Raw genomic sequence first — 121,896 nt, 5'->3', positions numbered from 1 at the left:
GTCTGTGATGATTTGGGGTGCAATGTCATTGCTGGTGTTGGTCCATTGTGTTTTTTGAAAACCAAAGTCACTGCACCTGTTTACCAAGAAATTTTGGAGCACTTCATGCTTCCTTCTGCTGACCAGCTTTTTAAAGATGCTGATTTCATTTTCCAGCAGGATTTGGCACCTGCCCACACTGCCAAAAGCACCAAAAGTTGGTTAAATGACCATGGTGTTGGTGTGCTTGACTGGCCAGCAAACTCACCAGACCTGAACCCCATAGAGAATCTATGGGGTATTGTCAAGAGGAAAATGAGAAACAAGAGACCAATAAATGCAGATGAGCTGAAGGCCACTGTCAAAGAAACCTGGGCTTCCATACCACCTCAGCAGTGCCACAAACTGATCACCTCCATGCCACGCCGAATTGAGGCAGTAATTAAAGCAAAAGGAGCCCCTACCAAGTATTGAGTACATATACAGTAAATGAACATACTTTCCAGAAGGCCAACAATTTACTAAAAATGTTTTTTTATTGGTCTTATGATGTATTCTAATTTTTTGAGATAGTGAATTGGTGGGTTTTTGTTAAATGTGAGCCAAAATCGTCACAATTAAAAGAACCAAAGACTTAAACTACTTCAGTCTGTGTGCATTGAATTTATTTAATACACGAGTTTCACAATTTGAGTTGAATTTCTGAAATAAATGAACTTTTCCACGACATTCTAATTTATTGAGATGCACCTGTATATAATGAATAGCACGTTATTGTTATATATCATAAATATAACTTATGTAACTTGTTTATTTTGCAGTATGTCCAGTGTGTATTATGACTGCACCTATAGGTCACTAGTATTATGTTGTATGTTGTAATCAGTGCTGGGTAGTAACAGAGTAATCTGAATTGAATGAGATTACATTTTTAAATACTTGAAATCAGATTACAGTTACTTTTTTATGAATGACATGATTACATATTCATTTATTGATCCCTGAATTGCACACACAGACCTGATACTAGCCACCACAGTCATAATTACACTGAAAGCCGAGCAGTAATCCACATGTAAATGACGAACCGATCGCATTAGTGCGATAGAGTTCGTTTTAGTTTAGCTAATTGCTTTTGTAGCTCTCGTGGCATCAAAAATGTCCAATAATGTGCTTTTGCAACAACTTTTGAGTAGGTTTTTTTTTTTTTTTTTTTGTGACATTGATTTGCAAATATAACCACACATGGATGGCGTTTGTAATGCCAAAACTGCCAGAGGGAGAACATTAAGTGAATTTTTTTTTTAACAGAAAAAGACAATTAAAATGAAAACACACACACAATCATATCAGTTCTCATATTTTGATCCATTAAATAAGGATTCTTTCAAGCATTTAAGCATTATTTATCATTATTTCAAAATGATACAAGCTTTTTCTACTCAAATGCATGCAACATCAAGTAGACAAAAATTCAGAATTAATCCAAAAGTAATCCAAGGGATTACGTTACTGACTACAGTTTTAGTCATGTAATTTGTAATCAGAACCATATTGCAATAGCCTACAGAAGTAATCTACCCAGCACTTGTAATAACGTTGCAAGTTTTTAGGAAAGATACAGAATAGGTGTTGGCTGAACACTTCATCAGATATTTTTAGAGCCAAACCTTTTCCACGAGGTTTTCAGATAATCATGGTTTGCGTGGGATATATAGCATAATATAAAATATTGATGTATCAAATAAATGAAGATCTTAAGCGAAAAATAATATGTACAATATACAAGTAAATAATAACATATTATTTTTCACTGTAATGGCGCATGCTGGCCCATAATGACATTTCAGTTACATCATTGTTTATCATTTGAATGTCGGCCATTTCGCGTATAGATTATTCAATATCGTTTTCTAACACATGATTGACTGTTTAATGTTCACCATCGCTTTGATCCGGACTTTGATAGTACCGATAAAACGGCATCCGCTTGGGTGATAAGACAGGCGGTCCGATATGCCGCTGTTTACATGACTCTTTTCTCTTGTTATTGGTGGGTAAATTTAGCACAAGTTGAGGACATCAGCTCAGTAACCAAGCATATCCAGCATAGTCATTCCTCTCCTTCGTCTCCCCTCATCGGTTAACTTAAGTTGTGGCTATCTGGGTACAAAATGTGCGAGCATGCTTTTGATATAAAACAACTGCGCAAGAGACGGATTGAAACAGGGGGGCGACGAGAAGAAGAAGGGGGGACGTGAGTATCGTATGGTGTTGCACAATGTTCATCTTCACGGGTCCTTCGTTTCGCGCAATGGACACGCAACATCCCTCCATTTATCGTTTGTGCTTGTTGAGCACACTTGTAAATTAGCTGCTCCGTTTTTGCGATACGTCCTGTTTGCGACTTGGGTAAGTCCAATTTCATTTCGTTAAACACTATGGATTGATTGTTATTGTTTTCTTAAATGCCCGACGAGTTTTAGAGCACATTTTTTGGAGTGTGCTACACCCTTTGCTTAATAAAAATGTAATTTGGAACGGGACATTCATCTGTTAGGCCGCGCGCACGAATAGGATACTTTTTATCGTAATATACGCGCGGAATACTATTTGGGGATCTTCAAATAATAACGGTATAGTAGGTTATACAGTATAGCTTATAACAGCTCAGGTGATGACTAGAAAGAATCTATGTATGTTGTATAGGACGCAATCTTGGTATCGAATTTTTGTCCAGACAACTTTATATAAATATCTGGGGAAGCCCAGTTGTAGGTAACAGGATCGTATTTATATTCCTGTTTCCCTTTCTCTGGAAAACCTGTGCGCTTTTCCGTCTAATTCTATCAATATCGATGTAGTAACTAATTACATCCTTCTTATGGTCCATCAATCAAGTAGTGTTCATTCTGCATCTCTATGCTGTACTTGTCTGCTTTAGCAGTGAGCCGATTAAAACATGATTGTCATTGGCTTCTAATTGACAGCCCATATCTATGTGGCTATCTTTCCTTATCATATTATGCTCTCCTTTTTCAGCTATTTTTTGGAGCACCAGGCTATATCTAGGTCACAGAGGAGCCCATAGAATTGAAACCAGTGTGTCCCTTTGTATTTTAAAATTTTAGCAGTTGGATTTGCTGGCAAAATTTGGTCAGGGAACACTTAAGTATCACCGGTGAGAAAAGCTTTCTGTTGCCAAATAATGCATGGGCAGTGCTCTGTGATGTCATTTAGTTTCTCCTTTATAATGCACTTAAAAATAATGTATACTTTTACATTGGACTGACTAACAGTATTTGGCTGAATCTGCTTAACGAGTGAACCTGAGGAAGATCTTAACAGGTTTGTCTGACTGAGTATACAGGTTATCATTAACCTGTTAAAGTATATAAGAGGGCAGAAGACCATGTTGGGTTGAACAGTAACATAACAGATAGTACTGAGATAACACACATAACCTGAAACATAGTGAAACCTTATAACTTCCTGGAGACTCACTGCACTTGACGCCAAAGGGCCGTATCAAGAGCACATCGGAAAAAGACAAACAAAAGATGCAATTTTCATTAGTAACAAAAAGAGAGCAAAAAAAGTTTTGGTAAAAAGAGAGCTGGGAAAGAAAGAAAAGTTACCCAGAGATGATAAGATGAGTGATTGTTTGAGTGGATTTCTGCTTGTTTGCAAAGATTTGAATCAGCAGTACCAAACACAAAGATAGGCAGATTTTAAGGGGAGAGCATATGGTTTTGATTCACTTGGAAACAGTGACTTATTTAACCACTGTTCAGTGTGGTCTGCTTTGTGAATGCCTTAGAGATGGAGTGTAAAAGAGAGAGCTAATTATATATTGAAAGGAAAAAGTATGAACCAAACCAGCAATAAAGTAAATGAAATGAACGGAGAGGAAAAACAAGCAAAGAGAACGGAGGGCAAAGGAAACTTGTGGATAGGAGGAACAGTGAGGAAGTACAAGAAAAAAGAATGATTGTGGTAAATGCTTAAAAGTAGGTTTATGTCCCAGGGAGAGAAAGACCCTCAAACGTCCTTCCCACTTTGCTTCTGAACTGTGCTACTAATAGCCACAGAACTCCCTCTTCTGCACTCTAAACACACTCACACACACACACACACACATCATTATACGTTGCTCCCTCTCCCCTGCTCAGGCCATTTTTCTTTTCAAGCGTTCAATTGAGATTGTTTTCTTAGCACCAAATCCTAAAGGGGGAGCTGAGAAGATTGCACTCAGCAAGTGAAACTCTTCTGGAATTTATCCTCGTAATAAGAATTAGGCAAGACTGGTACAACCCACTGGAGGCGTTTTTCTTTTACTAGCTAGGGCCTGTCATTAAAACATTTCCATAGTGATTATAGTAAGAAGTGGAGATTGGCAAGGGAAGCTTTACCTTGTAGTCAGACAAGAGTGTATGAGTTAGTAAGTGTTGATATGGGAAATTATTTGACTGTCTCAAGCCAACAGCCCACAGATGGGGCTACTGATCTTGGACTTTATTAGAGTGTTCCTCCCTTCAGCCTGAAGGTCAGCTGCTGGGTTTTTATGGGTCTCCTGTGGAAGTTAACACACTGAGGTCATTATTCTGAATCTTCCATCAAAATGACCTCACTATGTGTGGGAAAGCACCTGCCTTTCAGACAACTCAAAACAGAGTTTCAGCCAGCTTTTCTAGAATGCAGTTGAAGGGGATTTTTTATGGGTATGTCCCGAAGGAACTGGTCTATGGGAGATTGAGATCTATCATGCTGTTCGTGTACCGTATCACGTAGGTTTAGTGATTTATAGAGTCAGACTTGAAAGTTGACACTCGCTGGCTAACCTACTTCTCTTCTCGACAGTTACTGGAAAACTTATTTTCAAAGATGGCAAATAAGAGCCCATGCATGCTGAATACATCAAGTCTCTTATTTTAGTGAATTGAATTGTAGTGGGGAAGGAGGTTTACTTGAGTGCTTGTTTAGGATGAAATTGTCTGAGATTTTTACAGCAAAATGTTTTGTGTCATTATTCACTGAGCGAATAAGCCCTTATTACATCTGTCTCTGTTAGCACAACGAAGGGAGAAACCAGAAACAAGCTGATAAAATATCCATGTTTTTATTGGGAGGGCAGAAATAACTGCATTTCAAATCCAACCAGAAAACAACACAAACACATTTGTAACTTCTGAATGAGAGATGTTCAGTATAGGATGATGTACCGCTGGGCGTGTGTACATTTCTTTCACACATCAGGCTCGCTGGCGTATGGAGATGAAACATGGATAAAATATACTCAAATGTTCGCGAAAGTCAAATTTGCCATTATTTGTGTTGACTTTAGACCTATATACACTTTTCCAGGAACTTGGCATGGATCAAAAGCAATTATTAGATGTTTTTCTTCATGTCATTTCATGGGTGTTTTTCCATTCACTGCCATTTTTTTCTCCCACTGTACCAGGTTAGGTTAAGTTGTGTACCAGGTTAGTTGGATGTAGCTTGAAAGCTCTAGGTGTTGTTGTTGTAAGAAATTTTGGTTTCAGTTTAGGGATTTTGAAAAACTCTAAACCAAGTTTGTAGAATACTGTAACAGTATGTTGGCTTGTCAAGATAATTATTACAAAATTACTTCTCGATAATTGTAGTCAGATTACTTTAATGATTTCATAATGGAAAAGTAAGCACATTACTCATTTTACTTTATGTTTAAGTTACTTTGTAAAACACTTCACAGAAAGTTTTTTTTTTTTTTCTGCTCAGTGTAGTCAAAATAATATATATTTTCCTCCTTGTTAGTTGTTGTTGTCCCTTCAGCTGTCACACAAACAGATGTACATATGGACATATTTCATGTTTTAAATGTATTATAAACAATTTAATTATTTTAGAAATGTGTAATCCAAGTAATATTCTTAAAATTAATTAACTTAATTGAAAGTCAGTAACTATAATCTGAGTACAAGAATTTAAATTGCAAAGCATTACACCACTTTTTGACAAAGTAATTTGATTACAGAAACTAATTACTTGGTAATCGGATTACACTTGGCACTGCTTATGAGCCAGTTCTTTTGAATCTACAGTGTGAAACACAATAACTATATTACATTTATCTCTGATTTGTTATATATGCTCTATTGAAATCTGAAATTATTTTCTCTTTTGGCACAGACTGCTGAGGGAAGTAAATGCAATAAAAATTGAGTTTATTTCCAAATATTTCTTCCTCAAAAGTGAAAATCATTAATAGAACCAATAAAGAATCTGAATCGTTAATTGTTCCAATTCCTGACAAATCCCATCCCTAGTAACTGGATGGTTGAATGTGAAGTTGCATTCTGTTTGGGCAAGAGCTGCATATAAGTGGTTTGTGTAGTTGTATTCTCTGTTTTACTTTCTCTGTTTCTAATCTTCTCACATTGTTTTTAGGTTTTTTATGAAATATTTTGAATGCTGTGTCATGTAACGTGACAGTGTGATCTTTCTCATTATGTGACTTCAAAGTAAACACAGTGACTAATGTTTCTCTCTCTCTTTCCCATTTTCACTATTTTTTAGCCCCTTCCATGGTACCAACACCTTAGTACTCCCTCAAGTCAAGTAAGAAGATTGAAGAGCATTGAATCAGCCAGAAAAACATCACCTCTTCTCTTCAATTGAACTATTATTATTGTGGAACGAAACATCCGCATCTGACCTGGAGGAAGATTTTTTATACACAAGTGTTTCTTTGGTTGCTATCCACGTCGACTACGCTGAAAGTTCAAATGGATAAGAAAAAGAAAAAGACAGCACTTCCACCAAGACTGGAGAGAGAAGAACAGAATGAAAGGACTGAAGACAGGAAGAAGATGAGGAAAACCAAGGTGGCTGAACAAGAAGCTTCCTCAAATAGCACTAAGAGTGAACTTCAGCAGCAACAGACCAGGCAAGAGGAGTTAACAGAGTCTGACCAGTCAGAGGGGGATATAAGAATGAAATTAGGGTTTGGAGCTAAACGAACCAAGAAGCCTCCAAAGAGCCTTGAGAACTTTATATGCAGGCCCACAGTAAGGGTCTCTCAGAGGCCTACACATGGAGATGGCTATGGTTCATGTGGAGTTGAAGCTTCCAGTTCTCAAATCACAGGGGCCAACAAGTCACATCGAGAGACTCAGAAAAAAGATAGCAAAGGTTGCGTTTCTTCAAAAGCTTCCACAAGTTCGAATCTGTCAACTCCATTGCCCACCTCATCCAAAAAGGCAGACTCTACACCTGTCAATACACCCACTAAAAATGTAAGCCTTTCTTTCTTTCTTTCTTTCTTTCTTTCGTGTCCATCATGATTCTGTACATGAACAGTTAGATTATGTATAAATACCCATATGTCTGACAGAAAATGTACATTGCCCTCAAATAATGCAGTGGATCATAACCATGGTTTTAAGATTATATAAATTTTGCTGAAGGAGATTATTTTTACTTAATCTTAGTGTAATGTCCAATTTCCACTTGAAGTTCTTTAAAAATATAGTTACCAATTTTTGTTACTATTTGTATCTGTATCTGACCATTTTTAGCCACCAGCAGTTTGACACTTTTAATCTAATTTTACATCCTCTAATTTTGCCTCATGCACTCTCTCTCTTTTACTCACTCTCTTCTCTTTCTGTAATAGTCACTCCCCCTTTTCACACACACACACACAAACACACACATGCACAAAGAAACATGCAGTTGGAAATCATCTGTTTTCTGTTATCCATTTGTTTTTGGTTTTTGGTTCAACAAACAGTTAGAGAAAGCCTGCTAAATGTATTCTTCCCATTTACTTTGTGCCTTTCTTTGAATACAGTGTCCTTCATTTGTTTCTTTTTGTTCAAGTGTCATGTTTCATATTCGGTTTTGCCAGCCTTTTCCTTCCATCCCTCTTTTTCCACCTACCTCGATCCATGATTTTCCTTCTCCCTTCTCTCCTTATGTTTTGTTTACTCAAATCCATTCTAAAACTCTGACCTCTCTCCTATCATTGTAATGCAACAGAGTGGTTACTCAAAAAGTACTAAATAAGAAGAAATGAAAACCTAATTTACCTTGGCTCTGAGTGATATATAATGATAAGAATGTCTTTGAAATTGAGTCAAAGGCATTAGTTAATGGAGCCTGTCAAATGAGTGTGGCAATTTCTTCAAATTTACATCTAGTTCATGCTGCCTTTGACTTAATTTTACAAGACATCCTACAGTGACCTGAATGACTAAAACCCTTGAATGATTTCCTGACAAATTCTGGTCAGCACATGTCCTCTTTTCCAACAGGCTACATCAAAACAGTCAAGGAAGAGAGACTCAAAGTCATTATTAACATCAGATGGACCTTCGTATGCATTTCAACCACAGACAGATAGCAAAGTACCCCTTTCCGACAGGATAACATCTTCCACCCCACTAAAGCAGACACACTCGCCTCCAGCTGCTCCTTCTCCACCCTCCACATTACAACAAAACTCCAGTCCACAAGACGGCACCCAAGTTTTAAATGTTCATAGAGAAAAGGGTGAAGATCTCCCTCCTGGGGCAACAATGACTGCTTCCCTCAGTTCAAAGGATATGACGCTGAAAGCTCAGAAGTCTTCTTCCAGTCTAGAAAATGACAGTGAATGCACGTTGTTTCCAATATCTTGTAGTGAGGATTTACTGCCCCTAAAGCAATCCTGCCCTCCAAAGGAAACTTTCAAAATCAGGGAGAGTAATGTTGAAAATGTTTTGAATGTGAATGGGAAAGAGGATGGCAAACATGATGGAAATTCTGCAGGTTCCAAAAACACGTATAGCACAGTAAACAATAAAAAGAGTAAGGAAAATGATTTAGCGCATCAGCCAAGTTCCTCTATCAAAACACCATCACTCCTTCCTGCTTTAGATAAATATGCTGTTTCTTCAACTCCTGAGAATAGCACTTGTACACCAGAGTTACCAGAGAGAAGAAGAAGGAACAAAAAGCATAATGAAAGTGGAGACATATATGAAACCAGAAAAATGGCCATGGAACCTGCCCAAACTATCCCCACTGATGTCCAGCCAAAGGATTGCAGCAAGGTGGGGCATATCATTGACAAGAATAAAAAGAGAAATAGGCACTGCTCAAACCAGGAAGAAAAACAGTGTTCCTCTCAAACTACCAGCTGTGCAGACTCTCAGTTTAAAACTGACATTCTTTTCACAGACAAATCATCAAGTGATGAGCCTTTACAACCCAAGCAAAACACCAACCCACCGAAGAAACAGAAAGTTGTTCAAATTACAAAGATGGCAGACCAAATGGAGAAGATGGATCTGGTGAAGACTACTAATGTTAGTTCCACTGCATGTAAAACAGAATCTCAAACATTTAAACTTAAAAAAATACCTTCCATGAAGTCCTCAAAAGCATTATCATCACCACAGTGCAAACCAGGAACAGTTGGACGAACTCCTAAATCTAAACAACTGCAAAATCCATCACTCAGATCAGAAATCTCAGCTCTTGAGCCACAGCCCAAGAAAAGGGGTCGCCCAAAAATGATCAGGTTGGATGAATCTCTTCAGGGATGTAAATCTCATAAGATCCCCATACGTGAACACTCTCATGTCCCTGACCCAGAGGTTGACATGCAACTCCCAAAGCCCATGCAAAGAAAACGAGGTTGCCCCAAACATTCCTTCTCTGTTCAGCCACAGAGTTCTGTGTCACAAGACACAGCATATATGAAGAAGGTTGCAGAAGATAATCTTAAACCATCCTTGTTCAAAGCTAAAGACACTCCAATGTCCAGCAAAAGAAATAGATTGATAATGAAAACAATTATCAAAAATATCAATAAGATGAAAGTGAAGAAGAAGGATCAGGTGCTCACACAATTTCTTTCAGGGCAAAAACAATGTCGCAAAGCAAATTTTGCTCAGAAAGATAACGATGGAGATGCAGATGGTTCAGTTTCAGATGCTACACACTCTTTATCCTCACTTGTATCATCTTTTGGGGGGAAACTTGGTCCACAAATTAATGTGAGCAAACATGGAACTATCTACATAGGAAAGAGGAGAGGTCGAAAACCTAAATCTCAAAGGGAAAATTCTTGCCAAGCCTCTGAACAAATTCTGCTTCAAAAGCCTCAGAAAATGGCAGAGTCTTCAAATAAGTTGAACTCTTGGTCCACTCCTGGGGAACAAATCCATTCATTTGATAGCCAGCCTGCTGTTAGCAGCTCCCCCAACTCATTTAAACATCTTAAGTCCTCTTCGACCACTATTGGTTCTTTCCGAAAAAAGCTTTATCCTGGCAACTGTGAGTATGGTCAACATTCTGCTCCAAAGGTAACATGTTCACAGAGAGGTAAAGGAATGCCTGAAGAAAAATCAAAATCTCATTCCTCCTTGCAATCAACACCACTCCCTCTAGCCACAACCCAGTTAGGCTCTGTTAGGATGCAAGACTGCAGAACGGCACACCTTGCTCGATCCATATTGATGGAGCAAGAACTACTCAAACACAAGTGCCATAGAAAAGGTCATAACTGCTTGAGCCATGAAAAGATAAGGAGACATAAACACAAATGTAAGAGAAAGTGTCTTCAACTCAGGGCCAAAAGGCAAGACCCAGCCTTTCTAGCAGAGATTGAGGACTTGGTGGTCAGACTCAGTGAGATTCGTATAGTGCATCATATCGCTCAGGGAGGGAATGAAGCGAAAACTGGTGGAAGTAAGAGTATGAAAGGGAAAGGTCACCCTCATTTTCTTCAGTGTCTGCCTCAAAACCTTCACCATCCTGCCATGTTTCAAATCAACTTCAGCGGTTACTACTCACCTCAGTCTGACTTTTCCCGTGACTCTCTGCATTATGTCGGAATGGCTGATTTTAAAAGAAACAACAGGTGCCCCTCAGAGCCAAGTGAACATATTGTCACACATTGTCCAGTGGTACACAAACTTGGGTTTCCACTGTCAGGAGCTGGATGTTACTACCCGCCCTACAAAATGCCTCTCTCAACCACCTCATTTGGTTTCGGACTTTACAGAGGATACCCTCCATCTGCAACTATTTACCCTTCTTCACCTTTTTTAGCCTCTTATGTGCACCCCTACTCCAAAACTGCTATTTTAAGCCCAACAAAGTTCCATAAAAGAAAGCACAAGTATCTGAGACGTGACTCTGTGTTTTGTGGAGGGAAGGCAGAGGGAACATACTCTAATGTAACTTCTCATCCCTCTAGTGACTGGTTCAGTAGAAATAGCTGGCAAAGGGAAGACAACAGAGAGCAGGGCAGAGATAAAAGACTTGTTGATGACAGTCTTAGTACAGGAAGAGAGAGAGAAGGAATAGAGTGTTTGCTAGGACAAAGTAGACTCAGAAAAGACCATCTAAACAGAAGGGCTTCGTCCTCTAATTCCCCATGCTCTTTCTCAATGCTTACCAAAAAAGCAGACAAACACAAAACCTCACTCCCATCATATATAGGACCAGCACACCTGAGAACGATACCAAAGGTTAGGTGGGCAGAGCATCAGCAGCCATGGAGGTGGAGAGAGAGTGTTCCATTAGAGCAGAGTAACAGCAACCTAAACCAAGAAGCTGAGTCAGGGTACCAGGAGGAGGAGGACACTATAGAAGGTCCAGAGAGTGATGAAGACCTTCCATCACCTCCCCTATTAAAAAGAACAGTCCACCATCACACTTTTCTAAAGAAACCCAACCTCACCAGCAGTGCGTACAGTCGACAGACAGTCCAGAGGGGCACTGGTGAAGTTCGGTGTACTTCAAAAGATTTGAGGAGGCCTGGAAGAACACTGATCAAGGAGCCTTGCTCTGCTGGAGACAAAAGAGCATCAGGTAAGAGAGAATGAGAAGATTCTTTGTTTATAAACAAAACACATTGTAACAAACCACGAACTATGGGTCTGCTTTAAAACTTAATGAGCTGCATTGCTGCCTCCTGCCATCATAGGCAGCTGCCTTCATAGGCAACATCCTAATGGTTATGGAACTTCACAAGTGAGCCATTTGGAATGATCTTCATTGGCAGCATCTCCAGATGCCATCAAGGCCACATTCACACTAATAGATTTTCCTTTGAAAACACATTAATTTGTCTACGTTTATGGGTCTCATTCACTCTAGAACAGCGTTTTTCTCCCCCCAAAACTGACACTTTTGAAAATGCTCTCGATAACCACATACTTTGGAAAACAATGACGTAAGGAAACTGAATTTTCCACAAAAAAAAAGGATTATGTGGACGTGGCCCAAATGGCACTTTTCTCGCATTTTCATCTTTAGGGTGGGCAAGTGGTTGTCTCTGATCGGGAGGGGTTGTCAGAAGTTTCTGGGGTGGGGGGTGGGGGCTTGGCACAAGGAAAATTAAGGGTACTTATTATAGCCAAAATAATGGCAGCATAATTAAGGTACCTACTTTTTTGAACAGCCTTCACGTCAGGAGTGTGCCAATGCTGCCTCTGAAGGCAGCTCACTAGGTTTTGGAACAGACCCTATGATGGAAGTCATGTATGGAAAAAGTTGGCCTATTCTATTTTAGGATTTGTAATAGCACAGTTGTAAGGTATTGGAAATCCTTCATATACCATTTAAAGCAGTTAGGTTACAAATGGGGGGCCTTTAGCAGTCATTTTAATAAAAATCTATCACCAAGTTCCTCTTTGCATTAAAACACATATTTAGACTTGGAGTATATCAGTTCTCCATTATACTGGTTAGTACGTGTTTGTAGTTTGTACCGCGGTTCATCTGATTCTGAAGTCTAGCAACGCATCTGCAGGATCTGGTTTAGCAGCATCAAAAAGACAGGCGGAGTCGCAACCTCAGATAATGCAACTTCCTGTAATCTGTATGGCTCTGTAGATGGATACGGCTCAATGGAAAAAGCAGTGCGAGCGCTAAGCAGAAAATCAGAAAATGCTTGGGAATGCTTGTAGAAATAACTACGGTCTTTGAACAATGAAATTAGAATTATATTTTAGAACTAGGTTTAGAGTCTATAGTCCAATTTATCACCTGCTGTTTTACTAGTTACATACTAAAATGGAGCAGGCTTGATTTTGCTCTGTGCATAATTGCTTAAACAGATTTTCTTTGGCAGAGTATCTGTTTAGTGGTCTACTGGGAGGCACTGTATGTGGTCTCACTTGTGTTTAAATGTTGTTACACATTTGCTTTGTTATGTAGGATCCTGGTATTGATGTTATTAACATTATGTAACACTGTTGCAAAAGTTACTGTAAGATGGAGTGATGTGTAAGTGAACAGCAAAACCCCAGTGCATTTGTTTAGTGTCTGAAAATGTCATTGATTACTAAGTTACATTTACATTTGCTTACAGTAACAATATCTGTATTGCTGTATTGGTCCTTCAACCTAAAACTGAAGTGTGAAACAATCAAAAGATTTTTTTTTTCCTTTATGCTATTCTCTGCGGCATCTGCACACAACTCGCCACACGCCCCAATGAGAGCGAGTACCACATTATAGTGACCACGAGCAGGTTACCCCATGTGGCCAATTTGGTTGCTTAGGAGACCTGGCTGGAGTCACTCAGCACGCCCTGGATTCGAACTCGCGACTCTAGGGGTGGTTGTCAGTGTATTTGCTCGCTGAGCTACCCAGGCCTAACAATCAAAAGATTGAAAGAAAAGTAACAAGAGTTGCTGCTTTCACAATTTTTTTCTCTGCAAGAGAAACACCGTTTGAAGCAAACACACACAAGTAGCATTGCAGGTAACATATGATAAGAAACAAACACCAGCATGTGAAGAACTTCTCTCTGCAGTGGCACAGGGACATGTGATTTTACATGGTGTCTGCTTGTATTTGTGCTTGCAGTTTTGCTGTTTATAAGGTATACCTTTTATGCAAAAAGGTATACCTTATAAATTAATGCAAAAGAGAAACTTACTCAAAATATAATATAAGCAGAAATGGTAAAAACTCAAAAGACGTTCTTCCTCGGAAATCAAAAGGAGATGTTAGGTGGAATATCAGCCTCAGCTCAGTCACCATTCACTTACAGTACATTGCATCTTTTTTCCATACATTGAAAGTGAATGGTGATTCAGACTAACAATCCACCAAACATCTCCTTTTGTGTTCCACGGTAAGAGAAAGTCATAATTTATGACTTTTAATTTAATGCTCTTTACCCATAGACCCAGTCAGACAGAATTGTCTTTCTGTAAAAGAGAACCACCCAGATTTCTGCTAAACATTTAACCATTTTGAATTATATGCTTATTTTGTCATGTTCCTGCCAAAGAATGTCCATTTAAGACTCTGCCAAAGACCTCCTGTCGGCCTGTGGCCAAAATACCCCATTCTGTTTGAGTTGGAAAGGTTGAATGAGAAAGAGCAAGCATTCAGCGGCAGGGCTGAATGACAGGGCAAAGACCTTGTCTTCATCTCACAATTGCTGTGCCTGGGACCCAGGGCTTGTCTCATTGTGGAATGCACTCCAGTGGAGCTCTGTGAAATTGATTTACTGTTGTATCTAACTAGTAATACTGGTGGAGGAGAGGAATTTGCAGTAAGAGAGAGTATATTAGCAGTATAATTCCCATGGTCAGGATTACAGTAGTTACTTCTCAAAAACATCCACACCTACGTGAGCAATAGAGCTTATGTTAAAGTTATAGTTCACTCAAAAACGAAAATTCTCTCATCATTTACTCACCCTCAAGCCATCCGAGATGTGTATGACTTTCTCTCTTCTGCTGAACACAAAGATTTTTCTCAGCTCTGTAGGTCCTCATAATGCAAGCAAATACCAGAATGTTGAAGCTCCAAAAAGCACATAAAGGCTGCATAAAAGTCACCCATATGACTCCAGTGGCTATCCATGTCTTCAGAATTGATATGATAGGTGCGGGTGAGAAACAGATATTGCAGTAACAATATTTAAGTCATTTTTTGCTTTAAATGATCCTTCCTGCCCAGTAGGTGGTGATTTGCATGAAGAATGTGAATCGCCAAAAACAAACAAAGAAGAAAGTGAAAGTGGAGATTGATAGTTAAAAAAGATGTATCTTAAATATTGATCTTTTTCTCACCCACACTGATCATTTAACTTCTGAATATATGGATTTAAACACTGGAGTTGATTGGATTTCTTTTATGATGCCTTTATATGCTTTTTTGGAGCTTGAAAGCTTTGGTCACCTTTCACTTGCGTTGTATGGACCTACAGAGCTGAAATATTCTTCACAAAAATCTTTGTGTTCAGCAGAAGAAAGGTCATGAAATAACACAGCAGCTTTAAAAATTAACATTTAAGGTATGATGCCATGTGTTGTTAAACAAAACATGAACGATTCTCACATGTTTACTCTCCCCCCTAAATAAAATACTTTTATTATTTATTTATTTATTTCAGAGAGTTTCCAGCCTGGCAGTCAACTCTTCCCTGTCCACCATCAGCACGGTAGTCACTCTTTTACTGAAGGACAAGAGAGAGCAGGAAAAAAGACAAGACACAATAAAAGCCAGACTCTCTTACAGAAATCTCTTGTCACCCCCTTTGCCCCTAGTACTGCCCCCCACAACAGCCTTTCTCATTCAGACTGTGCTAAACAGATTACACATACCAAGGGTAAGCTGAAACAAGTTAACAAACCAGAACCCAAAGTGAAGAGAAGGGGACCTGGGCGACCAAGGAAAAACCCTGCACCATGTTTTTCTCCATCTTTATCAGCTGCACCTTTACATCACAGAGTCACGGAGTGTCCAGAAAAGCAAAGGAAAGGGAAAAGAGGTGAGAAGCGGAAAGGAAAGAAAAGAAAAGATGGAGGGCATGTAGACGGGGGAGAAGATGTAGCTGAGAGCCAGGAGCCCTCAGATTCACACTTCGGTCCATCCTCACCCTATCAGGATCCATCAGTGTCTGTACACAATCAATCAGAGAGGAGCTCTACCATACCACCTGACAAGAAATATGAGTGGGCGGGGCTTTACTCAGATGTCTATAAAAGCGCAGAGTGAGTTTACTCTTGAAGCTCTCATGCATTTATAAACAAGTTTTAAGAGTATTTGTTTTAATGCAGGCTTTATTTACAGAACTTTCAACAAGGAGTGTGACAAATCATCTGTCTCACTGTCTAATGTCCCACACAGCCCTCCCAGTCTTTCCCCACCAGTAAACACAGAGTGCCTTCTATATGATCCTGAGGAACACGAACATGGCCTCTTTCCTGCACCTATACACGTAGGTGAGTTTGTGTCTGTATGTGTGTGTAGGGGTTCATATGGAGGTCAGTGAAAGTTGAAGTCAGTCTGTGGAAAGAATGACATTAAGTTCACTGTCCATAATAAACGAGAATTAGTTCCTAAAATTGTATTTGTATTGGTTAAGTGCATGTAGCGCTCTTCGATCGGCATGGGGCATATTAAAGAGAGGCTAAGACTATGTTTGAAATTACATACTAACATACTACTCTAACTGTTTCTGCTGTATGCAGATTTTCTTTATATAGACAGAATATCCAAATGGCATAAAAATATGCAGTACACAGTGTATTACGCGTCACAGAATAGTGGATCCCATGCAATGCACTCAATTTGACCTTTCATTTCGAATGTAACAAACACACTGCAGTAATTACAGTTATGATTTTTAACCTCTTTCTTTGACTCATTATTTGTTTGGATAATAAAAATAATAAAAAACCATGCTAAATGAACACCACTCATGCAACGTGATGAGGCCATGTGACTACAAAGTAGCGTACTACTGTTTGAAACGTATTGTTGCAAAATGCTTACTGTTTCACTTTAAAAATAATAAAATCAGGCAGTATATAGTGTATACTGTTTAGTATTTTGTTAATAAGTTAGTATATTCTTCAGAACATAGCCTAAGAGAGAGAGAGAGAGAGAGAGAAACATCACTGTATAGATTGTGACTTAATTGATTAATTTTTAACCCCTATGTGTTTACCAGGAAAGTATCTGAGGCTGAAACGGATTGACTTTCAGTTGCCCTATGACATATATTGGCTCTGCGCACACAAAAAGGTTGTTTTTTTTCCCATACATTTTCATTTGAAAGGAATAGTTCACCCCCCCATATTGTCATCATTTACTCCAAACTTGCATGATGATCACAAAAGCAGTTGTTTTGCAGAATATTCAAGGTGCTTGTTTCCATACCATGAAAGCATTTAGTGACCAGTGCTTCAAAAAGGATAAAACACCATGGAAGTATCATAAAACTGGCTATATGACTCGTGCTCTATTTTTCAAGACTTCTGAAGCCAAGCTTGTTTGAGGAAAAGACAGAAATTTAAGGTGTTATACACTGAAAATCTTCCCCTCTGTTGTAGCTCTTAAATTTCACATGTATGCACATCCCGATCAGTCACAAGACACGTGTGAACCAATGACGTCAAACACACGTAAGTGTCATTGGTTCTCACGTGAAATAAAATCACCAGTTTTAAATGTCCTCAAGGTGAGTAAATAATGAAAGATTTAAAATTTTTGGGTGAACTATCCCTTTAAATATTTCCTATTTTACACTGTTTTAGAGTACATGTGACACAATTTCTGCTCCATTACAGGTTCATAAAATATTACATGCCCCACTAAGGACAGCCACATCCAGTGAGTAGACTTGCCTAGGAATATTTGTAACATGTTGGTGTGTATTTGCATGTGTTTGTGCATGTGGGTGTGAGGGAGGCCTACAGTAGCCCTGTGGAAAAATATGTATAAAGCTGTGTTCTATGAAAAATTAAAATTCTCTCATCATTTAATCACCCTCATGCCTTTCTTTCATCTGCTGAACTCAAATTAAGATTTTTAGAAGACTATCTCAGCTCTGAAGGTCTAAACAATGCAAGTAAATGGGTGCCAAAATTTTGAAGCTCCAAAATCCACAAAAGGGCATCATAAAAGTAGTCCAGACGACTCCAATGGTTAAATCCATAACTTCAGAAGCGATATGATAGGTGTGGGTGAGAAACATTTTTTTTTACTATAAATTCTCCTCCCTGCTCAGTCAATCTCCACTTCAGTTTCACTTTCCCATTCTTCTTCTTCTGTTTTTGTTGATTCACAGTCTGAATGCATATAGCCCCCTACTGGGCAGAGAGGAGAATTTATGATAAAAAGGACTTAAATATTGATCTGTTTATCACCCACACCTATCATTTTGTGTCTGAACACATGTATTTAACCATTGGAGTCGTATGGATTACTTTTATGCTCCCTTTGTGTGGATTTTGGAGCTTAAAAATTTTGGCACACATTGTGAGGACCTACAGAGATGAAACATTCTTTTAAAAATCTTAATTTGTGTTCTGCAGAAGAAAGAAAGTCACACATCTGGGATGCCTGGAGGGTGAGTAAATCATGAGCGAATTTTCATTTTTGGGTGAACTATCCCTTTAAGCTGAGGTTTGTGCTGTGGAGTAAACTTTGTTGGGGTTAAATATTTTGTATCATTGTACATAACTTCACAGCCTGTAAACTGGCTGTATAGAGATAGGGAATGTTGTGTTAACAGATTAGCTGTCCTCATACATTAGCATGTCCTTCTTTTTCTCTCTTTCTGTCTCTTTGAGATGGGTCTGTTGGTGTAATGTCTCTCACTCAGACTGAGGACAGTCCCTGTACACATCATAAGGACAGTGTTCCTCAGGACTGCATTGCTGACAGCCTTAATAGGTAAACACACTTACACAAGCACACTGACTGGGCAAAACATCTTAACACTGTGTTGAAAGCAGAGATAATTCTCTAAGTTATAATTTGATGAGTAAACATTATTTCGTTTTGTTTTTCTTCAACTCAGAAATGACAGCTGTAGACTACCTTCAGAGGAGGTTGGAGAGGAAATCAGTCAATCAGACCTTGATAATAATATTCCCCAACATTCTGACCCTCTCAAACAGCAGGTATGAGGCACATTTAGATGCAGCTTAACTCCTTGTTCAATTTCAACTTGCATGAATATGATTACATAATTGTGAATTAGGCCTTGTTCCGTATGAGTGGTGAAGTGAGACAAATCGCTGTTTAGACATGGTTGTAACATGTATCTCAAATGCATCTCCTGTGACTATGTGTGGTTGGATTTCAAGAGAAGGGTCTTTGATTTTGTGACTAAATACATCACGTACGTTAAAGTGTCACTGCATGATAAAGGACCAAAACAAAAAAAAATTTTATATGTGTTTCTGCCAACCTCTGAATGTGGTCTGAATAATCCGATCATACAATGTTTGAACCCCATTTACACCTGTATTTAGTGCTGAACACTTGTAATCAGATCACCTGACACAGGTGTTAAAACTAACTGTAAACACTGTCTTAGTGTAATGTGCATTGTCTATTTCATCACATTACGAATGACTTCATTTGCAGGAGAGAGGCAGTGATGCTGAAAATATCCCCTCCCCTCTCCTGATGATGCCCTTGTCGTGTGAGGAGAGGCAAGAACACATACACAGCGATAATAAAAACCTTCCCTATTGCTCTTTCCCTCTTTATGATTTATGGCACTTTTTATGCTTTCTTATTTTTACATAATCACATTTTTCATTGTCATATATTTATTACATTTTTTGTAGCATCTTTTATTTGCGTTATGCCCCTGATAGGAGTTTCATCTTGGAACATGGCATTTTTCTGGTGAGAAACTATGAGAAAATAAGAGAGAGACAGGCATTGCTCCTGAGGGAGGGAGTGAGAGAGCAAGAGAAAGAAAACAAGAAAGATGGAGGGAGAAGCCAATCTCATAAAGGAGTTCTTGGAGTCAACACCAGCACCAAGTCAGGTCCAGCAGTGTGTGTAGCTGTAATGTGTGTGTGTGTGTGTGTGTGTGTGTATAATTTCTGTCAATATTGTCACATTGTTCTTAGCTCTTAACCCTATAAAGCCTGGCATATGAAATAATACATGAACATATATATAGATATATATATATATACAGTACTGTGCAAAAGTTTTAGGAACATAAGATGCTTCACAAAAGCATTTGTCTTAAGATGGTTATTTATATCTTCAACTTTAGTGTGTCAATAGGAAATATAAATGTTACATTCCCAAACATTACTTTTGCAAATAGAAAAGATTAGAATAGAAGAACAGGGAGCCCTAAAACAGATGGCATGACCCCAACAGAGCCCCCCACTGAACATCGTGTCAATCTGAGATTACATGAAGAGACAGAAGCAATTGAGACAGCTTAAATAGATAGAAGAACTGTGCCGAATTCTCCAAGAAGCTTGGAACATCCTATCTGCCAACAACCAAGAAAAACTGTGTCCAGGTGTCTCTAGGAGAATTGGTGCTGTTTTAAATGCAAAGGTGGTCACACCGAAAATTTATTTAGCTTTTTTATGTTTACTGGACTTTGTATGACATTAAGTGATAAATGAAAACTATTTAAGTCATTATTTTTTAAGACATCCTCACTATGCAACATTTTTCATAAGTGCTTTTGCACAGTACTGTATGTGTGTGTGTGTATATATATATATATATATATATATATATATAAATTTTTTTCTATAGACAAAATCTAAAATAATAATATGTAAATGTTAAAACATCAGGCTTTAAAGGGATAGTTCACCCCAAAAAATGTATATTCTCTCATCATTTACTCACGCTCATGCCATCCCAGATGTGTATGACTTTCTTTCTTCAGCAGAACACAAACAAAGATTTTTAGAAAAATATCCAAGCTCTATAGGTCCATACTATGCAAGTGAGTGGTGATCAGAACTTTGTAGCTCCAAAAATCACATTAAGAAAACATAAAAGTAATCCCTATGACTCCAGTATTTGAGTTCATAAATTCAGAGGTGAAATGACAGGTGTGGGTTAGAAACAGAACAATATTTAAGTAAATTTTTACACTAAATCTCCACTTTAACTTTCACTTTCAGATGTAAAAGTGAAAGTGGAGCTTTAGAGTCAAAAAATGACTTAAATCTTTATCTGTTTCTCATCCACACCTATTATATTGCTTCTGAAGATATAGATTTAACCACGGGAGTCTTATGGATTACTTTTATGTTTCCTCTGTGTGATTTTTGGAGCTACGAAATTGTGGTGACCATTCACTTGCATTGTTTGGAACTACAGAGCTGAGATATTCTTCTACAAATCTTTGATTGTGTTCTGCTGAAGAAAGAAAGTCATACACATCTGGGAAGACATGAGGGTGAGTAAATGATGAGAGAATTTTCATTTTTGGGTGAACTATCCCTTTAAAGATCATTATCCTCCTGAGACCCAGCAATTCATTTTTGTATGGGACTTTTGCTATTTAAGTTTTTCTTAGCCCATACAGACCACAGTAGTACATTTTGGGGTTTCTTAATTGCACTCCATGTTTGGGAGTTTGGCTATGACAACTTCCTCTCCTTGGTCTATAGAATTGTATGAGATTAAAATTCAGCACATCAAATAAAAAATATTGACATTTAAAAAGTTAAATTGAAAAACTTTTTTGCTGGGTGTCAGGAGGTTATAGTAAGATGATGTTGTAATGTAAAACAAATATATCTTTGTAATGACAGATGATATGTTTGTGTTGTGTTGGACATGAATGGAATGGAATGATGATTGAGAGATATACCTCAAAAGCCTGTTGTATCACATTTGATACACATATTTCAACGTGATTTTTATATGAAATAATGTACAACATTTTAACCAAGCACAGGTTGCTTCAATTCAGCAAAAGAGAGAAAGATACAAGTTCAAGTTACAATATGTTTTAATAGTACAATGAACTCTCTTACCTCAAAAGATCAAGAAAAATTTGATTCCTCATTATATGATCCCTAAAGTGAATTTGCTTGGCTGCAAAGTATACGATAACCTAAGTCTCTGTACTGGTGCATGTTCTAAAGGACATTTATATTAATTGGGACAATCTATTTATAGCATTTGGTATGACCTGAAGCAGTTTCTTTTTGAAGAACATGGCATCAGCTAAGTCTCTCCTCTCTGCTCTTTTCTCCTGTCCTGTCCTCTCCTCTCCTCTCCTTCACGCTCAGCAGGCCATAACTCTGGACCAGCTCCCAAAACCACCTCAAATCTATTTCCACTCATTAGTCAAAAGGGCAAAGGAGGACATGTGGTTAACGGCTAGCGCGGTTGGCACATACAGGCTACTGTATGAGTTCATGGAAAAAGTGTATTACAGTTTTTTTGAATTGCTAAAACACATTTCTTGAAACCCACTTTCTCACAACTTTAAACACGAAACAGAATCTTCAAACTATATTCACAAAACCCTTCTGGCAAAATCACACAATCGCCTCAAAACCTTTACCTCTGTGCTTTCACAATGCTTTCAGATCATACACACAGCAAGTCAATATGAACACTACAGAGCATTCATTAGACACTACATCAAAAAACGGAGAACACAGCATCCAGGGCATGTAGTTACAGAATTTTGTTAAAAAAAAAAATATTGTATAAATTGATCAGCCACAACATTAAATCCACCTGCCTAATATTGTGTAGGTTCCCATCGTGCCGCCTAAACAGCGCCAACCCGCATCTCAGAATAGTATTCTGAGATGATATTCTTCTCACCACAATTGCACAGAGTGGTTATCTGAGTTACTGTAGACTTTGTCAGTTCGAGCCATTCTGGCCAGTCTCTGTTGACCTCTCTCATCAACAAGGCATTTCCATCCACAGAACTGCCGCTCACTGGATGTTTTTTGCTTTTGACACCATTCGGAGTAAATTCTAGAGACTGTTGTGCGTGAAAATCCCAGGAGATCAGCAGTTACAGAAATACTCAAACCAGCCCGTCTGGCACCAACAATCATGCCACGGTCCAAATCACTGAGATCACATTTTTTCCCATTCTGACGGTTGATGTGAACATTAACTGAAGATCCTGACCTGTATCTGCATTATTTTAAGCACTGCACCGCTGCCACACGATTGGCCAATTAGATAATCGCATGGATGATTGTTGGTGCCAGATGGGCTGGTTTGAGTATTTCTGTAACTGATGATCTCCTGGGATTTTCACACACAACAGCCTCTAGAATTTACTCCGAATGGTGCCAAAAACCAAAAACATCCAGTGAGGGGCAATTCTGTGGACGGAAATGCCTTGTTGATGAGAGAGGTCAACGGAGAATGGCCAGACTGGTTCAAACTGACAAAATCTACGCTAACTCAGATAACTGCTCTGTACAATTGTAGTGAGAAGAATATCATCTCAGAATGTTATTCTGAGATGTGGGTTGGAGCTGTTTTGGCGGCACGTGGGGGACCTAAACAATATTAGGCAGGTGGTTTTAATGTTGTGGCTGATCCGTGTATAGTAAGCGCATTTTGCAATTACTGTCAAAAAAGTATAGTAATCACAACTTACAGTAGTACAGTGAATATACTGTATACTGTAAGTACTGCAAGTACTGTAATAAAGTATTGAATGTCTGTATATTCAGCACTTGAATACTGTAAAAATACAGTAGTCCAACTGCAAGCCCACACAGAACAATCTAAATGAAAAACACATTACAGTACACTCACTCAAAAATGTTATGCAACTGCGAAATCAAAGTCAATGCGAGATTCATTCTGCCTCAGCATCACGTTTTCACATCATTAGAAACAAGTGTGAACAGTTTTGAGTCATTGTGTGTAAAGGATGACAATGGTGTTGTAGTTGTGTTTAACTTTTTCTGCCCGTGTTTACCGTTTTGCAACAGAAGTGCATCACAGTGCAAAATGTGTTGTAGTGAGTAAGAATGTGTTTAGAGTTTTGCAAAAAGAGTGATTGATTTGACAAATGGGTTTAGGCCACTGATTATTTGATGAGAATGGGGTTTAGTGTTTTATCAATTCAGAAAAACTGTAAAGTGCATTCCAATTATTGCATTTAAAATACACAAAGCAGAGTATGAGAGACATAGATTAGAGTACTTTACTGTAACTGGAGCATTGAATTAAGGTGTTAGTTCACCCAAAAATGACAAATCTGTCATGATTTACTCACCTTCATGTTGTTCCATAAGACTTTCTTTCTTCCAGGGAACATAAAATGAGATGTTAGGAAGAATGGTAGTCTCAGTCACCATTTACTTTCATTGCATCTTTTTTCCAAACAGTGAAAGTGAATGGTGACATTCTGCCAAAGACCTCTTTTTTTTTTTTTTCCACAGAAGAAAGTAAGTCATGGGGGTTTGGATGGAACAACATGAGTGGTAAATGAAGACAGAATTGATTTTTCTGGGATGATCTAGCCCTTGGCTGTGGCTATGCATTTTTCATGTGTGACGTGTCATGCCAACGCAATATTTTTTGTGTAAGTAGATGTGTGTTCTGCACATTACAGACCAGTGCCTGACTCCATCGTGTCCACAGTCTGAGAACGGACTCTGTGGAGAGAGAGAAGAGGAGAGAAGAACTGTACAGTGCAGAAACCTCACGCAAACACTCCAGGAGATATATGATGTCATTGTCAGTTACAAGGGTACATCTGTTGACTTTATTAATCAAGACATGGTGCAGAAGGCTGTGGCACAGTCTAACAACCAGCACAGCTGATCTTAATTTCCATCATTTGTCTTGTCAGGGTCATCTGGACAAACCCTCGCCGCTCCTCTGCTGAATCTGTGTTCCAGAAAGAGGTTTGTTTTTTAATGTGTATGTTTGTTCAGCATCTTTTTACACTGCTCTGTTCACAGTTCTGATTAGAGATACTGCATAGTGCTCTTAAAGGGATAGTTCACTGAAAAATAAAAATTATGTTGTCTTGTTTACTCACCCTCATATCATTCCAAATCCAGACTTTAAAACTTTTTTTTTTGTTGGAACACAAATGGAGAAATTTTGAAGAATGTTGACACTGCTCTTTTTCCATGCAAGGAAAGTGAATGGTGTCTAAAGGCCGATTTATACTTCCGCATCATACCTACGCCTTAAGCTAGTATCTCACTAGCTGATTTTTCCAATTATTTTCAGGTGTTAGCTTCATTATTATAATCACCAGCCAGGCGGAGAGAGACAGAGCGCGTACTAGTGTCTCTCAGCCGGAGTTAATCACTTGACCATCGGGACTCCCTGCTGAGTTAATGGCTTCAAAGACTAAAAAAACACATCCGGCTTGTTTGAAAAAATCGTTCTGTAAGTGAGGCAGGGTCTTGTGTTCTCGTCAAGTGACTAATGAACTTCTTCTTTAACTGAAGATCAGACAAGACATCAAGCTGATGTGAAAGTTTTCATTGCACTCAGATTCTGTCACCAAGCTTTTTTTCTACCTTTCTTCCTGCACTAAAAGCCACAACAGTCTCTTTTTATTGGATGCGTTTCTTTACTCACTGAAAGCTGCATATGGACTTGCATTCAACGATAAGCCTCGATTGGATAAATAAACAATCATGCACTTTCACAAGGTAAAGTTACTCCATCTTCACGATCACTTCTCTCTTTTGTATAGCTGCCACAGACTGCTTGAGAGAGATTGAGCGAGCTCGTGACCATGAGAACAGGTACTTTTCAATGCAGAATGAATGCTAAAGCAACTAATGATGGATAAAAATAACCACAACGTAAATCTTCCAGTTTTGTTCCGTTTAAAATAAAACCTTGTGAAAGCGAACCGAACTTTATATTTCTATAAAGAAAATGCAACATTGTAACTATTTTAGCCCCTGTTTCAGAACAAATATAGCTACATGTCTGAAAACGACTTCAATCACTCTATTGCATTTGTTTGTGCTCACGTAGTATGCCTTTTGTTCTTTTGGCGAGATGTGAAAGGGATTAGTTGCGGTGAGTCGTTATGTGTCACCCCTCCACCATTTCGTGTCAGGAAATGTGACATACCTCAGACTGAAAAGTCAGAGATCTCGAAAAAAATTTCGTTGACTGGAGTCTGCAAGTGTGGTGCCAGTATTAGGCTCCGCATATGAGGCCAATGTGGTGGTTCGCATTTAGAGTTTTGCGTTGATGTGTCTCTTGTGTTATTTTGTGAGTACACAGTCAAGTGCTAGTATATTAAGAAAATGCCTTAATTATACAAAATAATAAAATTATACATTCAAAAGTATTTAGTAAATTATTGTAGCATTAAAAACGAGTTCAACGTATGCTGTATTTAGGTACATATTATTATTGTACATGTTGCCTGCCATGCAGATTGAAAATAAATCAGTCATAAACTGTATACTTACTATTGAGTCGCTTAAATAATAAGAAATACATTTTTTGGCATTCTTTGACGTTCCATGCTGAAACCCATCTCCGCCCCCCCCCACACACACACACAAAATTGGTGTCGTTTTAAAGCTTAGAAGTTGGACTTTACAATGAAATTAGGCAACATAGCCAGATGTGAATAGGTGCTGTTTAATTTGCTGACAAATTAGAAGTGTTCCGTTTTCATAATTATCAAAAATGATTAATTACTGTACACCAAACTGTCAAACATACCGACAAAACATCATACAGATCAGAAAGGTCTTGTGTAAAATAAAACAAATACTGTGTCACTCACATACCTAATATACAGTATAATGAGTAAAAGCCCCGGGGAAAAAAGCACAGAGTTTATAAGCTGTAAACAATGTCTTTTTGTCGCATTTTCGCTTGTAACTTCATAAAAAAAACAAACAGAATACAAAAACAGCAGACGTCCCCGAAAAACAAAAGGAGTCCAACTACAGTGTGACACGATCACTGATCACCGGATACAAAGCATAGATCTTAAAATAATATTAGAGAAAATGTGCCGCTACCTCAGTTTTCTTCTTGTCATTTTGGTGGATGGTCTCTGTTTACAAATTGGACCAATCACAATTTTTGTGGTCTGCGTTAACGTGACGCGCTGTTATACTTTTGGAGAGGTGCACGTCAGTCTACAGTGTAGGTTCGATGCAGAAGGAAAATCGGCCTTAAGGCTGTTAGTCTCTAACATTTTGCCTTTTGTGTTCCATGGAACAAAGTCATTTGGATTTGGAACAACGTGAGGGTGAGAACTGTAAATGTTTTAGTGAACTATTCTTTTAAAATTCCAAGCTTGCTGTAAAGAAAAGAAAGAACGAAAAAACAAGATTTGATTTGCATGTTTTCTCTTCCAGGTCTGTCTCAGCTCCTGTTGATCTCAGTACATTGCAGAAGCAGCTCATCTCAGGGCATTATGAGAGCCTGGATGCCTTTCACTCAGACATGCTCAGGGTGTTCCAATGTGCTGAGGTCAGTTTGATACAGTAATCAAGGACTCACACTGTTAGATGTTATTCAACACCTGACATGGGTTTAATTTCTGGGCTGTCTCAGTTGTACTTCATGCTGACCGTGAAACATCCACAAATTATTCAATATTTACAATAGAACAGAATAGAATATGATTAGTTAAATTTATTACATGACATGCTGATTAATGAACCAATTTAATTGAAAAAAAAAAAAATCTAAATAATTGAAAAAAAAAATACATTATTGTTGCAGATGGGTATATTATTGAATAGAATTACAAAAAGTGGCTTTAGAAGTCAAAATATTGTTTGATATTTTTACATATCAATGGACATAAGACACTGACCTACACTTACAGTCCCCGACAATCCATTCTAAGCTTTAGATTGACTTAGGATCCACTTACACAGAACATGTTCTCCCATACCGTTTTCTTTTTTTTTTTTTAATTGTTGGTCCATGTAAACATGTGCTAGATAGATGCCTTTGGTCATTATATAGTGTCTATTTTCATTGTCTAAGGTCATGAGTGCCACGTTTGTAACCACTACACCTCACCATCCTCCCTAAAAAGAAAAGATGCTGATGTTTTGGCAAGCACATGCAGATAGTTCATAAAAGGAATTGTCATTCTTTACTCACACTTATATTGTCCCAAACCCAATTGCCTTTCTTTCTTCAGTGGAGCACAAAAGGAGATTTTAGGGTTGAATGTTAGCCTCAGTCACCATTGACATTCACTGTATGGAAAAAAGATACAAGGAAATGAATGGTGAGTGAGGGTAACATCTCCTTTTGTGCTCCACGAAAAAAATAAAGTCAGACAGGGTTGAAACAACATGAGAGTGAGTGAATGGTGACAGAATTGTCATTTTTGGGTGAACTATCTCTTCAACATTTCATATTGTCATTATGTTTTGTGTTTTATCAGAAATACTATGGCTGTGAGTCCTCAGTGGGTCGTAATGTAAGGCAGCTGAGGGAAGTGTACTATAGTGCTCATCAGGAGGCCTTAACTCAAACTGGCAACTTCCTCTGAGAGGCAGAACACCACACCTGTGTCCTCTGACAGGGCATGGCTATGCCAAAATACAGAGGCATGATGGGCCTTCCAGAGGGCAGATAATGCTCTTCGATACGAAAGACCTGCTGTATGTTGCTCTCACAGATGCACTGCACAGGTAAAACTCTGCTTCAACATCCAAAAAACAGTATGCACACAATCACCACACACAGACTGATACACAACTTAATTAAAAAAACTTATTCTGTAGTGTTTCATTGCAGACAACATGCAGCGTCAGTGGAATCGCAAGGCTAACCAAAACATACGTATATCAGTAATTATTTTTAACCATGTAACACAAGTCTCAGCCAGTAGTTTCCTTGTGTTGGAGTGGGCAGTCAGATCTAGGTGGAACACACTTCCTTGGCACAAATTATATAATAATATAAGGCCACTGCATGGATTAAAGCATTTTGTTTTTCCCTCACTAAAAGTCGTACGACATTTTCATTATTGAAAGTTTTTATTTAATGTGTCAGTTCCTAAAGGGGTATTTATACTTGGTCATTTCATGCGGTTTTACTGATTAGATACTGTAGCTATCCGAACATGAAAAGACCCAGTTTAAATCCCTTCCAAACTCAGGAGGAGGTTTGAGACTCATGCAAGGTGTGACTCTGCCAAATGTAACGATGTAATATCTATTTTCAAAACACGTACGTAAATGTACTCCTCCCAAACCCTGTAATCCAAACATGAGCAAGCAATCATGGATGAGATACATGGATAGAGTGACCTCAAACCTCAAACACTAATTGCCATATTGGGGAAGAGAGCATAAAAAAAAAAAAAAAAAATCTCCCTCAAACTTATAGAAACAAAGCGATCAGTGAAATCATAGCAAAATTGTGCTACCTGCCACTAGCATCATCACAGAAATAAACTACGCTATATTTGTGCATCCTGCAGGAATGGAAGGTTGGATTTATACTGTATCTGTTTTGTTGATGCACATTTATGTGGACAAGTGGAAATAGAATGTGTGTACTCAATCGGATAGCAAAACAGTCGATCCAGATGCATGAAGTGACTAAATGTAAATATGCCTTAAGAGTTCTTGATTTATATTTGAGCATGTAAGTTTGTAAGGTACTCTTTCTTGTACTATATCTATAATTTTGTTTCTCCTCGGTAGGTTAATACAGCACTCCTGGAAATGCCATTTGTAAGCATGGACTGGGTTAACGCTTGACAACTTGATTAGTTGAAAACACACTTTTTTCTCTCAGGGAAATAAAAATCAAGTGAAGGGGCAGGAGACATGATGAAAACAATTCAAAGACCCCAGATCCTTGTATGCGAAACCTGAACAACATGCAATTCTTCGCATCTTTAAATGTTATAGACTGAAGATGAACATGTTGTATGGAATGCAGGAAACCATGGAAACAAAGCGGAAGAGCTGCTTTGGGTCAAAGGAATGGACATGCACTTACTGTTTTAAATCATTCAACACACTTACATCAGAATACCTTTCACAAGAAAATGGACTCCACTTCTTAAAAGAGGCTTCGCTGACTAAACAGTTGTGAACACCATGAACAGAAATGTGGTCTACTGTCTTTTTTGTGTTTAGTGTTGGGTGGGTTATAACTATTAAGTAAGCAATAGTGCATGAAAGGGGTTCATGATGCAGCCTTAATATAAGGAAATGTGTATGTTTATAGTCATTTTAGAACAGTAATTCATGTTAAAGGAAATTTAATACCAGTTTGTGCAAAGCTGTCTTGTGCTAGTGATGTTTTGTAATACATTGATTTGAAGCAGTATTCTTTATAGCTTTGAGATTCACAGAAATATTTTATATTGTTTATTGTATATTGTACATAATGAATATTTAGCAGAATTATGTTTGTTATGGTTTAAAGAAACTATATTTACAGTCTTAAATGGTTGTTAATTTCTTTTGTTTATTCTTTAATAATAATTTTATTTTTATGGATAGTTTTTATGGTGCCTCAATGCAAAGCATGTCTACTTTTAAATGGGACATTCAAAGCTTGTAAAACATCAGACTTTTTGGAGTATTTATGCGTGACATACTTTTTATTGCTTAATAATGTGTAATAGCTGTTTATAAAACAGAATATTATGGCTATGCTATACTAAAAAACTAGTTGTTGATGGAAGCTCATTAAGTAGAGCTTAAAGCTTAGCAAATTAATTAAACCAACCGCATCAGTTAACTAATAAAAATAAGACAATACTTGGCACATTCTGCTTTTTATCTTGATAGGTTTAATTGTTTATATATTATTATGCTTGAAGAAACCTATTACTTGTGGTAAGACAAAGAGACGAATAAATCCAAACCCATGAGTAGTGCATCATAATCCAAAGTTGTATAATACAACTAAATGTGTATCAGTGAACTTAAGATAGAGGCTCCTATCTAATGAACAATAGTGATTTCATTAACATTTTGAAAATGTTTCAGAGGGGAAAATGGTACTCCCTAGTGTATATAATATTAACACGAAGATAACAATATAGACCCTGCATATTTTAGATCTTGATTATCACCTGCACTGATGTGCACAGAACGAGGGCTACACGGGCGCAAGCCCCTGCCCCTTTCGTTCACAAATCTAAAGGTGCCCTTCACAATTGTAAAGGTGCCCTTTTAAGCGGAGGTGCCTTTAAGAGCGCAGAGATTTAAGCAGAGTTATCTTTCCTGAGGCTGTCGAAGAGCCTGTCCAGCTCCCCGCTGTCACTGACAGTTCCCTGTGGCCGCTCCTGAACTCTCCCCTGCGGTCATTACCCTGCCTGCCCTGCTTTGTGTGTCTGTACTGTTTTCCCTGTTGAGGCCTCATCCCTGGCCGCCGGACTCTGATCCTCTTCAGAGACTTCCCACTTGGCCACCTGATCCTGACCCACTCCTGAAGTGTCTTCCCTGGGCGCTTCGTCCGGACCGGGCCTTAGAACTTCCACCTTGGCCACCAGACTCTGGCCTTGGTCTGGATTCCCTGTCCTGTTTTCCCCTCCCTCCCACCCTGGGTTGGTCCTGCTGGCTCCGCTCTGGTCTGTCCTGCCGGCTCCAATCTGGCCTGTTCTGCCGGCTCCATCCTGTTTTCACCCTCCCACCCTTGGTTGGTTCCGCCGGCCCCACCCTGGTCTTTCTTGCCGGCTCTGCCCTGGTTTGTCCTGCCGGTTCCTCCCTGGTCTGTCCCGCTGACTCCGTCCTGGTTCCCTGCCCTTCTATCCCTATTTTCTGTCTGTTCTGTGTTTGTGCTTGTTCTGTTTGGTCTTATGTCATGTTTGGTTTTCCAAATGTCAGAGTTCAGCCACTTACATCATGTTGATTTTGTTTTGTGGTCTTTGTGGCTGAGCTCTGACACTCTTGTTTAGAGTCTTGTCTAGTCTATGTGAGAGTGCATGGCTCGTCCTTTTGGCACTGTCATGCATTCTCTTGTCTTGTTTGTTATTAACATGAGTGCATTGCCCTTATGTCATTCTTGCGGTATGCACTCGTGTCAATTGTTTTGTGTTTGTCTCTAGCGACCTCGGGCGTGCTTTGCGTTTCGCTCGATTTGTGCTGTGCATCTGGGTCGTGATCCGTTGTCATGTTGTGCTGGGGTTTGGCCGCTTCGGTCTTGATGCCTGTTTATTTGTGGCCGAACCCTCGCACAAATGTCCCGTCGTGTCTGTCATTTAGCATGAGCACGTTGCCTTTGTCTCTGGCAATATGCGCTCGTGTCATTCTGGTGTTGTGTCTGTGACAGCGTGTGGCTTTTTTTAGTTTCTGTTTTGCCTTGTGTCTCTCAGTCTTGCATCACACCCCACCTCATTGTCTGTTCATTATTAGTTTATTGGTGTCACCTGTCCCTCGTTTGCTTGTTTGATTGCTCTACCTTTATTAGCTCCTCGTGTGTGCTGGCCTGTGCTGGATTGTCTTCGCTCGTTGGTTGGTTTTCTTCCCAGTCTGTTCAGATATTCGTGTATTTATTTCAGTTGATTTTGTTGGTGTTCTTTTCTCCCTCGTGAGAGTTTTATATTTTGTTTGTTTTTTTTATTTTAAATAAAATCCCATTGATGTCATCTTCGCATGGATCCTTCCTTAAAACACCCCATTCTGTGACAACAGTGGGCACAGCCCTTAGAAAAATCACCATATAGCATAGTTTCCGCCCAAATTGTCCTACCATAGTATAAAAAAAAAAAAAATAATAATTCTGCTGTAAAAACATAAGAAATTAATTGGGAATCTCCTTTAAAAATTTGTAAGAAGCTTTCAAAAAATCTCTCTGCCATTTTCTGTTGTTTCTTTTTAAATGTCTGATATCAAGCTACTAGTTCCCTTAAGACTCAGTACACTTGACATTGCGTCACTAAGCCAACGCATATGAGAGTATCCTTCTACATGACCTAGTTGAAATCTTTCTACAATAACACCAGGATTGGCTATGGTGTTTAAGCCTTTTAGATGTGAAGCTGTCCGGTATAAAAGCAGGCGCGCAACCACCATTCCTCAGAATTTTATTCCTTCAAGACAGCGATTCATCTCTCGTCTAGAAGCCTTCTACTACTACACCGTTGACATACACGAGTCAGCAGGTGGGATCTTCATGGCAACGAGAAGACTCTCCGCTCCCCTGCAGTGTTCCTGCATGGTGAATTGGCCACTTCAGCATCCTGATTCCCCACAGCACTTCGGCAGGAGTTTTGTATCCTTATAAGCTATTGTGATATTGTGTGTGTGTACATATATATATATATATATATATATATATATATATATATATATATATATATAGGGGCGAGTATCCCGTGCGCTTCAGCGTCGCCCTGGAATTGGAGCCCATTATCCAATAAATCCTGGAACGCAGACGCTGATCGGCCTCACCTGTGATCAGTCAGCTGGAGAGGATTTAAACACCGGAGGAAGAGGAAGACGGTAAGCGATGACTCCAGAGAATGTCACTAATCCTCTTCTCTGTCTCTTTTAAATTCCAGGCTCCAGCGACGAGTGAGCGCCGATCACGGCGCGTACTCCGGGAAAAGCTTCACTACGCACGAGACTCACGGACACAGACATCGTGGCACGCTCACCCCGCCCCTGCACCGAAGACACCTCACACTATTAAGTCTTAAACTTCTCACTATTGCCACAATCACAATAAAACACACCCTTGTGGGACCGTGCACTTGAGAATTGTCTGTCTGTGCCTCATTCGTCCTGCCACTATATATATATATATATATATATATATATATATATATATATATACACATACACACACACACACACACACACACACACACACACACACACACACACACACACACATAAAACAAAGAGGCATTGACATTGCGTCACTGTTTGCGTCTTTTTAAAAATGTTGTTCCGTAAGTGTTTATTTTAAACTGGTTCAGCACTCCACGCGATGGCGGTGCTCCAAGTTTTCCAACCTAAGGTCCTCAAACAAATGGACAAGCAAGGCTATGATCCAGAGATGTTCAAAGAGCTTCGAAAACGAAAGTCACTGCACAAATGAAGGCAGGCGCCTCAGCGCAAGACCCGTGCAGCAAAAGTGCTCCTGATACACAATGCTGTTCCCCTCTTCCCCACTGCTGTTTGTCAGGAAAGGAATATTGTTGTTCAAAATGTTGTTAAATTTGTTTTTTCTGTGTCACATTTAATCATGCAATAAAGATAGTAAAAAAGAGTACAGCGCTAGATGCACATGCACGAGACGCTTGCACTTTTTCAATAAATTTCTTACCCACTTCAAAGCCCACACATTATGCACAACCGCTTCCCAATGGTGAACGGTGATTTTGGTGGTGGAGATGGTGATTTTATCATGTAATGAACATACAAAGATTGCAAAAAAAGAGTACAGCACTTGTTGTACATGCACGAGACTCTCACACTTTTTCAATCTAGAGCTTCTAGAGAGCTTTTCCACTTCAAAGCCCATACATTATGCACAACCGCTTCCCAATGGTGAGCTGCACATTATATCATGTAATGAACATACAAAGATTTCAAAAAGAGTACAGCACTCATTGTACATGCACGAGACCCTCACACTTTTTCAGTAAAGAGCTCTTCTCCACTTCAGTACCTACACATTATGCACAACCACTTCCCAATGGTGAGCAGCGCATTATATCACACAATGAACAAACCAAATTGCCCTCTGTCCCATTACGCAGACACATGGGGAGGCCTTACGGGCACTTCCGACTGGGTGCTAAAAACAATTGAACGTGTTTATACGATCCAATTTGCACGTCGGCCATCCCGTTTCAACAGTGTTCTGTCTTACACATTTCCGTCCGAAGACGCGCCGGTGTAACAAGCCGAAATACACAATCTTCTCGCAAAGAACGCGATAGAGGTTGTGTCAGATGAATTAATAAGCCTGCTGTTCTGCTGTGTGAATGTGTGGCATGCCCTCATGGGCGTGTCAGACTGGGTGTTTAAAAAGCTCGAGCACAGTCATACGATTCAGTTTGTACGCCAGCCACCTCACTTCACCAGCGCTTTGCAATCTTTGGTCTGACAACAGGATGTGCCAGTGTTGCGTGCAGAGATTCAGTCTCCTCGCAAAAAAACACGATAGAGACTGCCCCAGACTGCGACACACACAGCAGGATTTTCAGCCGTTATTTCTTCGTTCTGGAGAAGGATGGCGGGCTTCGGTCCATTCTAGTTCAGAGACACTTGAATCGCGTGCTCGCAAAGCGCTCATTCAAAATGTTAACTCAGACACAGCTCTTATTGCACATCCATCCTCAGGATTGGTTTGCATCAATAGATCTGAAGGACGCATACTTTATGTACCAATGGCACAGCGTTATGGGCGGCTTTTTAGATTCGCGTTCGAGGGAACTGCGTATCAATTTAAAGTCCTTCATTTCAGTCTGTCTCTGGCTCCCCGCACGTTCACGAAATGTATCTATGCAGCACTCGCCACTCGCCCCGTTGAAATGTATCGATGCGACGCTCACCCCATTGAAAATGAATTACCTCGCCGATTGGTTATTACAAGCCAATGAGAGGCACTACTGAGTGAGCACAGAGACTTTGCCATATGGAAAATCTGATCTAATGTCAACTGGGCGAAAAACACTTTCCCCAGCCTGTAAATCTCCTTTTTAGGAGTTTGTCTCGACTACGTGAGCATGCGTGCGCACCTCACAAACGAGTGTGTACAGACCATTCTTCGGTGTCTGTCTCAGTTCAAATAGGAAAAACATTACCACTGAAGTCATTTTAAAGAATGCTGGGTTTTATGGCAGCAGCATCCGCTGTCATACCATTCGGTCAGTTACATATGAGACATCTTCAGTACTGACTCGATGTTCCACATTGCGCCTGGAGCCTCGGGTGCATGCGCATTGCGGTGACTCGCCACTGTCTGGCTGCTCTAGCACCATGGACAGTGCCGGCCTTCTACCAACAGGGTGTTATGCTGGGTCAAATTTTCAGAAGGATAGTGCTGACCACAAATGCATCTAACACAGGTTGGTGTGTAATGGACGCCCGACTTTCGACACCTGGACAGGTGCGAAACAGGCGTGACATGTCAACTGCCTAGATATACTGGCTGTCTTTCTAGCTTTGAGATCTTTTCATACCGACATCATGAATCACCACATTCTGATTCATTCGGACAACACAACAGTAGTGGCGTATATAAGTCGCCAGGACGCCATGGCCCCGGTGCACCTCCTTCATTTTGTCATCAGTAAAGTCCGAGTGGACATAGAAACAGTTCTGTTAATTGTGCCGAAATGGCAATCAGGCATGGTTTCTGGAGATGGTAAATACAAATCCATGGGAAATACAGCTGAAGAAAGACTCTCAAACAAGGCACGATTTGGCATCCCCAACCTGAGCAGTGAAGCCTGCATGTGTGTCCTTTGAATGGAGCACAGCGGCACCTCTGTAGGCAAACAATTCTTTAAGGGGGCGGGGTGGATAAATCCCCCTCACCCACACATACATTGAGCACACACGCCAGTTCAGACTGTCTGACCAGCTCTTTGTGTGCTATGGAGGACACACGAAAGGAATGTCCATCTCCAAGCAAAGACTTTCTCACTGGATCGTTGATACGATCACCCTGGCTTATGAGCTGCAGGGTGCGAATTGCCCAACTGGTGCTAAAGTACACTCAACTAGAGGCGTGGCCTCTTCATGGGCATGGACGAACGGTATCCTTACAAGACATATGTTTTACAGCAGGATAGTCTTCTCAAAAAACATTCACAAGGTTTTACAACCTAGACGTAATGTCTCTCTCATAGCAAGTCATCTCTATTTAGAGCGCTTGCCATTTCATTGGCCAAGCATATTCTTATGCCCCTCCTTTTAAGAACGAGCTCCCTGACTTTTTACACAACCGCCTGCATTCAGACCGTTGTATTTCCCAAAAGTCACAGGCACTTTCATTACAAATAAACTTCCTTCCAGACTGGGTTTGTGAAGGGGTTAATTCATACTATATGACTATAGTTCATATATCCATTCTGAGTGTTCCCATCCTAGTCCACCATGGGGGTCATTCACTTGCGGCATACTCATGTCGGTCGCCGTCCCACAGGACTGCAGCGTCATGTTTTCTCTCGGCATGATGGGACTCTGTTCCCCATATGCGTCAGATTAGTGATGCATTATCAAGTGTACTGAGTCGTAAGGGAATGTCTCGGTTATGTATGTAACCTTATGTGGTAACGAGACATTACATAAGCTGGCCGCACTACAAGACTCTTTAAGGTGTGGTTGATGCGGTCCTTGTCGACTGCAAATAAAATCACAGGCTTTGTGTCTGATGCTACTTGATAATTGCATGTCATCTCCAGGTCAGAAATCAGGAAGCTAAGCTTGGTTTCTATTTTGGGTGTATCAAAATACACAGACACTGACTAAAGAGATGGGATTACCTTATCATGTGTATGTCGTATGTACAAAATAACAGTGTTTAATGAGACATATTTCAATTTAAGATAATGCCTGAAATGTGATTAAACACAAAAAAATCTATCTCTGTGTTGTAGAATTTGTTGTTAGAACCTCTGAGTTTCCTGTCAAAGGAGAATGAAGACTTGGAGGCTCTTATCAAGAAACAGACTAATGAGATCTCTGAGGTGACCAAAGTAGAATACACAGAAAACATAGTCCATCTATCCAGTCACTTCTGACATACTGATATTTCATATAAACTTAAAGGTGAAGTGTGCATAATACTCCCATTCCGGCTTAATGTGGACACATAGAGTAAGCCATTTTTAGGTTGATTTCCCTAAAAATGTGAACACTGTGACTCTGTGGTTCTTTCGAAATGTTGTTCTGTTTGTTTGAGCATTCAAACCTGCCTGGCATACATAGCAACATTGGCATAGATGTTCTTTGACTTATGGCAGACAAGGGGAGTGTTTTGAGAAACCTGTCTTTATTTTTGCAATTCCTTATATTAGTGGCACAGAAATTACATACTTCACCTTAAAGTAAACAAGTAGGTACACAATGCATGCACATGACAATTTACCATCAAATCACACAGAACTCATTGTGGCAACAGGATAAAGGACTCCTGCACTTGCAGCTGGTTTCATTTACAATCCAAGATTTTTGGAGACAAGGTCAAGACAGCTCTCTGCTCAGATCTCTGCTCAAACTGAGGAGATGCACCAGTTCCTAAGAAAAAAGGAGGAAGTGAAGAAAATGTTGGAGAAAGAAGAGAAGAATATGGTGGAAAGGATGAAGAGAAACTGAACAGAAATAGAGGAGAAGCTAAATGATGAAAGAGAGAAGGAAAGAATTCTACACTCAGTCTTCGACTGATCAACCAGACGGGTTTCTGTAGGTTCAAACAAACATTTAGAAACAGCATCATTTGTCTATTATTTCCTTAGATATACAGTATTGATATAATCTTTAAGTAGAGCAGAAAAGGTATTAACCAGAAACAGAATATGTGCCGTCTTGTAAATCACTTTGGTATGTAAATGTAAAAAAAACATATTTTAGACAAATTTGAAGATTTATTCATTTCAGTGTCATAAAATTTCTTCAAATTTAATAGTGTACTTTTTAACAAAATTAAATTAATAAAACATAAAATATTTAAAGATTACTCAGTTTAATTTTATGATCATTTGTTCTGAAATTGAAATGCATAAACTTTAATATATATATATATATATATATATATATATATATATATTTTTTTTTTTTTTTTTTTTTTTTTTGCGTGTATGTAACTTATTCACTGGGCTGCAGTTCTCACAATGAAAACCTTTTTGCCTTTTCTGGCTCTAGTGGTGGACTGAGAAAGGGATGGAATTTGTCAAGGAGATGAAAGAAAATTAAAGCTGCAGTGAAAATAATTAAAGTGCTTCTCATACAATACAGTGAGTACAGAAATAATGCTTAAGGTAAACCTCACCTGCATAGTAAATATCATCTTCTGTATTGTAGGTTCAATTCAACAATTAAAGATTTAAATGTGACTCCTAATTCTCTGTTTCTTGGCCTTCATGAGACTTGCAGTTTGTTGTGTGGAAAGAGATGCTATGTATGTATATTATGTAGACAACATGTAGTGTCTTACCAAAATTTTTAAACAAGGATTAACTTTTTAGGACTCGCATCATATATTGAAATACATTTAAATACATATTAATTCTCTACACACATAACTCTACAACAAGGTTGAATTTGTTGACAATCGTTAATGCATTAGGTATTATAAACAAACAATGAACAATAATTGTTTACTGCATTTATTAATCTTGGTTAATTTATAAATATACTACTATTCATTGTTTGTTCATGTTAGTTTACATTGTTGTGCAAGTTACTCAAAAAGTACAATCTGTAATTGTAATCAGAATACTTTAAGGATTACTGCATCGATCACAGCACTAATTGTAACTTTTAGTAATTGTTTTGTAAATGTTTTAATGTAATCAACATAATATTATTTTCGGAATATGTGTAACCAAAGTAATTTACTTAATCTCCTGAGACCCCCACGTGACTGCTGTTTGCATTTTCCATTTCCCTTTTTGATTTGTAACTAGTAGCACCTAATAAACAAGCAAAAAATAAAAATAAATCTCTAGCTAATAGTTTTCCTAAAAATTGAGGATCACATATGTGGACAGCGGGACTAAGTTGTGAAATTTTAAGTAATTCCAAGCTATAGAAAGTCAGATTTTTTTCATCAAATAGTTTGTGTCCAGGATTTTTGATTATTCATGTTTTTGAGATGTTATAGACATTACAGCTGATTTTCAATAAAGCTGAATTAATCATTCTTATTAAAAGTCATGGCCAGCATCATCAAATCATTGCCAACCATGTTCAAATAAAATTATACATTATAAAATTCTTAATTTATGTACTGATTATCATTGGCCCATGTCTGCCAAACATATTGAGTGGTCCAAACATCATCTGCGCCTGAAACTGAACTTTTGGTCGGATTTTAGGAGTAAATGCACTTAGCTGCATAGAAAACTATAGGATGCTTTCTTGCTCCCTATTTAGTAAATGACTTAACCTACAGTGTGATGTCTCTCTGTACTGGTCTTAGAACAGTTAGAAATGCACCTTATTTTCATCCTAACTCTATATAAAGCCTCTGAAAGCAAGATTTTTCAGCTTTTGCATGAATACATTTATTCTCAATGTGAAAATGCATGGTAAATACATGAGAATGCATTTATTAATGTTAATGAATAGAACCGTATAGTACAGTGATAAAATAAAACAATAACAACATTTACATTAAAATGAAGCGAATTGACCCACAGGTATGTTACAGTTGAAAATTATTCAAAATAAGTCATGTTTTTTCAGCTTTTGAGAGAAAATGGTTCCATTTTCCACCTATGTGGACTTCATGTTTATCAACGCGCTGACGTGCGAAAAATGAAAAGATTATTTAAAGCGGCATATCAAACTAAACTACAGATACTACTCTTTACAACCAAACAGGTTTCAATCAAAAAACTTTAAAGAGGTTTCTTACCAGAAGCACTTTTGTTGGCGCTCCGCCCATAGTAGCGCTTCATGGAACTCGACGTCATGCTGTTGTGTCACATGACACGGTGCGCCAGAAGTTTAACCATTAAATGACTTGTGAGCAGTATTCAGTCAGTTTTAATTCATTTAAATTATGCGTTGTGTATAGCGAGGCCAAAATGCAATGTCTACACATGTGGACGCGGGGTCGCACTAGGTTAAAGAGCTAGTTCACCCAAAAATGAATATTCTCTCATCATTCACTCACACTCATGCCATCTTAGATGTGTGTGACTTTCCTTCTTCTGCAGAACACAAAGATTTTTAGAAGAATATCTCTCTGTATGTCCATTCAGTGCAAATGAATGGTGGCCAGACCTTTGAAGCTCAAAAAGGCAGACAAAGGCAACATTAAAGTAATCCATATGACTCCAGTGAGTTAAATCAATGTCATCTGACATGATCAAATCAGTTTGGGGCGAGAACAGACCAAAATGTAACTCCTTTTTCACTCTAAATCTTGACATCAGCAGTCTCCTTGGCGATCATGATTTCAAGCTCGATTACACTTCCTATAGCACCATCTAGTGCTCTGCATATGTGTCAAGCACTAGGAAGTGTAATCGAGCTTGAAATCATGATTGTGCCTAGAGACTGCAAAGGCAAGATGTAGTGAAAAAGGAGTTATATTTTGGTCTGTTCTCACCCAAAACCGACTAGATCACTTTTGAAGACATGGATTTAACTACTGGAGTCGTATGGATTACTTTAATGTTGTCTTTATCTGCTTTTTTGAGCTTTAAAGGTCTGGTCACCATTCACTTGCATTTTATGGACCTACAGAGCTGAATATTCTTCTACAAATCTTTGAGTTCTGCAAAAGAAAGAAAGTCATACACATTTGGGATGACATGAGGGTGAGTAAATGATGAAGAGAGTTTTCATTTTTGGGTGAACTTTGTTTTATATTACAGAAACTAATTTCTTAATAATCAGATTACTGTACACCCAGCACTGTTATTCATTGCATTAACTAATGTTAACATATACAACTTCAATTGTAAAAATGTAGGTTGAAATTAACATTAACAAAGATTGTAAATGAAGTGCCCTAAATGTATTGTTAATTTTCAGTTAATGTTAACTAATGTAGTAAACTATGTTGACGAATACAACCTTACTGTATAGTGTTACCATGTTAACATGTAATCCTTAAAGGAATACTGGGTTCAATACAAGTTAAGCTCAATTGCCACAAATATTGTTTTGACTTGCCCCTCCTTTTCTTTAAAAAAGAAACAATCTGGGTTAAAGTGAGACACAATGGAAGTGAATGGGTGCAATCCGTAAATGTTAAAATACTCACTGTTTCAAAAGTATAGCCACAAGACACAAACAATATGCTTGTAAACATAATTTTAGTGTGATAACATCTTTACTAACCTTTTCTGTGTAAAGTTATAGCCAGTTTCACAACTTTGTTGCCATGACAATGTAATGTCAACAAACCCTAAAACGACTGTAAAAAATGATGATTTAAACAACATTACAGCTCAAATAATATATGAGTTTTAACCGAAGAATTAATGGAAGTGCTTTTATAAAATTATAAACTTCACATTTCTGCCACATTCACTTTCATTGTAAGTGCCTCACTGCAACTTCGATTTTTTTTGTTTTTGTTTGTTTTTTAAGAAAAGGAGGAACAAGTTGAAATTATTTTTTGTGGTAATCAACATTATGCCACAAATGCTGTCATTTGAGCTGAACTTGTATTGAACCCGGAATATTCCTTTAATATTAACATTAAATGATTATCAGAATTTCCTATAAAGGTAAAACACAGTAACTATGCCAAGACTGATACAGAATAAAATGGCTTTAAAGTTACTTGGTGTTCATATGGATTTTGTAGTTCAACTACAATTTTCACACTCTATTTTCTCTGAATCTGAGCATGGATAAGCCAAATCCATCTGTCACAAGACAGATCATAGTCAAAGGCCAATCTGTGGTCATAATTAATTTTTAACTAAATGAGTGCCTTTACATAGTGGATTTGTAAGGTCAACTAGGTCGCTCTTATTTGTCACTGTTTGTCCTTCTTAGTCCCTGATCGTAATGTCATATATGACTGTCATGACCCATACCTGAGGGTCTCCTCTGATGGATGCAGTGTCATCTGCACATCCAAAAAGGGGATGTTTTTGCACAACAAACACTTTAGGCCTCTGCCCAGGACCCACAAGACCTTCCATTTGCAGGGTTCATACAGATGCTTCAAAGTTAAATTCAAGGACTTTCAAGGACTTTTCAAGCACATTTTTATTTGTTTTCAAGGACTATGCTCAAGATGTCATTAAAACAAATTCTTTATTTGTTCATTTTAAATAAAATATTTTATTCATTCATTTCATTTATTTTTATAAAACACCATTTATTACAAGTACAACATATCTTAGTGTTCATCTTTAACTACATATTCTTACAGTAACAATTCTTGGTTCATTCATGATGAAATTGATGTGCAATTGTAGTGTGCTCCCTTAAAACTCACTTCACTTTCCAACAAAAGTGAATAACTGGGTCCGTAAACAGTAGTCCATATGACTCGTGCTGTGTTCCATGTTTCTAAAGTCACACAACAGATTTATGTGAGGAACTGACCCAAATTGCAAATAGGTCATTCTCAAAAAAATGTGACTTTCCAACTTACAAAATCATTCATTTCAGTTTTTGCTTATAAACGCTGAGGGTAAACATTTTGTAACGTGTTGACATACATTTTTATTCATAAAGGACAACTTGGCTGTTGTTCTTTCTTTATTATTTAATTTTGTTTCACGAACAAAACAAGTTAACACTAATGAGGGTTAAATGGGTTACAACACCACATTTTGAGGGTTCAATGGGGTACAACACCAACTATTTTTGTGTGAAAATATTAGTTTAAATGTGAATTAATAACATTTTAACATGCAGGGAAAAATCACTATATGCATATTTAAGCAGCCTCTGAACTTTGACCTTAAAAATTATTTTCCACAACTTTTTGTATTTGAAATGTAAAAAAAAAAAAGGTTTTAACATTGATAACAGCAATGCCATGAAGTCAAGGGACAAACATTTTTAAATGATTTAAATTGTTAATAGTAATTTTGTTTTGCTTTTTTGCACACTTGTTCAGCTTACGCTAATGCTTTTATTAAAAACGAGTACAAAATAAATACATAAATAACTTTACATGTCATAAAAGTGGTGTACCAGATGATGGGGACAAGGATTTGTTTTGTTTTTTCAGGCAATTGACCATTTAAAATACATTTTCTAAAAAATTTGCAAAACAGAGTCAAGCCATTTCATATAATTTAAGGTTAGGTTATAGAATGATACCTTTTTATTTTTCACTATTTGAAAGCTTTTTCATGACTAAAATGTCAAGGGACATATTTGTCAACATATTTTGATACTGACCCAAATATTGTCAGAAATAACCTATTTTGTGAGACACAAAGCTTTCTTCAAAAAACTGAATCCTCCATTTATCTGCATTCAAATCATTCAAAACGTTTTACATCTCATCTAATTTTTTCACTCTGAAGAGTAATTTTTAATTAAAACTGATAGTTGCAAGGATTCATACTTGTTAAATCCACCACAGCAGTATCTATCAAATATATTTTTTTTAAATCCTCCAGTAACAATTGATTATTATTGGCCCATTCTGAACAGCGCTGCCAAAAGTAGCAGGTGCCAGCTGACAGCGCCATCTATGTGCTGCCTGATACAGCAGTGGTCTAGTGGTCTGTCGTCACGTTTTTCCGAAAATAAATAAATACATTTCATTTATTAAATTATTTAAGCAATGTATTTTACGATTTTCTATTAATCAAGAACTTTTTCCAGGAATCAAATTTTAAAAAGCCAAATTCAAGTACTTCAAGCACCTTGTATGAACCCTGCAGTCGGGACAGCACTACTGGGAGGTGGATGTTGGAGCAAAGATAGACTGGAGCGTGGGCTTTGATGGTGGGTGTATTAGCAACTTAAACAAGGACATTGGGCTTTTCACCTGAAGCATGACCAAGGCTACTGCATCAAAGAGTACATGAAACAGTGAAAGAAATAGATCTAACAGTGAAACCCTGAAGGATATGGCTGTACACGGACTGCGACAGATGTCAGGTGTGCTTCTATAATGCAGATGACGACTCTACTACACACCACCGCATACACTTCCTCTATACCTTTCACGCTTAGTCTCTCTCCAGGAGCTTATCTGGCAGGGAAGAATGCTGATCCACTAACAGCGTGCTGTAACTGATCAGTCTGAAGAATTAGACATTTATTTAAAGCTGCGCTACAAAAGATTTTTGGGATAAAAATTAACAAATTGCCATTATTGATCGAATACATAAACAATAAGTGTTCATAAAAGCTCCTTACCTTACCACGGTATGGTAAGCCTATAAAAATTATTTATATTTTGAGCTGTCGGGTCGGATTTGGCGCAAAATCGCTGCCTAATGTCATTCCTCTGCATCATTACGTCATGTCCGGAAAGGAAAGAAGTACCGGCTGTCACGTGTTCCCAGGAGAAACTACGCTCTTCACTTTGGTCAAACTCACACAGTTCAAGACAGTATTGCACCAATCAGATGTATCTGTTATCCGATTGCATATGTTTTCTGGTAGGGTTGTTGAAGCTTATATTGGTTGTCATGCTTTTATGAATTGAAAATTGTTGTCTGGGGAAGTTACTGTGTTTACTAATATGTATGACTTCTGAAATTAACTAACTTGAATTTTTATATTGCATATTTAAGAATATTGTTTTTACATTTAATAAAGTATATTTTATCCCCATCATTATTGAATCCTCATTTAATTTTTTTAATTTATGGTGTATTGTGGCATTGCATAGACATACTATTGTAATATTATGGTTCACTTAAACTAAAAATAAGAGTTTAGGAACATTGTCCACACTGCATTACATACAGTGGATAACTTAAGATACAAAAGTAAAATTCAATATTTACGAAAAAAACAACAACAGGATTTTAAGGTTTACTAGTCACGCAGATTTAGACGCTGACTGTATCATTTAGCCAAATTTCTCTGTTATGCTGCTCATCTGAATGTTGTTAAAACAGTGCCCAGTAAAAACTATTTATTACACTTTTCTTCTTCTCTTGGTGATAGTATTTTAAACAAATAATATAGGTGTATTTGTGCCTGCATAATATATTTTTTTCATCATGTTTGTCCTTTGTGTATAAACAGCAGAGAACTCCTTCAAGGCAAATTGCACTGACTAGAATACTGAAGTGAAAAAAAAAAATAACACTACATCTTATGGCCACGATATATCTTACAGAGATGCATCTTCAGCACTACATATTATAAGCCATGCAAGATGTTTTTTTTAATATATTTTATTGTGTATATTTACACACACCAACATGCATAGAGCTGATTCACTGGGAATAACAGAACTCAAGAGTTGGTACAGTACATTATGTTTTAAGTGTGCTACCAGCGATGGACAATACCATACAGAGCTATGCAACTTATTACCACACAAACTGGTACGCTCACACACACACAACAAGAGATACATAGAGAGACAGACAAGAGGAACAGATAGAAAGCAGATAAATTGATAGAATTAATCACAAACAATAAATACACTTGATTTATGATGCAACATAGCTGTTTCTTTCTCCAAAACAAACTAATGTCATTTAAATTGCACTACTGTAAATGCACAAAATGTCAGCTACTACCAAAATATTAATACAAAATAATAATAAATTAACAGAAAAATCCTTAATCATGCATCACTGCAGTTTGCCCTCTGAGGTAAGACTATGACAGCCTATATTAGAACTACAGTCTTTTTTTCTTTCATCTTGATAAAATGTAGGTTATTTTCCTTAATATTTTTTTTTTTTTTTTTAAACAGGGACATTTAAAAAACAAGCCAATTATTGTAAGCTAAGTTCGGTCTAGGATCTTAAGTTATTCGATATGTCCCATAATAATGTACCAAATGCCTTTTCATATACTTGTAGATAGATGAATCCCATTTATTCAGTAAAAGCTTGATATTAAAGTTCATACAGCTTTCATACATTAAACATACAGTGCTGTGAATCCTCAGGTTTTTTTTTTTTTTGTGGTTTTTTTAAATGAGGTTACTGTTATTGTAGCCCACTGCTTTTCTGCTATTGGTTAGAACAGTCCCGAAGCAATATCAGTATGTGGTGTAACTGATTGTAGCTTTATTCCATGCAAACTTGCACATTAACACAAGTTCCCCATCTGTCACTTACTCGAAGTTGTGTCGATGTAGTGACACTAGGGGTCACTCTTGGGAGCCTGAGACACCTCTGGTCTTTGATAAAAGGCCAATGAAAATTGGCCAGTGGTATTTGCATGCCACTCCCATGGACATACGGGTATAAAAGGAGCTGGTATGCAACCACTCATTCAGATTTTCTCTTCGGAGCCGAACGGTCATGCTCACTGAGCTGAATTCCCACGACTATTCATTCACCTCTGCTGGATCTGACGGTGCATTTCAGTGGCTTCTCCCTCCTCTGCACTGGTGGACTGCAGAGAATGCCCCTGGCGCTTCGGCAAAAATAAGAGTATATTTCCCTAAAAGAGCTGCACACACGGAACGTCTTTTTAAAGACGCGTCTTTTTATAGATGCCTTTCCTTTGTGTGTTATTCCTGGTTTCGCTCGTTATCTCTCGCCTTCTGACGGTCACGATCACTATCTTTCGTGTCTGGGCACTGCTCACACGGAGACAGCGTTCGTGGATGGGTCATGTACTCATTGTGAGGACATGTCCATGGCAACGATGCGGTCGCGGCTTACCTTCGTAAGAAAGCAAGCCACCCCAGAGGCTCCCTGCCTCAGTCCTTCTACCCACGGGTATGAGGCCAGTGTGGCTAGCACTGAGGGCAATTTGGGGACCCCAATGGGACCGTCTCTGCCGGGTATCCCCCCCGCGGACCTCCCATTCCCCAGCACGCTCGTCTGCCCCGATCGGGCTTCCGGATGAGTCCGCCGGCTCGTCTCACGGCAAGTTTGACCTCTTATTCGGAGCCCGCGAAAGTGATGAGCTCTCGAGTGCAGCATTGGAGAGTGGGCTCGTCCAGTGGACGCGGAAACCTCAGCTAGGCTCCTCCCTTCGGGTGCTGTCGTCCGGTCACAGGCTGATGCGGAAATGACGATATGCTTTCCCGGGCAGAGTGGAACCCTCCGCTCTCCCCTGAACCCTCGCGGCTCGATGATTGGTTTCTGGGCTCGCGGCACCGCTCAAAGCCACGCCCCGCCCCCGTTCCTTTCTTCCCGGAAGTACATGAAGAGCTGACAAGGTCGTGGGAGGCACTTTTTACTGCCCAGTCCCGATCTTTCAGCTTCCCCGCACTCACTACCCTCGATGGTGGGGCGGCCAAGGGCTATTTGGCAATCCCCCTGGTGGATAAAGGCGCTCGCGGTGCACCTATGCCCGCAGAGCGCCGCCACCTGGCACGGGTGCCCAAAGCTCCCATCCAAGGCCTGTAGGTTTACGTCGTCTCTGGCGGCCAAGGCCTACGGTGCCGCTGGACAAGCTGCCTTCGTCCTGCATGCCATGGCTCTCCTGCAAGTCTGCCACGGCACTAAAGGAAATGCACGAGGGTAGTTCTGCCCCGGGATTGATGCAGAAACTGCGCTTGGTGACTGACCTCGCTCTCCGAGCGACGAAGGTCACAGCGCGGTTTCTCGGGCGGACGATGTCCACATTAGTGGTCCAGGAGCGCCAACTTTGGCTCAATCTGGTTGAGATGGGTGAGGCCGACAAGACACGGTTCCTTGCTGCCCCCATCTCCCAGGCTGGCCTATTCGGCGACACCGTCGAGGACTTTGCCCAGCAGTTCTGACGGTGGAGCAGCCGACGGGGGCTATCCGGCATATCCTGCCCCGGCTCGGCTCAAGATCCAGCACCCCGTCTGCTCGTCGCCAAGGGCGTCCCCCTGCGGTGACTGCACTGGCTCCGCCGCAGCCCGCCCCTTCGGCCCGGCCCCGGCGTTAAGCTCACCGTAGGAAGCAGACGCCACCCGTCCTGCGGCCGCCAAGAACCCGTGAAAGGCTTCAAAGCGCCCCTGAGACGGGCGACCCAGGGACAACGAAACCCGCTGCTCTGGAGCTGGTAAGCAGACCACTCCATCCCCCAGTCGAGGGCCGGGAGAATCTTTTTGTTACCTTTGCGTTTAATTGCGCTGCATGCCCAAGTGGCTGCAGTACCCAAGAGTACCCAAAAAAAGGCGGTGGGTTGCGGCCAATCTTGGACCTGCGAGTACTGAACCGGGCTTTACACAGACTCCCGTTCAAGATGCTGACGCAAAAACGCATTCTGGCGAGCGTCCGGCATCAAGATTGGTTCGCGGCGGTAGACCTGAAGGACGCGTACTTCCACGTCTCGATTCTACCTCGACACAGACCCTTCCTGCTGTTTGCATTCGAGGGTCAGGCATATCAGTACAAGGTCCTCCCTTTCGGCCTGTCCTTGTCCCCTTGCGTCTTCACGAAGGTCGCAGAGGCAGCCCTTGCCCCGTTAAGGGAAGTGGGCATTTGCATTCTCAACTATATCGATGATTGGCTAATCCTAGCTCACTCTCGGGACATGTTGTGTGCACATAGGGACTTGGTGCTCTCACACCTCAGCAGATCAGGGCTTCGGGTCAACTGGGAAAAGAGCAAGCTCCTCCTGGTTCAGAGCATCTCTTTCCTCGGTTTGGAGTTGGACTCAGTCTCTTTGACAGCGCGCCTCACGAACGAGCGCACACAGTCGGTGCTGGCCTGTTTGAAGGCGTTCAAACAGAAAACAGCGGTTCCACTGAAACTCTTTCAGAGGCTTCTGGGGCATATGGCATGCACAGCGGTGGCCACCCCGCTCGGGTTGATGCATATGAGACCGCTTCAGCACTGGCTTCAGACTCGAGTCCCAAGATGGGCATGGTGCCGCGGGACACATCGCGTGGACATCACGCCGGTCTGTCACCATCTTTTCAGCCCTTGGACCGACCTCTCGTTTCTATGAGCAGGTGTTCCCCTAGAGCAGGTCTCCAGGCACGTTGTGGTCACGACAGACGCCTCCAAAACGGGCTGGGGCGCTGTTTGCAACGGGCACGCAGCCGCCGGCTTATGGACGGGCCCGCGACTGCATTGGCACATCAACTGCCTCGAGTTGTTGGCAATTCTGCTTGCCCTGCGGAGGTTCCGGCCGTTGATCCAGGGCAAGCACATGTTAGTTCGGACAGACAACACGGCAACGGTAGCATATGTCAACCGCCAAGGCGGTCTGCGCTTTCGGTGTATGTCACGACTTGCCCGCCGTCTCCTCCTCTGGAGTCAGCAGCACTTCAAGTCGCTGCGAGCCACTCACATCCCGGACGACCTCAACACTACAGCGGATGCGCTGTCATGGCAGGTTACCCTCAGGGGAGAGTGGAGGCTCCACCCTCAGGTGGTCCAGCTGATTTGGAGTCGATTTGGACAGGCACAGGTAGACCTGTTCGCCTCCCAGGAATCCTCCCACTGCCCGCTCTGGTACGCCCTGACCGAGGCACCCCTCGGCATAGACGCACTGGCACACAGCTGGCCTCCTGGCCTATGCAAATATGCGTTTTCCCCCAGTGAGCCTACTTGCACAGACTCTGTGCAAGGTCAGGGAGGACGAGGAGCAGGTCATCCTGGTAGCACCCTACTGGCCCACCCAGATGTGGTTCTCGGACCTCACGCTCCTCGCGACAGCCCCCCCGGCGAATTCCCCTGAGGAAGGACCTTTTTTCTCAGGGACGGGGCACCATCTGGCACCCACGACCAGGCCTCTGGAATCTCCATGTCTGGCCCCTGGATGGGACACGGAAGACCTAAGCAGTCTACCACCCGTGGTGGTAGACACGATCACTCAGGCTAGGGCCCCCTCTACGAGGCGCCTGTATGCCTTTAAGTGGCGTCTGTTTGCTAAGTGGTGTTCTTCTCGACGGGAAGCCTCTCTAACAGACATCTGCAGAGCAGCGGGCTGGGCAACACCCAACACCTTTACAAGGTTCTACAACCTCCGGGTGGAACCGGTTTCATCCCAGGTAGTGGCACACAATACAAGCGGATAAGCTCGGGATAGCCAGCCGGGTGTATCGCTTGCACATAGCACCTTTCACCTCCTCTGAGCTGAAGACGTGCGCCATTAATTCCCAGTAGTGTTCACAAACTACGTTCCCTGGTTGACTTCCTCCGAGCCCTGTGGCAGTCGAGTTTTCAGAGAGACTCACTGCCGGCCCAGTACACGTGCTAACTAAGAGCCCTGTTCTGGGGTAGGTGCTCCGCATGCGGCGGTTCCCTGTAAGGTAACCCCATGCGATGTATATCTTCCGCTAATTCGTTTCCCTGTTTGCAAACTGTGTCTTCCTTGGGCAGAGCCCCCTCTGGCACAGTCTCCATGTTTGTAGTAACTCCTCCCCCATTGGCTAGGATCTACCATGAGACTCTCCACATGGTCGGCAAGACCATGTGACGTATTTTTCCACTTAAATATCCTCCCCTCTCTTTGGGCATGGTGTGGTCTCTGCGGTGTCCTCCCCTTGGGAGAGACACCCCCCGACTAGACCTTGCGGCCCAGTCGGATAATCCCCCTTCTTTTTTAGAGAGTGGAAAATAAATTGGCCTTTTATCAAAGACCAGAGGTGTCTCGGGCTCCCAAGAGTGACCCCTAGTGTTACTACATCGACACAGCGTCTCGTTCCCTCCATCAGGGAACGGAGGTTATGCAAGTAACCATGACGTTTCCTCTCACAAAAACACCCTCTGTAATACCTGTCCCATCAGTCAAAGTGAGTGTGCAATGGTGGACACTACATATGCAATAAATACTCATTTCTTTCCCTCAATTGATGTTGTCAGTGTTTGTGTCAAGAAGATCCAATTGATTAGCAGCTCAGCTGAAAGCCATGTGAAGTTAGAGGTGTGATAAAAGGTAATGCATTTATATTACTACAGTTGAGCATTCACTTGTGTAAAACACAAAGGGTTCCACTTTATAAACAAGCATAAGCAAGCTTAAATTTAGATCACCTTTCCCACTACAGCTACTACAATCCTGGCCCATACATATAGCATGGAGTGTTTGTATTTTGAGTGAATGTACCCATGCTCACAAAAAGAGAAAGATACCAAGTTGTGTTTATGGTTTACTGAAAGGCCTATTGTCTACACACATTCATACATGTTCATGCAGTTTGTAAACCCGTTTCAAAGCATTTAATCAATACAGAATATCCATTGAAAAGAAACCCCTTAATGCTGTCAATCAGATAGGGTTTCCCCAGCAACAAGCCTCATAAATAGTACTGTACAGTTTATGCATAGTCATCACTATCAAGCTCATGGTGATAAAGATCGTACCACATAGCCATCATATTGTAAGAAATAAAAGAATTATCTACACACTACCACACTAATTTACTACCATTCAGCGTTATACAATAGTAATAATAACATTGTAATTCCGATCCAATGTGATTCTTCAAAAAGAGTTATTAATATTATTTTATTTTTTTCTATTTTTTAATTGGTAAGTGAGATAATAAAAGGGTGTACATTAGGGCATCTTTAGGCAACACCAAAAATTAATCTACCATTTTCTTCTATTTATTGTTGGTTATTAATTAGGACAACAAAGTGTTAATATGTTGAGGAATAAAATAATTTTAATTGTCAAGCAATTGCTTTATAGAATGACTAGTCAGTTAATCTCTAAAGAGCCTTATTTGAAAGTGCTCAATAATCCTAACAAAACCAAACCATTAATTATATAATAAATTAAAGAGTTACCTGCAGTAAATCTTTCATATATTCACTCATGCAGCCCCAGAATAATGAAGACTCACTGCAGTACTCAAAAATAAAGTCCTGCTTTTACAACATATTGCTGGGCTGATGATATGTCAAGAAAAATGCACATGGTTTACACACACAGTTTAGTGTGGAACCAAAACAATTGCAAAAGGATACCGGTTCTGTTTAGTGGTCCTGAAGTCCACCTGCACGATACCCCCCCCCCCCCCATTTCTTTGGATGACTGTGTGCTGAAATTTTTTAAGCAAGCTTTTGGGCAAGCCGTTTGTTATGGCAGAACACCTTATACTAAATACAAATATCATAGTTCCATTTTTCTTTAACTTGATTCTTTTTCATTTCATTACTCACTTTTATGTCTTATGTCTTATCTGTCTATCTATCTTTGTTAATCTATGGTAAATATATATGATTTGTACAGTAATGTGAGTTGTGTCCTATATATCACAGAAAATATTTCAGATATCACACGCCAGGCAACAATGGTCAGAGATAAACACATAACACAGCTACTATTTACTACATTTATATATGGTCTCTTTTTCCTTATACTTAAGTAAATATCCCCTGATATTACTTTACACAAACATCCAGGTAAAATTTAGGAATTAAGTCACATGACAAGTGAAGCATAACCAATGGGAACAAGGCCCTCCTTGTCACCTTGACGACATCGAATCCAGTCATGGTCCACACCACCCAATAGAACAAGCTCCTCACCTTTCCTGAAGCTCAGTTCTGTCCCAATTCCGGTGTGGTCACACAGAGTTCTGACCACCCTGAAAAATCACAAGCAAGATTTAGCACATTGTTGATAGTATGGGTTTCAAAGTCTTAGATGAAGTTTGCTTTATTATACATAAATAACAATAGGTGAAGAGTGTAAATTCTGTGCCACTAGTGGCACCAAATGGAATTGAAAAAACAGAGAACATTTTCAAACAAGTTTCCTGAACATGCGTGCTGTCTACCATTGGTCAAACAGATAGTCCTGCTTCAAACTCATGCTATTGGTTGAGACAATGTTGCAGTGTCAGGCAATGTTTTGATAGCGCTACAGAGTCACAGTGGTTACACTTCTTCGGGGAAGTCAACCAACAAATGGTTTACCTATAGTTGTCTATGCATGCATGTTCAGCTGAGATGGTATTTTAACATAGATAACCATAACACACTTCGCCTGTTTTATCAACCTGTTTTTAAACTGTAAAGGCCGAAAGAGGGAAGAAGGCTAAACATGTGACCCACAAACACAATGAATTTGGTAAGAATATGAATAATCTAATGGAAACTTTACCTTAAGAGCCTCGGCTGATCTCCGGTTTCCTTTCTCTTTTCATTTTTATCTTCTTTGCTTTTCTGGAGCTCTCTCTTTTCAGATGGAGAACGCTGGCCAATATTCACTATGTGGGTAAGGACAGATACGCCAGAGGAGAGCCACTGAGATGGGCGCCTATGTGAGAGCAGCAGAATAGAAGTGTGAGAGAGGGCCAAATGTACGTCACATATCAGACAAACGGTATTTAAAACAACTAAACTGAAAAAAACAAAATCTGTCATAATTTACTCGGTTTCATGTTTTTCCAAACCAATCTACCTTTCTTTGGGGAACACAAGAGGAAAAAGTAATGAATGCTGACACTGCTCCTTTTCACACAATGACATTGAATAGTGACTAAGGTTAACATTCTGCCTAACATCTCTTTAATGTTCCACGGAATAAAGTCATATGGATTGGGATGATTTATATTTATATTTAGGCGATTTTAGTATAAGGCTGCAACATAACATAAATGTGAATTTTTTTTTAAAAGGGTCTTAAAGGGATAGTTCACCCAAAAAAATACAAAATTCTCTCATTATTTACTCACCCTCATGATATCCCAGGTGTGTGTTACTTTCTGTCTTCACCAGAACACATTTGAAGAAAAATGGAAAAATATTTTAGCTCAGTAGGTCCTTAAAATGTAAGTGAATGGCGAATTCTCTTTTGAAGCTCCAAAAATCACAGACAGTCAGCATAAACTTCATCCATACGACACCAGCTGTTAAATTAATGTCTTCTAAAGTGACACGATCACTTTTTTGTGCGAAAAAGATAAATATTTAAGTACTATATTTAAGTTTACTTTAACTATAATCCAACTCTTCATGATAGGGTGGAGTCCAAGCGGTCTCTCGTGTGACATGGATACAGATGTAATCTCACGTTCTCCACTCGGTTGAGACATCCAGGATAAGCACACAAACGCACCATTGTGAGTAAAGAAACAGATAAATGCAGATCTAAAACAAAACCAACCAAGGTACTGTACAGCATTCCTCCCCACTTGTAAACAGCGCTGCTCTTCCGGCTGACGCATGTGCGTCAGTTCTTGCACGTTTTAAATGCCAATGCGATTACATCACATGCACATACCGCTGCAGAACGGAAGCATGATTTAGAGTTAAAAAAGTACTTAAATATGTATCTTTTTCGCATCAAAATCGATCGTGTTGCAGCTGGTGTCGTATGGAGGACGTTTATGCTGTCTGTAATTTTTGGAGCTTCAAAAGAGAAATCTCCATTCACTTACCTACTGAGCCAAGACATTTTTCCATTTTTCTTCAAATGTGTTCTGGTGAAGAAAGAAAGTCATAAACACCAGAGATATCATGAGGGTGAGTAAATAATGAGAGAATTTTCATTTTTGGGTGAACTATCCCTTTAAATACTTTCTAAATGCACTGTGTATACAGTATATATATAAACCCATCATATTTCCATCAAACCCAAACATTCCCTGTAATCCAATAGACAAGTACAATCAAACCTGCTTGGTGGAGGGTTATTTGGGCTCTTCGAAGCTCCAAAGAGCCTTCCCATACCCCAAGGAACAGCTGCTCCACTATCCCACATGGAAAGCTCAACAGTTCTTGGTTGCTGACTGTTTCCAACTGGACTTTTTGGATTTAGTGAGAAGCCTGTCTTGGAGTCATCTGTTGAGTTAGGAGCTTTAACATCCTCTGTGGAGTTAGAGTTGGCCAAACCAAAGTTCTGCCCTAAACGCTCCCCGAGACGCATCACTGCCCCCCAACCTTGCTGTAGAGCCTGGCCTGCCTGCTGCGAAAAACTTGCTCCACTCTCGCCACTAAGAGGTGCTGAGATCTCACGCCCTTTGAACCACGATAATGGAGAACTGGCTACCACCTTGGTGACACCAGATGACAGCACAATTGGATTGCGATAGGCTGACTCTTCAAACACATCAAGAACCTGACTGGGCAGGCTTGTGATACCTGCATTGGGATTGGCACCTTGTAAATACAAACCACCATGGTCTTGCTCTAAAATGCTCCCAAGATGATGGCCACTCCCTTGGAAAAGCCCCTTGGGTGATAAGTGGAAGCTGAAGTCTTCATTTGGCGGGCTATATTTCTCAGGGCTGTGACTCGCTGGGGAAAGAGTTGGGGAGGTGGGGTCAAGGTGATGATGCTGAAACAGCAAGTCGAGGTTAAAAGTTAGAAGAGAGAGAGGCTGCAGTAGGAGGAGGAGCTCCTCAAAAAGGGGCTGACAGGAAGTGAGCGACAGACGCATGAAGGAAGTAGGCCGATAATATGTCTCTAACACATCTGTAGGAAAGAAAAAAATGAGAAGTGATTGACAGGCAACAGTAAGAATTAAAATAGGGAAAGAAACAAATGGACAGAAGCCTTATATTGAAATGACATTTTAAAAACTATAAATCTATCTATCTATCTATCTACACTGCCTGGCCAAAAAAAAAAAAACTTGCCGTTTGAAAAAGGGTAGTGTTGTGATCTGGGGTTGCTTCAATTGGTCAAGTCTAGGCTCAGTAACGTCATGTGGGAATAAAATGAAGTCAGCTGACAACCTGAATGTACTGAATGACCAGGTTATCCCATCAATGGATTTTTTCTTCCCTGAGGGCACAGGAATATTCCAGGACAACAATGCCAAGATTCATCAGGCTCAAACTGTGAAAGAGCAGTTCAGGGAGCATGAGGAATCATTTTCACACATGAATTGGCCACCACAGAGTCCTGACCTTAACCCCATTGAAAATCTTTGGGATGTGCTGGAGAAGACTTTACGGAGTGGTTCGACACTTCCGTCGTCAATACAAGATCTCAGCCAAAAATTAATGCAACTCTGGACAGAAATAAATGTTGTGACATTGCATAAGGTTGTCGAAACAATTACACGACGAATGCGTGCCGTAATCAAAGCTAAAGGCGGTCCAACTAAATATATATGTTACTTTTTTTTGGCCAGGCAGTCTGTCTATCTATCTATCTATAAATATCTAACAAGACAAAAGTAAACATCTTTAAAACAGATTTACTTCGAAGTTCCATTTTTTGTTTTGTTTAAAGAATAAATCCCACTAAATTTTGTTTGATTTATGCATAAAAAAAACAAAACAAAAAAAACAAGTCTTGTTGTCTAATGTAATTTTGCTTCTCAAGTAAATTTATCTTATTTTATGGATAATTAGATATTTTTACTAGAAAACAAGAGAGAGACAATCATTTTTTGCAGCACATTTTGTTTATACTCTTCATTTGTATTTACACTCACCGGCCACTTTATTAGGTATACCTGTACACCTACCTATTCATGCCATTATCTAATCAGCCAATTGTGTGGCAGCAGTGCAATGCATAAAAAACACAGATACGGGTCAGGAGCTTCAGTTAATGTTCACATAAACCATCAGAATGAGGAAAAAACAAATTGTCTCAGTGATTTTGACAATGGCATGATTGTTGGTGCCAGACGGGCTGGTTTGAGTATTTCTGTAACTGCTGATCTCCTGGAATTTTCATGCACAAAACTCTAAAGTTTACTCAGAATTGTGGCAAAACACAAAAACAAAAAAAAATTCAGTGAGCAGAAGTTCTGTGGATGGAAATGGCTTGTTGATGAGAGAGGTCAACAGAGAATGGCCAGACTGGTTTGAGCTGAAAGAAAGGCTTCGGTAACTCGATTTCCACTCTGTACAATTGTAGTGAGCAGAATAACTTCTCAAAATGCACAACACGTCGAACCTTGAGGCAGATGGGTTACAACAGCAGAAGACCCACATTGTGCACTTTATTAAGGCCATAGTGTTCCTAATAAAGTGTTCGAGGGTGTATGTGAATACTTACCACTGCATGACTGCAGATGAGAAAACCAGTAATCCAGGAGCTTGATACTATAGGACAGGGATAATTAACAGGAAAAAACAAAGTAGAGAGAGGTTCAATTGTCACAGATTCAAGTCATTTTTCCAGCAAAATCATCTCACACTACTTCAGGTAGACTGAGGAAGGCTGTGGCTTACTTGAGAAGGCCAAACAGGAAGGCATTAAACCTGTGTCTGCTCAGCTTAAGCTGGGGAAGCCCTGCTACTTTAGTCTGGAGGCTGTGCAAAGCCTGTGTGCCTGGGCCTAGGGAATCATCAAAAATGAAGAAGGAAGAATTTTAATAGACACATTCAAATTAGCACAGGAAAATCATCCATTTTTAGTGTTATTACATCCAGATGGAAGTGCAACACATTCATGCTGTGAGATTTATTGAAATCATCTTAATGTTACATAAAAATTGAGACCGATGAATATGAGAAGCAGAAAGATTGAGAGAAAGCTGAAGGAGAAATATGAACAATGTTTAAAGATTAAAAGTATGACAAAGATGGGTGAGTCAATACTGCAGGGATTGAGAGTGTCAGAAAAGAAGACAATAAAAAAGAGAAAGGCTGAGAGAAATAGAGACAGAAATAGAGGGAGAATAAAAATTTGCAAAACAGTGCAGGACTAAGAGGATGATATAGATGTAGGAGAAAGGATGTGAGATGGTTACTAAAGATAATGGTCTTGAATGACAGCTCAGGATGTCCGGGTGTCTTATACCTGGTTTGGTGAAGGCCTGAACCAATCTCCAGGGTGAATTTGTCCTTCTGCCTGTGATGAGGTCACTCTGGTGGGGTTTGAGTCCATCACAGAGCAGGCTGCGCAGGGCTGGGCAAAGGCACTGCAGTACCAGACGACCCAGAGAGGGATTTACACTGCTGTCTCCAGACAGGGCCTGTGAACATAGGTCAAGAAAAGGCAATGGAAGATTGACAGACAAGTGAGGGAGGAGAGAGAGACAGAGAAAGAATAAAAATGTGCAAAGCAATGGAGAAGACATATAGAGCAAAAAAAATATATATATAAAGTGTCCAAATGAATAAAAGAGGTAGCCAGAAGGAAAGAAGAAAGAGAATGAGGTGAAAACAGACAGAGAAAAGGTGCATTAGTGCATAGGTGAGGTTAGTGTGCAAATAAGTTATTGACAAAGCTCATGTTTATGAACTTTGAAGTATCTTATCTACTGAGTGAAACTGGAGAAACAAAAAGGAAGAGTGCATGAAAGTGGCATGGAGAGAAACAAAGGGAAAACAGGTACGGATTAACTCATTCTTTCTTTGTTCATAGTTCTTTTCTGTGGGAATGTTCATATCAAATGTGGTGGTGGTTATACAAGTGATGCCACGGTTGAAAGCTAACATTGACACAAAACTAACCTTCTGCACCACGGTCCTGGATGAACTGAACTGAGCCAAAATAGCTTCTACTGCCAAACTGACTGCATTGACAAAAGCTGTGTGATTAAAATGACAACATTCATTTACAAGAGCAAAATAAATACAAATGCAACCCTACACTCTATATGAATTTGATAATCATGAGGAATGCTGTACTATATTACTTCTCTTTTCCTGCAGGCATGCAGAAGACAGCCCGTCAGGTTTCAGTGAGGGCCTCACATCATCTCCAATCCAGGCCACATTCTTCTGATCAAAGCCAGCAAATGAGAAGCTGCGAACAGCTATTAGGAGGGAAAATAAAAGGGTGGGGTTAGAAACTCGATTAACAGAAGATAATGTATTGCAGTTGAACTTGAGATGTCCAGTGCAGTACAGGACAGTAGTTCATGAAGAACATGTACAGACTATCTGATACAAATATTAATGAATTAATTACAAAATATATTTATTCATTTGAGAAGTACAGGAAAATTTAGGTAAACTTATTTGGATTTGTCACATGCATGAATCCATGGGGTAAGTAAAAAACAAATCATGCTAAGCAGCACCAAAAAGAACTACCAACCCCTTTACAATCATCTAAAATATAAATGTTAGTGGGCGGAAAAACATTTGAACTGCCATAAAGAGTTTAAATTAGGGCAAAAAGTATATTTAATTTGCAAAACTTGTAATAAAAGATGACAAGCAAACAAAAATCAACACTAACAGTTGGATAGGAAAAGATAACATGAAATTATCACTTTCAGAAAGATTCTGATGTCATCATGCAACAGACATAGACACTGACAGTGTTACAATATCAACATGATATGCATGGAGACAACGGCAAACAGACATGGTGCCTTATAATCAAAGAAAGTGGGAAAGAGGTGTTGGAAATTGAGAGAAATGAGATAGAAAGAATGCACTGATATTCTTACTCAAAGTAAGCGGTGGTGGACTCTGCTGAAAGTGAAGTATGGGGACCGATGGCTCCCGCAGAGGGGTTTGAACAGATGGGGTGTACAGATATGGGTAATAGAGGGGGGCGGCAAGGGCAGGAAGGGTGTGACTGCGAGGGGAGAGCGGTGAACAGAGATGGGCAACATTTGTGCCAAGAATTGGCGGACCAGACCTACGAGGAGGGGAAATTGCACCTATGGGGGACAGGCGTGGGGGTGCACCTTTGTGCAAGGGGCAGTTTTTGGGGTGGTAAAGGTAGTAGGCAGGGAAAGATACAAACTCTTGTTTGTTTTGTGTTGTCTTTTCATTGCTATTGTGGTATAAAATCGAGTCAATTAGTGGTTCTGGATCATCTGTTTTTCCAGAATTCAAATCAAACAGATAATTAGCATTTTGGTAACTGTTTTTGTTTGCATCCCTCTGATTTTTAAGGTTTCGCATTGCTATGTAGCTTTGCATATCAATGTTTTTGTATGGCGTTATGTCGCCGTCAGTGAGTGTGTTAAAGTCAGTTAATGGTTCAGGGTCAGTGAAAAGCTTCAGGGTATTTCTTGTGTATTTGCCTTCACAGTAGAGTGAATCTTCATTTTTTATTGAATCTAATTCACTGTTATACCGAGGACAGAAGTTTGTAGTCTTGATTTCAGAATCATGGCCACAGAGGTAAAAAGAATCGAAAAAGCTTTCAGCATGATTGCACTGGTGGTACAAAGAATCCATGTTACCATTGTGATAATTTCTTTGTTTACAGAACAAAAACTTATTGTTTTCTGAGTCAGCAGAGTAAAGGGAGTCAGTATAGTCTTCTCTACTGGGGTCAGAGGTTGGATTTATGCATGGTTTGAAAATGTTAATAGAAGCCCTACTTTGGGCCATGGCATGATCCCTGTTTGTGTCAGTGTGGTAAAACTGGGAGGCTTGTGACAGCGGACCAGTGCGCAGGTAATAAGGCGAGGTCAAGGAGTTGGGCAAGGCAAGAGACAAGGGAGGTGAGGACACTTTAACAGAAGGCAGTGTGTAAAAGCATTTATGGGTACACAAGTAAGGAATTGTAAAGGTATAACAATAGAGGAGATTCAGAATCAACAGGATGTGCAGAATGGTAAAACAGCAGTGAAGAAAGAGAGAGAAAAAGAGAGAATGGAGAAAATGTTAGTGCCATTTTGAAGAAGAGAGAATGCACTTATGTAAACATGAGGGCAAAATGGATGATTCAGAACTCCTTCAAACGTTCAATATTCTGTATGTATAGAGAGCATTCTGTGTCCTTAATCCTAAAAACATTTGAACATTGCACAGCATAACACCATTGTACATGGGAAAGTAAAACGGATAGAAGTCATGGTTCACAGATGCACTAAAGTACATACATTTAGATAATTAAAATAAATGGTCATATAGGTTTGGAACGACATGAGAATGAGTTATTTATGACAGATTTTTAATTTTGGGGTGATCTATCTCTTTAAGTAGTAAATAAAGTAGGGAGACCATATTATGGTTTTCCAAAAAGAAGACACCTTTTTTTTTCACCGGGCGTGGAATAACAGGGTTCAAAAGAGTGTTATTATGAATGCAAACTTTGAAAAAGACACTCTGTTAGCATAACATAAATATATATAAATAAATAAAAATGTCCAACATTCTTTTGAATGTCCATATACTAAATTAATATATCTGATGCCATGATTGTACCTTCATTTACTATTACTATTATTTTGAATGGCCAGGGAAAATGAAGCAATGTGATAGCAATTTCACCTGGTCGCAAAACGTAGTCTGTTAATTTACCTGATGAGCTTTCACCTTTTGCTGACCATTTATGCTTTGCAGAGCTAATGTGTGCTTCTAAATCACTTGCACCTTTATTAGCAACTGACACATAAGTGCCAGCTTTACATGCCATACATTCTGCTTCCCACGGATCTCGACCTGGACGACAGCATGGGAATTTTTTGTGCAAATCTTGTGCAAATTTGCACTTTCCTTTGGGCATTGTTTCCACGCAACTGTTTGATGCCGAACACAACAGCACTTCACGCATTCGCGGAGAGATTGACAGGCAGGAATTTGGCCAGTAGTTGCTGCAAGCCTCTTATAAACGACCAATTGGTGTGCAGGAAGGCGGGACTTACAAAGAGGGGTTAAAGCAATGCAAATATGCACGCACACACAATGAAGTATTAGACCAGATGCACATCATAATGCAACTAAAGCCGAATCCCGGACATTTTCACAAATGTAGAAATCCCGGCCGGACGCTTTTTTAAGGTCCGAAAAAGAGGACATGTCCGGGAAAAAAAAGACGTATGGTCACCCTAAATAAAGTCCTGAAAACTGCACAGAGTGCTTGGTGCCACACCCGTGTTTCTTCCCTTTTCCCTCTCTTTAACTACAAAATAATCCTCTTCAAAAACCAAACAATTTTTGAATACAGTATATAACAGCACTGTGTCAGATATACAACATTTGTCTGTATGCAGTAAAGCACCCTCTCAAGAGTTGCACAAGGTTCATATTTCATCTGTCATGGCAATTTGGACTCCAAAAGCAAGCTAAAAGACATCAAGTCTCAAGATAAGCACAATAATCTTTTGTTTCATATCAGTAGATTATACAATATGTTGCATCTCAATGAACTGCTGATTCAATGTTGAAAAACAGATCATATTGAGCCTTAGCCAATCAGTCTGATTTTGTTTATCATACATATCTCTAGATTATTACAGTTTACTTATTTAAAAGTCTTTTATTTACTTTACCTTACTTTTGCTGATCTCTATCTCTTAAATCTGGTCAGTTTGACTCAGCTTTTCCTGTTTCCCTGTTGCTGTTTTCTGTACTGTGATTGGTGAAAAGGAGTAATGTCCTACCTACTATACATTTAATGGCATAATGTCTTAATCACTGGCTATTCGCCACAACCAGAAAAAATAGTTATGGTAAAGGATGTAATGATTAACCAAACAGTAATTTATTAATACAAATGAAAAACATGCACAGATACACACAACTTAAAGAACTAACACTCTGAAGTGTAAAATTAATATTAGTGGTTGACTGATATGGGTTTTTTAATGGCCGATGCCGATATCCAGAGAGCTGGGTGGCCGATACAATGCAGATATATCACACAATTTAATATAGTAAATAACATAAACATAAAATTGCTAAATAATAATAATAATAAAAATAAACTCTTATTTAGCACTATATTTACTAAATTTCACACAAAACTTTGTAAAAAATTAATATTATATTTTAAATGGTAGATAGCAGTTTCTTCTGATTTCTGTTTAGTCATCAAATTTTAGTAATTTATTTGCACATGAAGACATTTTTAATATATTAGGAAGAAGGAAATAACAGTACACACAGTAGTCTAGCAACCACGGATGACATGTCCACGTTAGCAATCGCATTTTCTCAAAAAATACAGAATCAAACCAATTGTACATATAGTGCATAGTGCATAAAACATTTACTTATAGCACACGTGAAGCGCATTTACCTTGAAGTTGCACCAGAGATTATTTAGCAGAGATGGGCCATTTCTATTAAAATGAATGGGAGAAATTAGAACGCCCAACTGCAGCCAACGGTCAACAGATGAAGATAGGATGTCCCGCCTTACAGGTAAAAGAGCCAATCACCCTTTAGATACAGACATCGTCTGTCAATCAACTCGAGAACGCGCATGTACATTAGCTATAAAAGCTTGGAAAATTGCATTTTTTTGCGTAATCTGAGGTAAAGAAGCACCATTTAGGATACCAGTATTGTCAGATTTTATTGCTGATTTGAAATATGTTCTTTGATCGTAATCTTGACCAAACGTTTTGGAGATTTCGGTCTTTCCCCATTCAAGTAGATAGGAGCTGCACTGTCATGACTGGAAATAGCCTCCAAACATGGCCGACAGTGGACTGACTTGCTAGAAAGACTTTGGTTGCACTCACATGCTCATGCGGATCTCCAATCTCAGCAATCTCCTGACAGTTTAAACAGCCTGGATCGCCTGCTTGGATTGTGACCACTGACCATCAGGATTTGTGAATCAGAGGAACTTTTAATCCTTATCCTGAAGTTTTGATTCTGGCTGATAGAATACGTGCTTCAGAGGAAGATGTTAGATGAGTGCTCGAAGGTAAGAAAACGCTGGATTTTCATGAGGTTTGTGAATTACATCTGTTTAAACAAGATATCTGCATATTTGCAAATGGTAAATAATAGAAGTTTTGTTGATATTTGCCTTTTATCATTAGAAAAGAAAGTTAAAAGTGACAGATAACTGCTGAGGAGAGGCTGTTAGAATATGTGCTTTATAGGTAAATAAATGAGCGCTCCACAGGATGCTGGATCTGCTCAAGTTGTGTGAGGTTGGTTTATTACATCTGTTTAAATGAGGTATGTGCATATTAGCAGATGGAATATATGTTATTAGTTTTATTGATATTTGCCTTTTTATCATTAGACAAGACAGTTAAAAGTTACAGGGAACTGTTGAGGAGAGAGAGGGAGAATGAAACAGGCGAGCACTTTAACATAATGAGCACAAACACGTCTGTGCGGCTGTGATATGCAGATGGTTAAATTATACTGTGTTGCACACCAGTCTATTATTGTAGTAACATGATGCACATAACAACAAAACGAACCGTGACTGGTCGTTTACATGTCTCAGTTGCTTTTCGGCACCCTCAAGAAAAAAAATCGGCCAAACAGGAAAATGTATCAAGCAATGTTAGTGCTATTTATAGATATATTAATTAGTGGTCGAATGATATATCGCAGAGGCTGGTGAATCAGCCGATATTCTGACTTTTTTAATTATCGCATCAGCCGATTTATCAACCTCGGTGATATATCGGTCGACCACTAATTCATATATATATATATAAATAGCACTAATACTGCTTAGCCATGATTGCTTAGCAGAGTTGTATGGTGTGTTATTCTTGTAAACAGGAATGGGGGCTCCCTCAAATGTGCATCTGCTCCTCAATTTACAGGCACATTAGAGGCCATAAATATCTGCTGTCAAAAGTGGAGTAACCTGATCTAGGCAAATTTGTCTTTTCCCTTAGACGGATAATCATTACAGAAAGGAACAGTGCAAAATGGTAAATCTTTGAAAAAAGAAAGAAAATATACGGAGACGATACTTTTGATGGTGATGCGATTTTATGTTTCTCATGAAATGTTGATTAATTTGACTTCAATTCAGCTAAAGTAGGAATTGTAGTTTGGACAAACATTCAAGTAAAAGTTAAATGTGTTCCAGGGAAAGGGAGAGAAGATGAGAGAAAATTGCCCACTGAGAGGATTAATAATCAAAAAGCTTGATGACATCATGAGAAACAACACAACATCATTAAGCCTGCTGCATTCTGAGATTCTCCCCTGTATTGATCTGCTTACTCATCTTCCCATCTGGCTGAGTGACTCTCATTTGGCTCACCACTTTCAATATCTTCAGAGCATTGTTCTTTTACACTGTCATCCTCTTTCTAAAATTTTTACTTAATTTACACTGTTCTTTCATATAATGTTGATTAACTGTGTGAAATCTCTTCTAAGCTTTTTATAACAAATAATCACACAAAAAATACCTTAGAAAGTAATTACGTTTACAACTTTACCTGTTGTCCTTGATTCCAAAGTCCATGCTCCATCTGCCATTCCTCTAACCTCCACTTTTGCTTCATCTTCTGTCTTTTTGGTGTGACCCTCTTTTTCTCTTTCACCACAAATAGTCTTCAGGCTGCCTTCACTGACTGAACAGCCAATTTGTTGGGAAGTTTTGCTGGACAGATCTGCTGGACAATCCTCTTGTATATTCAGGTGGCACATTTCCCTAAAGAGGGACAATGAGGCTGGAGTGGGTGGTGGCTGAAGAAAAGAAGCTTGTGCTTGGGAAGTATATTCCCAGCCATCCCCATCAATCTTCTCTTTCCTCCATTTGAGGTTGTACAGGAAATCTGGGTCTGGGGTGATTATAGTTGGATCTGGTTCTGGCTGAACAGGAGCTGTTGGGAAACTCTTTTTGCTTTTATTGCGTAATTCTTTAAAAGTTGTGACTTTTGAGCCTGAAGTTTCTTTGTGTAGCATGCCATCATTAGATGATTTTTGCATCTCAAGGGGTGGAGACTCTGCATCTGGGGTGAAGGCTATCAACCAGTCAAATCTATCTGGGCGAAAGGCATTGGCAGGTAGAGTGCATGGCTTGAGAGGTGGAAGTTCAGAAGAATTGGAAACTACTGGTGGACGAGGGGGCAAAGGTGGCGGTGGGGTGTCAGACATCACTAAAGTATAATCAAAATTCCCAAAGCTAACATTCGGGATGTTTGTATTGCTAAGATCGGTACTGTAATATGAGCAGGGAGATAAGGTAACATTGGTTCCAAAACCACAGCTACAGCTATTATTACAGTTTCCACCATTCTTCTTACGTCGCCTTGCCATTTCGATGAAGGACATTGTCCTGTTTGCTTCTTTCTGTTCATTTTTAGAATCATCCTTTTTATTGAGTATGTCTAATTCCTTCAGACAGGTAGACCTGTCTTTGCTAAATCTAGTTCCTTCTCTCAATCTGGAATTCAACCCCTCGTCTACAACCTCTTTATTATCTTTTTGTGTCCTGTTTACTCTAATTTCTCCCTCCTGAGAGACATCAGATATTGCCTCTTGATCATTCCCCAGGACCACATCCACACTGACACCAAACTCAGGACTGAGTTTAAGCAATTCAGCTTGGGTGAGGCCTGCCAATGCAAGCAACTTTCGGATTTCCACATCCAATGCATGAAAAGTTGGAGGGGGTGGGAGTGATGGTGGAGGTGGAATAGCTGGAGGTGGGGACAATGCAGGTGGAGGTGGCAATGGTGGAGGTCTGGACGTTGGAGGTGGAAGGGACTGGGGGGTATTTTCTTTTTCAAGCTCAGCAAGTCTCTGAGCCTCCAGGCGGGCCTTGTGCCGTCTTCTTGGAGGTGGAATGGGTGGTGTGGGGGAGGTGAGAGTAGTGGAGTCTGTATTTAGGGTGAAGTAGGGCACAGGCTGTGATGGAGGAGGAGGAAGGGTATGAGGTTTGGAGGCTGTGGGTGAGGATGACAATTGAGGCAATGGAGGAACAGAGACACTTATGGAGAAAGGAGTAGCGTTGTTGTTGGATGAGACTGCGAAGGTATGTCCACTGATGGTTTTGTACATGTGTGATTCTGGGTGAGCACTCACATGCCTTTTTGGAGGTTTTGGGGGCCGGGGAGGGGGAGGAAGATCCAGTGGCGATGGAGCAAGAGAATCAGGTAAAGGGGTTTCATCAAGGTCAGAAGGGGCTGTCAGATCCACACCTGCATCAGAAAATTCCTGGGAATCACATGATTTGTTACTCTTATACAGCTTCCATGGAATGTCAATATTGCCCATTTCATCTAAAAGTCCAGTTATATCCTTATCATCAAAATCAAATCCTTCCTCCTGAAGTTTCACAAGATAGTTCAGTTTCACCTCTTTGTTGACCCTCTGAAGCTTCTGTTGATGATCCAGTCTATCTTTCACAATCAGCTCACTATCCAGTACCCAATGTGCAATCTGAACAATGCGGTAGAACAGATCTACTTTTCCCAACTCTTCCATGGAGTCTATAAAGTTGAGGAGATCCACTTTTTCTGATGCCTTGTTCTCTGAGAAGTCAGAGGAGGGGGAGGATGGGGCAGAGGGATAGCCTTCATCTGAAGAGCAATGGGAAATTCGTGGTCTGACAGAAGTGTTGAGATCCAATGGTAAGATATTGGTCTGAAAGTTTGGGCTGTGGGAGGCTGGGGAATGTGTAGATGGATAGCATTCAGGAGCTTCATGGTCCTGTGATGACAGTGAGAATGTATCTGGGCAGTCACACTCCAGATCTGAGCAGCTGCTAATTGATGTGGTAGAAGATGAGGTAGAAGATGTGAGAGAGAAGGCCAGCATGGATTCTGGGCAATTGCAGCAAGAAGGGACAAGAGTATCATCATCATCATCATCATCGTCTTCATCATCATCATCATTATCTCCATCACCATTGCCGTTACCATTCACATCGACATCGTCATTCACATTTATACTTTTGTCATTATTCTTGAGGCCAGCTCCATCTTTTTCATCCACATTGCCATTTTCCTCTTCTTTCTCCTCCACTGGGATGGCATGAGGTTGGTTAATTTCCAGCTTGCCCTCATCTTCTTTTACGTCTTGTTTTAGAACAGCTAATTTATCCTTGTGAGGAGGTGGTGGTGGTGCTGTCTTCATTTGTTGCCTGATGGTAACAGTGTTATTGTTGTTATGGTTGTGATTATAAAGGCTGTTGCTATCCTGAGGTGAATGGCCATCACAACACAAACATGGTAGGCTGGGTTCATTGCAGTTTGGGTCCACATCTAGGTTTGAAACAGTGCGTCCACTTTTTGGTTTTGCTGGTATTGCACGAGCAGCGTTCTTTTGAGGCCGAACAAATTTGGCCTGAACTACTGGGGCTCGTGCACCTTGACTGGGGCCTTTTAACCTGAAAGACTCAGCTGGTCCCCGGGTGCCAAGTCGAGGGGAGGAAGATGCTGTGCTTAATTTTTTGTCCACCCTTTTGGTTCCTTGGCTTGACTTGGCTTCTGGTCGCCTTTTGTCAAATCTGCGGGAACGTGGGGGCACAGATGGACGAGATGAGGGATGCATGGTGGGATAGCTTTTATGTCCTGGTTATATTTTTGTTATTTGTCTAAGGAGTGTCTAAACATATGGGGTCACATCTTGGATCCTGTTACTACCTGAAATATCAAGAGACGTCTGTCAAAATCAAGACAGACACTGTTTAGAAACACATAAGCAAAAAATTTATCATCATTTGGTAAATATTAATATATAAAATGTTATGTAGGTAATGACACTTCTATGTTGCCCCTGGAGTAATACTGCACATCACTGTTATTCCCATTATCTCTGAGCATGATAATATCAACATTGTTTTGTCATGCTAAAACATACTGTTTGTACACAAAAATACACCAGCTTTCTTACAACTCCTGACATTCTGTGTATAATAGTGTTACATATAGCACCAATATTGACTGAATAAACCAGTATTTATTATATCATTCCTATATTATAAACAGTGTATTGTTTGTAAGAAAGACAAGTACTAATAGGCCTAAAGATTGCCAACAGATTTACAATTAGCTAGTCAGGTCGCATCATTCAGAGTAATTTATTGCAGTCTAACATGGCCTGATAAGAACAAATATGTTTTAATTCTAGCAATTTTACATAATTTATACATTAATAATCTCAGTATCTGTTTAAACCCATTAGAAAGAGTACATCATATTATTTTACATATATAGGAAGGTAATGAAGAATTGCTTTGGAAAAATCTATGCTAGAAATCTTTGTGCACAAAATCTTAGCAATGACTAACGCTGTGTTTTCTGCTCTTCATGCACACTGTGTGCAATGCATTGCTCGCATCCAATGTCCTTGGATACAGAGGATGTAAATATGGGCCTAGCGCGCTTGGTAAATAAACTCAGCTTTGATATATATATATATATATATATATATATATATATATATATATATATATATATATATATATATATATATATTTAAAGAAAATACCAGTTTGAATATCAAATATTGTAATTAACCGTGATATATTCAGTTGCGTATTCGGAACATATAATGTTTAATTTTTATGAAGCGTGTAGAAAGGTCTAATAAGATGTGATGACTAGTTAAACCGCACTGCCGTGCCACCTCCTCCGCAGGTATTGATAGTATTGTATCAGCAAGAACAGGGCACAAAAATAATGATATAGTTCCGATGTTGTCAAAAACAAATCCATAAGAAAATCCCACAACAAGACAAACTGCAAAAGACTCACGAGAAAATGTAATAAGAAAAAAAATTACCTCATTTTCAAAAGGATAGAAAGGACTCATTCTTGATATCTATTTCTATTCCTGCGTGCAAGTCATGGCTCCGAAAATATTATACGCTGTTATTCTCTTTCCTTCTGTCTATCGCTCCGTCATTTCGCCCTCCCCCCTCTCTCTCCCTCATCCCATCCATGTGACCACACCCCTTAGCAGCATCTCTCCATCTTATCTGGCCACTTGACCGATTGCCGTGTCATAGAGGAGAGTGGGGTAAGCTGTGCCACCTATTATTTTAGTTGCCTTCCATGCAAAGAGAAAGCTAGGATACAGAGATATAACTAAAGCGCCAAATTTTATTTCGGAATGTCTGCTATCAACAAATTAGAAGCATCTTTCTATAACACAGGGCCATGGAAATATGACTTCTCTGAAAAAGAAAATGGTCCAGTGACATAACTTGTCCCATTTTGTCATGTGAAGGGATGTGAATCATTTGATGAATATGTGATCAGTTTATATATAGAACATACAGAATAATTCAAACCAGCCCGTCTGGCACCAACAATCATGCCACGGTCAAAATCACTGAGATCACATTTTTCCCCATTCTGATGTTTGATGTGAACGTTAACTGAAGTTCCTGAGCCATATCTGCATGCTTTTATGCACTGCACTGCTGCCACACACACACTTGTTGAGTATTTCTGTAACTGATGATGATCTGGGATTTTCAGCAGTCTCTAGAATTTACTCAGAATGGTGCCAAAAACAAAAAACATCCAGTGAGTGGCAGTTCTGCAGATGGAAATGCCTTGTTGATGAGAGAGGTCAACAGAGAATGGCCAGACTTGTTCGAACTGACAAAGTCTATGGTAACTCAGATAACCGTTCTGTACAATTGTGGTGAGAAGAATATCAACTCAGAATGCTATTCTGAGATGCAGGTTGGCACTGTTTGGCGCTGGCGGCACAAGAGGGACCTACACAATATTAGGCAGGTGGTTTTAATGTTGTGGCTGATTGGTGTGTATATATATATATATATATATATATATATATATATATATATATAAAACGTACAAAATTATCCCGTGTTAGCAAATCCAGGGATCCCATATAATATAAAAATGCCATATTTGCAGGGAATTCTGGGCCCCCTGACTGTATATTGCTCTGGCCCTCTTACCTATTAAAAAAGAAATAGTTTTGAATTTGTTCGTTTTTATGTATCTTTTTATTTTATTTTATTTTTTTTTTTAGCATTATTAAATTATGATAAACAAGTGTTGACCTATTTTCTCAAATAACTATCTTTACATTCTTTGCCATGGGTTCATTGTGCCACTGTATTGTATAATAAAGAGTGATTTACATTTGTTTAATAATGGTTTTACACAAAACTCAAGATGAATCTGGTACATTTAAGGTTGTTTCTTTCTATTAAAATACAGCTATAGAACAAATCAACCATGTTTAAAATATATTTTGAAATATACAGAATATATATATATTTTTTTAAATACTATACAGTATATTTTAGAGACCCCCTAAGTTACCTTCATGGACCCCGAGTTAAAACCCTGTCTGTTTTGGACTGAACATACCAAGTAAAATAATTATTATTCACTTTCCAAACATGGTTGCAGAGGCGTATTATAAATAGCTTTTTCCTTGCAGTTCACCAACTGTTGTGGCTGAGGTAGCTTCTTCAATACATAGCTTTGTAATAAAAACCCTCTATCATTTTCTTTTTTATGTCTGACATTTCTCTCTGTGAGTGCTTCCTAAGATTCTTCAAAGAGATCGGTCCCACTTCAAGATCTTCAATGAGACAAGTGTAGTATTTCCTGCTTTTAGATGCAAAGCTCATGACTACTAGCAAATCTTAGCCCAAAGCATCTAATGCACTGTACCCCACAGCTTTCGCTTTGGGTATAATGATTACTTTAATAATTAATGGCTAATCTTTTATTTAAAAAAAAAAAATAAATAAAAAAAAAATAATTAAAAAAAAACAACAACATTGTTTTATGGCAATTTACCTACAAGCATACAGGTGCATCTCAATAAATTAGAATGTCGTGGAAAAGTTCATTTATTTCAGTAATTCAACTCAAATTGTGAAACTCGTGTATTAAATAAATTAAATGCGCACAGACTGAAGTAGTTTAAGTCTTTGGTTCTTTTAATTGTGATGATTTTGGCTCACATTTAACAAAAACCCACCAATTCACTATCTCAAAAAATTAGAATATGGTGACATGCCAATCAGCTAATCAACTCAAAACACCTGCAAAGGTTTCCTGAGCCTTCAAAATGGTCTCTCAGTTTGGTTCACTAGGCTACACAATCATGGGGAAGACTGCTGATCTGACAGTTGTCCAGAAGACAATCACTGACACCCTTCACAAGGAGGGTAAGCCACAAACATTCATTGCCAAAGAAGCTGGCTGTTCACAGAGTGCTGTATCCAAGCATGTTAACAGAAAGTTTAGTGGAAGGAAAAAGTGTGGAAGAAAAAGATGCACAACCAACCGAGAGAACCGCAGCCTTATGAGGATTGTCAAGCAAAATCGATTCAAGAATCTGGGTGAACTTCACAAGGAATGGACTGAGGCTGGGGTCAAGGCATCAAGAGCCACCACACACAGACGTGTCAAGGAATTTGGCTACAGTTGTCGTATTCCTCTTGTTAAGCCACTCCTGAACCACAGACAACGTCAGAGGCGTCTTACCTGGGCTAAGGAGAAGAAGAACTGGACTGTTGCCCAGTGGTCCAAAGTCCTCTTTTCAGATGAGAGCAAGTTTTGTATTTCATTTGGAAACCAAGGTCCTAGAGTCTGGAGGAAGGGTGGAGAAGCTCATAGCCCAAGTTGCTGGAAGTCCAGTGTTAAGTTTCCACAGTCTGTGATGATTTGGGGTGCAATGTCATCTGCTGGTGTTGGTCCATTGTGTTTTTTGAAAACCAAAGTCACTGCACCCATTTACCAAGACATTTTGGAGCACTTCATGCTTCCTTCTGCTGACCAGCTTTTTAAAGATGCTGATTTCATTTTCCAGCAGGATTTGGCACCTGCCCACACTGCCAAAAGCACCAAAAGTTGGTTAAATGACCATGGTGTTGGTGTGCTTGACTGGCCAGCAAACTCACCAGACCTGAACCCCATAGAGAATCTATGGGGTATTGTCAAGAGGAAAATGAGAAACAAGAGACCAAAAAATGCAGATGAGCTGAAGGCCACTGTCAAAGAAACCTGGGCTTCCATACCACCTCAGCAGTGCCACAAACTGATCACCTCCATGCCACGCCGAATTGAGGCAGTAATTAAAGCAAAAGGAGCCCCTACCAAGTATTGAGTACATATATAGTAAATGAACATACTTTCCAGAAGGCCAACAATTCACTAAAAATGTTTTTTTTATTGGTCTTATAATGTATTCTAATTTTTTGAGATGGTGAATTGGTGGGTTTTTGTTAAATGTGAGCCAAAATCATCACAATTAAAAGAACCAAAGACTTAAACTACTTCAGTCTGTGTGCATTGAATTTATTTAATATACGAGTTTCACAATTTGAGTTGAATTATTGAAATAAATGAACTTTTCCACGACATTCTAATTTATTGAGATGCACCTGTAATATATATACATTTTTACAACTAACAAATTTGCTTTGACAAAACTCATTTTACCTGCCATTTTGAAAACTTTGGAAAAAAAGAAAAGAAAATGCTTACCACTTCTCAGCTGAATAAGATGGGCCCTTTCTAAATATATGGTCACATGACAAAATGTCTGCACTGTTTCCTAGACTAAAGGGGCAACACATCTTACTCCACTCTCCCATTTCATGTGCATCTCTGTGCCGCAAGTCCTCACAAAACTAACTTGTTTTCCTACACAAACAAACTCATTCAAACACCTCTCACAAAGAATGTGAAATTATTGCTGATCAAAGATCTTTATTAAAAGCACATTGCTGGCTTTCTATAATCCAGCAGTAACATTTACAGCAGTGATGACGACCATAATCAAGGAACAAACCAATGAGACAGACAATGTGTGTGTGATGCACAGTAAATCTGGTCTAAAACACAGGCTTATGATCCTGGTATAGCCTGTACAGTACAACTGTTTATCCCAGTTTCACATAAAAGCCTTCCAGTATATTATTCAAATAATACAAAGACATTTATATAGTTTAAGAGTGTCTAAACCCTTGACAGTATATATTTAAAGTGCTGATAAAATCATTTCCATATTTAGTCAACCACTAAAATCCCTCACAGCACATTTATTTGACCCAAGTCTGTATGCCTAAAAAATACTCAACTAAGGTTCCATTTCTAGCCCTTCCAGTTCACAGAACCTTGCCTCATTTGTTCCTCTTATATATTTTCTTGGCAAAATTAAGAAAAACAGCATGGGGCAGATTCTTGGCATGAAGCTGGATGAGTTTCTGAAGGCGCTGATAGCTCTCCTCCTCATGTTGGTGGTATCGGATTGGCATTTCCAGAGTATCATACAAAGCCTTGACCCTTTCAATACTTTCAGCATCACTACGCCCATAACATGCCTAAGAGAAAGAGAAGACAGTTTAGGTCAGAAAATGTAAACTCTACCACATTCATCTGTCTGGCACAGTTTCCATGCTGATGCAGTCCCTCTCACTTGCATTGTGGTATAGACCTTAAAGGAATAGTTCACCCAAAAATGAAAATTCTCTCATCATTTACTCACCCTCATGCCATCCCAGATGTGCATGACTTTCTTTCTTCTGCAGAACACAAACGAAGATTGTTAGAAGAATATCTCAGCTCCATAGGTCCTCACAATGCAAGTCAATGGTGACCAAAAAGTACATAAAGGCAGCATAAAAGTAATCCATATGACTCCAGTGGTTTAATCCATGTCTCTTGAAGCGATCTAAACAATTTTTATTTGATTTAACCACTGGAGTCATATGGATTACTTTTATGCTGACTTTATGTGCTTTTTGGAGCTTCAAAATTTTGTTTACCATTCACTTACATTGTATGGACCTACAGAAACCTTAAACCCTAAAAATCTTCAATTGTGTTCTGCAGTAGAAAGAGTCATACACATCTGAGATGGCATGAGGGTGAGTAAATGATGAGAGAATTTTCATTTTTGGGTGAACTATGCCTTTGAGGCTGAGAGGTGAAAGCTATCCCAAACTTTCTCACCTCTAGTTCTGCTCTCTGCTCAGCAGTCATGATCCTCAGTGCTGTCACCACTAGCCAGCTGCATTTGTTGTCCTGGATATCTGTGCCAATCTTTCCAGTCACTGCGGGGTCACCATAGCAATCAAGGTAGTCATCCTGTCAATAACAAACATGTTCTAAATCCTTTGGGATATGACAACCAGAGCAAAAGTGTCTGATATATGTAAGCATAGCATTTACAGTGTACAGTGTACTTACCCAAGAAAGTACTGAGTAATATTAGGTAACTACATGAACTTAATGAGTTAAGGTTAGGGTTGGGGCTAGGTTTAGGGTTAGTACCTCGTAATTACTGTAGTTGTTATATAGTATATTATATAGTTATTATAGAACGTAAATGTAGAACAGTACTGTAAAATAAAGTGCTACCGAACTCATACCTGTATCTGAAAGAACTCTCCCATCTCAAGCAAAATTGTTTTAGCATTGTTGTGTTCAGTCTCATTCTCAATTCCTGCCTGTAATCAATGAAAAACAAATGTAATTCTTTAGATTAAATAAAATATCAACAAACACACATACACAAAACACATCATAAACTCACCATGTACATGGCTGCAGCCACAGGGAGGTAAAAGGAGTAGAATGCAGTCTTGTATTTCACAATGGCTTTGTACCTGAGGCAAACACACTGTAAATTAGTGAACGGTAGTGAATTGGCAAATGATATTTTGTGTCATAAATTGTTTCTCCATAAGTGCCAAAACTCAGGCTTTTCCTTGCAGTATTTTTTTAATTAAGTTTTTGTTTTTTTCCAAGAAAACCCACATCCCTTTCTTCGCTAGCTTTCAGTCCAGTTCCATTCACCCATCCAGACACCATCACCCCTCTCACCTCTCCATAGTGAAGCGGTCAAGGTCGATTTTGTGTGGAGGTGCCGTCATTAGATCTAGAGCTTGCCCCAACTCTGTCTGGAAAGAAGTCTTAAAAGAAAAAGATTCAGGTTTAAGCACACCTACTGTACATTTTCAAGTTTAAAAATGAGTTTAAAAATGTGCTGTACATAAAGTGAAATGCCAGTTTCAATCAGTATTAAAAACCATGTAGCTACATGATGCACAATTTGTATGAGAAAGCTAACTGTGTGCAACAGTACGTTAAATGTGTGTGCATGTGTTACATTGTTGTAACTGATATTTTGCACACGTTACCTCAGTAAAAAGCTCTAGCAGATGGACATAATAGCGCTGTCCTCTGCAATGTCTGCGAAGAAGGCGGTAGATGGCCCCTTCTAGTAGAAAAGCATCATTGATGGCATCCAAACCAATACCTTCCTGTCAGATACAAAGTAGTTCAGAGATTAGCACAGATATTGAAGGAAGGTTCTGGGATCAGTACAAGTACAGCTCATTCGACAGCATTTGTGGCATAGTGTTGATTTTGACTCATCCCTCCTTTCTTTAAAAAAAGCAAAAATTGAGCTTACAGTGAGGCACTTACAATGGAAGTGAATGTGGACAATGGAAGTGAATGGGGACAATTTTTGGAGGGTTTAAACACAGAAATGTGAAGCTTATAATTTTATAAAAGCACCTGCATTAATTCTTCTGTTAAAACTTGTGTATTATTTGAGATGTAAAGTTCTTTAAATTATAATTTTTACAGTCATTTTAAGGTTTAAGGGTTTGTTGACATTACATCGTCATAAATAATTGTCACAAATTGGCCATAACATACACAAAAAAAGTTAGTAAGTGATTTTATCACACTTAAATCATGTTTACACACATATCCTTTATGTCTCATGGCTATATTTTTGGAACAGTGAGTATTTTAATGTTCAAAAATTCACCCACATTCACTTCCATTATAAGTGCCTCACTGTAATTTTGCTTCTTTTTTTTTTAAAGAAAAGGAGGAAAGAGTCGAAATAAATTGTGGTAATCAACATTATGCCACAAATGCTGTCGATTAAGCTTAACTTGTATTGAACCTGGATCATTCCTTTAAATACAGTAGTTCCTGCAAATTATATCCACTTCTTCCTTGAATCTAGACTATAATTATTCTAAATTCAGCAAATCCTGATTCACTGGTCTGAATTCAGTGGATTTATTAAGATTCACTATTCATTCATAAACAAGATCAGTGTCAGCTCAATATTATGAGAACAAACTGTTACATATGAGAAAAGCATTATTTTGATCTAATGTGCAATAGGGTTGTTTAAAAAAAAAAGTGTTGAAAAACTATTCCTCTTTGTTGCATAAAACTTATTGGCAAAGAATTATATTTGATAACATGTTTAAGTTATCGATACACTCTTTTTGAAGACATTCTCATTACCGTGCATGTCACAGCAAGCATAAATCAATCACCTTCTTATACCAACAGGGTTGACCTCTCCGTGTCACAGAAGCATCCATGATGTCATCAGCCACCAAAAAAAATGCCTGAAGCTGGAGAGAAAACAAAAAGTGAGAGGGAAAGACAAAATTCACATAACCCAATCCTACAGCATTGCTATATAGCAATTAATAGACAAACCAAGATCTTTTCATACCAGTTCAATACACCATCCCACCAAAAGGGCACGGTGAACTTCATCAGGTGACACTTCAGACGGAGAGACCAGCTCCCGTAGTGAACCAATCACAGACAACCCTCGGTTTCTCTTACCTCCAGGAGCATTGTAGCGAAGTACCTAGACAAACATGGCACTTGTATTTTTCAAAATACAAAAGAGCTTGATTCAGAGCATGATTCTTTTCTGACACGGGTACAATTAATCCAGTACAGAGTTGGTGACGGAGTCTGTGCTGGTGCTTTAAACCGCAAATTCTTAGTGTGCCAGCCTCCATGTTTCTGTTCTCTGGCAAAATCTGTCTTTTTTAACATTCAACATTAGTGAACGTCTGGTATGTTTATGCACTAACCCCCAATATAAACATTTAGTTGTGGACATCACAATTAGTCATCATCGTCGTCTATGTTGTTAAACATTTTGTGTGTGTGAACTGTGTTTAAGTAGTATGTATGTTGTTGATCACAGTGCCACCTGTCATTTTCTCTCTCTTTTAGTCTTATATGTTTTTTTTTCAAAGTTTGCCCCACCTCTCTGAGTCTGTTGAGGGCATCAGTGAGAACTGGATCAGTGAAGTCCTGCTCTGTGAGTTCAGACACCAGCTTCTCAAACTCCCTGTCGAAGAGCTGAACATCCGACAACATCTTCCCCTGCTGCTGCACACCGTCACTGCACCTGCTGTCTTCCTGAAGCCATGAAGTACACAAATACAGTGTGATGAGAGGGAGGAAGAAATACAAGATGGGTAGGGCACAGAGATAGATAGGCAAACATTTGACAACATGATTATTAGGTCACATATGATTATTAAAATGTTTAGGATGTTGAAAATGTAGATATCTTGCCCTAAATTGATCCATTGTCACTGGGTCAGCAGGACATTTGAATCGTGAAGTGCAACAAGATTCTAACAACTAAGTTTCTGACAAAGGTGATAGAACACGTTTATATTCTACAGACAGCGAAATACAACATCTTGTTTATGCAGTCGGCTTAATCTGCTGGTAGAAGCTGATGTAGCTCACTAGCTATCATCAATGTGGCATGCTTTTATATAGTATTCGTTTGAAGAGAAACGTAATTACATTACATTTTTATGAAAAAGCGAACCGACAGTATTACTGGGGACGTTTCAATTATAAGCCAACTTCACTCAAAAGGTAAACATAACTGCATAAACATTGCTAATTTAGCAAGACAGTGAAGAAACATAATCCACATTATATTCAAGACTAACATGAATATATTTAAGCAAGAGGCTTACTTTGACTTACCATTACGAACCTTTCCTTGCTCAAACTACTGAAACAAGTATATATGTGAGCTTTTATTTCACCTGTCGTACGAAAAAGTCAAGACGGCCCATAAAACCGAAGGCGTACCGCATGTAGTTTTTCAGAACATTTGTTTCTGTCTCGAGGGTTACATTTAAAATACAAATACCGAAATGCATTGCTAATGATCTGTTGAGGCGTGAACGCACAAGCTCATATGACATCATAAACCTCCATTGGCTGAAGCAATCGAACGAGGATGGGCTCCAGAGGAATTAGCCAATGAGAAGAGACATGAGACGAACCAAGGGTGGAGTGAATGACAGTGGACCAATCAGGTTGTGGAAACTAGTTGGATCTTACAGTATGATATAAAAAAGGTTTTCTTCCCTGTTGGACGTTTACGTAATAATTGTTACACTGACAATTTTTCACTACTTAACTCTTTTTGGGATGCTTTGCAGATCATAAACAGGGTTTATTTGGGATATTTTAATTAAATTCTATTCATTTTCCATTCCTGTATATTGTGGCAACAGATGAATTGAAGGATTTTGTTAAGGCAGTTTTGTTTCCTGTTTATTTGTTCATAAACTGTACTTTTGTAGTATCTGATAATACCTTTACATATAGGGGTATTTACATTAACATTTGTGAAGATGCTTTAGTTGATGATGCTTTAGTTTATAACACTCTTTTAACTACGTTGTAAGATAGAAAAGTTAATTAGGCACACTTACTGTACATGTGAGAATGCCAAGCAGGGCCGGAGTGTCATGTCCAAGTCAGCCCATACCCAAAAGGGGTGGGGGTTGGCAGTGAAGATGATAACAATAAAACAAGATCACAGCAAAAATTTGCAATATATGCAATTACTTGAAAATTATTTAAGCTTTCCGTGTCATTATACCACATACAGCATTCACTTTCACTTTCTGACATAAGACTTCACTGTATGTGTTGTAAAAATAAGTGAATGTTAAAGGGATATTTGACCCATCATTTCCTCACCCTCATGCCATCCCAGATGTGTATTACTTTCTTCTGCAGAACATGAATGAAGATTTTTAGAAGAATAGTTCTGTTGGTCCATTCAATGCAAGTAAATGAGAAGTAGTGAGAAACAGATCAATAATTAAGTCGTGTTTACTATAAATCTCCACTTTCACTTTCATAAGCACCCCTCTCTTAAGAGTTCTTCTGTTTTTGGTGTTTTACATATTTCATGAATATCACCCCCTACTGGGCAGAGAGCAGAATTTATAGTAAAAAAGGACTTAAATATTGATCTGTTTCTCATCCACACCTATCATATCACTTCTGAAGACATAGATTAAACAACTGGAGTTGTATGGATTACTTTTATGCTGACTTTATGAGATTTTTGGACCTTCTGAGTTCTGATCACCATTCACTTGATTTGAAAGTACCAACAGAACTGAGAAATTCTTATAAAAATCTTAGTTTGTGATCAGCAGAAGAAAGAAAGTCACACACATCTGGGATGGCATGAGGGTGAGTGAATGATGAGAAAATTTTCATTTTTGGGTAAACTAAGTTTATTTTAAAGACTATCTAGGCAAATAAATAACACTGTAGAACTGTAACTGTTTATAAATATTTCAAGATATACAGGCTCACATATTAAATTGTCAGTGCTTTGTATTTTAGATAATTAAAATAGCAACAGATCCATGAATACATTTTTACATGCCATTCAAAAACGTGCCATTTTACAACAATAAGAGTGAAATAAAAGACTAAAAAATAACACATTTGTACTTTTCTTTTACTTGTAATGTAAATGTTCAGTACAAAGGCAAAATGGTTACTGTCTCTTTAAGATGGTTATATCGCATGATACAATATTGAAGGCACACTGTGCAGTTTGTTTTGAGTTTAATCTATTGACAGCTGTTGTGTTGTTGCATCTGTATTCATTTACTTTAAGTATTCTGTTATTTTGTGACAAAAATATTTTTGTTTTTATGATTCTGCACTGCTAGGGGAGAGGATTTCAGAGATTAACTGATTGAGATTGTGAGTCTACAGTCAGTATTAAACTTGTGATGATCGCAAGTACCTGACGCACGTTCATCCATTCAGCTATTAGTAGCCTATCTGTTCTCGATGGATGTTCAGTGATCCTTCTCGCGCTTTCAAACGAAGAGGCGCAACACCAGTTTCGTCTCTCGCAAGCTACTCTCTCATTTGTTTGGAAGTGAGATGATAAAATACAGTCTGCGTCCGCTATAATTACGGACTGTTGGCAACTGTTATGCGACACATGATGAAAGTTTATTAATCAACATGCGGACCTTACTTGCCCAATTTTTGACCGGGCCAGCGGGAATTCTCCCGATCTTCCCGATTAGCCATATTAGAAACTGTGTTGCAAAGAGCGATTTAAGTAGAGAGAGGAGTAGAAAAATTGGTTTATGTGTGTAGAAATGGCTTATGGATCTGGCTAATACATTTTTACAGTAAATCTTCCAGCATTAACCAAGATAAAAGTAATTACTGGTGTCAGATTGCCTATTTGTGTCACACAGATGTTGAAACACATGGTGGCTCCCTTTCCATGAAGTACTGTGAAATTTGTGTGCAATCATTTTAAGGAATTCTCAGCTGGTGCTTGCAGATAAAGCTGTTAAATGTGTTTATTTTTGGGTGATGGCCAACTGTATGTTACTGTTTTATATACCCTTAAAGGGCTAGTTCACCCAAAAATGAAAATTCTCTCATCATTTACTCACCTTCATGCCATCTCAGATGTGTATGACTTTTTCTTCTGCAGAACACAAATTATGATTTTTAGAAGAATATTTCTGCTCTGTAGGTTCATACAATGCAAGTGAATGGTGCCAACATTTTGAAGCTCCACAAAGCACATGAAGGTATCATAAAAGTAATCCATACAACTCCAGTGTGTTCATCCATATTTTCAGAAGTGATATGATAGGTGAGGATGAGAAACAGATCAAAAAGTCCTTTTTTGCTAGAAAATCTTCTTCCTGCCCAGTAGGGGGCAGTATGCATGAAGAATATGAATCACCAAATACACAAAAAGAAGAATGTAAAAGTGGTCTGTGTGGTAACTCATCAAAGAACAGACTGGAGGGGAATGTAGTTTATGCTCTTTCACTTATCAAGTCGTTTTTATTTGTATAGCGCTTTTCACAACACACATTGTTTCAAAGCAGCTTTACAGAAAATCATGCTTTAACAGACAATGAAACTGTAATATCTATAAAGTCTTAGAGTCATCATTGTGTAATTTGATTAAATATGATTGTAAATTGTGCATAAAAATAAATAATTAAATAATTAAATAATAATTGTATTTAGAACCCCAGTGAGCAAGCCGAAGGCAACTGTAGCAAGGAAAACAAAACTCCATAAGATGTTGGTTAATGGAGAAAAATAACCTTAGGAGAAACCAGGCTCCCCTCTGGCTAAACAGCATGAATATAATGCCAATATGAGTTATTTGTGTGCAGTGCAAGTCATGGTTTAAAATTTGTAAACTAAGTTCGTGTTAAGGCAGGGCCATTTCTAGGCATAGGCGAACTAGGCGGTCGCCTATGGCGCCACCTGCTGGGAGGGCGCCAAAGAGGAGGCCTCTGCCATTCTTGCTCGGTTGGTGTCACTGTCAATGGCTCTACTGTATTTCCCAGGTCTTGAGGTAAGCCACCCACAGGATGCAAGAATTCCCTTTCAACATTGGACGAATCTGGACTATTCAATGACTCTGCAATGGCATTTGCGTACCTTGTGCATATATGATCCACATATCTTTTCCAGGTATGCCCTGCTCCAGTCAAGACTGAATTGGACAGTGGATCAGTGCAACTTTTTATCACAGCCGGGACACATTTTGGTCCATAGCTGTAATTCCTGACATAAACTTGATCTCTTAATCAAAAGCTTTGCAGCTTGGTGCTGCTATCATGCCATTCTTTCAGTTTCATCTGTTTCTGTTGCACCTTCACTTGCAGATCAGGCTGAAGCAAGTCGAATGTAGATCTCAAGGGTCTCGCCGCCATCATCATTTCGGGAGGAGATAATTCAGTGGTGGTCTGCGGAGTGATCCGATAACTAAACAGGAATCGGCATACCTTTGTCTCCAGTTTATCTCCTTTCATTTTCTTCAAACCAGCTTTGAAAGTTTGAACAGCTCTCTCTGCCAAGCCATTAGATGGTGGGTGAAAAGGTGCAGTTCTAATGTGCTGAATTCCATTCTTTTTCATGAATGACTCAAAATTTGCACTAGTAAAGCAGGGCCTGTTGTCAGACACTACAATTTGTGGCAAGCCGAATATACTGAAATTTTGCCTGAGTTTCTCAATGGTTACTTGGGATGTCGCAGATGTTGTAGGATATCCATCCATTAGAATATGAGTCCACTATAATCAGAAACATCTTCCCTTGGACTGGTCCAGCATAGTCAACATGTATTCTTGACCAGGGCATGGTTGGCCACTCCCAGGGGTGTAACACATCTGGAGCATTTAGCTGTCGCTGACATTCTCACATAGTTGGGCCTTTTTCTCCACTTCTTTGTTCATGCCTGGCCACCAAAAGTAAGATCTGGCCAATACCTTCATTCTGGACACCCCTGTGTGGGTCTGGTGAAGCAGCTTTAACAGCTGAATTCGCCCTTGTACAGGAATGACATCTCTAGCTCCCCACAGTGCACAACCATCTTGAAAACTTAATTCAGTCTTCCTCTGATTGTAAGGTTGGTACTCAGGATCTACCTCTTTTGGCCATCCTCGCTGGAGATATTCACATACTCTGGACAATGTCCCATCTCGTGAAGTCCAATGTCTGATTTGGTTGGTATCCATAGGTGCATCCTCCAGCACATTCAACATCAGAAGCTGTTCGGCTTCCTTGACTTCCTTTATATCCTCCTTAATGGGCAATCCACTCAGTGGTCTGCATTGGAATGGGTTGCTCCCAGTTTGTAGACTATGTTGTATCCATAGGCACTTAGGAGTATGGCCCACCACTCCACTCTTTGTGAGCCTATCTGAGGTATGGTTTATTCTCGTTAAAAAGCGAAATCAAAGGTTTGTAATCTGTGCAGATAGTAAAGGGCCTTCCATTCAAATATTTGTGGAAATTCTGCACTCCAAAAAATACAGCAAGTCCTTCTTTATCCAGCTGAAAGTACTTTCTATCTGCAGGCGTGAGAGTGTGGGTCATTCGCTACCATCTTCCATTTTATGAGATAACATATTCCCCACTCTGTACGGTGATGCGTCACATGCTAGTATGAGATCTTTGTCTGCAGAGTAATGTACTAAAACATTGGCAGACTGCAACAACTTTTTGGAATGCTGGAAAGTCTCTTCTTGTTCAGACTTCCACTCCCAATGCTTCTTTTCTTTAGGAGACCATGAAGTGGTGCAAGGAGTGTTGACAGATGAGGCAAGAATTTTCCATAATAGTTCAATAATCAAAGGTAGGCTTTTAACCCTAACACATCTGTGGGAGCTGGTACCTCCACTATGGCCTTCACCTTCTTTTTCACAGGGTGGAGACCTTGTGCATCCACATTATGTCCGAGATACTCAACCTCATCCTGCATGAATGCACATTTTTCTCTCTCCACTCTCAGTCCTGCATCGGCAAGTCTTTGCAGTTCAATATTCAAGTTCTCCAGATGTTCTGCTGTATCAACACCAGTGATCAGGATGTCATCTAAACACACGGCTACCCTGTGGATTCCCTGCATTAACCCCTACATAATTCTTTGAAATATGGCTAGTACCGATGCTACACCAAAAGGTAACCTCTGGTAAGTAAACATACCTCGTTGAGTGTTCACAGCTAGGTACTGTACTTCTGCGACTCTTCATCTACTATCACCTGCTGTTAAGCATGGCTTATGTCTAACTTGGAGAACTTTTTTCCACCAGAGAGCGTGGCAAACAGATCTTCAAGGTGGGGTATCGGGTACTGCTCTAAGGATGCAGCCCTATTTACAGTAAATTTATAGTCCCCACAAAGACTAATGGACCCATCAGCTTTCAGAATCGGAACAACTGGGGCAGCCCAGTCAGTGTACTTTACCGGCTTGATTATGTTCTCTTTTTGTGGATGGCTTATTTCCTCATCTATTTTTGTGCGCAGAGAGTATGGCACAGATCTGGGGTGGAAAAATCTTGGTACAGCATCAGAGGCAACATGAATTTTAGCTTGCACTCCTCTGTGTACCCAATTCCTCTTTAAAGACTTCACTGTTTTTTGTCAATACTCTGTGTAACAAGTCTTCTTCTGTTTGTTCTTGAAGCACTTGTCGGTCGTGCTTAATCTGATCCCAGGATAATTTCAGCTCTGCTAGCCATTCTCTTCCAAGGAGATTTGGACCATCTCCTGTCACTACCACAACAGGCAGCTTTTTCTCTTGCATATGGTATTCCACTTCAACATTGGCAGCACCCAGAACTTTAATTGGTTGCCTAGTATATGTTTCCAATTTAATTTCAGTCGAATTGTTTCAGTGTTTTTCCATTTCTTTGAATGTCTTTTCACTCAAAACAGTCAGACTGCACCTGGTATCTATTTCAAGCATCACTTTGTGGCCTTCAATTTGCATATCCACTGTATATGGCTGTATTTTCCTCAGATTATGACTGTGCACTTATTCCTACAAGCCCTTGCTGTATGTCCAAATTTACCACAAGCATGACACTTTTCCGCTTTAAACTTACAGTCGTGTGCAGCGTGATCCATCCCCTTGCATCTGTAACAGTTCTTTTTCTCTGCTCTGACCTGCACGAGAACATGAGTACATGATCCATCCACGAACGCTGTCTCCACGTGGGTCGCGCCCAGACACGAAAGACAGCGATCGTGACCGTCAGAAGTTGAGAGGTAACGACCGCAACCAGGAATAACACACAAACGGAAAGTCATCTTTAAAAAGATGCTTCTTTAAAAAGACGTTCCGTGTGTCCTGCTCTATTAGAGAAAGTTACTCTTTTAGAAAAATATACTCTCTTTTTTCTGCCGAAGCGCCCAGGGGCGTTCTCTGCAGCGCACCAGTGCAGAGGAGAGAGAAGCCGCTGAAATGCGCTGTCAGATCCAGCAGAGGTGAATGAACAGTCAGCTCAGTAAACATCTACCGTTCGGCTCCGAAGAGAAAATCTGAATGAGTGGTTGCATACCAGCTCCTTTTATACCCGTATGTCTGGGGGAGTGGTATGCAAATACCACTCGCCAATTTTCATTGGCCTTTTATCAAAGACCAGAGGTGTCTCGGGCTCCCAAGAGTGACCCCTAGTGTCACTACATCGACACAACATCGAGTGAGTGACAGATAGGGAACCAAGGTTACCTGAGTAACTAGAGACATTACACACAAAACAGCAAGAGCCCGCCCCACGACTGACTAAATTAAAAGGTGTTCCCGCGAGCAAATTTTGAGATTTTACTTACACGGCAGAGGTTTCTTCACGCACGAGAGCTTATATTGCATGCGCATGAGATTTCGTGTGCACCAGGCTTTAAAACAAGCCTGTGGGTTCATCCCGTTTCCTCACGCGGCAATGAACTACTGCGCGTGAGTGTCAATAATGCATGTGAGGGTTTAAAACGTACATTTTGGTACCGTGACAACACTAGTTGGAGGCAACAGTAAATTTGCAAAGAATCAGCTCCTCATTAGTCAGGGTGAACCATTCCTAATAAATACTTTGAGGGAGAATAAAAGAGGACTAGGTCTGCTGGCTTTATGCAACTCACCCAACACTTCTGAATATGACAGGTATTACTAACAATCTAATCTAATATTAAAACTCCTACAGAAACCAATTTACATATGCAAGGCTTAAGAGAAAACGTTTTTTGGTTTATTTTTAAAAATCTTCAACGTTTGAGCTAAAGACATTGACTGTATTGTAATCTAGTGTACTTTATGTCTGGAAAATTGCTTGAAGTTACTGGTTTTTGAGCACCTACTGAAACCTACTGTTTAGTTCATGTAAATTCTGTAGTAAAAGCAGTGGTAACACTTGTAGTGTTTTTATCCTGCCTTCATGCACAAATTAAAAGATGTCATCACAACTGAATTATGATAGTTGTAATATGAAATTGTAAGTTAAAAATTAAAAGTATTCAGTTTTAATATTATAAAGTGTGTACAAATTTCAAATTACAACTTTTTCTTCTGTGAGTTCTTCTAGAAACACTGCAAGTGCATTGTTTATGAATTTTATGTTTGTGTTTACCTTTATTTCAAATTTTCCAATACAATAGATTTACATTTTTATGCATTTTTTTTTTCATTCTACATATTTCTTAGAAATACTAAAATTGCAGTATATCTTTCTCTAAGTTTCAGGAAAACATTGACAAATAAAAGGAGACATTTTAAGGTTGATTTGATTTGTGTCTTGAATATCTGGCATAAACCTAAATTGGCCTTAAAGGAATGGTAAACCCAAAAATGAAAATTCAGTCGTAATTTATGCTATGTATGACTCTGTATGACTTTCTTATGTGGAACACAAAATGAGAAATTTTGTGAATATTCCAGTCTGTATTTTCAACTGTTAATTGTACATATGTTAAGAGTTAATATAATACTATATATAGAGTTGATATAATACAAAAAATAGGTTTATGTGAGGAAAAACAAAACAAAACAAGAAACCAATACATTAGCTTGTTAAAACAGTGAGGAATAATAATACTTTTAATGGCCTTGTAGTGTACATTGACTAATTAGGTGCAGGCTGCCATAGAGATCAAAATACAAATCAAGAGACTGACCCCTTCAGTGTTCAAGTTGGCTATTGCGGGATGAGTACCTGACTTATTACATGGTAACAATACTGCTTCATCTGGACTGTTCCGTTAAAACATTAAATCTAAGAGGAGGATCCAAAACTCACTGAAATAACAAAGAGAAGCAAACATTCACTGAGGAAAATATGTAGGCCTGCTTGTTAAAAAACAAAACACTTACTATAGTAAACATAAATATTAAGTTTTAAAGTAAATTTCATTTATATCCATTACTAAATGAAAGCTTGCAACAATTGTAACCACCTAACTGTAATTTATTTTGTTTTTAAAATCTCTAGAAAGGGCAGCAGCTGAGTTGCATATTTTAAAATAAGAAAGCGACAATAAAAAATAACAACCATTATGTTGATCACGAGATTTTAAATTATAAAACATTATATATTTCAAAATAAAAGCATGACATAAACCACCAAACTTTCCCAAAAGCAATAGTACATAATATAGACTAAAAGATAATGTAATCAGAACTTGGTTGCATTAGGGCTGCCGCTAAAATTCATGGCCCCCCTCTCCCCAGGGTCCAAAGAGTAGGCTTTACTATAGAAGACTTTGATGGGCCCCCCTCATCACAGGGCATTGGGACAGTTTTCCTGGCTGTCCCCACTAATGAGGGCCTTAGGTTGCATGGTGCTGTACAAATATACAGTGAATAAAGAAAGGACTTTGGTATTTTAATTTTTGTCATTTCTAACTAATTCAGCACTTGCTCATCACTGTTTAAACATATTTTTCTTCCACACAGAAAGGAGCATATAGCATAGTGTTCATGCTATTCCATTTTCTGCAGGTGATGAAAGAAGTCAGTAACAGAGTGAAAATGAAATTATGTAATTATGTGTTTAATAAGCCTTTTAAGAAGTATCTGAAAGCCTCAAATAGGTGACATTTTTCAAAAACACTTAATGCTCTAGGGCTTTCTTTTCGTGAGAGTGCAAAGTGAGGCGCTACGACCATGCGCTACCTCTTATCCAATTTTCATGAGAGTGCAAATTCTATGAGCATTTTTAGTGTCACCGCAAAGCGCAAGTGGGCATGGGTGGGAGTGTTTGCATTATCTGTGGATGTATGCACGCAAACATTGATTGTATTGCATGTTAATGAAGTGCCGCAAAGCGCAAATTGCTATTTATCTGAGAAATAGGTCTTAGTCTAAAATCAGTTCCTACATTTGCATTTTGGAGATTCCAACAGCAGGTGGTAATAAAGTTCATGTCCAAACTCTGAAAATATAGTGGAACATCAAATTATGTCCCTGACAATCACAGTTTTAGCCATTTTATGAAACAAAAATTTTAACTATTAAACTATCTATAGATCATGGATTATTTTTCAATTATTATTACTATATAAACTATGTATTTGTATTTATGATCTAATTTGTATTGGTATTTTTCCACCTGTTGTTGCAGAGTGATTTTTAAGTCACTGCAAAAGGGGCCGGTGGAAGAAGTTGGAGAGGGTTAAATGTTTGAATTTGGGATGATTGTTTTAACCACTTTGTTATTTTGATTATATTTTCGTTTCGTTTGAAGTGTAATTTGAATTTAGAAATATTTTTGGTTTAATTTGTTCGTGTTTCAATAAATGAATTTAATTTTGAAAAAGTGAAGTGCGTACTGAAACAATCAAGTGTGTCAGTAGTTGAAAATGATTCATAATCAGTGGCGTAGCCAAGGGTGGGCCGGACCCAGGTCAACCCAGAAAATTAGAGATTATTCTATGACTTCAAATATATATTTATAAAATAGTTTTAAAAATGCATAAATTCTGAAAGTGTGAAAGAACTGTTTGAATGTGCCTTCTCTCTGTTGTTAAGGAAAGTTTGGTAAAAAATAATAATAATAATAATAATAGTAATATTTGTGCAAAATTTTGGCCCATCCATTTTTATTGAGGCCCACCCAAAAGTAATTTTCTGGCTATGCCCTTGTTCATAATACTTGCATTCTCTGTAATTTAATGGAGCGCACATCCAAATCCTGAAGAGAGCCACATTTTCCATGCGCATACAAAGGAGTCGATGGACTATATAATAGGACACAAACATTGTAAATAACCAGAGAAGAACCTATTGCACTTGAACCAGCCCATTTGCGCTTTGTGCGCGCATTTTCGCCAAATTCACACTTGCCGTGTGCTTGTTTAAAGAGAAGAAAGATCACAGAATCTAAATGTTTAATTGTTCAGAATTCTGGTGTAGCTTTTTATAACAAAAATATCTGTAACCTAATTCAGCCATTGTTGTTCAGCCATCAAAAAGTGACTAAAGAAATACAAGATAGTATTATAGAAATATATTGTATTGTAGCATTAATTCCAAACATAAATAAATAACTGTATAACAGAATAATTTTGTTTTCATGACAGAGACTGACTGTTTTTACTTACTGTTTTAGGTGGTCCACCTGGTTTCAGTTTAGATAAATGGGTTCATCTGGTGCTATGCAGAAACAATTATATTGTTGTATATTTACTACTGTGAAAAAAAAAGAAAAAAAAAAACATGCACAGTTTTTGCCGTTTCTCTGTTTCACTCACTTGAGACATCCTCATATATGTGTTGTCTTTTGGGATTCTGATGTTTGAAGTCAGTTGTTTTTTCTCTGGAAGTGTGTTTGGGCTGTGCCATCTCACTCTCCCCCTCAGCTGTGTGTCTCATTACAAAGATAACAGAGTGTCAATCGTTGCCAATGTTATAAGTGTTTTACTCTGTATGTTAATATCAGGATGTCGTACTATTAGCAACATTTGAAGCTGACTAAATGACAACTCACTTTCTCTGGGTGCTATCCATGTACAGCCATTTGACTTTCTGAAATATCCATAAACATTTAATTTATTCTGTCCATATTTATAAATTTTATATTTTAAAAAAGTATATTTCCCAGCTTTTTCACGCTTAAATGCTGTTCAATCTATTCAGTCACTTTAGACAATATATGACAAAGTATTTATCTCATAAACCTTAATATAAGACAATCTGACCTTTGGTGTTTTTATTTTTTTTTTTTTTTTAAAAGACCAGAGAGAGGACTTACCGAAAGTGTATTATGTAAGAGACACTAATTGCTAAGAGCACTGCCAATAAAACTCCCACTACGATACCTGCTATTTCTCCAGGACTCATCCCAGGCTTTTTAGCTAAAGACAACCAATAAGAACAGCATTACAACATACATATATAAGCACAAACAAAATCATATAGGGCAAACACACACTCACAAACATTAACACATAATATACAGCATCAATTTATTATCCTCTGGTATACCATCTGAGATTAGTATTAGCCATAACCTAACCTTTGTTCTTTAACTAACAAACAGTATATTTCAGCTAATGGTCTACATCATTGAATACGATTTAGAGGTGCACTCAGTATTTTGTTGAATTTTGTTTAATTAATTTGCTAATTGCTAAACTTTTAAACAGAAAGAAAAAGAAAAAGTAGAATGGTATTTTTGAAATATATATATATACTGTATTTAAAATGACACCTATATGAGATGAAGACTACACCAGTCTTAGAGGAAAAGCCACTTAATTCTACATACTCTATGGTGCTGGGCTCACATTTATGAGTGTTGCTATTTTGAGGTGACATAATCCCCTTTAACTGACGCTTTCGCTCAGGAATAAATTAACCATGACTGATTTTTTTCTCTTTTTTTTTTTTCTTTTTTGTTTTTACAACGATATCGGTATGCCACTAGGTGTCACCACAACATAAACTCAAATTTTATTGAGTGCACCTTGAACTGAGACTGTAAAACTGTACTGTGAGGGTGTGTGATGCACTGGCCCTGATTCCAGTAATGTTGTTTGATGCTGTGCAGGTGTAGCTTGCACTGTGGGTCGTGCTGCTGCTCTCTGTTATGTATAAAGCTGAGTTCCCAACCTTGAGACCGTTTACTGTCCAGGTGAGAAAAGCTGGAGGGACAGAGGACACTGAGCAGAACAGAAGACTGTCTGAACCTTCCTCCAGGATCTCTGCCCCAAGTCTTGTCACACATCTGATACACATAAAATATCCTCATTAAATGATCAAGCAACAAGTTAATAATTTGGGTTAAACAGTACAGTACCAAAATACAACTATAGTATGAGCTTTGCAGTTACAATAAAACTTTACAGCTTCATGTTGTATTCAGTTAAATAATATGAAAAATATACACCTAGTATCTTTCCATGCCTTACATGTAATTCCATTCAATTCAGTTTTAATTTTAAAGCGATTTTTTTAACACATGTTGTTCCAAATAGAAGCCCAGGAGTGCCATTTACAAAAGAATGAAGGAATAAATTATCAATCTATTAATTTGAAAATAACAATGTGAATAAATAAACCAATTTATAAATGGACAAATAAATGGATACATTTAAATGTGTTTGTAATTCATGTTTTAAAATGTACTTATATTTAGCAATAAAAGTCATTTTTAAATGCACCATTTGAATTGCGTTTTAAAAAGCATTTGGCAATTGCTTTTCTTCATCCATTTATCAATTGCTTTTCTTTATTGTTTGACTTTTCTTTTTCTTTTTCCATTTGTCAGTCCATACCTGCTGAAGGCCAGGAGTGCCAGTTAAAATAGAATGAAGGAATAAATGATCAATCTATTAATTTGAAAATAAAAACTTGAATAAATAAGTCAATTTATAAATGGACAAATAAGAAGACACATTTAAATGTTTATAAATGTCATTAAATGTAGCAATAAATGAATACATTAATGAGTCTTTTAAATGCACTTTTTTAATGCACTTTAAAAGCACCTTTTAAATTGCATTTTAAAAAGGTATTTGGCAATTGCTTTTCTTAATTCATTCGCCATTTGCTTTTCCTCATCTATTTGCCAATGGCTTTTCTTTTTCATTTTGCTTTTCCTTTTCTTTTCCCTTTTCTTTCTCCAATTGAGAATTGAGTTTAAAAAAATGCCATTGGACTGTTGACTTGTGGGAGCAACCAATGCACTTTTGATTCAGTTATAAGACACCCCCTCTCCCACATGCCACTCAAAGAGGATGTAAGACAGCCTGTCATTGGATGATGGTACGAGCAGTTTACGTGATATTACTGGATCTGCAAATCCCGCGCATAAGAAACGGATGCGAAGCATATCAGAAGTTAATGGTAGCTCATTCACTGTTGCTGTGAACTACTGAACGCGGCCCTACCTGAGTGTGTACAGTGATATGTGTCCAGGATGGGAACTGGTAATCATGATGCTGTCAACAGAACCAGCCTCCCGACCCACGGCCCGAACTGAAACACATGATGTGGGTGAGCAAGAGCAACGGTTCAAGTCGCTGGAGAAAGCCGATGGACATTCCAAAACTTATACTGAAGAAAATGCACATCCTTTTACAGTTATATCACATTCATTTAAAAAATACTGTATGATTAAGGGGGCCTGGGAAGCTCAGCGAGTATTGACGCTGACTACCACCCCTGGAATCACGAGTTCGAATCCAGGGTGTGCTGAGTGACTCCAGCCAGGTCACCTAAGCAACCAAATTGGCCCGGTTGCTAGGAAGGGTGGAGTCACATAGGGTAACCTCCTCGTGGTCGCGATTAGTGGTTCTCGCTCTCAATGGGGAGCGTGGTAAATTGTGTGTGGATCGCGGAGAGTAGCATGAGCCTCCAGTGTTGTGAGTATTCGCGGTGTCATGCACAACAAGCCACGTGATAAGATGCGTGGATTGACTGTCTCAGAAGCGGAGGCAACACTTGTCCTCCGCCACCCGGATTGAGGTGAGTAACCGCACCACCATGAGGACCTACTAAGTAGTGGGAATTGGGCATTCCAAATTGGGAGAAAAGGGGATAAAAAAAATTATTAAGAAAACACTGTATGATCATCTTTAAATATTTTATTTTTATTAAAATAATTGCCTGTGTATGACTGAGAAAAGGCGGACTGTCAGAATGACAGCCAGCTGAGGATACAGTGAAGGCAAGCGAGCACAATTTTGTGAAACAAATGGTAATGTTTAAACTAATATTGTGTATTACTTATGTGTATTACGAAACTGTCTCTTTCAAATGAAAATGAATATATATATATATTTTCCAAACCAACCTGCTGTGTATATCCATTTATAATAATCGCCAAATAAACTTTGTGCTTAATCTTTTGTTGTGCTCATCTTCATAAAGATTTTTATTGACTGACGGTAGATATACTCACGGTAAACACACAATGTACACATTCTTTTATCACATTCCTCTTTAACAATTGTAGTCTGTGTCTTATGGATTTAACATTTTGAATTTGAATTTTGAATGAATTTACATTTTAATTGTAGGTAAAATGTCCAAGATTTAGGCCAGAAATTTTCAGAGAAAGAGAGAGAAAGAGAGAGAGAGAGAGAGAGAGAGAGAGAGAGAGAGAGAGAGCGAGAGAGAGAAAAGCAATAACCAACAAACATTTTACCCCTTCACTGCAAGAATTGTGTGAAATTAAACCATGTCACTTAACATAACTTTTACTGGAAGAAAAATAAAGACCTTCTGGTTGTGTAAATGAAAGATAACACTTTATTAAGCTTCATAAACAGAAACAGTTTAGCAAAGTTTCATCGTGTCCCAGTGCTTAGGATTGATGATCTCTGTGCAGTGCACAGAAGGTACATTATATGGGCTTTGTTCACAAATATGGCAGAAGGAGTGGTCATAATGAAACAGGTGAATAGCTTTAAGGTCAGGCAATGCAGAGAAGCAATTGCTTTAGTAAACTCTGTGAAGTTGGCGCTCCATATAATTAAATCATTACCAAATCTATACCATTCCTTTGTGCTGCATTTGTGCTGATTTGTGCCACAAAAATATCTCAAACACCGAATCAGCACAAACGTTTTCACAAACACTTAACCCTCTAGGGCTTTCTTTTCGTGAGAGTGCAAAGTGAAGCGCTACCTCTTATCCAATTTTCATGAGAGTGCAAATTCTATGAGCAATTTTCGTGTCACCGCAAAGCGCAAGTGGGCATGGGTAAGAGTGTTTGCATTATCTGTGGATGTATGCGTGGTATAGATTTGGTAAAGATTTAATTCTACGGGGTGCCAACTTCACGGAGGTGCTTTAGTACAGGATCTGGCGGTATTCCTCATTGGCTCGGTACCTCAAGCGGTGAAGTAGGGTGAGGCAAATGGCAGTTTCTGCACATGTTTCAGTTTGGGCCGCGGGTCGGGATGCTGGTTCTGTTGACAGCATCATGATTACCAACTCCAATCCTGGACACATATCACTGTGCATGCTCAGGTATGTTCAGCATTTCACAGCAACAATGAACAAGCCACCATTAACTTCTGATATGCTTCACATCCGTTTCTTATGCGCGGGATTTGCAGATCCAATAATATCATGTAAATGCTCGTACCGTCATCCAATGACAGGCCGTCTTACATCCTCTTCAAGTGGCATGTGGGAGAGGGGGTGTGTCTTATAACTGAATCTAAAGTTCATTGGTTTCTCTCATGAGTCACCAGCCCAATGGCATTTTTTAAAAACTCAATTCTCAAGTGGTGAAAGAAAAGGAAAAAGAAAAGCCATTGGCAAATGGATGAGAAAAAGTAATTGGCAAATGAATTAAGAAAAGCAATGCAATTTGAAAGGTGCTTTAAAAGTGCATTAAAAAAGTGCATTTAAAAGATTGTATTTATTTATTGCTACATTTAATGACATTTTAAACATGAAATTTATAAACGCATTTAAATGTGTCTTTTTATTTGTCCATTTATAAATTGACTTATTTATTCAAGTTTTTATTTTCAAATTAATAGATTGATAATTTATTCCTTAATTCTTTTTTAACTGGCACTCCTGGGCTTCAGCAGGTATGGATTGACAAATGGTAAAAGAAAAGGAAAAGTTAAACAATAAAGAAAAGCAATTGGCAAATGGATGAAGAAAAGTAATTGCCAAATGCTTTTTAAATCACAATTTAAAAGGTGCACTTAAAAATGACTTATCAATGTGCAGTTTTATTGCTAAATATAAGCACATTTTCAAACACGAATTAAATTAACACATTTAAATGTGTCTATTTATTTGCACAATTATAAATTGGTTTATTTATTCAAATTTAAATGTGTCTATTATTTTGTCCATTTATACATTTATTTATTCACATTTTTATTTTTAAATTAATAGATTGATAATTTATTCCTTCATTCATTTGTAAATGGCACTCCTGAGCTTTTATAGTTCCAAAGCAGCTTTTCAGGAAATAGAACAAATAATAAAAAATTAAAAAAATATATTTAAAAAAATAGTGTGAATTAAACTACACAATAAAAAGTGTTAACTTGCAATTGTTACCCTAAGGAGCTGTTTCAGCCTGACCTTACCATTAAAATTAGTTTTGTTGGTGTAACCTGATGTTGCCAGGTTTTCAGACATGTTAATATTTTTGACTTGAATCAAACCAGTTATTTAGATGTTACCACATGAATTAAATTTTTTTTAGGTTAACATTTTTTCAGTGTGTGCTGGATGTGTAATGAATAAAAAGAGATGATTTTTTATTGTGTAAAGATAATTATACAATAATCTTAACAGACTACGTTATAACTACACTAACATTTCCTTATTGTGACAAGGCTCGGCAGGTCGATGTCATGAATCATGTGGTTTCTTATGACTTACTGGATTCTCTTGGTTTTAAAGTACAGAGTGCAAAGTTCTCACATCAAAGAGTCTAGAGCTGTATAGAGTTATAATGTGAGTCTGCAAAAGTAAAGATCTACATAGATTTTTTAATATTTTGAGTACAATGTGATAAATACGTTTGTCAATCAAGTGATGTCAGGATAACATAACTGTATAACTGATTCGCACTTTTCTTCAGTGAATGGGGTACAGAGAACAAAAACATTACTGTAAAAAATTTCTGTAATTTTAACGGTAAAAGACTATAAAAAGGCTACAGTAAGACATAAATTGGTTAATGAGTAGTTACCATAAAAAATATGTAATTTCTAAAAAATATTTTAAAAGACAATATATGTAGTTTTACTGTAAAATGTTGTAAAAATAGAATTTTTTAGATGTAAAAAGTCTGATTTTCCCATATAATTAACGGTTAAAATTTATATTATGTTTAACAAGAGAGTACATATACTTTTTACTGTAAATTATTGTTAAAATTATGGTAAAAAACAGTAATAGGGCGTTCCCAGAATTCCCTGCGTGACCCATTACATTTCATTATATTTTATGGGAATAGTTATGTTTCTTCTTATTTTTAATATCAGTTATGTACTTTGGGGTGTTCTGTGTTATATATGATGTAGTTTAGTTAAAGTTTATTGCATAATTTTAATTTCACATGTGTTACCTGTGTTAAACATATTAGCAAAAAATCAGTAACTTCATGGTTTGACCCTTAACCCATACTGTGTATACAACACTTTATTTATTGGAATATATTCAGATATAGTATACTTTGAAGAAAATTTGCCTTTGGACAAATCAGAAGAGAATCAATACCTGTAAGCAGGACAATGGTAGCAGTTGGCTGGTATTTCAATTGGCTTCTTCCCATGGTTGCAATATGTAATGTTGCATGTTTTTGTTCATTTGTTATTTCATGTCTTTTATTTTGAAAAGTACATTATCGTTTCATAGTTCCTGTTTTCTGTCCTGTGATTTCCTGTTCCCCTCATTTGGTCCTGTCATGTGACTATCTGGTTTCATGTGTCTTGTTATCTTGTATTCAGTTCTGTTTTGTTATTGGTTCCTGTTTATTAGTCATGTTGTCATGTTTATTAGTTAAATCTTGTCATTGGTTGTCTTTGTCATGTGTTTCCCTTGTCAGTGTGTATTTAAGCTTCTCTTGTCATGTACTGATCATCTGTAGTTGTAACATTGTATTGCTGTTTGTAACAGTATAGTCAAGTTTATGTTTTATGTTTTGTTTTGGATTCACATTTGGATACCAGCACTGTAAATAAAACTGCACTTGTGTTCTCACACATCTTCGTTTTGTCCTGTCTTCAGTCTTCCTGCATTGCCCAAATGTTACAGAATACTCGACTGACAGTTATGAACCCAGCAGTCAAACTCTTGCGCCTACGTCAGGGGAATAGTCCCCTTGAGGATTATGTTTTGGATTTTTGTGTACATTGTTACGTGTGAATTTTAATGACGTTGCCCTCAAAGACTACTTTTGCTGTGGTTTAAATGAGACTCTGTGTTCCTTGATGCCTGGGTGCAAAATTCCTTGGACTCTGGAACAATACATCAACTATGCCCTGTGCCTCAGTGGTTTGCTGTTTACTGTGGAAGTGGCTTACGAGAAAATCAACTCTTCTACAGTGGCCGATATCTCCGACCCAGCGCCCACACCTGCCACGGTCAGCGAACCAGCATCCATGCCTGCCTTGGTCAATGAGCCAGCGACTGAAACCTCGCCCATCCCAGAGCCTGCGCCTGAAGCCACGTCCGTCCCAGAGCCAGCGGCCATGGAGGCCTTTTTCCAGTCGCTGCCAGCGCTCCTGACCACAGTGGTCGTTGACGAGGCTATCCAGATCCCTGAGGCTGTGTCTTCCATGGCTCCACCCCTCGAGTCTTCCAGGCTCCCCAGTGCTATGCTTCACTTTTTCATGCTCCCCAGTGCCCTGTTCTCCAGTGCTATGTTTCACTTTTACATGCTCCCCAATGCCCTGTTCCCCAGTGTTATGTTTCCCAGTGCCATGATCCCTGACTCCCTTTGTACCTTGCTCTCTAGTGCCACTCTCCCTGAGATCCATGTTACCTTGTTGCTTGAGCTCCCAGCTGCCATGACCCCTAGTGCCTTGCGTTCCGAGTCCCTTATAGTGCCTTGCACTCATCTCGGAGCCCTCTGAATCCCTAGATGCAATAACCCCCAAGTCTCCGCCTCCTGCGGCTTCACCCCCTGAGTCTCCATTGGACCCCGCTCCTTTCCTGGAGCCGCCTCCAAAACCGATGGACCCCGTTCCTTTCCTGGAGCCAATTCTCCGGAAAAAAAATATAATACATCCACAGAATATATCTACAAAAGTCCCCCTGATCAGACAAAATTACATTTATGTTTAAAAATAGTTCTCTAAGGCATTTGATCAAGTTAAAAACCACTGGAAAAATATCAATTCATGAAGCTTTGATTCGAAATATAAGTGTGAATGCATAGTCCTAAACTAAGAGACATTCTAAGGGAAATAACTTGCTCTTTGAAGCTTAGTAAATAAATTATTTTATTCAACAGGACTTCATAATAAAGACTTGTGGCTGTAAAAGCAATGGATAGACATGTTTCTTGTGTGTTCTTACATCACACAGGAAATAGCAAAGTGTTTCCTCAGGGCACCCAATGAATTTCCTGAGACATTCCTTCATTATTAAGCAAAGAGTAATGGAGAGATGGAGAGGAAGAAAGATATGGAGTAGCATGGGATGTGGCACATTCAAAGAGAACAAAACAGCAAAATACAGGGTGGGTTTTGCATGTATACAGATCGAAAAGTCTGTATTTTTAAATACATGACTACATTTTTAACTGAATAACTGGAAGATAAAATCTCCATGTTTTTTCACTTTACTGCTCTTTTACACTGTGACTCTTTGTAATTACATTTGTTTCCAACAATATATATATATAAGAGCAAAAAAAACAAACACACACACACACACACACACACACACACACACACACACACACACACACACACACACACACACACACATATATATATATATATATATATATATATATATATATATATATATATATATACACACACTACCGTTCAAAAGTTTAGAGTCACTTACTTTTATTTTTATTTTATTTTTTTCACATTTTAGAATAGTAGTAAAGTCATCACAACTATGGAATAATAGAAATGGAAATATGGGAATTATGTTGTGACTAAAAAAATCCAAAATAAATCAAAACTATGTTATATTTTAGCATCTTCAAAGTGGCCACCCTTTGCCTAGATTTTGCAGAAATGTACTCAACATTTTCTTAACCAACTTCTTGAGGTATCACCCTGGGATGCTTTTTAAACAGTACTGAAGGAGTTCCCATCTATGTTGGGCACTTATTGGCTGCTTTTCTTTATTATTTGGTCTAAGTCATCCATTTCAAAAACTTTTTTTTATTTTATTTTTTTTATAACATTTTAGTTTTGTAATTAAATAAATTAATATGTTGGCACAATTATATTTTTGTCTACAAAACTAATTTCAAACATTTAAGCATACGCCTTCAGATCAAAAGGTTTTTAAGATCATGAGAAACATTTCAGGAAAGTGACCACAAAGTTTTGAATGGTAGTGTATATATGGAATCATTCAAATATTTAAAACCCACAATCACCCCTCCCAATCCCCAACCCTGCCCTGACCCCCAACAAACATCCCTGTGGTCACATAAAAGTATATATACATGATTATAGACACACACAAAAATAAAATATTAAATTAAATTAAAAATATTAATAATAATTACCCGTCCAGTAATGTCAGTTATCCGCCCCATTTCTCTATAAACAAATTCAATTTTCCTAGTCTTCTAAATGACCCTTCTTCAAAGGCTGCTACTCTCCCTATCTCTGAGCACCACTCATGAAATGAGGGTGCTCCATCCGACCTCCAACCCCTGAAAAGAACCTGTCTGGCGATCATGATGCTAGTTAGGACCCAACTCTATGTGCCTATTCTCAACGTACAGAAATACAGAGTCTGGGGCAAAATGAAAGCTGAGAGCCCAATACATCACATAAAAGACTCTGAACCTTCAACCAAAACTCCTGAATCTTAACACACCCCCAAAAGACACAGGTTATATCTCCATCCTCTGATTGGCATCGCCAGCAGGTGGGTGTGTCTTTAAGACCAAGCCTATACAATCTAGAGGGGCTCCAATAAAATCGATGTAAAATCTTGAATTGCATCTCTAGATGCAGACTTGATGTTTAATAGAATCCTAATCCACTCTCCCTCCTCCAATACCAAGTTTAAATCTTTCTCCCATAATCTCTTGAGAGAAGTTGAAGCTCCGTCCCCCAGACTCTGAATAAGCAGGGAGTAATACACTGATGCTTAATCACCACTCCCAGAGTATCTACCTCTTTAGGGGGGTGTATGCTACTCCCAAAAATAGTACAGAGCAGGTGTCACAGCTGTAAATATCTAAAGAACTGAGATCTGGGAATCCCAAAATGTTGAACCAGATTTTCAAATGATCTCAACACACCACTCTCATATAGGTCACTGAGTGTAGTAACCCCCTCTCACAATCCACTCTGACCAGCAGAAAGGGGACTTATTAGAACATAATTTTGGGCTAAGCCATAATATTGAGGCAACATTTATATAAATGTCCGAATTAAACACTCTGGACACTTTTGACCATACTGAGTGTAAATGCAAGATAAAGGGGTGTAACTAATCTCCGATTAGTTTGACAGAAAGGCTTTGCAATGGCAAAATAGGGGCAAGAACTTCCTGTTCAATATAAAACCAGGGATGGGCTCTCTCATTTGGAAATGACCAATGACCCAGATGTCTGAGCCTGAACGCATAATAATAAAACAAAATCTTGGGTAGGCCTAGCCCACCTTTGTCAATCGCCTATGCATCTTACTGAAATGTAATCTGGGACGTTTCCCATTCCAAATGAAGGACTTCGCTATGCTATCAAATTTCTTAAAATAAGAGAGGGGGACATCTATAGGGAGTGACATATATAAGCCCACCTGCCCACATCGCTCGAAAACCTTTTTATTAAAGAGTCAAAATTAACTCTAACTTAATCACACAAATTTACTGGAAATAAAATACCTAAATACTTAATGCCCTGTTTAATGCCACTGGAAGGTGCCCGGCTGAAAAGCCGTTATCGGACAGTATGCTGTCAGAGCCAAAGCTTCGGATTTAGACCAATTAACTCTGTATCCCAAGAACTAAGAAAAGGAATTAATAATTCTGTGGAGGCATGGCATAGATCTAGTAGGGTCGGAGACGAATAATAAAATATCATCTGTGTAAAGCAGAAGCTTATGTGCCACACCTCCCGCCATCACCCCTGGAAAATCACCCTCCTTTCTTATTGTGGCTGCTAATGGTTCCAGGGCAAGACAGAACAATAATGGGGAAAGAGGGCAACCCTGCTGGGTGCCCCTATCCAGAGTAAAATAATCTGAAATGAATCCATTTGTTTGTACCGCCGCTACCGGGTGTCTATAAAGTAACTTAATCCATCCAATAAAAGTATTCCCGAACCCATATATTTCAAAAATCTTAAAAAGATAATCCCATTCTACCATATCAATCACCTTTTTGGCATCAAGTGAGATGGCCGCGACTGGAGTCTGATCATGTGCCATATTGATGAAATGCCTAATGTTATCAGAAGAGCTGCGGCCCCGAATAAACCCCACCTGATCTGTATGTATAAGAGATGTCATAACTTTACTTAATCGGTTAGCCAGAATTTTTGACAATATTTTTATGTCTAGCTGGATCAGGGAAATTGGATGGTAACTCTTACACTTGCTTGGATCTTTGTCCTTTTTAAGAATCAGGCTGATCTGGGCTTGTGTCATGGTTGGTGGAAGCTTTCCATTCTTTAATGATTCCGTATAAACTTCTAACAAAAGTGGAGCCAGTTCTGTAGCATAAGATCTAAAAAATTCAGCGGCAAAGCCATTTGACCCGGAGCCTTGCCTGTAGGCAAGGCCTTAATTACCTCGCCAAGCTCCTCCAAGGTTATCTCAGAATCAAGAAAAATATTTTTCTCAGTCATCAGCTTAGGGAGTTCTATTGGTTCCACAAATTTTCTAATATCTTCATTGGTAAACGAAGATGTGGAACTATAAAGATCAAGATAGAATTCTTTAAAAGCATTATTAATATCAGTGGCTGAGGTAAATATTTCACCACCACCTGAATGGTAGAAAAAGACTGTCTCTGCTTTATATATCTAGCCAAAAGCTTCCCTGCTTTATCCCCCGACTCAAAGTATGACTGTCTTGCCCAGAATAGTCAAAACTCCACCTTCCGTGACAAAATAGTATTATATCTGTATTTCAATCAGGTCAATACTCTGAGGCCATCAGACGACATTCAGCACTTCAGCTCTGCCTCATACTTTTAATATTCCCTTCCAACTCCACGAGTTCTCGTGCTTTGGATTTTTTGATGAATGAGGCATACTGTATGATCCGGCCCCTTAGAACCGCTTTAAGTGCCTCCCAAGCCACACCCACAGAGGATACTGAGGACCAGTTGGTCTCCATATAAACATTGATTTCAGCCTTTAACATTTGTTGGAAATCAGGATTTTGCAGAAGGGATACATTAAAGTGCCAACTATATGATTTCCTTTTCTCCATATGTGGCAAAACCTCTAAACTCACCAGGACATGATCTGAGACTAAAATGTTTCCAATTGAGCAATCCACAACAGATGAAATGAGGGACTTAGATATAAAAAAATAAATCTTATGGACTGATGAAAAAAAATTATAGTCCCTCCTAGATGGGTTTAAAAGTCTCCAAATATCTGTAAGACCAAGATTTTTACACATCCTGTGAAGCGTCAATGTTGTTCTAGGGGCTTACACCCTTTTTGCTTCACTATGATCAAGGACTAAGTCCATCAAAAGATTAAAGTCTCCTCACAATATTATATCAGGAGCGGTGCCAGCGGCTTGCAACATCCCTTCAAGATCTATAAGAAAGCCCTGATCATCAGCGTTAGGTGCATAAATATTAGCCAAAATCAAACTTTGCCCCTGAATGTCTGCTAAAACAATAATGACTCTTCCTAATTTATCTTTAATCTGTTTGAGACATTTGAATTGTAGATGTTTACTTATCAGCATAATGACTCCCCTGCTCTTACTGCTTCCATCCCATATCTTCCCAAATTTTTCAGCTTCCCTGGGGAAAGATGCATTTCTTGAAGAAACGCTATATCATAGTTCTTACATTTAGGAAAAGAAATAACCTTCCTTCTTTTTATGGGGAGCCCCAACCTATTCACATTCCATGTGGAGAGAGACAATCCACTCATATAAACATTTGACATTTTGACATGTAAGAAAAAATAGGTTGTGTGTCAAAAATTAAATTATAAAGACCACATTCCAACATTAGTGCAACAGTCAAACCCCGAAATTCCTCCTGAACCAAACAAACAGAAAAAAGAAAAACGTGCGCATTAACCCCGCACATGACAGCGCCAACCGTCGTCCATCCCTCTAAACTCAAACAGTCCATGTATGCCTACGAGAGTCCCCAGCAACAACTTTGCCATTGGATTGCTCAAGTCTGGTGCTTCTATACAAATTTTCTGTGAGACAGAATTACATAACAGAAAATAATCTATAAAACAAACTCCAGCCAATAGGCAGAATAAACACAAAGAATGTGTAGATTCATTCATAAAACTGTATCGAAGGTGTGTTCCTCCACAAAACAAGCTCCAGCTGCTAGCAGAACCAGCACACAAAGAAAAATTTTTTTTCAATTTCCTCGGACAGTCAAACGAATGTTCATTGAGCCGGCTGTTCATGAGTGCAGCAGAAGACCAAATCCTTCTAATGTCCTGCAAAAAATACTCCACAAAACAAACTCCAGCCAATAGGCAGCATAAACACAAGGCACGTAAAGATTTAACCACAACTGTCCCGAAGGTATTATTCCACAAAACCAACTCCAGCCACTATGTGGAACCAGCACAAAAAGAAACAAGAAAGTTGCCCAGCTTCCTCGGACGGTCAAGTGTATGTTCAGAGAGACAAGCACACTTGGGAGGAATGTGAGAAACACACCATGACTTCCTCAGTCCATTGATTTTATGAAAGACATCGCTTGTTGTGGGCATGTAAATATTTTGCGGCCATCCTTAGTATCTATTCTCAGTTTGGTCGGAAACATCAGTGCAAAAGCGATCCTCCGTCGATGCAAGAGTATCTTGAAGGAATGCTATTCCACAAAACAGACTCCCGCCGCTAGGCGGAGCCAGCACAAAAAGAAACAAAAAAGCCACCCAGCTTCCTCAGACAGTCAAGTGTATGTTCAGCAAGTCAAGCTCACTTGGGGCAACATGAGAAACACCAAATGGCTTACTCACTCCATTGTCTCTATGAAAGACAATGCTTGCTGTGGGCATGTAAATACTTTGTGGCCACCCTCAGTATCTATTCTCAGTTTGGCCGGAAACATCAGTGCAAATGCGACCTTCCGTTGATGAAAGTGTTTCTTGCATTCCTTGAATCGATCACATTTCTCTTGTTGAATTCACAAAGTCTGGGAACAAGAAAATGCTGTGATTCTTCCAAGAAAGCCTTCCTTTACTCCTTGTCTCACGTAACACGAGATCTTTATCGGATGATCTCAGAAATTTGGCCAGAATTGATCGGGGCCTGTCTCCCTCCATGGATCTGTGAGCCAGGACCCTGTGTGCTCGCTCGATTTCCAGCTTATGGCCTGTTATATCGAGCAGACTCGGGAAGAGCTCGTCTAGGAATTTTACCATATCTCGGCCTTCCTCATGCTCAGGAATTCCAATAATTCGGACATTGTTTCGCCAATTACGATTCTCAAGGTCTTCCAGCTTTTCCCAAACGCGTTCCAAATCTACTTTGGCCGCTAGCGGATTAGCAGCTAATTCTCTCTCCGATGACTCCAGATAATCGTTCCGTTTCTCGACGTCCCTGATTCTTGTAACCAACTCAGATCGCCTCCATCGCCGTAATTGATCGAATTATTACCACAAGATCCTCCAGGTCCATTATGACTTTCACCAGCATTCCAGACATGCTCACCAGTTGCTGCTGTATTTCCCCCACTGCACCGCCGAAACCGAGTCCCTGGTCTGCGGCCCTGTCTGAGGTATCAGCTTGAGCATGTTAAGTGTCTTTTAATATCTCCAGAGCCCAAGGATTTTTAATTCTTTGACATGTTGACTTCATAGACAGTTATGTAGCAGAGTGTATCGAATCTCACCGGTATATGACATAAAAAGAAAAAAATCGCAAAGTGCGCAGAGCTGTTCCTATACACTGAATGGTCCCATAGCCCCACTGACATAATGCTCAAACCAACCAGAGTGCCCCAAACCCCAAAGGCCAACATACAGGAACTCTGCTCCTCCAGTCACCACAGTGACACCTGCCACAGAAACCAACCCATTTGGTAACATGACAGTTTTAGACTTTGTATCATAAGTCATGGCTTGGGTCGGGTTAGGATAGGCTGAAGGGTCAGCGGTTGTTGCCATCATTAATGTGTTCCACAGCAGTAATGTCCCAAAATAATGTTATAAAGTTATAAGATGTACATAAAATCTCTTCAAAGTTGCCTGTCTCTCTTAACAATTTGGGCAATATCAGTATTTTGATTAACGGCCTATAGAAACTCCTTGAACATTGATGATTTTAACACAAAACTTTTAGGAAGTGATCTTAATACTCCTCCCAGGCTGTGGTTCTTTGAATACTGTCTTGTTGGAATTGTTGTTTTCTTGTTTATTTGCTTCTCTCTTATCACTGGGTTGTTTAAGCCATTTCTATACTCCTGTCAATTATACAAAAAGAAATCAGAAATTAAGTTCCTCTTAAAAGGATAATATACTCTTTCTCTCTGCCGAAGCGCCCAGGGGCGTTCTCTGCACTGCACTGGTGCAGAGGGGGAGAAGCCGCTGAAATGCGCCGTAAATCCAGCAGATGAGGTGAATGAACTCGGCGGAAGAATTCAGCTCAATGAATAGAACCGCTCGGCTCCGAAGAGAAAATCTGAATGAGTGGTTGCGAGCCAAATCCTTTTATACCCGTATGACCGGGGGAGTGGCATGCAAATTCCACTCGCCAATTCCCATTGGCCTTTTCTCAAAGATCAGAGGTGTTCGGGGCTCCCAAGAGTGACCCCTAGTGTCACTACATCGACACAATGTCTCGTTCCCTCCATCATAAGGGCTTTTTTTCTAACCTTTTAAAACTTAAATCGTATCTCATCCGTTTATGTTAAAATGTTAATTTAATCAATTCATAACAACAAATTCATAAAATTAAAAACGTATTACCTCTGACCGTGAGAGTTAAATCAACATCAACTATTTATGCCATGTATACTACGGAAGGCCAGATGTACAACTAAACAAGAGGATAAGTACATCAGAGTCTCTAGTTTGAGAAATAGACGCCTCACATGTCCTCAGCTGACAGCTTCATTGAATTCTACCCGCAAAACACCAGTTTCATGTACAACAGTAAAGAGAAGACTCAGGGGTGCAGGCCTTATGGGAAGAATTGCAAATAAAAAGCCACTTTTGAAACAGAAAATCAAAAAGAAAAGGTTAGAGTGGGCAAAGAAACACAGACATTGGACAACAGATAATTGGAAAAGAGTGTTATGGATCTTAACCCCATTGAGCATTTATGGGATCAGCTAGACTGTAAGGTGCGTGAGAAGTGCCCGACAAGACAGCCACATCTATGGCAAGTGCTACAGGAAGCGTGGGGTGAAATGTCACCTGAGTATCTGGACAAACTGACAGCTAGAATGCCAAGGATCTGCAAAGCTGTCATTGCTGCATGTGGAGGATTTTTTGATGATAACTCTTTGAAGTAGTTTAAGAAGTTCTGAACATTTTTTTCAAAATGTAATAGTAATTTTTCACGTTATTAATGTCCTGACTATGCACTGTGATCAGTTGAATGCTTTGGTGAATAAAAGCACCAATTTCTTTCCATAAGAGCAAAATCTGTAAATTATTAAAAACTTTTGGCCGCCAGTGTATATATATATATATATATATATTTTTTTTTTTTGAGTGTGTGTTGCTGGTAAACAACTGCATAACTGGGTGTTTCCCTCAGAAATCTTTGTAACATGATTGTTTGTTTCAAATGACTGTCAGTCATTTTGATGGTATTGAGAAGGGCACAGCATAAAGCTGCGATCACACTAGTCTAGGAGCGTGCAAATATATTTTGGACATCTCAACAACAGTATATGATGTCACTTTTGAGGGCTTCTGGTTTTAATAAATAATAAATAATAAATTACAAATAATAAATAATATTATATTATCCATTTCAATATTTGGTCACACATCTTTTCATCATATGAATTCGCAAGTCAGAGTTTACCAAACTTCACCGAACTTTCGTGCACAGCAGCAGGCAAAATTATTTCACATGAGCTTGGTTTCCGGTCTCCAAAATTTATATCCGTTTGAATGGGAGTGAAGAGAGTGCAAAGTTTATTCTGGTCGCACCTTAAGTGAAATGCACAGACAAGTTTTCAGTTAGAGGTGGATCTCCACAAAGTGGCTCCTTCATTTATTGATTAATCTTTGCGAGGGTGGAATTTGACAAAATTAAAAGGATATTTGATTTGTTACATTTTCTATTATTGCTCTTGTTGTGGTTGTTTATTATGTTGTCATTTGCATTTTGTCCACTGACATAAACCCACACTCACACAGTTGGGCATATAGTAATTGACTCCGACAGTTAATCCAATAGATGTGTTCTCTTGTAATTCCTGGAATAGCACAGAGAAAATCACTGCTTTAAAAGGGGGAAGCCTGTGAGGTATCTCTGGTGTTTCCAAGGGAGGTAAATAAATCCAGGCTGATTAAAAGTAGGGCAGACCTGTATCAAGTGAATGTTTTGGAAAATGTAAAAATGCAGCTTAAGATCTAAAATTGTGACAAGATGCGAGGAATAATTTATAAAAAAAGACAGGGAGAAAGCTGATTAAATTTGAAAGGTTATCTATTTTTCTACTAAAGAGGGGATGGGCCATGTTAAAATTGTTAACACAATCAATTATTAAATGTTTGCTGGCCCTAAATGTCACACACTGGTAAATACCATTGCCTATCCCAAATATTAAACATATTTTCTAATGTGACATGAGCTTTACAACAGAAACTGTGATATTGTTCATGCATTGATTATTCAAAAGCATGTGGTATGTGACGCTAGGATCTTACCAAGGAAGAGGTGTGGACATGGCTAGAGAAAGCCCAGAAAGTAAATCACTGTTAAGTCTTCGGTTAAAGCGCTGCCAGTATGTATTTAGACTGACCAAACAGAATGATGCTGTATGTCACGTATGTCTCAGGTGCAATCATTGCCAATCTAATGATATTTACACATTAGTGTAAACACAGCTTCTACAGCACTGCAATCATTGAACCAAACATGACCATAGGAGTCTCCACAACAGTTTATGACCCAAACAGGAATGAAACACTGACAAACTTCACAGTTTACAATTATGTTACCAAAGTTTCAAAGTTGAAGTCTACAAACCAGATATATTCTATTAAATGCTACATCCAATCAGTGAGCAGAATAAAGTCATGTTGGTTATGTCTGACATTGAAATGATAAAGATGCACATGTAACAAGTCTACTTTGCAAAAATTATAAAACAAATGAAAAGGTAAATCCAACACTTAATGGGAGAATTTTATTTAACCAACGCTTTTTGGGACACAGGCCTTCATCACAGTTAAAAGAAAGCATAGCAGAGAAACAGCTAAATGCAACCTATGAATAGACAAGAATATATGTCATCCAACAGTTAAAATACACCATTCCATAATTCCATTTCCACTAATTAAAAAAACAAAAACAAAAAAAACAAAACAATAGAGGACAGGTTAATTGAAAAGTGACACCCACGACTAAGGTATATTAGACACAATGAGTGGGAAAAATAATAAAACAACCACCTTACTCAATAAAAGGTTTAAGGTACATATAGGGATCAAGACCAAAAAAAAAAAAAAGCAAAGGAGGAAAGAAGAGCTGTGGAGAAACACATGAAGAGGTGTGAAATGCAGGAAGAAGAGTAAAAGCGTCACATGGGATGGTTCCTGGAATGGAGGGGTATGGCAGATGTCAGGTCCAGGCTTAAGGATCCTGGAATGGAGGATATGGCAGATGTCAAGTCCAGGCTTAAGGATCCCCTGATTACAACATGCTTTTGAAACACCAACAAACAAAACACAGAGGTATCTCTATGTAACCTCAATAAAGTTGATACATTAGCAAAAGCTGCTGTTGCTTGATTGACTGCGCTACATTAGGTCACTTGTGTAAGCGATGACACGTTAACCTGAGAAAAACAACAACAACAAGGCATTATTCAAACGTCACAACAGGCAGGTCAGTTTGGTTGTCTGATGCCACTCTCTGGATCAAAATGCTCTGTCTCATTAGGAGGACTAAGACTGTCAGTTGAGGACATGACTGCATGCTCAGGGCTTCTTATTGTTGACTTTACCCCTGCGCTTTTCCTGCTGAAATTATTTGGGGCAACTTTCCACTATTTGCTTTTAATATTTACTTAACTTTTATTACTTATTAAAATAACGTTCCATGCAGTCTGTTAAAATGTGACTTTAGTCAGCTGTGTGGTGGTAAGGCACAGAAAAAAAAAAAAGAACTTGAGTGCTAAATTCTGCACTAACTGTAAATAGAGGATCTCTGCATTAATAAAATTCATTTTTTAAATGTGGCAACGGGGCCTTTTACCCCACACCTGGGGTAAAAGGCTCCCTCACTTTGGGTAAAAGGCCCCCAGGGCGGTTATATTGATATAGTGTAGACACTGGAGCAATAGTTAAAGGGCACAATTTGTCAATTTATGCAAATACTTTTAAGACAGTGAGATGCTTTTTTGAGTAACAAATTAAGATATTGCTTATTCAAAATAACCACTTCAGAAAAGGGTGCATAATTTCTCAATCATATTTGACATTTAATAAGATCTCAAGTGTTTTATAAACAAATTAATCTACATTGTGATTAGATCAGTCAATCTGAGCCAACTTTAAACATTCTTCATAACAAATCTATTCCCCTCACTTAAGAAAAACAATGTGTTTTATGGGGGCCTTTATCCCCTGCAACAGGGGGGCTTTTTACCCCAATTACTATCCTTTTACTTATTGGACAGTTATTGATTTTTTATAAATATATAATCACCTCAAATATAATTGAAAATAACAAATAAGTACTTTGTCTCAAAATAAATGTGATAATTTCCAGGGTAATCATTAGCTGCATACATTTTCAATATTAAAAAAAATATTAAATTGCAAATTGCTTCCAAATCAGACTTTAGATATTACACACAATGATCTCATGAAACAGAACATTTTTGTAGTGTGTAGTGACAAACAGGTTGTCAGGTTTATGTGTGTTTTTGTTCTTGTTTTGTTTTCATGTCTTTTATTTTGAAGTTTCATTGTCTCTTCCTTGTTCCTGTTATGTTATGTGATTTCCTGGTTGTGTCGTGTGACCCTTTTGCTTCACAGTGTTTATTAGTTCTGTCTTTTCAATGGTTCATGTTTCATTGTCTTGTTAACCTGTTATTAGTTCTGCCACTTTATTGATAGTCTTGTTATCAGTTCTAGTTTGTCATTAGTTCTTGGTTTATTAGACTTGTCACCTTGTTATTAGTTCTGTCATGTCATTGGATGTCTTAAGTTTTTACCTTTTGGTTTGTGTTTAAGCCCTCTTGTTTGCCTTTGTCTTGGTCGAGTATTGTTTGTTGTAATGTTGTAATCAAGTCTTAGTCAAGTCTTAAACCTGGTGCACACTGTACGATTTTGGCCAAGAAAAAGAATTTCGGGAATCCTGAAGGATTTCTGTCGTCGTAGGGCAAAATCGGCAATCTTACAATGTTCAGTGTGACATGTTCACCGATGGACGATTAATAGCTATGCGATGATCTTTAGCCTCCGTCGAAGTTCTGGCAGTGTCAGAAATTTAGCATCGCAGCCATATAGTGCTATTACGATGGCCAGATGAGAAAGTCCGCTCCTCTCTCGCACCCCAATTCACTTGGAAAGAAACCTGCTCCGTGTCTGCACCATAGCAACATTTGTGTTATCACTCTACTCAAGCAATTTCAATGCTTTTTCTTCTTTTCATTTTAGATAAAAATTGTAATAAATAAATACGCAGAAAATACTTGGAGAAAAGTGTAACACTTCAGCAATATGAAAGCACTATTCCCTAAATTAAATAAATACAGAGCTTACAAAAAATAAATAAATGATTGCATTTTCTTAACATGTATTTTTTTTTTACATTTATCATGCATTTTCTTTTCAACTTTATTTTAAATGTTACAACATTATCCATAGGGAATTTGCAAGCGCAATATATTATCAGCCTATATGAATTTTCAAAATTTTGCATGGCAGATAGGTTACTAATCTAAAAGAGGAGAAAGATGTACTATAACCCACCATTTTTGTTTTCACCTATGTGAACGGAGAGGTTTGACATTTTTTGGGCCACAAGTCTTTTTATTTCCGCAATGAATATTTGCCTTGTGGTAGCTAATTACTGCTGTAGGCTACCTCCCGCACTCGCGTTCATTCTCAACATCTATATTTTTTGGTGTTTGGGATCAGGTTGTCTTATTATAGGCCTATTTGACAAAATCCATCTTTCTTTATATATGTTAGCCTATGCTTGTGATGGAGTGGTATTGGAGCAACGGAAATGCTGATGTCCTGACTTTCAGATAAAAAAAAAATGCTCCTCCGGGCAAACCTTGCTGTTTCGCTTCTATTCCGCAAAGCTCCCATAACGTGAGTCACATTCACTGATTGGGACGATTGGGACCACATTCGGCTACAGTATGTATCGTACAGTCTGACATAATATCGCACAGTGTGCCATGGCGATATCAATGCATTCATATCGTACAGTCTGACAAGCAATAATCTTAAAGCACTGTAAAAATCCTACAGTATATAACGGGCTTTAGTCAAGTTCCGTCATTGTTTATGTTCATGTTCCTTATTTTGTGTCAGTTCATGGTTTTCGTTTTACTTTCATAATTAGTTTGGATTGCATGTCATGTAAATAAAGCTGCCACGGTCCACGAGCCAGCGCCCACTTCTGCCATGGTCCACGAGCCAGCGCCCACGCCTGCCACAGTACACGAGCCAGCGCCCACGCCTGCCACGATCTATGAGCCAGTGCCCACACCTGTCACGGTCTACGAGCCAGTGCCCACACCTGCCTCAGCCATCCCAGAGCTAGTGCCTAAAAATTCTGTCATCCCAGAGCTAGTGCCTAAAGCCTCTGCTGTCCCAGAGCCTGCGCCAGAATCCTCAGCCATCCCAGAGCCAGTCGTCACGTCTGCCTCATCAAGCCATGTCTGACCTACCATGCCAAGTCGCCACGTCTGACCCGTCATGCCAAGTTGCCAGATGTGACCCTACATGCCAAGTCGCCAGGTGTGAACCAGCATGCCAAGTTGCCAGGTGTGACCCGCTATGCCAAGTCGCCAGGTCTGACCCGCCATGCCAAGTCGCCACATCTGACCTGCCATGCCATGCCAAGTCGCCATGCCCCCTGGGCCTCTGCCTCCTGAGTCTCCAGTGGCTCCGTCCCCTGAGAGTCCAGCATGCCATGCCGCCTCGTCAGCCTCACCATGCCACGCTGTCTTGTCAGGCCCTGCTCCACAGCCCACGTCTGTCTTGTCAGGCCCTGCTCCACAGCCCAATCTGTCCCGCCAGACCACACTCCGCAACCCAGGTCCTCCTCAACAGCTCAGGTCTGTCTCATCAGACCTTGCTCCATAGCCCTTGTCTGTCTTGCTAGACCATTCTCCACAGCCCAGGTCCTCCTCAACAGGCCATGCTCCACAGCCCACATCTGTCTCATCAGGCCACTTTCCTGGCCATCTGCCGGATCCAACCTGGGCCCTTGGCCTCCTGCCGGATGCGCCCCGGTCTCCTGGCCTCCCACTGGATCCGCCTCGGTCTCCCGCTGGATCCGCCCCAGTCTCCTGGCCTCCCGCTATATCCGCCCTGGTCTCCTGGCCTCCTGCTGGATCTGCCCTGTCCTCATGACCTCCCACCAGCTCCGCTCTGGTCGCCTGGTTCACACTGGTTTCCGGGTCCTATGCTAGCTCCGCCCTGGTCGCCTGATCTGCCCTAGTCTCCGGGTCCTCTGCCAGCTCCGCCCTGGTCTCCGGATCCTTCACCAGCTCTGCTCTGGTCACCTGGACTTCCCTGGTCTCCAGCGCCCTCTGGTTCACCATGGTCTCCGTATGCTCTGCCAGCTCTGCCCTGGTCTCCTGGACTGTCCTGGTCTCCAGCGCCCTCTGGTCCCCAGCACCCTCTGGTCCCCCGTGGTCTCCAGCGCCCTCTGGTCCCCCATGGTCTCCAGCACTGTCTGGTTCACCAAAGCCCCCCCCCCACCCCCACCCAGCTCCCTATTGAACTTGCTTGCTGGTGTTGTTGGGCATTGGGAGCCGCCCTTAGAGGGCTGGGATTTGTCACATTTATGTGTTTTTGTTCATGTTTTGTTTTCATGTCTTTTATTTCGAAGTTTCATCATCTCTTCCTTGTTCCTGTTATGTCATGTGATTTCCTGGTTGTGTCATGTGACCCTATTGTTTCACCATGTTTATTAGTTCTGTCTCTTCATGTTTCATTGTCTTGTTAACCTGTTTATTAGTGCTGCCACTTCACTGATTGTCTTTTCTTGTCATCAGTTCTAGTTTGTCATTTGTTCTTGGTTTATTAGTCTTGTCACCTTGTTATTAGTTCTGTCTTGTCGTTGGATGTCTCGTTATGTTACCTTTTGGTTTGTACTGATGTCGTGTTTGCCTTTGTTTTGGTCGAGTATTGTTTGTCATAGTCAAGTTGAGTCAAGTCTAGTTAAGTTCAGTCATTGTTTGTTCATGTTTCTTATTTTGAGTTAGTTCATGTTTTTCATTGTACTTTCACGATTAGTTTGGATCGCATGTCATGTAAATAAAGCTGTACTTGGGTTCCTCACATAATCATCTTCATCGGTTCCCATGCATGCTCCTGGCTTCAGCCTGCCTACAATGTTACACAAGCATTTAGGAAAGTCCTGTGGTAGTTTTGTTGCTATTTAGTGTTTTGGTAGAAAATAAAATCAAAGGAGCCTTTTACCTTAGGGAGCCTTTAGCCCTGTTGTACCCTACTAAATTTGGGAAATATATGCTGTGAAAAGTGGTAAACTGTTACAGTAAGGAATTATTTTTACTTAATTAAACTCTTAACATGAGTTTTGTTGGTGTAACCTAATGTAGTCAAGTTAATTAAGACATGTTACAGTAAATAATATTTTTGACTTGAATAATTTTTTATTTTAGATGTTGTTGCCTTTAGTTTATGTAGATGTTACCGCATGAAGCACATTTTTAGGTTAACATTTTAAAAGTGTCCTCAAAAACAACCAACAGATAAAGATAGATAGATAGATAGAAAGATAGATAGATAGATAGAACTTTGTGATTCAGTCATCAAATTTTATTTTGGTTGTATCTGATGTTGTGTACTCTGGATAAGGACTTTAATTCTAAGGGGATAGTCCTGAGCTGTTGATTGGGGGCTCAGCGGCTCAGCCATGTCAAATCCTTCTTTAAGGACATAAATCTGCATTCAGAGGTAACAGCCTAAGTTCACCTGCCCCACCCCCACTCACCGATCCATCACCAGCCATCCCTCCTTCTTTGCCTCCGTCATCAATCTGTGGGTCACTCTTCCCTGTATATTTGAGAGCTTTATTCCAGGCCGTTTACAACAGATGCAGTTCTTCCTCTGTTAAGACTATCACTCTTTACTCCAACTCTTACTCCATACTCTATCCATCCATCTATCAACTCTCAAGACAGATCGAAGCACCAAGCTTTTTATGGGACAATAATTAACAAGTCTACCAAAAGAGAGATACTAAGGGACGATCTAGATAATATCAAATACACAAATTTGTTGTGTTTCTGGTCAGGAGAGGAAGACTTGAAGAACAAGACTCTGACTGTTTGAGCTCCTGTCTGTGCTCTCAACCAGCAGTCAACAATGGGGAATGCCAAAAGCAGTGCTATGTCTAAAGAGATCCTGGAGGATCTGAAACTTAATACAAAATTCTCAGAGAATGAGCTGTCACAGTGGTATGAGAATTTTCAGAAGCAGTGTCCATCAGGCCGTATCGCACCAGAAGAGTTTAAAAAGATCTACGAACGCTTCTTCCCAGAAAGTGACACGACATCATATGCCCAGCATGTCTTCCGCTCCTTTGATACGAATGATGATGGAACACTGGATTTCAAGGAATACATTATTGCTCTGCATATGACATCAACTGGAAAGACAGAGCGTAAGCTGGAGTGGGCCTTCTCACTCTTTGATGTTGACAAGAATGGCTACATCACCAAAGCAGAAGTGGGAGAAATCTGCCAGGTTGGTGGCTTTATAAAAGACAAGCAAAGGGAAGTTGCAGTGGTCAAATAGTTTTGCAGAAATTCACAAATATGAAGCATGTGTGGCACTGTTGTGTGGCATCCCTTTAAAATCAGTGTACAAATAAGTGAGTTTGCTATTTATATATGCACTGTGGGGTTACCTTAAAAAAAAAAAAAAACAGGAAACAATTTTCACACAGAAATTGCTAGTAGATCTACATATTTTCAAGTAAAGGCTACATGCAATTCTTGGTGGCTTTAATTTGAAATTGTCAAGTAAAGTTTACTTTGTAATACTCAGTTTCAAGTAAATTTTACTAATTTTTGGTCAAGCAATGTAGCACTGAATTAAGCCTTACTTTATACTGTATGTACTACTATTTCAATGTTTTTTTTTTAAACGTACATGGTCTTGTACCACATAACACAACAACCTTCCACAGGGAAACTTAATGCATGCTACATAGTCTACTACCGTGTTTCTCAACTGGTGGGTCGCAGTTCTGTTCGGACTGGGTCGCGGACAGCAGGGATAGAACAATGCCATGGCTCTCCCATTGAAGATTTTTCAGCAGCTGCCCAAGTGATAGATATTATTTAATGATAACATAATATTTAATGAAGGTATTATTTAATGATAATCTTGCATTCAGCTAAAGGCTTCTCATCTGCACTACGATGTTTTCGCGATGAGATTAAAGCATTCATGCGAGTGTAACGTAAGGCCTACCAGCTAATGATCTGCTCTGCTCTCTGACGCACACGCGCAACCCCAGGGCTTCCCTCGATATTGTGGTGCGTAGACCTCAAAACTGATGTGACCCATTTCAATTCTAGTGAGACTTTTCTAGTTTAAAGCATTACGGAGGAAGTCAAGTCAAACCTCTCAAACAGTAGGCATATTTGTTTAGTGGGGAAAACTGAGGCTAGTTGTCACACTCCAATGAATATTTCTCACGGCAGGATTATTTTTGAAATTCAATTTCTGGATAGGCAAGTCTTGGCTGCAAAAACATGATTGAAGATTGTATTGCCCAGGAAAAAAGATACAGTTCATTGAACACAGGTCAACCAGCTATTGGCGCATGTTGCAAAGGCTTTCTAGCAAGTCAGTCCACTGTTGGCCATCTTTGGAACGATCTCGGGAGGCTATTTCCAGTCATGCCAATGCAGCTCTTATCTACTTGAATGGGGGGACACCGAAATCTCAAAAATGGTTGGTCCAGATTACAATCAAAGAACATATTTCAAATCAGCAATAAAATTTTATAATACTAAAATCATAAAATATGCTTCTTTAGCTCATATTACGCTAAAGCATGCAATTTTCCCAGCTTGTATAGCTATAATATGCATGCGCGTTAGCGAGTTGATTGACAGGTGATGTCTGTATCTAAAAGGTGAGAAAAAAAGGCTCTTTTACCTGTAAGGCGGGACTTCCTTTCTACATCCGTTGACCGTTGGGTGCTAGAGCTTGGTTGGGCTTTCCAGTTACTCCCATTCATTTAAATAGAAGTGGCCCGTCTCTGCTAAATACTCTCTGGCATGTTGTTGCTCTATATGAGGTAAGCTGTAACAACAGAACCTGCTGTTAAACAAACTATAATAGATTTTTAAGCAATTATGAAACACATAACGATGCGTGAAAACGCAAAAATGCACAAGATAATGAACAAAAATATCAAACCATAGTTTTGTCCAAAAAATATTGTAATTTTATTCTGTAATTTTACAGTTATTACAAAAATATGGGATACTGGAATTTCATTTGGCATTTCATTGGAACTGGTTTTGAACTAGATGTTTGAAACCAACATACAAAACCAATGTTTGTGTATTTAGACTTTTCACTAAAATCTTTGAAGTTACTGAGATACAGCCCTTGTGAGAACTTGCCCCAGCCTCCCCTTTACAGCACATATTCTGTTTAATTGGCATAATAATAATAATAATAATAAACTTTATTTTATAGAGTGCCTTTAAAAGCAGCTTCTCAAAGCGCTGTACACAAAATAAGCAGTACATAGCACAATAATAAAATAAAAAAATAAAAAAATAAATAGAAATAAAAGAGCAAGCAATAAACATCAGCAAGCAAATGCTAGTTTAAAAAAGTATGTCTTGAGTTGAGCTTTAAAAATGTCATAAGTCTGAGCTTCCCTAAGTTCTAGAGGAAGAGAGTTCCAAAGGATAGGAGCATAGACAGAAAAAGCCCTGTCACCCACAGATTTTAAGCAGGTTTGTGGAACAGTCAACAAATTAGACTGTGAGGAGAGCAGTCTGTGATTTGGGGTGTAAGGGATTAACAATGCACAAATACATAAATAATGAGGAGCCAAGCCGTGTAGTGCTTTGTATGTCAGCATCATAACTTTAAAATCGACACCCCCACTCGACACGGAAACTGACTGGGAGCCAGTGCAAAGACTCCAATACAGGAGTAATATGATTGCATGTCCTGGTCCTGGCAGCAGAGTTTTGTACATTTTGTACATAATAATTCTGCTTGTCTTTTTAACACAATGCCTCAGTAAGAAGTAGACGCATGTCTTATGAGCTTTGTCTTGAGCTAGTGTCTCAGAGCATGGCTAATGGAATTGGCCAATCCTAGAATAATCTATCCGATAAATGGTTTAGTGTTCAGACAACAAAAGAGCACAGATGCCTTTTAGGATACAGACGGCCGTCTCCACTGTAAGCACAGAGACAGTTGGGTGGGGGATTACTGTGGTAAAATTATTCACTTGATAACGTAAACATTGGGAATAAGTGATTTAAATCACAAATATATGTCCAGCGACAAGTACAAGGAAAAATGAAAAGAGGTAAGAAGTGAGGCAGAGAAGTGGTGTGTTTGAAAAGGAGGAAACAGATCCAGTATGTTTAACTGAAAAATTTGAGGTTTATCCATTAGTCCAGAAAATAAAGAATGCAAAGCAAAGAAAACACCACCCTAACCCCTAACCCTAACCTAAACTAACCCTACTGTATATACAACTCTGATGTTAAAGCTATCTATTAAAAAATGTGAACATTAGGTTCTTTCAAGTAAAGGATTAATGATGGAGTTCACAATGCATATGTTTAGCGAAAAGTGTGTAGAAAAATGACAGACCTTTGTCAGAGTATAGACATCATATGTAATTTGACATTTGAATATAGAAGTACAGTCTATATACAGCGGGGTTATACTGATAAGCAAATAGGTGTTGAATCAAGGTGTACAAGGTTGAACAGCCAATAAAATATTTCCAGTGAACAAAAACATGGGATGTGAAAATAAGACTAAGACTACTGTCTTGATAAGGATATCAAGACAGTAGAACCCACTGAACAGTTGTTTTCATATCAAATTATGAATGTGGCGTATAACCTGGCTATGTTCATTTTCTGGAAATAGCACTTATTTGAGAGGTGCTCAAGAGCTTTAAGCAAGAACTTAACTAAAAAACAGAAACAGATCTTAATCATGTTTTAATTTCTTATAAGTGTTGAAGCTTGTTGAAATGGCCGTTATGTCTGCTTCAGCAGATCAACATACAGGACACTGAAAAAAAATGTAACTTAAAAAATTTGTTTTGTTTTGATTAAGTGAATTTATATATATATTACTACTAATATTACTAATATAGATTACTACTAAGTCACACCAACAAAACTAATTTTGAGGGTTATATCAGTTGGAAATAGCTCCTTAAGGTAACAATTGCTGGAACTACTTTTCACAGTGTAGGATGAAAAAATGTGATAAAGATTCTTTTGGACTTCTTTTGAAAAATGAAATACTAGCATACAGCAAAAGTTCAGTTTTTAGTTTCATTGTTTAATAGTTTAAGGATGCATTTCAAAATGAACAGTCTTGCATAACTCTAAAAAGCATTACCTGCAATTGTTACCTCAAGAAGCTATTTCTACTAGATCTAACCCTTAAATTTAGTTTTGTTGGTGTAAACTAATGTAGTCAGGTTGATTTAGTAATGCTAAATTATGTTAAATTAAATATTTTTTACTTGAATCAGACCAGTTAATTTAGATGTTGCAACATGAAGCAAATTTATTTTTTAGGTTAACACTGTTTTAGTGAAGCTAGGCTGTAGGCATTGTTTGATCAGAACACTGGATTCAAATTTATTTCATTATCTGGCAATGATCAACAGTTAACAAACTTTGTGTTCACTGTGTAGATGTCAGTTTATAAGTATGAATAAAATGTAAATTTAAAAATGTCACTGTCATTGTGCCAGAGACTGCTAGAAAAAGAGCATTAAAGATTGAGGAAAGCTGCTCTGACGCCAGGAGCTTTGGCTCTGCCTCTAATTTGTATTATTCTTACAGTACGTGCCTTACGTGTCTCAGATAAATGCCTCCTCAGCTCACTCCTAAAGATCCAGGTCAGCCCTGGTAAAGTGAAACTAACCCCTTAGCATGAGTGTTCTTGTGACGATTAACTCAGGACAGGCATTTTCAGAGCTGCAGGTGGTCATTCATTTGTCACTCCTAAGTAACTACTGACTCTAAGAGGAACTAGTAGTATAACCAACATGATTTTTACTGTACTGAAAAATCACTGATGTTATTTAGAATATTAAGAAGCCTACACTGGGATGTAAGGTGTTTACTTTGACATTTAGAAAAAAAAAAAACTACTTTGTATTTTTTTTTTTTTTTTTTTTATTTGTATTGCCTCTTTCCCCATAATTTTCTGTAATTTTTCATCTATCCTGTCTAATTATAGGCACAAAAATATAGGTATAAACCAAAATTTTGATTATTCAATACCATTCTGACATTTACTTTCCTTTGAGTTTAAAGCCATAAATATCAGTGAAAGAGCTCTTAAAAATCTGGATTGTTGGGTAAATTCTCTTAGAAAATAAGTTTTGACATCAGTTTGTTATTTTTCTTTTCTCTCTCCTCACCTTAACTTCTTTTCCATCTCTTGAATCCTCAGGCTATCTATAAGCTGATTCCTAAAGAGGAACAAGACAAGCTTCCAGCAGATGAGAGCACTCCAGAGAAGAGAGCAGACAAGCTGTGGTCATTCTTTAATAAGAAAGATAATGGTAAGATTTTAAAGGCATAGTTCTCGCAAAATGAAAATTCGGTCATAATTAATCAAGATTTTGAATGAAAATGACTTAAAGTTTAGGTTGTTTCTGACCAAAACCTATTGTATGCCTTCAGAAGACTTGAAATAGGACGCACTAGTTGCATTGACAACTTTTATGATACTTTGAGGTCCTTTTATTAAAGTAAGTCACTACCAACTGCCATGGTTTTTTTTAAAAGAAATGGACTGGGTTATTTATTCAAATGTTTCTCATGAGAAAGAAAGTTACAAGTAGGTATAGCTGCAGGCCGGAGATGCATCTTCAAATGGGGGTGGAATCTCCAAAAGTGGGGGGGGGGGGGGGGGGGGTTACTTCAGAAGGAGGATGAGCCAGCTCCAAAAGGGGGAGACAAGTCCACACCCGGTTAAGCATTGGGAAAGTGTTAGGTTAGGGGCTCTGTATATGTTTGCTGGCAGTTTGGCACTCCCGCCCCTTTTTTGGAGCTCAGCCTGCAGCTATATCCTTCTCCAACATGAGGGTGAGTAAATCATTGCTGAATTTTCATTTTTGGATGAACTATTCCTTGTAAACTCAGTTTTACCAATCGTATCTACCAATGGATACAAGGTAAACATGTCAAACATTTTATTTTAGTATGGGTAATTTCCTAACTTCATACAAAGAAAAAAAAGGCAAAGTTATAAGTTAAAGAGCTGCTTTTGAAAGAATGAATATGTGAGTTTGTTTAAGGGTTCTTTCTCATTATATGACTTTCTTTCTTACAGACCGGTTGGCTGAGGGGGAGTTTATTCAGGGCATTCTTGACAATGAAGATGCTCTCCACCTCATTCAGTATGAGCCCCAGAAGTAGAAAATGAAAACAATGAAATTATATATTTGCTTTCACATTGTTTCCTCTGGCCCTTTACTTTTTGCATTTTGTTTGTTTTTAACCTTCACCCCTTAAATCGGAATACTTCTGACAGTCTTCTTGTATTAGGGATATATGCTCGAACCATTTTGTAAACATTATCTGACAGCTCATTAATCCCAATGTTTTTGAGTGAGACCTCTCAATAAGACATGATAGCAGTGGGAGGATAGGTTCTAGTGATTCTCATTAATGTTGGCAAACAAGTTTAATTGTAGATGATCTCTT

At 39.0% G+C, this 121,896-nt stretch overlaps 4 protein-coding genes and 1 long non-coding RNA gene across 17 annotated transcripts in view; 2 read left to right on the top strand and 3 right to left on the bottom strand.

Moving 5' to 3' along the window:
• The first annotated feature begins 1,689 nt into the window (after positions 1-1,689).
• LOC127452968 (histone-lysine N-methyltransferase ASH1L-like) lies at positions 1,690-30,461 on the top strand. 11 transcript variants are annotated; one of them, XM_051718902.1, is made up of 17 exons: positions 1,709-2,391; positions 6,541-7,259; positions 8,280-11,829; positions 15,377-15,977; positions 16,057-16,208; positions 16,940-17,013; positions 17,559-17,601; positions 18,564-18,666; positions 18,794-18,896; positions 19,366-19,433; positions 19,602-19,777; positions 24,326-24,463; positions 24,566-24,620; positions 27,072-27,186; positions 28,121-28,370; positions 29,165-29,291; positions 29,391-30,461. In XM_051718902.1, exons 2-15 carry the CDS (start codon positions 6,750-6,752, stop codon positions 28,226-28,228), a joined length of 5,796 nt encoding a protein of 1,931 aa, XP_051574862.1. In that variant the 5' UTR covers positions 1,709-2,391; positions 6,541-6,749; the 3' UTR covers positions 28,229-28,370; positions 29,165-29,291; positions 29,391-30,461. The 11 variants fall into 11 exon arrangements, with proteins under 11 accessions (XP_051574871.1, XP_051574869.1, XP_051574870.1 ...); XM_051718903.1 differs by lacking the exon at positions 29,165-29,291 and having other exon boundaries at positions 1,708-2,391; positions 16,114-16,208; XM_051718901.1 differs by lacking the exon at positions 29,165-29,291 and having other exon boundaries at positions 1,710-2,391.
• A 21,905-nt stretch (positions 30,462-52,366) lies between these two features.
• LOC127453264 (uncharacterized) lies at positions 52,367-69,762 on the bottom strand. Of its 2 annotated transcripts, none has more exons than XM_051719498.1 (10): positions 69,616-69,762; positions 65,322-68,474; positions 58,896-59,015; positions 58,711-58,787; positions 58,055-58,229; positions 57,484-57,589; positions 57,308-57,354; positions 54,967-55,765; positions 53,451-53,606; positions 52,367-52,932 (listed from the first exon to the last, which is right to left on the bottom strand). In XM_051719498.1, exons 2-10 carry the CDS (start codon positions 68,380-68,382, stop codon positions 52,767-52,769), a joined length of 4,707 nt encoding a protein of 1,568 aa, XP_051575458.1. In that variant the 5' UTR covers positions 68,383-68,474; positions 69,616-69,762; the 3' UTR covers positions 52,367-52,766. The 2 variants fall into 2 exon arrangements, with proteins under 2 accessions (XP_051575458.1, XP_051575459.1); XM_051719499.1 differs by having other exon boundaries at positions 65,322-68,493; positions 69,616-69,721.
• Positions 69,763-73,519: 3,757 nt separating this feature from the next.
• Positions 73,520-78,793, bottom strand: LOC127452793 (farnesyl pyrophosphate synthase-like). 2 transcript variants are annotated; one of them, XM_051718511.1, is made up of 10 exons: positions 78,627-78,793; positions 77,883-78,038; positions 77,332-77,472; positions 77,147-77,227; positions 75,980-76,102; positions 75,663-75,751; positions 75,373-75,445; positions 75,209-75,286; positions 74,790-74,924; positions 73,520-74,158 (listed from the first exon to the last, which is right to left on the bottom strand). In XM_051718511.1, the coding sequence occupies exons 1-10, from the start codon at positions 78,627-78,629 to the stop codon at positions 73,958-73,960; spliced, it is 1,080 nt and encodes a 359-aa protein (XP_051574471.1). In that variant the 5' UTR covers positions 78,630-78,793; the 3' UTR covers positions 73,520-73,957. The 2 variants fall into 2 exon arrangements, with proteins under 2 accessions (XP_051574471.1, XP_051574472.1); XM_051718512.1 differs by having other exon boundaries at positions 78,617-78,787.
• An 8,201-nt stretch (positions 78,794-86,994) lies between these two features.
• LOC127452799 (uncharacterized) lies at positions 86,995-97,022 on the bottom strand. Its single transcript, XR_007899313.1, has 4 exons — positions 96,940-97,022; positions 89,985-91,459; positions 89,835-89,886; positions 86,995-88,076 (listed from the first exon to the last, which is right to left on the bottom strand). It is a non-coding gene; the product is annotated as an uncharacterized LOC127452799 (long non-coding RNA).
• A 17,969-nt stretch (positions 97,023-114,991) lies between these two features.
• The window catches only part of LOC127452797 (visinin-like), a 7,675-nt gene continuing 770 nt past the window's right edge, over positions 114,992-121,896 (top strand). Inside the window, exons 1-3 of the mRNA XM_051718517.1 lie at positions 114,992-115,684; positions 120,638-120,749; positions 121,523-121,896. The exon at positions 121,523-121,896 is cut by the window's right edge and continues 770 nt beyond it. Of these exons, the coding sequence (XP_051574477.1) occupies positions 115,304-115,684; positions 120,638-120,749; positions 121,523-121,608 (579 nt within the window). The 5' untranslated portion in view covers positions 114,992-115,303 and the 3' untranslated portion in view covers positions 121,609-121,896. The remainder of the gene's footprint in view (positions 115,685-120,637; positions 120,750-121,522) is intronic.

This window comes from Myxocyprinus asiaticus, chromosome 15 (assembly GCF_019703515.2).
Source record: "Myxocyprinus asiaticus isolate MX2 ecotype Aquarium Trade chromosome 15, UBuf_Myxa_2, whole genome shotgun sequence".
Classification (NCBI taxonomy): domain Eukaryota; kingdom Metazoa; phylum Chordata; class Actinopteri; order Cypriniformes; family Catostomidae; genus Myxocyprinus; species Myxocyprinus asiaticus.
This window is presented reverse-complemented; position numbering and strand designations above follow the sequence as displayed.

Coding starts and splice junctions, on each gene's coding strand:
- LOC127452968 (XM_051718902.1), top strand. CDS start 6,750: ATGGATAAGAAAAAGAAAAAGACAGCACTTCCACCAAGACTGGAGAGA. Junction 11,830..15,376: donor TGGAGACAAAAGAGCATCAG/GTAAGAGAGAAT, acceptor TATTTATTTCAG/AGAGTTTCCAGCCTGGCAGT. Junction 15,978..16,056: donor GATGTCTATAAAAGCGCAGA/GTGAGTTTACTC, acceptor CTTTATTTACAG/AACTTTCAACAAGGAGTGTG.
- LOC127453264 (XM_051719498.1), bottom strand. CDS start 68,382: ATGCATCCCTCATCTCGTCCATCTGTGCCCCCACGTTCCCGCAGATTT. Junction 57,355..57,483: donor TTCCTGTTTGGCCTTCTCAA/GTAAGCCACAGC, acceptor CCTGTCCTATAG/TATCAAGCTCCTGGATTACT. Junction 55,766..57,307: donor TCATCTGCAGTCATGCAGTG/GTAAGTATTCAC, acceptor TCTTTCCTACAG/ATGTGTTAGAGACATATTAT.
- LOC127452793 (XM_051718511.1), bottom strand. Junction 75,446..75,662: donor GACCGCTTCACTATGGAGAG/GTGAGAGGGGTG, acceptor TGTTTGCCTCAG/GTACAAAGCCATTGTGAAAT. Junction 75,287..75,372: donor TGGCTGCAGCCATGTACATG/GTGAGTTTATGA, acceptor CATTGATTACAG/GCAGGAATTGAGAATGAGAC.